Genomic DNA, 144,179 nt, shown 5'->3' with positions numbered 1-144,179 from the left:
TTTTTAGAGAGATATTAGCTAGAAATAGGGAATATTTGCTTGAAGCTTTTATCCAAAACCTTTTCAAAACCAGAGGCTTAGCTTAACCTTATGTCTATTTCATTTTTTAATACTAAATCAAATATATGTTAAAAGATCTCAAACAAGAGTAGAAGAATCTTTTAAAAATTCATCAAAGATCTCTTAAAAAGAAGATGGATAATTTTACTTGCTAAACTAACTAAGTTATGTAGCATTATTTATCTTCTCTTTTACTTTTCCTTAATTAATACTCTTTCAAATAATATAAAACATGGTAAAAATATTTTCCAGTGCCTTCCTTTTGAGTGGGTTAAGGATATCCCGGTGGGGGGGGGGTGGGGCTTAGCCGAAGGACATCCGCACTGAATAAACAAACCATGACAACGGCATATTTCACATATATGGGCATCGAAATTATTGCAAATCACTAAAACCAACAACGCAGGCAATAAAAAAAAACGAAAAGAGGAAAAACCCCGAAAGGGGTTGGCGTCGTAATTGAATTCAATCAAAATTGTTTGGTCCATCAAACAGACAATTACAAGCGATACATTCTGGTGAATTCGCAGGGATATAAAAAGGATATCTCTATATATGTATATATAGCCATCATCATGCCAACCCCCTCGGAGTTTTTTTTTGTTTTTCAGTAGTCCGAACACGAACTTTGGGCCAAGAAACCAAAGAACACACACGTAGACAAGCAATTTGTCAATTGCTCGATTTGATGGGTTTCTTCTCGGGGATATATGCGATATATACATATATATATAGATATATATGGTTATATCACAACCCTCGCAGGCAAAGAGTTGCAATTTATTGGCAGGGTGTGTCACATAACCATATCCGATTTGGTGGGTTTTGCCAACTTTAGGGGGATTTATAGAGAGATGGATTATAGATTTTCTAGAACTAAAGTGAAGCCTAGAAACCTCATATTTTTAAGGATTTTTTGAGGATATTTTTAAAGGTTTCTTAGCAGATCTTTCCCAAATCTTTTTACTATATCTTATATCCTATAAAAATACTTAAAATCTCAACAAACCAAATTGTATTTATTATTGTTTCATTTATCGCTTGACCTGCTGCCCTTTTACCAATTTCCTACGCCTGACCTATGGGTCCCTTTTCTTTATTTTATTTTATTTTGTATTTTTTTGTGCAAAATCACTTGACCAATTTGTCAAGTGGCACTAAAAGCGGGGTTGCGTCTGCTTCTACATCACTTTTCTTTTTTTTTTTTTTGTATAGAAGAAAATCTTGTATTTTTTTCGGGGGTTGCCGCGTGCTACTTTGTCGTCATAGAATCATCTTGTGCGTCCTGTTTTGCGGTGGTCTTTTGAGAGTTTGCCATTATCCTTGTTACAATTTGCATGCATTGTGGTGCCAAAGGGAAAGCCACACCGCCCAAAAGTCCTTTGTCATACAGGGGGAGAAATTCGAGACAAGAAAATGGGAATTAAATTGAGAAAAATGTAAAAGAAGTTGGAAATAAGTAAGAATTTAAGGGGTGTTATAGGGAAAATTAAATACTGAGTTAATAATATTAATTAAAGAAAAAAGTCAATACATAATATTTAAAATATATTTATTTAAACGAAGAAAGAAATGAACTTATAAGCTAGGTTTTTAGGTGATATTAAATACAATTTTAATCACATTTAATAATATATTATTATTACTATTATTTGTATTAATTTCTTAACCATTTTCTCTCAGTGCACAACCCATATCTAGCCTAAGAAAAAATCTAGAAGAAAAAACGACCAAGCCATTCATCCATACATCCATTCCATTTTATTCCATCTCACCGAGAAAGGCTAGTGATAAAAAATCCACTTGTCATGGCTGCGTCACCCTTAACCCCTGCCTGCCTGACTGCCTGCCTGTCCGCTTAACCCCTGGCTGCCCCCACTGTTTGGCCACTTATGCCCAGCTATTTGCTTATTTTTTATGATTTTATTAGCTGCAAAAACAAGCAATCCTGCAACAATGTTTATTGGTTTATATAGTGTTCTCCAAGGAACGGGGTTCTGGTCTTTGATGTGCCCTTAAAAATCATAAGCGTGAGTTATGCTTTATGCCCACGATTTGTCCCGGGGTTGTTGGCCTATGTTCCTATAATGCAACATATCCTTTTATATATCCTTATGGCCCAATCCTTGGGCAAATTGCTAGAGCGATTCGGCCTGATTTGTGTGATTTGATTCCATTTGATTGTGCAAAGTAATGTAATATGGGGAGAAAGTGAACTGATATCCTGATTTTGGACAAATTTTGGGCTCTAATTGAGGCAATCTGAAAGCAATTGATTGAAGGGATTGGAAATTTGGTAGAGAAAAGGGAGAAAATTGATGGAAATCAATCGGTTTGATTAAATTAAAAGGTAAAAGGAGTATATGTTAACCTTAGTAGTTTATTGAATTATGTTGGAACTTAATAAAAGGAGATTTTTATATTTTAATTGCTGCAAAATGTAAATAATTGAAGAGTTATAATTTCAATGAGAAGCTTACAAAACAGTGAAGGAATCATTTCCGACCCCATAAATCATATATATTCTTGATCAGCATGAAGAACTGAATCGATTTGACTATGTTCGACAAGAAAACATTTTTACAAAATTTTCAACAATTTTTAAGGGCTTAAAATTGTCAGAAAAAAATACAAAAAAATTTAATTTTTTAAAAATTTTTACTGAATAAGCAGATTTATAAACCTTTTAAAAACCAACATAAAACTGCTTTCCGATTTGAAATTAATGCATTTTTGTCATCTTGGTATTCGGCTTTCCAAAGTTAGTTTCTTTTTTTGTTTAGTTATAAAATATATTGTAAGAAATATATATTATTTTGTTAGTAATAATAAAGTTTAATTGGTTTTATTGTTTTAAATTGTAAATATATATTTACAGAGATTTTTCCATAATATTTGATCCAAAATCTCTTCAATTGGGTTTGGTTTCTGAGGCAGAATTTAGAATTTAGAACTAGAACCTAGTTATATATTTATGCAATTCCGTGTGAATATTCCATAAATATAAAAAAAATAATACTCAAAACAACTGCAATAAATAAATAAAATATATTCATATATATAAATAAATATTAAAGTACAAATAAATAAATAAAATGAATAACAGTGTATATAAGACGAATGTCTTGTCTACTTTCTTTAGGTTTTAAAATGTAAATAAATAAATCCGATTATAAAATTCGTATACAAAAATGATAATTTAATACATATTCTATAAAATAGATATGTAATATTTACCTTAGAAATTTAAGACTTTAATATATATTAAATCCAAAGGTTTCTACCATCAACTGAGACACTCAGCTTGAAGACATCTTCAGGGCGGGGGAATTTAATTGCTCTGTGACCAGAGTTCCGGCTCGGTTCAATTTTCTCTCTGCTCCCCTTAACTCCTCCCAAAAACAAAAACAAAAAAAAGCAGACCAGAATTCATTTGAGCCATGGCCATTTCATTAACTGGCCAAATGGTGAACCGAAAACGCTGCGGCGATTAGTTCACAGTCATAACACACGGCTGATTCGCATTCGCAATTCGCATTCGCTGTCCCCTTTGCTGTCTCCCCTGAAACTATAAAATTTTATGACTTTCTACAGGCTGGCCACATTCACTCACTCCGAACAGGACTCGGCACGGGCACACACTCACGCTCAATTGGTTTCTGGTTTTTTCCATGTTTGCAGGTAGTTTAAGCCCCATTCTCACTCCTCTCCCGTTTGGCCTTTGTTGGCCAAATTGCGCAAAATGTTAACAAGCAATTGAGCAGACAAACAAACAACTGTTGCCCTCCGGGATGGGTGGAAAATTGCAGCCTGAATTGGGGGCTGGGGATGGGCCAGGACGGGCCAGGACAATCCAGGACAGGACATGGGGTGGTAGTGCCTGCCGCGTTGATTAGTTTAACGCGTCCAACGTAGCGGAAAGTTGCGACGTCTGCTCATTAAATTGAACCGTCCTTATTAGTTTGAATGTCCTTGCCGCCGTTGCCCCTCGTTGGGCGCTATAAAATGTAATTTTATATCGAGCAGAGAGAGCTACTTCATTGGCAGTATCATGGTCTTGGCCGTGTGCGGTTTTTATGGCCTTCGAAACGATCAAGTACAGTCCAGTCACACAGGGAGAAAAAAATTATGGCAATTTCTAAGGACTCTTAAAGTGCTTAAATAATTATCATATCAATAAAATAGTTTAATATGCGTTTGATTTTTTAACTGTTTAAGGAAATTGCTAAAATTGCTAGCTATATCATCAAATTGTTTAGAAATAGAACTGGGTTAAAGAGAAAAAAAGGCATTTTAATATAGCTTAATAACTAAATACCTTAATTTAACACATTATAATTATTAAAAACAAACTAATAAATATTTTCAAATGCATTTCAGCTCTGTGAAAGCAAAAACAAGCTATAATACCCAACCATTTTTTGATACAGGTAAATAATAAAGAACTTCTGCAAATATAATAACAAAATAACTACTATGTTGATTTTTGATTCATTATTTTTATATATATAATAACTAATAATAATATAAATACTTATTATTTACTACCTAAATAATGTAACTTAAAATATAAACAAGATAAATCTTAGAAAATGGGGCAACACTGTAAAAGTTATAATTCCTGACAGACAGAATTGCTTTTATACATTACTAAAAAAATGACACAAAAAAAATTATAATATTCTTTTTATATAAATTATTTCATGTACTGTAAATAATTATATTTATAGTTCCAAAAATTAATTACTTTTAAAGGTGTGGCAATATTGTGAAAGATTATATAAGCTATAATTCCCAACTGGTTCGCAACAGATCTGTTTGAAAAACAATTTCTGCAAGTATAATTACAATTAAAATAACAAAATCGATTGATTTACATATTCTACTTAATTAATGCTTCCTCCAAATACTGTGGCAACATTGTAATTTCAAATTTAAACTATAATTCCCAACTGGTTCGCTACAGATCTGTTTTAAAAACAATTTTTGCAAGTATAATTACAATTAAAGTAACAAAATCGATTGATTTACATATTCTACTTAATTAATGCTTCCTCCAAATACTGTGGCAACATTGTAATTTCAAATTTCAACTATAATTCCCAACTGGTTCGCAACAGATCTGTTTGAAAAACAATATCTGCAAATATTCCTACATTAAAATTACAAAATTGATTAAATTACATTTTATACCTAATCAAGGCCCCCATAATACTATTTTCAAATACTGTGGCAACATTGTAATTTCAAATTTAAACAATAATTCCCAACTGGTTCGCTACAGAGCTGGATTTATATAAGATTGGGACTTGGGACAAGTGATGGGGAAAAAGGGAAGACAGCGAGCTTAACTTTCAATATTGACACAAGTTTCGGCGCTCCAGCTTCAGTTTATCCACCCGCTGGCGCATAATAACTGTCAAAAATCTTTCAAATTTTAATCAACTTTATTTTTAGCTCAGACACAGGGCCCCAGTTGAAACTTTGTTGGCTTCTTCTTTCTCTTTCTCTTTTTCTTTTTTTTTTGCCTTTATTTTTGGGTAAACAAACAAACACACATGAACATTAATGTAAATGTGCGACGCAGGATGCCAGGATATGCCTTCCTTCTGCTGGCTGGAAAAGTATTAAAGACGCATTTAATTAAGTTGAAATTGTTGGCTGAGGCGGCTTCCTGGGCGGCATTTGTGGTGGTTAAACAATCAGCCAAGTTTTCTGGCCAGGTAATCAGTGGAAACCCAAGAAATAGTCTTTGTATATATCATCATTTTGATAACCATAAAGGTTTGTCTTTGACAACTTATCTTCTATAAATCTCTATGGCACTAAACTGGGGCTAAACTGTACTTTTTATCCTGCATCCCTGAATGTCCTTGCTTATCCTGAGAGCAATTACAATAAGGCATCTTTCTTGGAGGTCCCCGGCCAGCAAACTTTGATATATTGTCAACTATGTTTGCCCAGCGCTTAGGACAACGTCCACAGGACCAACTCTCACCCTATATAGATATATATATATATATATATATTTATCCCCTCCGATTCCACTGCTACTTTGTCTTGTGCATGCCAACAATAATTTTTGATTAAAGATGAATTTTTAATTTAATGTATCTCGCAAGATAGAGACGCTCAACCGTTGGCCGCCGCCGCCGTATCCGTATCCGTGGTAAAAGCACGATGGAAAAACATCAGGGAAATGAGGGAAAAAACGCACGAAAATGTTTTTTAATCTCAACGGCAAACGGAAGCGGAAATCAAACGACCAGAACAGCGGCCGAAAAAAACAGAAAAGTCAGAGAGAGTTTGGAAACGGTGTCGGGGAAGGTTCAGTTTTGGAGGCGACGACCAAAGTATCAAACAAAATTTTTAATGTCTTCTTCGTCCGAGTCTCGTTTTTTGGTGTCTTCTGCCTGGGCGCCTTGTTAAAAAGCCCGCGAAATTTCTATTCCTCCCCCCGCCCAGTCCCTGTCCCAGTCCCTTTCCATTTCCTCATTTCCCAATCCATCGAGTCGCGGCACACACACACACACACACACCACCACCCAAGGATAGAAGCACCCACCACCCATTCACCACCCCCTCAAACCTTGACCCAAGCCAACCCCAACTCCTTGGAAAAACGGCCTTTGATTTTTTCCAAAGTTTTTTCACTTTTTTTCACTGGGCATTTTTCGTGTTCTTACACGAAAAGTAATTGTAGGATATAAGGGTATATAGGATGGGTTTAAATTAGGGAAAATAATATTATAATAAAGCAAATATAATATAATATATATAATATATAATATTATTTAAGTATATATTATTATACGAGACGTAATTCTTGGCAATAATCGTATATAGAATGGGTTTAAATTATGGAAAATAATAATATAATAAAATATCAAAAATATATTTCATAAAATATTTGATTATATGTTTATTTAAAGAATATAAAAGATATAAGTTTATAGGTATTTATTATAAATTACTTATTAACTAGATTCAAGAAAAAAAATAAAAGCCATAGAAACCAAATAAGAAGAAGAAATAAGAATAATAAATAATTAAAGAATATATAAACAGGTATAAAAATATTACAAAAAATATATATATCTATCAAGATAGTAATAAAATTATGAAAATAAATATATATATATATATAAAGTGATCAATATCTATATCTATCCTGGAAAATATAAAAACCCGATTTGCAATTATAAATATTTATCAATACTATTCAAAATACTAACAGAAATTAACTAAACACCTGGAAGTATTAACAAGAAATATATAAATAGTGATTAAAATATGATCTATATCCATATCCATCCTGGAAAATATTAAAATCGATCGAAAACCTTTAAGAAAAGTATAAGAAATATTTAAAATATGAATAAACATTGATAAAAATTAGCTAAAAAAATATAAATACTAATAAATACATTCAAAAATCTCTATAAGAGGTATTCCCTAGTCGAGTTCTTTAAACCAAACCTTGTCTAGTTGTCTTTTTTTTTTTTTGGCTGTGCCTTGGCTCATTAGGAATTTTTCTTCGCCAGTTTTTGTTGGAAAAGCGATAAAAATTTTAAAGGCCCAACCGCCAACCTCCCCCCGAAATGCCGCCTGCCAAATGGTGTTTAATGATTTATGAATAATCGCCATTTTGCATTTGAGTATTTTGAGTATAGTGAGTGGTGGTAAGTCAGTCAGTCAACGCACCCAAAAGTCCATTTACACGTTTCGCTGGTAAGAAGGTGAGGGCTACTTTTTTGTCCCCCTCAAAAGTAGGCGGAAGATGGGGCGTTATCAGTGCTTTTTCTGGGTGGTTTGTCTACATTTTCTTTTGATAATTTTTACACCAAAAATTTGTTGTGTTTTCCGCTGACAATTTTCCACTTGCGCGTTAAATTTATATATTTTTTTTTTCTCCTTGAGAAACACGCGCCGTTTTTCGACAGGATGGGGTGGGTAAGGAAAATGGATCGTTTGGCAATTAAGAACTTTGTTGTAATTGAATTTTCAAGCTGGGTATATTTTGTATAAATGGAATAAGATGGAAAATTATTTCTAATATAATTTAAACTAACAAAAACATGTCCTAAGATTATGAAAATAATAAGGAAAAGCTCATAAAAAAAACGTTCAAGGAGGTAGTAACTAATCTGTAGTAATACATATGTTTTTCCTATCAAAATCCCATTTAAAACCCATATTTTCTTGGGTTAAAAAATCCCCCCCCCCCTTATATTTAACCTTTATCCCTCCCGCTTAACCCATCAATTAACCCCTGCCAACCAAAGTTTTCCATGCAGATAAAGCGATCAATTCCGTTTCGAATCAAAAGTCAGCTGCCATTTAACGTCCTGACAGTAATGCGACTTTGCCAAGGGAAAGGGAATAAAAAAATTGCAGAAAAACCGGCGTAATAAAAGTATTAAGAAAAACATATACACACACTCATCCAGGCACATACACTTCTCGAAACACACACCCATCCAGCACACACACACTCCTCTTTTATTGTAAGAAAGCATTTGCCTATCAAAAAGTTTTGATCTTTGATTGTCTGGCTTGGCTTTTTAACTAATTTGTGGCACCAAGGAAGACACCTTGCCACACACACACGCCCCACACACACCTCACACACACCATACACACACACAGCAGCTCAAACGCTTGGAAAACGCTCTTAAACCGCATGCAAAACGCGCCACATGCAGTCACTAGGGAATTAACGCCCCACACATACTCTCTCTTACACTCAGAGAAAGAAAGGGGGTTATAAAAAATTTAATAAATTAGGTAAAGGTTTGAAAAAAAAAATATAGATATATAGTATGAGCAAAAAATGGGGATTTAATATAAAATAAAAAATGTATTCAACAAGTGTGAACCTTCTTGTGGTCAATTTGTTTATTTCATATTTTATTTTATAGATTTATTTGTAAAAATATATAAATATATATCAATATAAGAAAATAACTAATATTTTTCAAAAGTAAACAAATATTTGTATTATGTGTGACCCTTTTTACTTTGCAAGAGCAAGGTCACACTGCTTTCTGATAATCAGCTTTTATGCTAAGATTATTATGAAAACCATTTTAATTTATAACAATACTAATTTGTTAGGTTTATATGCATTTTATTAAACTAAGTTATTTTATTATTCATTTTAGAAACATTTCATGATGCTAAGATGTTTTATTATTAGCATAGGTTACCTTTTATTTTCAAAATAAAATTTAAATAAAATCTTTTTAGAAAGAAAAGCAGGACATTTATGGTTATTACCCTGAATAGGCATCAAATTTGTGGTTTATTTCCTAAATAAATTACTAAACTGACTTTATAAATACGTTAGAATATTCTCAAATATTTTAATACAAATTTCTCTGAGTGTAACTCGTACTTAACCCCCCCTAGAAATTCGAATATTTTGCATACGTTCGCCTTGCTTAAGCTGGTGGAAATCCCAGGCAGGAGCACGGCCCATCGCCTAAGACACACCCTCCGGCCGCTGGCTTTATTTGCGCAATATTTTTCTGATAATAACAAATTCGCGAATATGTTTATCTGCGTTTTCATTGCCGTCTGTTTTTTTTTCTTCTTTTTTTACCCGCCGTCTGCCAGTAGAATTTTCCCCCGCTTTCCCTCTGTCGCGTTTTTTTTTTTGTATATTTCTGCGGAGTTTTCATTTGGATTTGTCCTTTCTGCATGTCTTTGCCGCCTTGGTTTTTCTTTTCTTTTTTTTTTTGGGCTTGCCACTAATTCCATTTGAGACGTAACGAAAACGAAAATGACATCAATTTATTTGTGTATTGTTGTTTACATCTTCCTCCTTGGCTTTCCCTGCTTTTCATTGGCTCTGGACCGCCCTCGGCTTTTCATTTTCTTGGTGACAATATCTTGAGGGGGGCGTCGCATAAAAAAAAGAGGAGGGCATAATCATACCCTTCCCTTCCCTTTCCTTTCCTTTTTTTTTTTTTTGTGTGCCAATTGTTTGCCAAAGTCAGTTATATTATGATGTATATATGATGATATGTGATATATAATATTTTATCATATAGATATGAAACATATGTGATATTTATTTGATAAATATATAATATATTTTATTTACATGATATTTATTTATTCTATTTAGAAGACTTACAATTGTAGTTTGTAGATAAATATATTTAATTCGAATTCTTACTTAGGGAATATATATATATATATAATAAATATAATATACCTTAGAGAATATATATATTATACAAGCAAGAAGATCTTAAGTTAAATATTTATAATTTGTATATATATTTTAAGGTGAAATATTGGACAATTTAAACCTAAGCATTAACCTTTAAATGATTTACAATAAGTGTTTTATTATTTAATGGACTATAAGGCCTGCAGATGGATTATCCCTAAAAAAAAGGTCTGTTAAAAAAATAATCTTATGATTATTATTACCAATATTTACCAATATTTTTATACCACTGCAGGGTATAATACTTTTAATCAGAAGCTTATAACATTTGAAGGATCCATTTCCGAACCTGTAAACCATATATATTCTTGATCAGCATCAACAGCCAAATCGATCTAGCTATCTCCGAAAGAAAAATAAAATTAAAAATTTTTTTTCAAAATTTTATCGATATTTTTCCATCATTAAGAGTTTAAAAAATTAATAAAAATTTAAATTTATTAAAACTTAAAAATAAGTATGCAGATTTATTATTCCAACAAAAACTAGCATAGAACAATTTTTCGAATTGAAAATAATGCATTTTTGGCTGAGTGAAGAGTTTTTAAAACTTAGATTTGTAGTAAAATTTGCATATAAAAATATAGTTAATATCGATTTAAAAATGGTATTTCACCTTCAGTCAGAAGCTTAAAAGAAAGTGAAGGATCCATTTCCGACCCCATAAATCATATATATTCTTGATTAGCATCAACAGACGAATCGATCTAGCCATCTTCCACAAACATTATTTTTTTTTTTTAATTTTTCCAAAATTTTTATCGTTATTTTTATATTTTTAAGATTGCCAAAATGGAAAAAAATTCGAATTCTTGAAAATTTTAAATAGAGTATGCAGATTTATTAACTGGATACAAATTAGCATAAAATTGCTTTCCGAATAAAAATTAATGATTTTTTGGCTGAGTTATGATGTTTTTGATTCTTTGATTTCTCAAAAAAAAAGTCAAATAAAAATATAAATAATAATATAAATAAATTCATGGGTATATGTATAAACACCCAACGTTTTTCGTTTAATTTTTATATTTATTTTAAGCTGAAATATAGGTAAAAATCAACCGTGTACAAACCCTTAAAATATAACATTTTCGCAATTTATTTTTCCTTATAAAATAAGACTTTCATTTTTTTTTATAAATTAACGCTACTTAATTACCTTACTGTTTTCCTTTCCTTTATATTTGTATTTATATTAATCAGATTTTTTACCAGACCTTCTTTAACTTAAATAACCAAAATACAACCCATTTCTGTGCATTATATATACTTTTAGAAATTCCCCCACCCTCCTATATATTTTTTTCTCTTCCCAAACTGAAAGAATTTTCCATTTCCCATTGGCCGGTATAGCTTTCGGGCTTTTAAAATGCAAACAATAACAACAATTACACCCAAAGGATCAGTTGAAAAGTCAATAAACTGCCGCCGCGGACAGGATGTATCGGGAAAATGGGAAAATGGGAAATGGGATAAAAAAAAGGCGCCAAAAAGCGAGACCGCAAAATAACCGCAAAAAGTAAACAACATTTCTGGCGAAGAGCTTTACGCCCTTCAAGCCTTTTCCCCCTCGTCTGCCCCGTGGCGCAACCTTTCTCTCGTTTTCCATTTTTTTTTCTCTTATTTATTTATTTTTTTTTACGTTATTTACAAAAACCATAAATCAATTGGACACGCCACACACACACAGACAGACAGAGCAAACAAATGCAAATCTATTTTTAAATGCGAAATAATACGGAGAAGGAAAACCGAAGCAGAAGACAACCCCTAAGGGCCATGCGTTGAAAATCGCGAGCCGAATAAAATCCAAGCAAAAAAGGGCAAAAAAAATATATATATACATTCAGCAAGGACATGGGGCTAGAAAAGGTGGCAAAGGGGTCGAGGAAACTAAGGGGGGAAAACCTTGAAGAGGGGGGCGGACACTGGGCAAAAGCCACGCGGGAAAAGCCGCTGATACGACATGTGGGAAAAGTCGAAAAGTCAGACACTTAAGGAAGTAGATGCTATCAAGGATTTTTGAAAATATCAAGAAAAAATATTAATAAGCTAAGGAAAAATATTTAAAGCTTAGCAATTTATTTTTTTAAATTTTTAAATATATTTTAAAATTTATTTTTAATTATTTAAAGCTCCAAAGAAACACAAGTCGAAAAGTCAGACACCTAAGGTAGTAGAAAATCTTAATTCTCTTTGAAAATATAAATATAAAAATTAATAATATATTTAAGAAAATTATCTTAAGCCTGGAAATGAAATAATTTAAATATTAAAACATATTTATATATATATATTTAATTAGTATATAGTATATAGTAATTATTTTACTATTTCAATTTATTATTTGAGAACACAATCTTTGTTTTTTCTCCTCCAAAAAGATCCTAAAGTCGGCCATCTAGGAATTATAGTTGAAGCTGTTAAAGCTCTTTAAAAATATAAAGAAAAATTAATATTAATATTACGAAAAATATTTTTGTTTGGGAAATTTATTTGTTTAAATTTATAACTATATTTCACAATTTAAGTAAATTATTTAGGGCCCAAAAAAAACTGAAATCGAAGATTAAAGTCCAAAAGTTAGCAACCAAGGAAGAAGAAACTCATAATGCTGTTTCAAAATATTAAGAAAAATTAATAATAAGCTAAGGGAAAATATATTAAGCTTGGAATTTTTATAGTTTAAATATTTTAATATTTTTTAAAATGTATATTTAATTAGTTAAGACTCCAAAGAAACACAAGTTGAAAAGTTAGCCATCTATGAATTAGAAGCTTTTAATGGCTCTTCGAAAATATAGAGAAAAATTAATAATAATAACAAAAAAAAATATTTTTAACAAGGAAATTTAATAGTTTAAATATTTAAATATATTTTACAATTTTATTTTTAATATTTAAGGACATAGTATTTATGTTTTCTACACCAAAGAGCTAAAGATTTAAGATTGAAGTCTAAAGTCAGCCATCTGAAAGTAGAAGCTATTAGTGCTCTTCGAAAATATAGAGAAAAATTAATAATAATAATAATACAACAAATATTTTTAACAATGAAATGTAATAGTTTAAATATTTAAATATATTTTAAAATTTGAATTTAATATTTAAGGACATAATATTTATGTTTTCTACACCAAAGAGCTAAAGATTTAAGATTGAAGTCTAAGGTCAGCCATCTGAAAGTAGAAGCCATTAATGCTCTTCGAAATTATTAAGAAAAAAATATAACAAAATCAAGAAAAATATGTTGAACCAAGAAATTTTTTATTTTAAATATTTAAATAAATTTTCAGTATAAAATTTATTATTTAAGACCACAAACTTAGTACTTTCTCCCCCAAAGAAACACAGATCGAAGTCTAAAGATGCGCAGCCCGCCCGCTGGCAATAAAAGCAAGCCCAAAAAAATCCACAAAAAAAACACACAACACGAACAATAAAAATTGTACAATTTTTAGTAAGAGTGAGAAAAGCGGTGGATTTTCCACCGGAAAAAAGGGCTGCTTCTGGGCTGGCCATAAAATGACACACTTTAAGGTCGAGTTGCGGTCTGCCGCGAGACAAGAAAAGAAATGTAATAAAATAAATAAAATAGCAAGAGTCCAGATCAGATTTCCTAGCCGCGGGGGGAAAAGGGAAAAGGGAACTTCCAAAGGAAAAAACCAAAAAAAAGGGAAAATCCCAAGGAAAAGGGGAAACCACATTAGTTTTGATAGACTTGCACGCATGTCCCTCAGCCAATCGTTGGACGTCGTCCTTTTGTTATGCAAACAAATCAAGCGCAAAGAAATGCCAGACACAAATCTGATTTCCGTTTGACGTTAACCCCTGCACAGCCTGGCCACATCTGCATACCTTTTAACCCATGCCGACACCCTTTTTTTTTTTCTTGGGTGGCAAAGTGGCCAGCTTATTGGCTTCCGGAAGAAAAAGGATTCCAACTCCTTGGGAATTTTCTTACACACAAGACACTCCCCCATAATTGTAGATGAGATTTCCTGTTTATTATTTATTTATTTAGTAAATAGTTGAAGTACCCAAAAGTACTTCAAATCGTATTTTATATTATATTACCTAATTTTTTAGCATTAAAATTAAGAATTTAGTTAAGCAGAAATCCTGGCAAGCGAAAATTACAATAAAATCAGGTGACAAAAGTTGCTACAAAACCAAGAAAAACCTTGGGAAAAAAAGGCACAAGAAAAAACTATGGTAGATGGTGCGCACTTATTAACATAAATCAAAAGAATTTTCCGCGAGCAGAGAAATGCAAGAGAAAGCCGCCAAAGGAAGGGAAAGGGAAAATTCTGGAAAAATCCAGGGGTGCCTAAGCCAATTTTAATTACTTTAAAACATATGAATAATTAAAAACTAAATCAATATGGAATTTGTTATAGCTTTTCTTATATATTTTTTTGCTAAGAACCTAAGAAAATCCTGTCTGAGTTCAGCTTTTCCCCCTTTTTTCCGCCGCTGCTTTGCTCTCTCTCTCTCTGTTTGAATTTTTTGCAATTTTTCATCTTCATCTCTGTTTGCTTTTTGCGTTTTTCCGCTGCTGTTCACACCTTTTGCGGCTTCGCTTCATTCGCCGTCGCATTTTCATTTCCATTTCCATTGCCACTTCCGCTTCCGTTGATTTGTTGCCGCCAGCCCCTTGGCGCGGGGGCGTGGCAGGAAGTGGCTGCTTAAAAACGACGCACGCAGCAAAAAACCTCATACAAAAAAATAGAAATAAAACTAAAAAAACCGAAAAAAAAAATAGAGTAAGAACTCAGCTTATGCTGCACATAATTTGTAACCATTTTCCCAGCATTTTCCCTTCCCCACCCCCTCGAATAGGTGAGTTTCCTGGAGGGGAACTTGTCCAAATTGCTCCAAATTTAAAATAAACCAAAACGGCAGCCAGAGAGCCCCACCAAGAAAGAAATGTCTCCCAAACTTTATCACACTTTCCACCCAACTCCCACTTTTCTCTTTCTTCTTCTAGCCATTTCTTCTGAATATTTTTTCCCTTTTTTTTCTTTTTTCTTGTTGGTCGTCACTTTTTCGTATATATGCGAATATAAATGAAATTTTTGTTGTTTGGACGTGACACATTTAGTTTGAATATATGGCAACTCAGTCAGTCAGACGAGCATCGGAATGGTGGCGATGCTTTTTCCGGCAAGGGGATGGAGAGGGGGGAAGAGGGAGGCGGGAAAATGGAAAATGGGTACTGCTGATGACGTAAACGCAATTTGGTTTACAAAACACACACACACACAAGAAGTAAAAAGTCAACGAAAAGCTGCCAGAAACTAAAGATGTCGATGGTTTTTTGCATAAGCTTCCCAGGTGCTGTTTTTTAAAAACTAACTTAAATTATAGGAAAAATGTGATTCAGAAAGAGATTGAAATTAAGAAAAATATATTATAAAATATGATAATATAAAAATATACAATATTTTGTTAATATATTTCTAAATATCTTCAGCTTGCTGCTGGAAATCGATCAGCCAATTCATTTTTACTGAACATGTTTACATTGAAGTCTTATCATTATTATTTATATTATAATTTTTTTTGCTTACTCAACAACAACAACAAAAATAATAACATATTTAAAACAAGAACTTTTTTGCAACAACATTGCGACATTAACAAAATTAATAAGTGTTAATTTATCAGTTTCACCATTTCAACAACAACTCTTTTACAACAACAACATTTTTACAACAACAGCATTTTTAGGGGTGAAGGAGTCATTTCCGACCCCATAAAGCATATATATTCGTGATCAGCATGAAAAGCTGAATCGATCTAGCCGTCTGGGGAAGAAAAATAAATTTTCGAATTTTTTTCAACATTTTATCATCATAAAAATTGTAAAAAAAATGACAAAAATTTGAATTTTTTTACATGTTAAATTTAGTATGCAGTTCTGTTAACCTGTTAAAAATTTACATAAGAACGCTTTCCGAATTGAAATTAGTGCTTATTTGGCTAAGTTTTGAGGTTTTTAAATTTTAATTTGTCGTCAAATTTGCATATAAAAATATAATTAATATCCATTAAAAAATTGTAATGCACTTTCAGTCGGAAGCTTAAAACTAGGTGAAGGAGTCATTTACGACCCTATAAGTCATATATATTCTTGATCAGCATCAAAAGCTGAATCGATCTAGCCATGTTTGGAAGAAAAAAAATTGATACTTTTTTTCAACTTTTTTTTAGGGGTTTAATTATTTAATTTGTCAAAAATTTTACAAAAAAATTGAATTTTTAAAATTTCAAAACCAAGATTGTAGATTTGTTAAGCCTTTAAAAACTAGCACAGAAAAGTTTCCCGAATTGAAATTAATGCATTTTTAACTTAGTTATGATATTTGTAAGACTTTGATTTAAGTTTTCTTGTAGGTATACAAATGTCAAAAAGCCAATAATTGCAACAAATCAGATGTATATATATATATATATTTTATTTGCATTAAAAATCTTTATCAATAAACCATAAAACTTTGATAAATGAAATTCGACAAAATATTTAACTGAATTTTTCAAAGTGTCTGAAATTCATAATATGTTTAATTTTAAAAAATATTAAAGCTCAATACAGACTTCGGCTTCTCGAAAGTAGCTTCCTTTCTTGTTCTTTTTTAATTCCTCGAAAAATCGTCTAATGAATTAATTAATTATTATTATGAATTAATTAATAATAGATTAATTTTCTACTGCAATTGAATTCTGATTTGAGTAACAAAAATAACTCTTTTGCATTAACAACAATGTTTACAACAATAACTTTTCAACAACTAAAAAAACTTTATTTCTTTAAAATTTACCATTTATCAAGGAACAATTTTTTAAATTTTTGTTTAGAAGAGAAAACTATATTAAAAACCTGCCGCATTTTGTATTTTTTTCTTAGGAAAATATATTTACTTTTGTCCAACAAATGTTGCACCTTTTGTGAGTTCGCGGTGAAACCCCTCAATCCTTTTAGCTCCCCAACCCCCATAGAAAGTCCTACCCCTTAGCCCCTCGTAACCCCCACCAAAACCCCGAAAGGGAAACCCCCATTCTCCTGGCATATTTGGCGCTTGTTTTTGGCAGGCAATGGCAGAAAGAAGTGGCAAAAATCCAACATAAATCACAAGCACTCAATGTCAACTCAATGAACTGCTCATGCATGCAAGGACCCTTTCCTTTTTGCTGAACCCTGCTACCCCTCCACCCCCCCCATACCCGATTTTCCCAGGGAAAAGCCCGAAAAGGAAAGTCGAGTGCAAGTGGAGCTGGCATCGCGTTATTTGCGGAATTTCCTCGAGTACATTTCGATGATAAGGAAGCACACATGCAGGGGTTGGGTGGGCGAGGAAAGCGAGGAAAAGCGGGCTTTCCACTGCGCTTTCTTAGCAATTTGTCATGCATGGAGCGCCAAATATGCCGAAAGAGAGAAAAATGTATTAAAAGCAGCTGCGAGTCCTGCGTGGAAGAAGAAGTCCTAGAAATGCCACAAATAAATCATTTCTTTTTCGCCATCTTCAGATGAGTGTGTGTGCGTGTTACGCAGATAGCTTAAACAGGGACAGACGAGGGCACAAAAATAGCAAATCAGAATTTTATATTAAAATATAAAATTATGTTTTAATATTATGTGGTTTTTGAAGAGAAATGTAAAGGAAAACATAAATAAAAATCTTTACTTGTGCGGAAGAACTTTTAAGATTTTGTTAGATATTATTTTTCCCTTTCAAAATATTTATTTATGTTAAATTTATGAATTTTTAATATATTTTCAATTTATAAAGCTTACATTAAAATCTAAGGACCAGAACATTATTTTCATTCGGCTGTGAAAAGCCCAGAAAAATGCTTACATATTATTCTTGACTCTTTCCAAACCACTTTTAAATATTTATCAAACTAATTTAAAAGACAATCTTTATATACGTAAAATAATTATAAAAATAATTTAAATGAAATCCTTATATATTTTTAAGTTTTTTTTTATAATTTTTTTAGCTCTTTAACCCTTAAAAAAAGTGTATCTATTATTTTAACCTCAATTGTAAACAACTGTAAGTTGAAAAAAATGGGTTGCTGACTGTCTAAGTAGTTTCGGTTTCCAATTCGAAATATTTTCACGTGTCCTAAACAAATGTCAAATGCACACACAAGGACTTCGACTTGTCTAACAAAACATAAATCAAAATTTACAAAAACGAAAAAAAAAACACTAAACAAACCAAGGGAAAAAAAAAGGGGAAAGCCCAGACCAGGAATGTATTGAAATGTAACGCATTTATTTTCATTACAAGCCTCGGGCCCGCCAAAGTATGCTATGCAAAAATGTAAGGATGCGTCGCTAATGTGACAGCCAAAAAAAAAAGTGGAAGTAGAAAGAAAAGGGGGAAAGGAAAAGCGAGGATGGGTGTGAGTTTAAGCCACCGTTGCGATATAAGCACTTTATTGGATCATCAGACTTATTTTGATATGTGACCAAATAAATATGGGAAAAAAGGAGGTGGAAGGAGCAGGAACAGGAGCAGAATTCGGCATTGACATTTTGCAGGCAAGACGAGGCCCATAAATTCTTGTCAGGGGAGGAAAACATCAACTTTTGCTCAAGTTATTTTCATTTGTGTAACATTTTTGCATACTTTACGGCGCATCTAGAGCACGTCTGTCTGGGAAAGAGTGTGTGTGTGTGTGTGTTTGCTATGTGTGTGTGTGTGGTATGTGTGTGATGTCCCTGCAAGGATGCTCCTTTTTGCCGACTACTTTTTGACAAATCTACTTAGGCATTTCTTTGGGTTTTGGTTTGTTTATTTATGTTTATTTGTGATTTATTTCGATAACATAATAAATATCCCAGAACGTATGAGTGTGTGTGCGATAATGGCACATGTGTGTGTGTGTGTGTGTGTGTGTGCATGTCCTGAGTCCTGTCAAGCTGTGAATTCATCTGCTTGAATATTCAAATCACCTTCACAGAAACAGAAAACCAAAGAGAAGGCAATAAAGTTGAAGGAAAATATGCGTCCTTAAGAATGTTTTTTAAACATATTTAAAGCTTTTTAAAAAAACTAAAAATAGTTTAAATATTTATTAACTTTACACCATATTTTTATATATCTTAAATCCCTTTTAACACTGTAAAATATACCTCAAATATTTCCTACAACAATTTGTTGTTAATTTCTCTTAATTTGCATATCAATTGCCGCGAGGAAAATACATTAAAAATTACACACTAATAGGGGGACAAATCAAGTTAAGCAAGGACATCAACTTATCTCTCTCCACCCCCCGCCCCCCATGGCTTTTCCCCTGATCTGACATTTTCCAGGCTTTTCCATTTGCATGCTTCATTAGCGCGGTCCAAGGCGCTCGGCGAATTAAAAGTAATGTTAATTGCGCCCACGGTCCACGTTCATCCATAATCAATTTTAGCCAAAGGCTCTTACCAAAAAAAAATTCTATATATATATTATATAGAAAAAGGAAAGAAAGAGAAAAAATAAAAGTCGAAAAAAAGAGAGAGAGAAAACGGTGGAAAATATGACATAAAAATGTTTCATTTCCTTCAAGGAAAAGAGCCAAGCAAAGGCGTCGCGCCTCGCGTATTCCCAGCGGACGACGAACTTTGGCAATGAAGTTGAAAATGAAGTACAGCCACGCCCACTTTGCCCACATTTTCTTCTTTCTTTTTTTTTGTTTTTTGTTGAATGTATTCATCAATGCAACGCATTTGCATATTTTGAGCGTAAAAATTAATCACTAATTTTAATACGCAGCGGGGAGAAAGTAAGTCACAAAAAAAAGAAGAGAAATCGAGAAACAAAAAATATACAGAGCCCAAAGGGAAATGCTCGGGAAAACCTTGTTAAGTGGGCAACACTAATGTAGCAATTTTGGAATTGATGAAAAAAAAAAAACAAGAAAAAGAAAAGCAAGAGAGGAAAACCAAAAAAAAAAGGAAACGCACAGGGATGCTGGCCAAATGTAAGGTAAACAAATTGCGCGATGAGGCGTTGTCATTTATAAGACCGAAAGATATTTCCTTTCCCCTCCTCATAATAATAAAAAGTAAATAAATGGAAAATGAGAAAAACGCCAGCTCGAACATAAAAATGACCAGCAAAATAAGAGGGGTGACGGGGGATTTTCCGGGTGCGGAAAATTGTCTATCGAGAACGCTGGCCGCCGCCGCATTTCACCTGCAGCGCTTTTGATAGCCGTCTCTCTGCCGCTCGCTCCTCCATTAAAACTAATGGGAAATCTGCTATAATTTGATTCCGCGAGAGAGCCGGTGGAAAATGGAAAATGCTTGGCAGTGGGAAATTGCCCGAGATTTGATTAATGACGGAATTGGAAATGGCAATTGGGCACGCAAATCAATCCCGAATTAATTGGCAGGCAAATTGCAAAAACTGGTTCAAGGGACAGGGGGAAAATTGATGGGGAGAAAGCAACAAGCTATAGGGATAAACTAGGGAAAACTAAGGGAAAACTGTGTACTAAATTTATATTTGTTCAAGGACTAAAAATTGTTAATAAACTAAATAACTTAATTGCTTATTTACTGGGTATCTGGGGTAATATTTTTTCTATCTAAAAATTGTTCTATTATAACCCTTTTAAAATCTAATATAAAATAGTAAAATGCTTTTATATATAAATTATTTAATATATATTTTTTTTAAATGAATTAATAATTATTAAATTTATTTGAAATAATATAAGATATTAAAATCAATTTAAAATGTAGGTATTTCATTTTATTATTACATTACATATTAGCCTTTAAAAGGCTCCAAGCTAACTTTAACTGGATATTTATCAATATAAATTTTGTAAAAAATTGTAGTTTATAAATTCCATAACTCACTCAAAAATACCTTAACTTTAAATCGAAAAACATTTATATTTAGATATTTATTAGGTTCATAAATCTGCAAATTATTATTATTAATATTACAAATCTGTGGTAATAATATTTACATATTTCCGGAATTGTACCAATTTTAAAATGTAGAAATATTTAGAATACATTTTTTTTAGTAAACTTTACTAGTTTAATATTTTAATATTTTCTTAATATTTTATTACCATTATTATTATTTTATTTAAATACTTTAGGTAACATTATAGGTATTGTTGTTTGACTTTGGTTTACAATAATTTCTTTGATAAAGTAAGAATTGCAATGACATTAAGAATACATATTTTTTTCCCCAGTAAATTTAAGTATTCGTTTTTTAAATATTTTATTAACAATATTTTTATTTTATTTAAATAGTTTAAGAAGCATTTTAGTAATATCTTCGTAGTTTGGCTTTGGTTTAAAATATTTTCCTTTGAAAAAGAACAAATGCAATTATATTTAAAATACATACATACATATTTTATTCTTAGTAAGCTTTATTATTAGTTTTATAAATATTTTATTAATTATATATTATATTATTAGTGTATTTAAATATTTTAAGCATCAATATAATGGTGTATTTATAGTTTGACTTTGTTTTATCATATTTTCTTTTGAAAAACTAACAAATGCAGTGATAGTTTTACCACCTTCTCTTAATATTTTTTTTTTATTATTTATTTTAAAATACTTTTTACTTATTTTCATATTTAAAAACCCCCTTAAAACCCACCTCTTTCCCTCAACTTTTCTAACATTAATCAATCGAGAGAGGTTTTCAGGGAGAGAGAGACTTACTTGGCTTCTTGGCCAATTCCATAGCAAGCCAATTACCCCGCGATATTCGGGGCCAAGTCAAGAGCTTCCACTGGAGGGGGTTGAGGGGCTAAGGGGTGAGGGGACTAAGAGGGTCAAAAGGGGATGGGGAAGGTGAGGGGGAAGCAACTTGAGGCTGTGGAGGGCCAAGAAACACGCGCCTGCACATGCGAAATGAGAAAACTTTTCGACCACAACATCGACGCGGTGGCAAAAGCGTTAACAGCCGTCGGGCTACAACTACAACTGGCGATGCATAGGGCAAAAACAAATACAAACATGAAACACACACACATACACTAACCCCCTTTTTAGCCACCCCCCTTTACCCCCTTACCGCCGCCTGTTGTCTGCCCGCAAAAGATTGCTTTTAGAAATTTATAGTTTCAATAATGTGGCGACCGCGTTCCACGAACCGTTGCAATGCCTTCAAGCGGGACGCAAGGGGGTAAGAGTGGGGGTTGGAAAATGCGCGAGGAAAGCCGGAAAAATCGCTATGTGAGTGTGTGTGCTGCTAGTGTGTGTGTGTGTGCTGCTAGTGTGTGTGTGCATTCTCATGTGTATTTTCAATTTACGCGTCCATAACTTCAAGTTCTGCAAGTTTACCTACCTACGAGGCAGCCCAAAACACCCGAAGGAGCAAGTTGTCGACGGGCCGCATATCGAACACTCGAGCTATATATATATATATATATATATATATATATATGAACATACTTGTATATATATATATTTTATATATATTTATGATGCTGCAGCTGAAATCGGAGCTGAGAATGAAGCTGAGCCAACAAGGGATTTACACGGTGGAAAAATAGGATCTTAAGCTTGCTTTGATTAAAGGAAAACGAATTTAAAGTGAAAACTATACTAGAATATTCATAAAAAAAAAATGTTTTTCTATAAATAAATAAATACAAATATTAATACAGAAATTTATTTTAATAATTAATCATGTACAAGTGTGTTTAAAAGATATATGAACCTTAAGAAATATTTAAATACCAGAAATACAGCCAAAATATCTAAAAAAAAAAAATAGGAAAAGCATATAAAATAAAATGTAAGTACTAAAACCATCTCAAAATTATTAATTAATTGTAATATATTTTATTTAATATTTCATAATGATATAAGAAAGTTTAAAAATTAACTTAAAAGCTCTTTAAACCTTAAACAAAATTTAAAGACACGAAATATAGAAACATGCCTAAAAATAACAGAAAACTTTAACAAATAAAATATCAATATTCCTATTTTTATATTCCTTGTCTTTAATTTTTTTTTTGGTTAAATAAACTTTAAGATCTTTTTATAATTCTTATATCATTATTAAATATAAATATATAATAATTATTTATTTAGTTTTATATATAATTAAGTGTTAAAAAAATACTTTTAGAATTTCAAAATTATTATTATTTCAATTATTTAAACATTAAAGAAACATTAAAATCATAGGTATATTAAAGCATGTGCTATATTAAAAAGAATATTATATAAAATATATTTGATATATAATTTAAGATAAATATTTATTATTTTGTTAAAAGCATGTAGTCATATAAAATATACATGAAATATAATTTTAGATAAATATTTTTTAGTTAGTTTTGATTTTTATTTAAATTTTGAAACCTAACATAGTTTTTTAAATATTTTAAATAAATATTTATTATATAGTGTTGAGTTTTATTTAAATTTTAAAACTTAACTGAGTTTTTAAAATATTTTAGATTAATCTTTATTATATAGTGTTGATGTTTATTTAAATTTTAAAACTTAACTGAGTTTTTAAAATATTTATTTAAGCCTTTAAAAGAAACTTTAATAGAAAAAGCAAATATTCCTCAAGATCAAGAGAAATTACATAAATGAAATATAAATATTAATCTTAGCTAGTACAATTTTAGTCTAAGGCCTTAAGAATAATTTAAAAATATAAATATATATAATATATAAAAAATATAAATAATAAAATAATAATAATAAAATAAAATAATAAATATATATACCTTAACAATTAATATAAACCCTAAATATATTGTAAAACTACTTTTAGAAGAGAAAGGTCCAGGCAAAGTCTTGAATGAATTTGGTTATCCGCTGAAAAAAATTGCTTTCAAAGTACAAAATATAAATCTTTATTAAATTTTTTTTATATAATTCTTCAAAAAATACCTGAAATTTTTCGTTGAGTGCACAATGCGGAGATGGGACTTGGGACTAAGACTCTGGCTGAGGCTGCAACTGAAGCAGTTGCCGTTTCCGCAATTACAAAACTTCCGCAAAAATAACAAAACACTTGCGCGGCAAACACCGCTGTTGGTGGGTGGGGTGGGGGTGAGGGGAGGGGAGGGGAGGTGGAAAAGCGAGTGCAGGAAAAGTGGGTGGTGAAAACCCTGGCACCCAGGCACCACATGTGCATGAGCCAAAACGATTTTCTCTTGCATTTTTTTCTAGGGCAGATTTTAATTTCTTAATGCAGAAAGGACATGCAGCAAAAGGGCAGGCATAAGGGGGTTAAGCTGGTATGGGATGCTGTACCCTCTAAAAAGGGTTAAACGGCGCCTGGACAGAAACTTTGTCTTTGTGCATTTGCAATGAGACAACGGTCGCAGCTGCAAGTCAATTTTCCAACCAAAAACAGGACAAAAAAAAATCCATAAAAATACAAAAAAAAATAGTTATAATAAGATGTGATGGAGAGGTTTCCTCTGGACTTTTCCCAGCTGCCATTAGCCTCGTTATCCCGGCTCAATTTCCCTCATTACCTTTCATATTTCCAAACACACACACATCCTGTGGCATCAAAAGAAAATTGATAATCTCTTAATAAGCCGACCGGCAAACTTCGTCTAAGTATGGATATTTTTCTTAGCCCAAAGACCAACAGACATCAAAAGGAGTGTGTGTGTGTGTCTATGTCCAGTGTCCTGTCCAAGGATTCCCAACCCCAATTGGAACCCAAACTCCAGGACTCCCTTTTTCGGCACGCTCACAAATCACTTGATTCAATCATCTCGAAAATTGATAACATGCCATTTACAAATGACATCACTGACAAAAAGCAAACTCATTGAGCAGCGTCTGCCGCAAATTATTTATAGGCCAAACAACAACAAAAAAAAAATACAACATAAAAAACCAGAAGGCATCGAGATATATAAAAAAATATATATATATATATATACAAGGAAGAGGAAAAAATTAGGGCACGTGCCGCCGGTTGACCAGCCTCTTGGGCCACGCCCCCTTCTTTGCGGGTGAAAGTTGCACTGCCGCCAGTGAAAGTGGCCGAGGAAGTGAAAGTGAAACCCTCAAACCGCACACGGCACGCACCCAAAGAAAAAAAAGGTAGTGAAAAAACAGAAGCCAAAAGAAGGTATCTTGGAGAGTGTAAGGAACATGAGATACCCTTTAAAAGTTCATTGAATAACATCAATAAGTATTGGTATTCAGGATAAAAATATTAATTTATTTAATGAGTATATACTTCATATTGTTTTCTTAACAATTGAAGGACTTTACAAATAAAAGGGTTATGAGACTGTTGAAAAAATAGAGCTTAGAGTGACCTTAAACACCTTGCGGAATTGCTTACGAAACTGGTGTCATAGGCGCATAAATGAGTTTAAATATTTTCGAACAAACAAGCAAGTCAATTTAAAAGGATTCTTTTTTAAGATTAAATTAAGCACCGGCCAAAATGATTTGATTACAGTATCATAACCTCTTAATTTATCTTACAATCTTTTCTCAAATTGAACTATGTATATAAATGAATGAATGAAACAATAAGTAAAAGAAATGTTATAATTAAAGTGACACAAACATAATCTTTCTACTTTAAATTTTAAAATAAATATTTTTAAAAATCTAAATATTATTCTCCATCTTAATAACAGTACCATATCCGCGTACTAAAGTGGAAATTCCTAAAGTAAATTAGAGTGGACTATTTTCTTATTAATTTAAATATTAAAGTGGACTTTTCTCTCATTAATTTTAATAATTTAAACATTAGAATAATTTATTATTAAAGTTCAAAATGACTGGAATATATGAAATTAGTTATAAATACAGTGTCATAACAGCTTAAAGAAGTTTATTATTATAAATATATTTAAAATGTCTATTAAACTTTTTAATTAAAATTTTATGAAGATAAACTTTAATACATAACCGGTTTAAATATATTCAAATGACCTATATAACAATTAAAACACTAATAGAATAATATCCTTCATAACATTCCCCAATATATTCCCACATTCGATATACCCTCTTAAAAAAATAAAAGTAAAAACCAAAGGAAAACGGAAGCTGGAGGAAAATTCCAGCAACAACACCCCTCCACCATATATCTCTGCCTCATTTGGGATGCGATGCACGCTGAGCTTTTCATTTCAATTTGAACGCATTTTTTGCGGCCAAAGACAAGGGCCGAAAAAAATAAAACCCCCGGAATATAGAAGGGGGCGGCAATCTGAACAATCGGCGCAATCGGACAATTGATTCGAACGCATTTGCGTGTTTGCCCCGAATAACTGCAAATTATTTCCAGTGGCTCTCCATTGTTTGTGGATGTACAGACCGGGGGATTCCCCATTGTGCCATCAGCCTCATCAGGGCCCAAAATGAGGGGCGGTCATGGAATCAAGTTAAGTGATTCGCTACGTGATGCTCTTTCGGAAGCCCAAGTTCCATCCGTAAAAAGGTACCCGGAACGTGGAGATCTCAAAAAAAAAAAAATAACGTAGTGAAAAATTGCATTATACTCGAGGAAAACTATTCGCAAAAAACCCCTGCAAATATTAATCATTAGCTACAAAGAAATTAAGTTTTAAATGCCAGACAAAGGTTGAAGTTTACTTCTCAATACATGTTTATCTAAATAGATATATATGTTGCCATGACCCCAGGCTGACCAATCCATTGAGCATTAAACAGTTGGCCAAACTTTAATTAAGAGCTGAGAACACACAGAGCACACAGAAGCGGCTAAAAACAAAAACCCAAAACAAAGAAAGAACTCTGACCGAAAAGTCAGCAACACTTGAGCCAAATGTCAAATACACAAATAACATGGAATAGTTGTGGAAATAGGGAATGGAAAATGAAAATGAAAATGAAAATGCCCTCCGGGGTGCATTTGCTGTGCCGACTCGATTGAATAGAAACTATAACGAGACAAACAATAACTGGCAAAGGGCCCGGAAAAGGTTAACTCCCGAATCTCTTACCCTACCGATATTGATAGCATACAAAAAACGGACACAGAAGAGTTGAAAGTGACAATAACAAGCACAAAATGGACACCACTGATGATGACAATGGGTTCCCAGAGACCAGAGACCGGAGACCAGAGACCGGAGACCGGAGACTCGGACCTCTGCTCCTTGGACCACTGACTTGGGGACATGGTAAACATCCTTGGACTTGACATCCGGCATAAATGTCAAACGCCAACTTTGACCGCAAACTATGCTTGGACACAAGTCCTCTTTATGTCTATGTATATATATATCTATATCTATATATATATATATATATATATATATATATATATATATCGATGTCCGGCATCCGGGGCAGGGGCCTGTAAATATATTCATGACCAGTCAGTCACTCACTCACTCAGTCCATCAGTCGCCTTTAAAAGCACATCTCACATCCGCATCACATTCCCATAGCCATACCCATACCCATTCCCTTTCCCTTTCCCTTACCCATTCCCTATTCCTCTACCCATTCCCCACTCCTTACCCATTCCCCTAACTTTTCCCTGACCCATTCCTCTTGCATATCCAAATCCAACCAAGTGCGTCGCTTAATTACAAAACGAACAACGCATAAAAACCAACAGAGACAGGGTTCGTCGATGGACCACCATCATTCTCCTTCTCCTTTGCCACATCCTTGAACGCCTCCCCATAAGAAGGCAGGACACTATTGTCTAACAGGACTCATGACCCTGCACTGGACGCCTTTTTTAGTTCATCTTTAAAAGAAATAAATAATAAAAAGTTTTTAAAGCGAATTAAATAAGTACAAAGGAAAGCTTAAGACTTCGAAAATTAATAAATAATATCGGTATAAGAAAATATTTAATATATATTTGCAAGGCATAAAAATCACAAGTTTTATTAGATTTTTTAGGACATATACCTGTTAGAAATAAAGTAAAAATAGTATTTTTTTAGGCTAATGCTTTATGTAAGAAAATTTACTATACATTTCCAGGGCTTTAAAATTTTCACGACTTTATTTTGCTAAAGAAAAATTCATTAAATATGTTAATCAATTATTTATTTTTTAGTTAATTACTTTCCTCCTATAAATATGTTACTCGAAAACCTTAATAATTCCAAACATTTCATATAATTTTATATATATTTCCCTCGCTTTATAATTCCCAATTCCTATATTTGTCGCAGTGCATAATCCTCTGAATTCCTCCTCCATTTTGCGATATTTGACATTCAAGTAAAGGCATAAATTCGAGTTTAATAAAATAGAAGTCGTCTGTGTGTGTGTGTCCGCACCATACTGCCCATGTCCTGTGGCAGGACCCCCCTTTGACGGCCATTAGGCGGGCAACCACAGCGACAGCTGGCCACAGGACCTCCCAGGCATTATAGATACAACCAGTATATTGAATAGAACACAGAATTAAACGAAACGGCATGTCATTTGTGGTGATGTCGGGATCCAGATCCTTCGAGAGACTGAACAGGAGGAGCAGGACCAAAAAAAGGTCGCGGATTTTTATGATAGTCCTGAAAAAGCTCATGAAAAAAGAGTGAGAAGAGGAGCAGGCTGAAGGCTTAGGGATCTTCCTGAATTAGTTATTGAACTATTTAAAAAATTCCCTAAAACATATAGAAAATATATATATAGTTACATATAACCTATAATAAATACATATATGTATACACATTTATAGTGACAACAAAAGATTTGCAATTAAAAACTTGAAATCTCTTCGGTGAAAGCAAATAAAATGCAATTAGCAGGATTTGAATTAATTAAGTAGTAAGTACAGTCGTCACCGGCTACAAGGGCAAATAGCACAAGTTGATATGGAAACCCCAAACCTCGAAGTTTCACTCTTTTTCGCATCTTTATTAAGTGTAGTTGGGGAAAACTCTGCCGGAAAACTGCAGAGAGGAGAGAGAGAGCGAAGACATGTGCCAGACACGGCCACACGTGGAGTCGTGTTCTCTGTGTGTGTCTTTTGTTTATCTTAGGCACAGACACTGGGGAAAGTGGGTGGAAAATGGAGGAAAAACTAGGGGGGGAGGAAACTCTTTCTTTCTCTCTTTCGGCAAGGACGATGCCAAGGAGCAGCAAACGGAAGCCGAGGAGCCAACAACAGCAAAGTGCAATTATCGCAAAATACCTTAAGGTTTACATCGTCAAAAAGGGAGGAGGGAGGAGCAGGTGGAAGGAAGGAAAATAGGAAAATTCGGGGCAGGTCCACAGGTGTGTGTGTGTGTTTACCCAAGTGCTTTGTATTGAAGTGCATTTTGGCATGTAATTTGTTGTAGTTCTTTGCTGTTTGATTTTTCCCAGCAAAAGATTTTCATTCCATTTCCTTTTCATTTAAGTAATTTTTAAGATTTTAAATTGTAAAATATATTTAGTAAATATTTTAGTTACTATTTTATATTGTATATAGTTAAATATACAAAGAATCAAGTAAGAAACTAAGTAAGACAAGAACTAAACAAATAATTAATTAAGTATCTAAATAAAACAAAATAATATCATATAATAAATATTATTATCTGATCTTTTAATTATAATTTATTAAATATATGTCTTAGTATTTTAGGTACCTGATTTAATTTTTATTTAAATATATAATGAATTAAAAAAGAAATAACTAAAACAGAAACTCAGATAGGAATTGACTAAATAAATAATTAATTATTATTAATCTGTATAATTATAAATTATTTAATATATATCTTAATATTTTAGCTACTTTATATAATTTTATTTTTATACATAATGAATTAAATAAAGAAAACCCTAAAAAAGAAACTCAGATAGGAACTTAACTTAACTTAATTTAACTTAAATAAATAATTAAATAACTAAGCAACCGATAAATAAAATATCATAATCTAATCTCTATGATTATATATATTTATATTATTATATTATATTTAAATTATTAAATATATATCTAAATACTTTACCTACTGCCTTTTCCTTCATTTAAATATATAAAGCAATAACTAAAGCTAGGAACTCTGATAGGAAATACATAAATAAGTAACTAATTAACAAAATAAAACCACAAATTAAACATCATAATCAGTTCTACTCCCCTTTCCATCCTATATAGACATATATATATATATATATATATATATAACCAATAATCAGTTAAAGTTTCCCAGGCTGAGAGGCCGAGTGAGGTGGATCCTTTGATGTTCGATAATTGCAAATTCCTTGTGCATGTTTCAGTTCGCATCAAATCGCCGACCAATGATCGGATTTAAATCAGCGGCGACTCTGGCGCAACTAAATTGATCTTTTATCGCTTCAACGGCGACGATCCTCGATGCTCAGAAGGGTATCGGATCGGATTGGATTGAATGTGGAGAGGGTATCGAGGGAAAGGGTATAGGAGAGACTGGGAAGGGGCTCCTCAAGCCGCCTCTGGTAGCCGGCGCGTAAAAGCTTACAAAATACGACAACGCACAGAAGCGCATAACTCAGCAGATGGACCAAGGAGGCAAAGCACTGGGAGAAAAAGTTTAGTTATTAAGAAATTAATCAATTCATTTAATTAATTTGGAACAATTCAAGATCCACAAATAAACAGACTCTTTAAATGCGATATATGGGAAGTATATATGAAAAATATGAATAGAAACAAAAAGCTTTAATAATAATTTAATAACAATTGGATTTTCAGAAGAAAAATATTTTAATAATCAACAAAAAATTCATGAAACGAAAGAGAAAAATTCTTAACAGCTTATTAATATTATTTTAAAATGATTATTTCACTTAATTTACATTAAAATATAATTTATAATAATTAATATTATAATTTATATAATAATTTAAGGTTTGTTTTTTGCAAAATGCTAAGAAAAGTTCCCAAAAGTCTAAGATTATTATTAAGCAAGAAAGGAAAGTAACTTCGGAAAGCGGTAGCTTATATATTCTTGCAGTTTCCTATAAAATTATATGATCATACCGGAAATCGGTCATAACTAAGTTTAAATATTTTTTTATTATGTTTTAATTTGATAATTTCCTGAACATATGAAAGCCTAAAAAACTCATAACTTAGCCAAAAAAGCATTAATCTTAATTCGGAAAGCTTTTCCATGTTAGTTTTTAATTGGTTAATAAATCTGCATACTCAAGAAAACTTTTTTACAAATTTGAATTTTTTCAAATTTTTGACCATTTTATTATCCTAAAAATAACGAATAAAAAATTGAAAAAAATTAAAAATTTTTTTTTTCTGTGGGAGATGGCCAGATCGATTCGGCTGTTGATGCTGATCAAGAATATGTATGATTTATAGGGTCGGAAATGATTCCTTCTATGTGTTTTAAGCTTCTGACTGAAATTATAATACCCTTAAAGGGTATAAATATATTATTAACTCAATTTTCATGTTATTTATATAAAAACCTATGCTATTAATATTAATTTTCGTATTTAATATTTTTCTTTGTCAAATTTTAATGTAATATATAATTTATTATTACTTGATCAAGTATTACTATTATTTATTACTTAGTTATTAGTGTTTTCTCATATTTCAATTCAATTTCCAACTCTTTTTCTCTCGTTTTCCAGTACCCAAAAAAGAAAATAATGCTCAGTGTATGATGTCTTGGGATTGGGACATAAGGATGAGGATCGACGACAACGACAACGTTCACGCGCTGGGATTAAATCGGAAGTTATGCGAATGTCAAAAGCTCTCGTCTCTTGATTGGTGTGGAAGCCAAGGGAATCTTGGCCAGGCCAGTGACTTGGCCCACGAGATGGCCAGAGTGATGAGGTACAAGGTAAAAAAAAAAAACAAAAAATTGTTACCGTATCGAATGCGGATTAAAATCAGCTAAACAAGTTGCCAGTCGTCGTCGTCTGTCGATCCGTACAGGAATGGGATTTGGATATCCAGCAAAGGTTTGAACTCTTTTTTATTATTACCATAAAGTCTCAGAGTGAGTCAATATCAAATCGATAACGAATCAATTAGGTGGAGGATAGTTTTATATATGTTTATGGATTTCTATGGTTTTCTATATATTCCACTGAATATTAAAGAATTCCTAGGTTATCTAGAATGTTTCTTGAACAAAGAAGAAATTAATAAATGCCAAGAAATGAAGCTCATCCAATTTCAGGGAATCCTTTCCGTCTGCCTTTTTTTTCTACTCTCTCTCTAATCAGCAACATTTCAAGTGGCCAGGCTGGGAGTATAAATAAAAAGAAATCGGTTGAAAATGAAAAGGATTAAACAAATAAATCACTTGGCTACGTTTTCAGGACATTTTTCTGTTCTAGAAAATGAAGGAAACTTGAGAGAAAAAAAGGGTTGCGCCCACACCAATTAATGAGTTAAAAATTGTACAGCATTGAATGAATTGGAAAGGATAAAAAAAGGGGCCTGAGATGGGGGTGTCCCAAGGATGTCCCGCAGCAATAGAAGGAAAAAAAAAGAGCAAAATTAATGAAGATATTTCACTGTCGTCGACGACGGCTTGCAAGTAAAAAAAAATCATTTGATTTTTAATTACGCTGATTTTTTATATTAGAACGGAAACAGCTTGGAATAGCAAACACCTTGGAAATTAACACGAACCCCCAGAGTTGGACTTGACTGGGCCACTTGGAGTCGAAGAAGGACCTGGGATCCTGCTGGCACGCACGAAAGGGTTTCAACTTAATTAAACCATTTCGTTTTCTCCTTTTTTTCCCGAGTTGGTTTTTATATATATATATATATATATATATATTCCTTATTTTTCGCTTGGCTTTTGATGGGTCCCCAGGACGAGGGACCGCGACAGGACTGTCATCGGTCCTGGCGAAAAGTGGGCACAAATTGACATCTAAAGTGCTTAAAATTTTCTTTAATTAAGTGTGACAAACTGTGGGCAAAATAACGAAAGAAAAATGGGAAAGGGTTCTACAATCCAGGCGGAAAAATTGATTGGTGATTAGCTTGGAATTTTTACATTTTAACTGAGACTTTTCAAGTCAAAATTTTAACTCAAAATTAATTTAAATATGATACAAATTGAAACCAGTTTTGAAAGAGAAGAGAAGCAGAATCAAGAGCTTTAAATGTGTAACTGCCCACGCAGATCCCTCAATGGAAGTCATTTGCAGCTCGTAAATAAGCAAAAAGCAGCATTAATAGTTGCTGATTAAGCTGAAGCGCCTACGGAAATTAAAATTAAGTAATTTAAGTGGGCAGCGAAGACCTGAGAGGAAGTTGAAGTCAAAGCTTTAATGCAAAGGGGACTCAGGAAAACCGGTTTTTAGTACTCACCAAATGAGTCCCAAACTAAAAATCTTTCTTTATAATAATCTCTTAACACACTTTAAAATATTTAAATAGTTATTAACAACCTTCGATATTACTTAGAACAAAATATTCGCATTCTTTGAATGAATATTTATTCTTCTTTTATGACCATTTTTTTTTTAAATTCAAAGCCTAAAAATCTCATAACTAAGTCAAAAATGCATTAATTTTAATTCGGAAAGCTTTCCCATGTTAGTTTTTTAAAGAATAATAAATCTGCATACTCAATATAATATTTAAAAAAATGTACATTTTTGTCAATATTTTACCATTTCAATTTACTAAAAATAACGAAAAACTGTTGAAAAAAATTAAATTTTTTTGTTTTCTGCGTAAGATGGCTAGATCGATTCGGCTGTTGATGCTGATCAAGAATATATATGATTTATGGGGTCGGAAATGATTCCTTCACTTTGTTTTTAGCTTTTGACTGAAGGTGAAATACCATTACTTAATCGATATTAACTATATTTTTATATGTAAATTTTACTACAAATCAAAGTCTAAAAATCTCATAACTTAGTCAAAAAAGCATTAAATTTAATTCGGAAAGCTGTTCTATGCTAGTTCTTGTTAGATCAATAAATCTGCATACTTATTTTCAAATTTAAATCAATTTCAATTTTTATAAATTTTTTAAAATTTGATAGATGGAAAACTAAGGATAAAATTTCGAAAAAAATTTTAAAATTTTATTTTTTCGTATGAGATGGCTAGATCGATTCGGCCGTTGATGCTGATCAAGAATATATATGATTTATAGGGTCGGAAAGGATTCCTTCACAGCGTTTGAGGCTTTTGACTAAAATTATATTCCCATTTTTAAACCGATATTTATCTATACATTTATATGCAAGTTTTACAACAAAATAAACTAACTAAGTTAAAAATGCATTAATTATAATAAAAGCGGTCCCATGTTAGTTTTTAATAAAAAAAATAAATCTGCATATTCAATATACAATTTATTTAAATTAAAATTTTTGCTCATTTTTTACCATTTTAATTTCTTAAAAATAACACAAAAAAAATTGAAAAAAATTTTAAATTTTATTTTTCTGTGAGAGATGTCTAGATTGATTTGGGTTTTAATGCTTTATAGGGACGGAAATGTTTTCTTCGTGAGTTAGAAGCTTCTGACTTAAATTAAAATGCCCTGCAGAGGGTATTAAAATATATACTATTTAAGGCTTTTATTATCTAAAATTAAATATGATTTTGAAAAGAACAAATAATTTTACATAAAGATATATTTAGGCACTTGAAATATATAATTTTAAAGCCTAGTTTTGACTGATTTTGTAGAAATAAATAAAATAAAGAAATATACAATAAGGCTATCAATACAAACTTTTAAAAACTAAGTTAAGTATGATTTTGAAGAAGAAAAAATAGGTTTAAGTAAATATATATTTAAGCTTCTTGAATATTATTTTAGAAAGCCAAATAGAACCAAATAGAACTCCTCAAATATTTTAAATATAAAACCCAACTAAAATAAGAAACCAAATAGTTTTCTCAACATTTTCTCTAACTTTTCCCCTCCCGCCACACTCCAAAGCCTGGCAGACAATTAGCAAGGATAATATAGAAGGCAGTGGCAGTGGTCGACATAAATAATAATCAATTTGATATCAAATCGGCAAATGTCCTTGCCGAAAGCCCAAAAGGAAAGCACACAGAAAAAGAAAAAAGGAATCAGAATTGATGATTATTGCTTTTTGACAGAGATTCGCCAAGGCGACAATAAAAACCGAGGCAAAAGTCCCCACGAAAAATTCACTCCATGTCCTTTTAATGGGGGCGTATGTGTGTGTGTGTGTTAGTATCAATAAAATAGCCACACACACACTGACACGTATGGGGTATAAATGGGAAAAAATATTTATGTGCATGTTATAGTAAGTGCAAAATAATAGCCACTGGTCGAGGGGTAGGAGGAGGAGGAGGAGGGAGCCAAAGGACACACGTACCACGCAGACTGGCACTAAAAATGTTTCAACAATTACCGGGGAAGATGATATGAGCATATGTGTGTGTACTAGTGTGTGTGTGCCAGTGTGTGTGTATGTGTGTGTGTGTGTGAGGCAATAATGCACTCGACACTTTTATTTCTTTTTCATTAGCCAAAAAGCGACGACTTTCCCTTCGACTTTCTCGACGACGACCTTTGCCAGGCCTGACCTTCACATGAGAGCAACCCTCAGAAAGAAACACATATATATATCGATATCTGAGGAATATTTGCAACATTTTGAGAGGATATTAAGTATACAATATATGGTAAATAAGATATAAAAAATATATGCAGATGATAATATAATAAATAACATATTAAAATTTCACACAAAAGAAGGTCCTTCAATTAGAGGAAGATATAAAAAGAAAGGGGAGTTTTAAGTCAGAATTATATATTACAATAAATACAATACAATAAATATAATAAATATAATAAATATAATGAATATAATAAATATAATAAATATAATAAACATAATAAATATAATAAATATAATAAATATAATAAATATAATAAATATAATAAATATTATAAATATAATATATATAATAAATATAATAAATATAATAAATATTATAAATATAATATATATAATAAATATAATAAATATAATTAATATAATAAATATAATTAATATAATAAATATAAGAAAATATAAATATAATAAAAATAATAAATATAATAAATACAATAAATATTACAAATATGTTATAATAAATATAAGAAAATATAAATATAATGAATATAATAAATATAACAGATATAATAAATATAAAAAAAAATATAATAAATATAATACAGAGATTTTAAGAAAGATATTAAAGAGAGGCCAGAACAATATCTGAAACATTTGCAGAAAAAATATATATAATATAATATAATATATAAAATATTCTTTTAAATAAATGCCTTTCAGCAAAAATAAACAGGAGTATAAAATATATACTAATAAATATATGCGTTGATAAATAAAATCTTTATAATTCAAGGAGACTATAAAAAAATATTTAGAGCAGATATATAATATTTAATAAGTAATATATAATTTATACCAGCACCATAAACAGGAGTATAAAGTATATTCTTATAGATGTGTATTGATAAAAAACAGACTACAAAAAAGATGACAATGATAATTGAAGAATATCTAAGAGATTTTAAAATATATATAATATAGAATTAATACTATATACTCCAAAAGAAATGCCTTTAGACAAAAAGGTAATATAAAGTATATATACTAATGAATAAAAACTATATAATGCAGACAAGCCAGGAAAAAGATACCTTTGATATCTAGGAAATATATCCGGAAGATAACCAAGAGATATATAATATATATATAATTGAATAAAATATAAATAATATACATAAAATATATATTAAATATAATAATTAATATATAATATATATATATATATTTTTTTTTTTTCTAAGGGAGAAATATTAAATATAGTAATTAATATATAATATAAAACATATAAATTCTAAAGGAAAAGCCAACCACTGACGGGAGAAAGTAACTTTTAGAAGGAGATGCTTTTGTTAGAAGCAAATAAAATATATATAGAAATCAAACCTATGGAAATGAAATATGTAGAACAACAGCTTGTATAGTATAATACATAAATCCAGTAGATATAACCTTTAAATTCCGATTTTCAGGACCTGTTTCTACTTCCCCTCAAAAGACACCAAGTTTTCCTGGACCAGCACTTTTATTGTGCACTTTATGGCCGCCTATTTGTGACTTCCGGAGATACACACCACACAATCCTATATATATATATATATGTATATCCGAATATATATATGACTTTATATGTGGCACAAAGTTGCCACCTCCCCAAAGACATTTCTCAATAAATTCCAGGATTTACAGGACCTGGCCCAGGACGCGCTGTCATAATTTCTAATACCCCCCCAAACAAGAACCGAAATCGGACATCAACATAACCCTACTTTATGATATCATAAAGGGGGGGTGTTGGTGTGTCATAGTGTGTGTGTCCTGTGTGTGTGTGTCCTGAGTGTGTGTGTGTGTGTGCGATCCAATAGTTTGCAATTAGCTTCCGGACCAATAAAAACGGCAATCAACATAAAAATAATCGAGGGAAATCGGCCTCACTCCCCGAAACCCATTTTCCCATCTTGGGATTTAATTCAACGACAACTGCGCACATTTCCCAGGCCCTCGAAGGAAAACGCGGAAATCTATTAAAAATTTTCATCCATTTTTTTTTTGTATTTTTGGGAGCAAAAGTAGCCCAAAAAACACACGCACAGGGAAAGAGGAGGGAAAATGTTTCGGTGTGCGCGTTGTAACGTACAAATTATGTAAACATCGCAGGGGTTCGGACCCGGGTTTGGGGGGTACAAAAAAAATTATGAACCTTGAGGCGGAATTGAAGGACAGCAGGAGCGGCAGCAGGGACAACTCGCGGGCCCAGATGAAAAATTCGACCCTGGGCAATATTTACAATTAAAAAATTAACGTAAAACAGAACGAAGAAGGTTCTCTAGAGGTAGGAGGGTTTTCCTTTCTTTTTTTTTTGTTTTTTGGGGGGAAAAAACTGTGAAAAAGCCCTAAAATCAATAGGAAAAAACCTCAAGTGGAGTGGGGCGGTGAAATAACTGACAATGTGAAATTTCTGCATATAAACACTGAGAGAAATGGGTAGAGAAATACAAAAGGAGCAGAGGAAATTAAATATGAGAACATAACCTACTTTAAGAGGATTTTCTAATACTTATTCATTATTTTAGGTTAATAAATAAATAAATATATTTATAAAAAAATAAATTCCTTAAAAATTAATGAATTAATTTAATTAAAATTTAATTTAATGTATTTTTGTAGTGTTTTTATTTATTAAAAATAAATATAATATATAATTCAGCTAAAAAAACAAGAAATGCATTTAAAGCTAAAAGATTTCCCTTAACAAACTATTTCTTCTACGATTTTAATTTATTTTAATTGAAAGAAACTAAAAATTAAATTTTTCTATTAATGTTAACATCTTTTTTAAGTTATTAATTTTTTTCTTCTTTATATTAAATATAATGGCACTTAAAGCTATAACTAAATAATTTATTTTCTGATTTTTATTTATTTTAAATGAAAAGAAAATAAAAAGAATTATTTCCTATTGATTTTAATATATTTTATAATTTATTTATTTAGTTTTTGGTAAATATTTAAGTGAAGAATACAAACAAAATAAGTAAATCCTAAAGTTTTTCCACAATAATAATAACTTTTTTTGGGTTTTATTTTACGTTTTTAGTTCAAAGATTAAAAAAATAACTTTTCCTTTGGTTTATTCTATAATTTGTAAAAATTATAAAAATTAAATTAAAAAAATTATATAAATTTCTCTCAGTGCATCTGTTTATGGATAAGAAGAAGTATGAATGTGGTTCGAGGGGATTTTCCGCGAGGCCTAATGGAAATTGTATTTATCTCGTTTGAAGTTTGCCTCGTTCCACCACCAATGTTGCACCGCTCATGTCTCGCACCTTCACCGCCTCCTCCCCCTCCTCCTACCCCCGCCAGGCGACACTTGGCCTCACCTTGGCACCCCCCTCCCCCCCCACACACACACACACACCGCCTCAAGCGTTTTTTATAAATTAACAAACGAAGAGGCAAAAGGAGAGGAAAAATTATCAGAAAAGCTGGAAGGGGGCGGGGGGGTGAAAAAAACAGTGAAATGAATATTTTTTTTTTCTGGTAATTTTTCTACCATTTTCCATCCTCAGTTTGCGGCTGTCAAGAACGCGCCGCCGGAAAATGTTTAAAATATTTTCATAGGTAGTTCCAGGCCTCAATGTTGGATGTTGTGGTGGTGGCAGCCACTTTTCCGGGGGTTGGGATATCTTCTGATCCTTGCTGCTTTTTTTTTCGACTAATTTAAGCGTTAAACCGAAGCTAAAATAAAAAAAATGGGAAATATATATTTAAAAAAAAAAGGGGGAAGCTGCAAAATGAACAGTTGGCTGAGTGATTGGGCGGATTTTTTCAGGTGAGAGCCAAGGGGAGAGGAAAAGCCACCAGAACTGATTATTCAAATCCCTCGGAAAAGTCGCCCCTTATCGATGAAATATCTCCATTAGGCCAAGGATTTTTGTACTTTGAAAATTAAAATTAAACCTATTAAGCAAGAAATTAGTATTTAAAATATGAGTATTCATTTTTTAGTGTTTAAAATATTTTTTTGGATTTAATTCCTTCGATCCCAAGGTTACTTGCTTATAAACAACGTTTAAATAATATTTTTAGGCCTTAAAGACATCTTGGAAGCATTAAAAATCTATCTATAAATATTTTTTTGAATTTAATACCTATAATCCCAAGGTGACTTGCTTATAAATAACGTTTAAATAATATTTTTAGACCTTAAAGACATCTTGGAAGCATTAAAAATCTATCCATAAATATTTTTTTGAATTTAATACCTATAATCCCAAGGTGACTTGCTTATAAATAACGTTTAAATAATATTTTTAGACCTTAAAAATATCTTAAAAGGATTAAAAATCTTTCCTTTTATGTATAAATTAATTTATTTATAATTTTAATTATATTTCTAATTGTATTTTAAACATTTTCGTTTAAAAAAATGTCTAAATAAACTCCATAAACAATAACTGACAGCGGACACAAAATAATTATAAATGCTTCACGTTGCAACGCTTGCCAGAAATTCTCTCAAAAATGGCCAATAAACTTTTGGCCAAAAATACACACACACACACACACACACACACATGTACTGGTAGTTATTTGAGAGTCTGTGTATATTTATAATGGTTATATTCCTATTCACAATCGGACACGTAACACGTAACACGTAAAAGGGGTGGTGGAAACGTGCGTTGTTTGGCCAATTGCCGCTTGCGTTTCGATGATGGGAAAACTTTTTCGATAATACTCAAAAATAAGTGCGAAAATTGTTGAATATTGCACAATTGCACAAATGCACACAGACACACACTCACACACTCGCACACACACACACAGACATGGAGCATTAGATTTTATTGTTGCCTACTTTGCAGAGGGAAAACTGAAATGAAACTCTGGCCAAAAACAGCAACTTGTTGCTATTAAAGTGCTTGGGGAAAATGTTTAAAATGTATATATATATATAGAATATATATATTTGTGTAAATTTTAAGCCTTTGCTTGGCATAACCCTTTTCACCATTTTTGGCAGACAACTGCGCCACATGACGTCATTGATTTTCAATAAGGATGCCAAGTTGTCGAGTGGCGCACATGCCTTAACTCCCTTCGTACTTCCTTCCATTTACCCAATAATCCCTCAACACTTTCACTAGATACACAGCTAGGAAAAAGAGGAGAGTTTAGGGAATTTATCGGGGAAAATATGATGTATTTTAGGAGAGGTTTATACTTAAGTAAATAATGAAAAAAATAATTTTTCAAGGAGGCAAAGGAAGCTTTCTATTCTTTAAGCAAGCAGAAACCAGTAATATCTTTCACTCTAAATTTGTTTTAAAATATTATCCTTTATCTAAATATATATTTATTATATTACTTAATATATATTTATCGGGGAAAATATAATGTATTTTAGGGGAAGTTTAATTAAGTAAATAACTATAATAAATAATGTATTAAGCAAAGGCAACTTTCTATTCTTAAAGAAAGCAGAAAACAGTACTCTCTTTCACTTTAATTTTGTTTTAAAATATTTTCCTTTATATAAATATATATTTATTATATAATTTACGATATATTTATCGGGGAATATATATATAATGTATTTTAGTGGAAATTTAACTAAGTTAATAATGAAAATAAATAATATATCAAGCAAAGGCAACCTTCTATTCTTAAAGAAATCCAAAACAGGAACTCTCTTTCACTTTAAATGTGTTTTTTTAATATTTTCCTCTTGTTTTAAAGTATTTTCCTTTATCTAAATATATATATTTATTTTATAATTTACTATATCAGGAAAAATGTAAAGTATTTTAGTGGAAATTTAACCAAGTTAATAATGAAAATAAATAATATATCAAGCAAAGGCAACCTTCTATTGTTAAAGCAAGCAGGAAAAAGTACATTCATTCACTTTAATTTTGTTTTAAAATATTTTCCTCTATCTAAATATATACTTATGATATTATTTACTTTATTATAAGCTATACTTTTCCCTCAGTGTAAGCATTAAACTCCAAAGCAGACACTGGAAGAAGGAGAGCCTTGCCTTTGCCTTTTCTTAAATGTGCGCTTCCGCTTCCGCTTCGACTGCTGACATTTGCATTTTCCGCGGTGGGGGGGGAAATGTTCGGAAATCGGGAGGAGGCCTGTCAAATTTTATGATAGCGCCAAACATAACTCATTGACAGCTTTGCATTTTCACAGGCACCGCAGGGGGCGCCTTCTGCATATTGCACAAAGTTATGAGCCGCGAATGATAAACGGCCTTGAGAGTTTTCCGCCCCCGGAAATGTGGTGGGTGTAAAAAAAAAAAAAAAGTATTAATAAAATAAATGAGATGGAGGGAGGTGCTGGAGTTATTGATTTTCTGGCATAATATATATTTTTCAATATTTTAAAAAAGGCAAGAGAAAGGGGAGACTCCTTATAACTGATTGATATAATTTTAAAAGTGTTTTAAATGTTGAAAAAATATATTTAAAATACATTCCAAATATTTAGGAATCCCTTAAAGCTATGGTTACTTTTTTTAAGGTTTAGTTTCAACCTTGACTTCCTCGAATTGAAGCTTTAACCTGGCCAATTTTTTTCAATTTCCATTAGTTTACTTTCGGTTCGAGCTCATCAGCCAGCAAAGTTTGTTTTGTCATCAGGCTAATTAATTAATTAGCAGCCAGCGCAGCGCAAGTGGTGTGAAAAATCGCCGGCACTTGGACACACCTCGACCAGAGTATACACACACACACAGTGTGCAATAAAAGTGTGTCCCCAGTCTAATTAGATGTGTAGTTGAATGCGTGTAATTCATCAAATGTCAAAGCCAAAAGCCAACTGGCATTGACTGCACCTTTTGGGCGTGTGTGTTGTTTTATTATTACCAACCCGGATTGTAACACCCACTCCCCTCTAATTTTCACCTTACCAAAATTGGTAAAAAATAATGTAGCCCAAAATGGGTCTTAAATGACATGGAATAAACGAAATATATACAAGTCTTTAATGGGTTTTAATTTGTATATGTTTAGGGGAGTTAAAGAATGAACATGTGTTAATATCTAAACAGTTTTGGAAGGTGTGGGAATTATTTATAACTTTGAAATAAATTTATAGAACTGTAACAATGTATTTATAATATATATTATATGATTATTTAAAAATAAGGTCAATATAAGTAGTATTTATGAAATATTTTTAGGAATCAAAATGAAAAAGTGCATAGAGTGGTGTTAGAAATATTTATAAATCAGAAAGAACTATTAGTATTTGTTTTCTAAATACCTAAAATCATAACGAATAACATAAAATTGAAATATATATGATTATTTACCAATGAAATCCTAATTAATTTATCTATAATAAATATTTAGAAGGGTCAAGTTTAATAGGTATTATTTTCTAAGCAATTTAGGAAGGTGTGGGAAATATATAGAACTGTACAAATTAATTTATAATATATATCATATGATTATTTAGAAATTTAGTCAATATAATTTATTAAATATTTTGAGGGATCAAAATGAAGAAGTGCTTAAAGTGGTGGTTATGGATATTTATAAACAAAAAAGGGACTATAAATATTTAATTTATAAATCTAAAAATCTTCCGAAAATCTTAATGAATAACTAAAAATTAAAATATATATGCTTACTTACCTATTAATTTACCAATTATTAAATAGTTTAAGGAGTCAAAATGAAGAAGTGCTTAGAGTGGTGTTAAAAATATTTTTAAATAAGGAAGAACTATAAATATTTGTTTTATAAATACCTAAAATCTTAACGAATTATTAGAAATTTAAAAAGAAATTCTTATTTAACAATTAAGTCCATATAATTTATCTATAATAAATAGTTTAAAGAGGCGAAGCCTAATAGGTATTATTTTCTAAGTAAATTTAGGGAACATCTCCCTAAATTTATATATTTATTTTATTATTATTTATTTATTTATAAATAACAACCACATAAATTTGATATATATATTCCTAAAATCTAATTATAATGAAAAATTCTAATAATAATGATTAATATGAATGTATATGATTACTTGTAAATTTAATTAATATGATTTATTTATAACATTTAGAATAAATAAGATAATGAGGTTTCTTTTTATTTAATCTTCCCTTTATTTCGTGCTTATATTTTTAGTGTAATTCCCCAATTACTTAACCCTTAATTTAAGTCCCAATCAATTGCTTAATATATGAACTTATTCCGCTTCCTTTGTATTCCAGTTACCATATTCCATCCCCTTCGAAGGATATGGCATCCTTAGAGATGACTTCATCTCGACTTAAATATGCAATCAATCTGAAGCAGATTGCCGAATGCCCAAACCCTTTCCGATACGGGGGGAAAAAAAAAGGAAAAAGGGGACCCCTTTTCATAATACATATAAATATGAATATGTAGAGTCCTTGAAGGCAAATCCAGACAAGCCGCAAAATGCTGTTAAATCTCTCGCTCTTTTTTCGGCGATTTCCGGCTTTATGTAGATAGCATATTCTCATATATCCGGAGTTGTCGCCAATTCATTTTTATTGCACACGCCGCCGGGTATTTCTTTATATTTTTTTATAGACGTTTATAGTTCTTTATGTGGCATAAATTTCATTGTCAGTGGCGGCATTACAAAGGGGTAGTTTATGGGGATTCCGTTTTTTGTATTTTGCTGATAACTTTCGGTTTTTTGGGGCAATTTTCTCAATTTCGATATTAGCGCGTGCGCAAAAAAAAAATAAAAAATATAATATGCAATAACAATTGTCATGCATGCAAATGACTTCATTTGTTGGCAATATTTTCGTCATGCCCCCCAACCCCGGTTTTCCCGGTTTTCCCTCAGTTTTTCCGCTGTTCTGGATTTCTTTTTTTTTTTTGGAGTAGTAATAGTAGTTCCTTTTGCCACTTTGCATGATTGAACCGTACCGAAGCGAACTCCCATTTGATTTCTTCACTCGCCTTTTCGCAGTTTTTATGAATTCTTGCATACTCTCAGGCGCTGCGGCCCCCACTCGTCGTCCTTGGAGTCCTTCCGGAAAAGGGGGCTTCTATGGCCTGAGTTATGTATGCAGATTGCGTGGCGCACGTAAATTTATTTAATTGTATTATTTGCAACGGCTTTAGAGAGAGCGAGCGAGAGCGAGAACCGGGGGAGGGGATTTGGAAAATAGAGCAGATGAAGGGGATTAGATTGAGTCATTGAGATCGCGAGGGAAAAATCTACAATTTATAGTTTTCTACTGCTTGAAAATTGTTTGAAATTATAGGAAAATAATTAAAGTAGCTGAGTTTATGTAGAGATGTTTTTTAATCTTTAAGATATAATTATGAAATCTTTTTTTAAGAGGTTTTAATAAGGGTTTAATTGATATAATGTCCTTATATAAAAATGTATTCTATAAATAAGTTAAGTTAAGTTTTTTCCTCTATTTTATTTAATTTAATTTTATATCATATAATAAAAAAAGATAATAATTGATCGAAATTTTTATGGCATATCAGAATATGTATGACCGATAGCAATCATTCGCTTTAAAATCATATTTTTTACCAGATTTTTTTGTCAGATATCGGACATCTTTATCTATATATATTTTGTGGAAAAATCAAAACTTAAAAAAATCATAACTAAGCCGAAAATGCATTAATTTTAAATCGGAAAGCAGTTTTATGTTAGTTTTTATGAGCTTTATAAATCTGCATATTAGGTACAAAATTTTTAAAAATTCAATTTTCAAGTGCATTTTTTTGTCAATTTTAAATACGAAAAAGTTTGAAAAAAAATTTTGAAATTTTTTTTTCTTCCTGAGATACCTAAATCGACTCGGCTTTTGATGCTAATCAAGACTATATATGATTTATAGGGTCGCAAATGATTCCTTCACTGCTTAACAAGCTTTTGAAATGATAAAAGAATTAAAAACAGTGTGACCAGGCCTTACTTTGCAATAATACTTTTGATTAGTAAAAGTTTGAATGGAATTTATTTTAAACTTTTGTAATTGTAATGCAGATATAATATTTTTTTACAGAATATTTATAAATATTTATAATAACAAGAAGAAAACAAACAGCTGTAAGACATTCAGTGAGCAAAATCAAGACAATGCCATAACTTGATAACTTTTTGTAACTAAAATTTTGTTGGTATTATTATTTTCCATAAGACTTTAATTTACAACAAATCAAATAAAGTCTAGAAGTTTAGGCAGCAATCGTTTTTGTCAAAAAAAATCCCCCTTGTTTTGGCCAGATTTGTCCCACTTGGCTTAACCCTTGTCGTGATGGCTCTCTCCCCATGGAATATTTTGTGAACAAAGCAAAAGAGTGGGGGTTAAGGCTATGGCTATGGCTATGGCTATAGCTTTGGCTATATCTGCCCCGTTTCATCGCGCTTCATTCATCATCCAAATCGACTTCCGTTCCTGTTCCGTTCCGACGCGACGGCGATGCAAACTATCGATAAGGGTCGCCCGGCTATGGCGCTACTTTAATGGCAATTTTATCGATAATGTTCGTGCTGAATTTTCGATTTTGTTTGCTTGCATGTCCTGCGAAAGCCGAAAGCGAATTATGAGCGATCGACACGCCAACACATGACTACCTAGTATACCAAGAACCAATGCAAATTCCCGGTAAATACAGAAATGTACAAAAATTATACAAAAATATATACAAATATAGGTAGGTTGAGAGAAAGAGGGGCGGAGTGAACTGACCCTCGAAGTAGCAACCCCTTTGATTTAGTAATTTAGCACACAATGTGTTTGTGGATTTTCCACCTTATTTTATTTATTTTTTCTTGTATTTTATTTTCCCTGCTCAAATTATGAGCACGCGAATATATCGAACGCTTTGAATGGGCGTTCCCGCCCTATCAATTAGACTTGGCGACCGAACATCTTGATAAGGACCCCCCTTCATAGTCGAAGGGGACTCCCCCATAGAAAAATAAATAAAAATAAAGTGCCAACAACGAAATGCGCTTCAAATGGTCATTAAAATCGTTCGCCTTTGGCCGGTTCCTGAAAGCCTGCAACGCTAATTGCCACATAAATAATAAGCCCAAACCAGGATCTGGAATCGGGAATCAGAGACCAGTTCGAAATTTATCGAAAGTGTGGGAGGAGAAGGAGAGCCATTATAATTTATCGAGATGAGATTATCGATGTGTCTGGACATATATCATGGCAAGTAATTATTGGCAGGATCCAAAGGAAATGCTTGAGTGAGGGAATTAGTGGGAGGGATTAGATGAGGGTCCTTTTTTTGGGTATTATATTATTATTATATAATAATAGATAAGGTAGGATTAGGGAATTTTTAAGCCTTTATGAATTAAATTTAAGTATTTTACTGGTCTATATATTTACTGTATATGTTTTTGTGGTATGGAAACTAATTTTTAAACTATTTATTTCTTAGATTTAAATACTCTAATTGCATTTTATATTAAAAAAGTAAGAATTGGTTTTTTTTTTAACTTTTAAAGCTATATTTTAATGCTCTACTGGACTATATATTTATTGAATATAATTTTGATGCATAGACAATTAATTATTAATAAATTATTAATTAAATGTATATACTTTTCTTGACCTTAATATTAAAAAAGTATAAATAGGTATTTTTAACAACTTTCAAAGATAAATTTGAATGCTCTTCTGGACTATATATTTATTGTAAATATTTTTGTTGGACAGAAACTAAGTTTTAAACACTTTATATTGAAAATTAAAGTTCTTTATTTCACCTTCATATTAAAAAAGCATGAATTGCTATTTTTTTTTTAATTATAAAGCTATATTTAAATGCTCTTCTGGACTATATATTCAGTTTCATGTATTTAAAGGAAGGAAATTAATTTTGAAACACTATATTTTACATACTTTAATACTTTTTTTAGTCCTATATAAAGCCTATATATTTTTACTTCCTTTATTTTTCAGAGAAACTATATATTTTTATAAGATGGAAATTAATTTATAAGTTTTTATTATTTTATACTTGACTTCACCTTATATTTATCCTATATTTTATATATATATTCTGCTTCCAAAAAAAATAAAAAAAAAAACTGTATTGTCCTTTTGGCCATTTGGTGGCAGTGTCTATGTCGCATTAAGTTCAATTTCGGCAAACCACAGATCAGAATTTATGACATTGACGAAACGATAAAACTGTTAGCCACATAAATGTGCATTACAGGGACCAGGAAAAGCAACAGCAGCAGCAGGAAAAACGAAGAAAATGAAATGCGATGCTGCTGATGCTGCTCCTGCCTGTGGACGAAAGCCTAAAACTATTAATTTCAACGTACAACAAAAACCGGGGGAGAAATCTATATTTACGATTATTGAAGTTTATGACGAAACGTTTTCGTATCATTCTGCGTCGTCACATAAAGACAGAGTGGCCAGGCCCATGTCCATGTCCATGTCCTGTCCATGTCCGCATCCCCCTCGGCCATGTCCTGCGAGCGCGCGTGTGTCCTGTGGGGTGGGAATTTCATAAATGTTTTTGCACGCAAGCTGCTAATAACATTCTTGGGACAGGGACAGACACTTGGAGAAAAAACTATACATAATTTTGGTATAATTATTAATTAATTGCTTACTTTATTTTTATTATTATTTATTTATTTTGTAATGTTTATTATGCATTTTTTGAGTAGCAGGAAAATGTGGAATTTAATTTAGAACTTCACAAACTTGGTTACTTAGGAATAAATCAAGAGAAGAGTATTTTAGTATATTATATATTTATTATAATCTTCAAATATTCTCAAAACGACAGTAAGAAAAATTAAATTATTATTTAAAGCAATTAAAATATTTTTATAAATATATAAAAGTAATTTATTTTAAATTTTGTATAAATAAATAAATACACATTCTCATAAATTTATATAATTTTTCATAAACTTGTATAAAGTTGTATACATATGTATAAATTCATTAACTTGTTTAAATTTCTATAAATCTGTATAAATTTCTATGAATTTCTATAAATTTGTATACATTTGTATAAATTTCTATTAATTTCTATAAATTAGTATACATTTGTACAAATTTCTATAGATTTGTATAAATTTGTACAAGTTTGTATAAATTTGTATAATTTTGAATAAAATTGTATAATTTTGAATAAAATTGTATAAATTTCTTTAAATTTTGTATAAATTTGCTTAAAATATTCTTTTAACACAAGCAATAGACTTCAAATATTATTTAATATTTTAATAATATATATTTAATTTATAAATGCAATTTTTTATAAATTTGTATAAAATGATTAATACACATTGTCATAAATTAATATACATTTGTATACACTTGTATAAATTTATATTAATTTTTATGAATTTATATTAATTTTTATGAATTTGCATAAATTTGTATACATTTCTATATATGTTTATACATTTTTATGAATTTGTGTAAATAAATATACAAATTTATATAAATTGATATAGACTTGTTTTCACCTTCTAAATTCTAGAAATTCTAAGCACCTTTTCCAAATTTAATTTTCTATTTAAATATTTATTTTTCCTTTACAAATTTCGCTCAGTGTACGCCCACACAATCGTTTGGTGGACAGGTGGCACAGCCTCCAGTAAACAGTTACAGTTACCGCTTCGGTTATTCGACCGTTCGTCCGTCCGTTCGTTCGGTTATTGTGAGGATAGTTTTTCGGGGGTTGCTGATGAGCCTGTCCAGCTCCCGTCCTGATGCTCTGATGTCCTGATGTCCTGATGTCCTGAATCCCGATGATGGCCGCAAAAGTGCAGCACGCTCGTAAAACCAATGGGCAAATAGCCACTGGCGAAATGCCCAAAAACTAAGAATGTTGTGTAATTACGTTGCGTTACGCACAGATAGGCGGCAGGACACTGGAGTTGGGGTTGGGTGTAAGTCCTTCCTTCCCCAGGACCCAACACCACACCCCTCGATAATAACCTCCCAAGGCTGTTTTGACCGCTGTCAGTTTGGAGAAATCATAATTAGCCGTCCTTTGGATCTGTATCTCCATAGCCATAGCCGTAACCTTAAACGTATCTGTGTATCTGTTAGTTGTATTTGTATCTATGTATCTGTATCTGCCAGTGGTATGGGGTCTTACTTTTATTGTTTTAATGAACACACGAGTGCAATCTTCGCCTTTTCCAGCCGGACTTTTTGCCAATAAAGGGGGTTGACCATACACACATAGCATATATATTTATATATATTTATACTATATCCCCAAGTCGCCGTGTCGATATGAAACAATTTGAGACACGAAACGGCTTTGTTTCGGTAGCAATAATTAACATCTGGTAGGGGGGTTGATAGCAAAAATAATAAATAACTTACTTAAAGAAGTTAAAAATTATAAATAACTAAATAAATAAAGTAAGGAAGCTTAGAAGCATTGCAAATAAATAATTAAAAAAGTCCAGGACAATAATAAAAATAATAAATAGCTCACCACAAAAGCACTGACAAATTTATAAATAATAAATACTAAACTAAATAAACCTTTGAAAAAATACATATTAATAAATATTTATATTACATTTATATAATTCCTTTTAAAATTATTGTTATAATTTATGATTATTGATTTCTTAGGTTACCAAACTATTAATATAATTCATTTTCTATTTAAATTTAAAAAATCTTTCTTAATATAATTTTAACACAGAAATAATCGTTTCTACAACAACAACGTTGTTGAATTTTTTTTTAAATTCAACGAAAATCTTCCAATAATTAATAAAAAAATTTAGTAATTGAGTGACAAATAATAATTTGCATCAAAGTAAATCAAGTGCTTATACATTTTTAAGTGGAAATGTTCAACAACAATAACTCTTTTACAGCTACAATGTTTCCACAACAAAACCAGTTTACAACAACAGCATGTTGGCTTTTTAATTTCCATTAAATAGTCCAATAAATAGTCCATTGATGAATTTGTTCAGCAAATGTCCTACATTGAAGTCTTATTTATGCTTACAACAACCACAATTGTTTCACAACAACTGATTTACAACAACACTCTCATTCTCTCTTTATTTTTCATTGTCTCTTATTCAATTATTATTTAATAATTACCAAAGAATGACCCTGAAAACAAGAAAAGCCCTGTAAATGTAATCACATTGTGTCCTGTCATTCACAACAAAAAGAAAAAAAAAGAGCCAAATAAAATCCCCTCGCGAATGTCCTGTGTGTCCTGGAGAACAATAACAATGCAGCGATAACATTTAAGCGAAATCGCTTTAAAATCAATTAACCGTAAAATCATTCGCCTATCGAGGGGATTGGGGTGGGGGGAAGGTGTGAGGGTCAAAGGTCCCGCGGGCACAAATGGCCAACAAACCAATGCGGTGGCAATAACATTAGCCCCCCCAACTCCCCCTTAACCCCCTCCCTTAACCGATGCAACCCCAATTTAACCCTTTGGCTGCGATGCTGCACTCGTGGACCCCCTGCTTCCAACTGGACGTGCTGCCAGGTATTAACCTCCATTTAATGTTAAACAAAGCCGCGTTACATGGACCACAAATATATATAGATGGGAAAAAAATGAGGAGAAAACACACATAAATGAGAGCATGAAAAAAAAAATGCTGCGAAATAATTCCCATATATGTATGGACATGGACGTAGATACGCCCCCCATTCAGGCCGCCAAACATTTCGATTAACATACGCAAACACACGGGGGTCCGAGCCAGCGAAAGAAAAGCGAACGCGGCGTTGGAAAACGTGGGAAAAGCAATGGGAGTGGGGGGGGAGTGGGAGGTGCTGGTGTGGGAGTGGCGAAAAAAAAAATGCGAAAATGAAAATGGTGGCAGGGGGAAAAGCCGGCAAATTGAATTGCTGGCAAACAAGCAGCTCCTGCAGGAAGTGCAAAAAAAATATATATATACAGGACACAGAAAAAGGGTAGTCATGGGGTTGGGGAATACCCTGTAAAAAGGGTTTTAAAATTAAGGAAAATTAAGGAAAATTAGTAAAATATAAATACATAAAATAAAACATAGTTTTAAAAAGAATTAAAATAATTTGTATACCTATCTTTTCACTCTAAATGAGATTCATAATTTAAAATAATATAAATATCCTTTAAAAACCCTTTAAAGGATATTGAAAATTCTATCATATCCTTGCAGGTACTCTGGTATAGATTTAGATGTGATTTTTATACCTATCTTTTCACTCTAAATGGGATACATACTCAAAAATATTGAAAATATCCTGTAAAAACCCTTTAAGGGATATTGAAAATTCTATCATATCCTTGCAGGACCTCTTGTACATGCATTTATCTGAATATGCACACGTTCTTCATGCTATGAACATGAGAATCATCATCAGCTCCATGGTCATCAGAATCGTTTTAAACAAAACGGACTAATTAAGCGCACGTTGGTTGTGTTCAGGGGGGAAGGACGAAGGTCCTTGAGTGGCTGGCTTGGCTCAGGTGGGAGCCAGTTACACAGGTGGCTCAGGTGGCTCAGGTGCCTCAGGTGGGTGGCAAAGGGTTTGCCAGCCAAGGGCGTTTGTTAGGTGTTTTGGGTGTGAACTGGCTTATTAATGGCAAAGCTGAAAAGACGAGACACTCAATTGGCAGGGCACTAAAAGGATATTCTCTGCTTTAGTCTTCACATTTTTCTCCCCCCAAAACCATCTCCAAGAATTTTCCCTATTAATGAAAATGGCACAAGCCAAGAGAACCGAGAAAAATCACTTTTTGAGCAGTCTGGGGAAAAAAAAAGCTGTAGACTTAAGATGCTTTGATGTATGTGTGTCAGAATCTCTACCATATTCCTGTGAATCCAAATCCGTCTTTGAATAATGATGCCGTTGATAGCCAGGATTATGCCCAAGACCCACACGAGAATATATCTATATATATATATTATATATATTATAGTAAAGTCGGGGGGATACCGTCCCATTTATTTATTATGCCACAATATTCAATGACCCTTAATGGCATTTCGTAATAAAAATATTGGATTAGTTTGTTAGTTTTTCCAGAGCCATCATCATCATCATCATCATGGAGAACAACCACCGGAAAAACCCACCCACACTCATCACTTTATCAACTCCCAACCCAGGAGCAGACATTACATATTCCATTAAACGACTAATGAGCCTATTGTGCCAGAATCGAAAATTGTGGGCGGGATGAGGTTTAGGTGACCGAAAGATCAAAAGGATATCATCACATATCGACGAGAGTTACTCAGAGAATCTAGCAAATAGCTGGGTTTTAGGTTCTCAAATCTCTATACATATATTTATTATTATCCATTTAAGTTTGATGAATAAATTCAAAACCTGAAATTTAGGTCTCTGACCCCTGCAGGCTCCCCGATTGAACTCAAACTCGAGTTGGCCTATTAAAATATTAAAAACAGTTGGCCCAAAACTTCTTGGCACGTAGTAGGAGTTGTGGAACAAGGACCCAGGACCAAGGACCAAGGACCTCCTGCCATGAACCACGAACCTTGGTAACCGGATCCGAGGCCGCATCCGCATTCGAGTCCGCATCCGGAGTCCAAGTCCGAGTCCGTGCATGCATGTGACATAATAAATATTAATGACAGCAGATCTCCCACTGATGATGATGGGTGGTGTGTGTGTGTGTAGGTGGGTGTGCGAGTGTGCTTGGAGTTAGGAAGGGATGCTACTACTTTTGCTACTCCAGCGTTGACGTTGACACACATTCGACATGTGACAGATAAATTATGGCAATTGGTGAAATGCTGAGACACACCTATCTTAGAGATGGTCAAGCATATTTCGATATTTTATCGATATTTATAACAGAAATATATATGCTCTTGATAATAGTTTCATTAAGTTGGCAATATAAATTAACTTGGGAAAGCCAAAGTTTATATATCCTTGCAGTTGGAAATTGAATATGGGTTGTAATCAGAGATTGATCATAACTAAGCTTAAGATATTCGTCATATTTGATCAATGTTTATTGATATTTTTATATGCAAATTTTTTTAACAAATCAAAAATTTCAAAAACTTATAACTAAGCCAAAAAAACATTAATTTTAATTCGGAAAACGGTCCTAGGTTAGTTTTTATTAGATTAATAAATCTGCTTATTCGATTTAACATTTTTGAAAACTTAAATTTTTTTCAATTTTTCAAAGTTTGAATATTGTGAAAATATCGATAAAATAATGCAAAAAAAAATTAGTAAAAATTTTTTACTGCCGAAAATAGCTAGAAAGATTCGCATTTTGATGCTGATCAAGAATATATATGCTTTATAGGGTCGGAAATGATTCTTTGACTTAGTTTTAAGCTCCTGACTAAAATTTTAATACTCTATAAGAGGTAAAAAAATTATATTTTTCGATTTTTTCTCGATATTTAGAAAGATTTGATATCTTTCAAGCAAGTCTACTTGCTCTACCTAAAACAATACCTCTTATATTTATTAACCATAATAATATATTTCTTGGATATATAGAACTTGCATCCCTTGATGTGTCCTGCCTTCCCTCCCTGTCCCATATGAGATCATTTTTCATTTTTACCCCCTGTGACATATGCGAGTTGTCCTTGCCCAGGCGAGTGAGGCTTATTGCTAATAGTTTTTCCTTATTCGAAAATACACACAGAGGTGTGAGTCCAGAGAGAGAGCTCACTCACTATCAATAAACGTCGCTACGTAATCGACATATATTTAAAAGTGAACCGGGGTCCTCTGCCATTGCCATGTCCATTTCGATTTCCATTGCGATTGATGACAGGCTGGCAGAAGCCACCCATTCCAGGGAGTCATTAAGGACTCCAGGTCCTGCGTGTTGACTTTCATTAGAAGCCATCGTCCAGGGTCATTGTCAGGGTAATTTCTCAACCTCAACCTCAACTACAGGCACAACCTACCGAAGACAAATGCGAGGTCATCAATATGGAGGGGAATAAGTCAACGAATGCATATGGAAACAAGAAAAATAAAAGCTAACTTCGGAAAGCCGAAGTGTTTATACACTTGCAGATTGCAATTCGATCACTAGGAATTAATACATCACTAGGAAATTATATATAAACATATTTTACCAATCAAAGAGACTAGTTTGCATAGCAACGGACAGACGGACAGACAGACAAGCAGACTGACGGACAGATAGACGGACAAAGAGACGGACGGACAGACAGACGGACAAACAGACGCACAAACAGACAGACAAAAAGACGGACAAACAGACGGACAAACAGACGGACAAACAGACGGACAAACAGACGAACGGACAAACGGACATGGCTAAATCGACTCAGCTGTTGATGCTGATCAAGAACATATATACTTTATATGAAAGGAGATGACTCTGCTCCGTATAATAATGTATCAAAACTTAACACCAAAGTCAGGATAAGCTTTAAAACTATCGAAATGCTAAGAAATCAATGCTCGAGACAAATTTATAAATTAATTAGGCTGTTTACTTTGAGTGGATATGATCAATACAAATTGATTTATAACTTTAAATTATAATAATAAGTAATGGGATCTATGACAATAACAGAATTAATTGAAAAATAAATGCATAGTTAGCAGAGCTCAAACTAGAATCTTTATATGTATATGAAAATGATATACTTATCATGATTAAGACTTACCGCAGTGGGGGACACGTCATTGCTTACATCCTTCCAGGGTAGAATTATAATCGTTGGTTACTTTAAGTAGGGGTAATCATGGTATCGAAGATCTCTTCCTAGTTATCCAGTTGCATTCCATTGGCCAGATGATATTTCCGGGATCGAAGGGTAATCACTATCACTATCACTTATCACTTTCACCAGAGATGTTAACACTAGGTACCCCTAGGACAGACTGAGGTCGCGGCGACCGAAGTGCCTCTATTTATAGTTCCCGAGTGAAGAGAACAGAGAAAGTGAGAGCGAGAGAGTAAGAGCTATCACTTGAGAAAGGCAGAGCGACAGACAGAGAAAGAGTTAACACTAGAGATGCACGGAGTAAGTGGGAGTGAGAGTAAGAGAGAGTGAGAGTATGAGAGAGGGAGAGTAAGAGAGAGGGAGAGAGCTGTTGATGCTGATCAAGAATATGTTTACTTAATAATATATATAATAATACCCAGCAAGGGTATAGAAAAAAAACAATAAATACTTTTAAGAAACTATATTTTCACATTAAATATAAATATATATAAAAATATATGAAATATTATTTTTAAAGGTGATAAAATAACTCTATTTAAGCCTGAAAATAGTTACCAATTTACACAGCCTTAAAATAATTTTTTAAATATTGCTAAACAGTGTCAGGAAAATTTTTGATAATGCTAAAGCAATTGTTTAAAATGCTTATATAATTATAGTAACTTAAAAAGGCATTAAAAATGTGTATTAAATAATATAAATTAAAAACTAAAATAAACAAGTTATAAGGTTGCTTTTAAACCCCTTTTAAGATTAATAAATAAAAAGAGGAAACCTTAGGCTTATTACAAATAAATAATAGCTTGACTTATCAACTCCAGACTCTAATTTTCTTTCAGTGCTTTCAAACCAATAATCTATAAAAAGATGAAAAATAAAAAATCTCGGCAATACAAAAGCGTCGCAGATTTATTTACAAACAAACGGGCTTAAAGCCAATTTCAAAAGAATGGCAAAGAATAAAGGAAGCCCCTCCTCCCAAATATAGAGAACCCAAGTTTCCACTCCCATTTCCCCATTTTCCCAATCCCCAATTCCAATTTTATCTCTGGGGTGAAAGGAGCACCACGGGTAATACGCGTGTATAAGAGAATCAAAAATCTAGATTTTGATTTCAGATACTCCAACCCCCCCCCTCGGAAGGTCCTTTGGACAGGAGACTGGGGCACAAGTCAAGTGGCGCTTAGTAGAAGTCCATGTCCATGGCCAAGGTCCAACTTCCACCGGGAGTCACTCCAAGTCCGGGGCTTCCTATGAATTCCACTTCAATGAATTGAAAAATTGCCTCGAACAAATTTGATGCGCTCTCGGTCTCAGTTTTAGCTGCTTTGCATTTCTTTTTTTTTTTTTTTGAGATACGCGAGATGTTCCAGATACACCAAGACAACAACGACTGTCAGGGGTTTCAGAAAACAAAAATAAAATAAAATAAATTACAACAAAAAGAAATATATATAGAAATAAAAGGGGGTCCTGGGTGGCAGGTTTGAGCTCACCGAACATGACATTTGACATTTGATAATGTCATTTGCCGCGTAATTGTTTTTTGATTTGATGCTTCTTCGCTTTGCTTACTTTAAATTTTCCATTTCTTTTTCAATTTGATTTTTTTTTTTCTATATTTTCTGTTGATTGTTTTTCCAGCGATAGCTGAAGAAGAGGGTCTGGCCTGGCAACAAATAAAATAATGGGTTTCGGTTTTATACAGTAAATAAATTAAAAGAATTAATGAATTAGACATTGAATATTAAGAGATGAGAAAAATCTTACTTTTAGGCTGATTTGACAGATTTATCTTTAGTTTTAAAAGTTTAATGTTAACACAAAGCTTTTCTTTGACTTAGACATAGTTTTACAATATTTCTATCATTTAAACTTTTATAAAAATATCATCACATTTAAGCCTGACTATTTTTATCTATTATTTTCCTATTTTTGCAATAATAAAGTTCAATCTTTTATATATATGATATACTTACTTTAGAGGTTTCATTTAAGAAATATGTCAGGTTTATAAATTGATATATTATATAAATAAATATATATCTCTTTATTTGATGATTAACATATACATAAAATATATAATCTTTTGCAAGTTCATGTCACTGAAAAGAATGTATCCCAATCAAAGGGTTTTATAGAAAACTCAATATAATTTATAATAATATAAAATATATAAAAAAAAAATATAGTTAGGTAACAAGGTTAATTTAAACCTTGAAGAAAATCCTTTCCTATTTGTTCCTCTTCTTCATGCAGGGTATCAAAGACGCATCTCGGTTTTTGCTACGATGGGTAGTATAAGTAACAAAGGATCCCCCGCCTGATCCTGATCCTGATCCTGCTCCTGCGCTTCCTCCTGATGACTTCTGATGTTGACGCTTAACTGCGACAATTTTAATGCGAGCTGGAGCTGGAAAAATCACCAGATTTATTAATTAAAACATATATCTTATACAAAAAATAATAATATAAAAAAACTAACGCGATGCCGATGTCATATTGAAGAGATTCTCCAGCATGCTCCTCTCCTGTTTGCTCTCCTTTTTCTTATTTGCCGGCCAATCGGTGGTGGGGTCCAGCAGCTGCTCCAAATCCTTGGGAGGTTTAGGGGTCGTCGCCTGGCGTTGACCCTCGGGGGAGCAAGGACGTGTGTTTGGTGTCAAAGTCGCTGTTCCGATGGAGGAGGACGAGGAGCTGTTCCGGCCAATGTTGCGAGGTTCGGGAATTGCCAGTTTGGAGGCATCCGAGTAATCGGCACGGGACAAGTGTCCCCTAATCACATCCAAGGTTTGACCGGCAACACACTCGTCACAGGCTGTGGAGAAAGACATTTAGATACATATAAATATATATACAATATAGATTCTAAGTATTATAGTAAAAAATATATATATTTAATATATTACAACTATTTTTAATAGAGTTTTCTAACATTTTTTTCAACAATCTCTATATTTTTAGGTTACCAAAAATGCTTTTCTCTCTGTAAAAAACTTGGATAACACTATTGATAGCTAAATTCTGGTGAGTTACTTTGAATTAAAAAAGCTTTATACATATATAAAAAACATTTACAAGGGTAAATGTATTTCTTAAATATTTTTAAAATATTAAAATATATAAATTCTGGCAGTAGAACCCCTAACAATATAATTATAAGCAATGAGCATTGACATATATATTTAACAAAAACTTTATATTAATAGTGTTACTATTTATAAATAAAATAGATTTTTAGTGAATTGGAAGCCATAAGATTAACTATAAAAATATTTTGCTAAAACTATTAGTTATTTAATTCATAAACTTGCATATTGCATCTCATATATTGTGGGTTTTATTTTATATAACATTTAAAGGGTATTATAATTTTATTCAGAAGCCCAAAATAAAGTGAAGGAATCATTTCCGACCCCATAAATCATATATATTCTTGATCAGCATAAAAAAACGAATCGATCTAGCTATCTTTAGAATGAATCAAAATTTTTTAAATTTTTCCTAACTTTTTAAGGGATAAAATTGTCAAAAAAAAAACATCAAAAAATTTAAATTTTTTTGCTTTTGAACTAGGTACGCAGATTTATAAAGCTAATAAAAATTAAGCTATGCGTATCTTCCGATTAAAAATTTTTACATTTTTGGCTTAGTTATGATATTTTTAAGTCTTGATTATTGAATATTGATTCAAATTTTCTTGAATTCAGATATTTGGCATTTTCTTGAAGGCTTAAAATGACCAAGAAACAAGCGATTCCAAATCTAAATTAACCTCTATTAGTAATTATTCAAAAATTGACATACATATTAATCCCTGATTGCAAATTGTTTGTTTGTTGCAATTGGTTTTACAAATTTTGGCTTTCAGAAGTTAACTTCTTAAATTTCTTTGGCAGAAAGTCTGGTTTGTTTATTTTTTTTATTGTAAATGCAAATAGTGAGTACATGGGAAGTTTTTGATAAATATGAGATACATAGTGAATACTGAAAAAAGGTTGAAAAAAAGGTGAAAAAAGTTGTCAATTCTTAAAGATTAATGTCTGCCTTTTTTCTCCTTTTCTAGTTCGGTTTCCTTTTATATTCTTCTTTATTTCTCTTCGTTTCTTATAGTTTTTCTCTCAATTCCTTCTCCTTTCTTCTGGTACTAATTATTCCAATTGAATTTGCGATTTAGCCTCCCTTGTAACCCTGACCCATGCTGAGCAGCATTTGGTTAAACGTCTTTTCGTTAAAAATTGTTGGCTCAGCAAAAGCCTTTTCCGGAGTCTTCTCTACCGGAGTCTTCTCTTCCGGAGTCTTCTCTACCGGAGTCTTCACTATCGGAGTCTTCTCTTCCGGAGTCTTCTCTTCCGGAGTCTTCTCTACCGGAGTCTTCTCTACCGGAGTCTTCTCTTCCGAAATCTTCTCTTCCACAGTCTTTTCTTCCTGAGTTTTCTCAGCCTGCTGGGCCCGCTCTTTCTTCTTCTTTAAATTCTTCCAAATCTTCTCTTGCACCACATCCTTGTCATCGAAATAGTAATGTGACCCACCTCGAACTCTGTTGGCCCGAAAATCCTCAATCTGTTCCATGCAGAACTCATAATCCATATCGTACTCGACTTCCTGCTCTAAGTTGGTCTTCTTCGATTGTTTGCCCTCTGATTATGTTGAATGATTAATTTTTAAATTATTATTTATGATTACATATAAAAATATGAATTAGAAGTGAAGAACTCACTGGATTGGTTGTGCGTTTTGGAGATTGATCTATTGCGGTTTCCATTAGGAATGCTGCGAAATTCGCCATTGGGCGGACGGATCTTGGGTATGGCTCCCGTCGAGGGCTTTGTGGTGACCCCATTGGCCTCCCCTTCAGAGTTTAAGGAAAGTGACCCGAAACGCTCCATTTGCAAAACCAAACTGTCCACCAAGGTCAAGATGTCTGAAATAAACACAAACCAAAAATAAAGAAATAAAATATACCATATTTAGGTTATGCTGAACCCTAAAGAGTGACCAAACTCACAGTTGATGCGACTCTGCTGATTTTTGGCTAAGAATTCGGGGTAGAGAAAAGGTGGATCGTAACCCTGGCCAAATGTCAAAGGTGGCGTGCACTTTCCCAATCGCAGGGCCTGAGGCACGTTGGTGTTCGTGGATCTCGGATAAGTGTTATTGTTCTTGAGATGAGAGCACGTTCGCGGCGGCAGGAACGGCAGAGGCAGTGGCTCCTCCAATGTAGGCTCTGGCGATGGCGGCTCCAACAGTGGCGGCGTCTGAGGAGACGAGGTTGTACCTTCTCCAGAGTTACCAAAACTCACGTGTCTCGAACGATTTTCCGAAAGTTGCGACTGCGCATACAGCTCGTTTGGAAGTTCAACCTGAACAAGGAGAAAATCACCCAGAATTTGGCAATTAATCACTTTTTCGCTGTACAAAATCAGGTGAGGTATTGAATTTACAAATATTTAAACTCTGCAAAGGTTTCAAATAGTTAAAAACTTTATAAGAAAGCCAAAGACCGGTCGATTTTCGAAGAATTTTAGTAGTTCAGCGAACTTTGGTGCTGCCACTTCGTTTTTGACCGTTTGGCCTTGCCAACTTGTTCGCTTTTGCTTTTGTAATACTTTGAGGCTGCCAAACTTTTTGTAGAACTAGTTCATATTTATAATTTAAATATATATGTTTAATACATATAAATATAATCGTAGTCTCAACTAATATAGTTCAAGGAGTTTAAATTAATTAATTTAATTGGATTAATGCTAAACATAATTCCCCCGTGAACTTACCTTAAACTGCAGCGACTCCATGTCCGTGTACACGTCCGTTTCTTGCTCTAAATCACAATCCTCGGGATCGGGATCATAGCCACTCTCCTCACCCTGATCTTCTTCGGTGGGCAATGGGCTTTGTACCACATTCCGGAAACCCCTCTGCTGCTCCATCATCATGTTTATAGGATTTAAATGGTCTTCCGGTGTGCCGGGCCTTTCCCGGATGCGAGCTCTACTTCGGATCTTCTGTTGGGCGCGTGATAATAATATGGGCGCAGTATTTGACATAGCTCCGCCTAGGAGATATACGTAAAAAAAATATATATATATTCGAGGCTTATTGGGTATTGGCTATTGGTTATTGAGTATTGGATATCGATTGATTTGATGGACAGGCGCAGTAGCAGCCCGAAGGCGGTTCCCTACCGGCAGAGAGTCCGAGTCGGTGTCCGATTCCGAGTCCCTCCCTTTTCTCTTTTAATCAAACACCCAACGAGGCACATATATATGTCTGTAGATATCGTATATTGCCAGTACATCAGTTTGTACATCGGTTTGTACATCACAATGTGTGTAGCAAAGAGTTGGGAAAAAGTGATGAAAAAAGAAGGATTGAAAAGTCAACTAGAGGTTGCCCTTTAAATGAAAGATATTCTTTTAAATGTTTGTGGTTTTATTATAATTAAATAAGAGTGCTCAAAAAACAACTGACTTTATTTTAAGCTTTCTTTCAAAACTTGTCTGATTAGTTAATATACCTCAAAAGGTCCTTAAATCCAGGGTATTCGAACAACTCAATGGGGAAAATGCAGGAAAAAAATAGGAGCAGGCGGAAGAAGATTGTTCTGCGAGATGAGAGCGCATTGTGAACAACAGAGGGAGAGCATAGCATGAAATTGGCAGTGCCTCCTCCCTACCTTTTGCCACATCCCCCCCATTTATTTCTCTCCCAAAAAATTGCTTTACATTTTTATTTAGTTTTTCGTTTTCCGGGGTCAACCAGCCGATGTCAATTTTGGCTCTGCAATTGCTAGATAGTTAGGCTTATATGCCATTTATACAGTGTGACCAGATTGTAGAGATTGCTTTTAACTGAACTGTAGTCTGTACCGAATGCTTTACAGTGAGCAACAGTCACACTGTTTAGTCAGCTGTTTGCTTATAAATAAAATTAAGTAAAGGAGTTTAATTGATTCCATTTCCTTTTTCTTGACGACTTTAATGATTTATAACTAGTCTCTTTGCAGGAGACAGCTTCCTTTAACATCTACTCTCTCTTACTCTTTCTATCCCTCACTCTCTCCATCTCTCTCCATCTCTCTCTCTCTCTCTCTCTCTCTTTTCGTTTATCAGTGTTTCCGCTTCCACCGCTTTTCCGAATATTATTATATATATATATTTTTTTCGAGTGCTGAACTAGACATTTATCGCCGCTCTCGTGTTCACTCAACCCGCAGAGCCCCCTCCTTGGACTAATAACTAACGTGGCCAGCTCAGCTCGAACTCGACTAGGAACCCCCCTCTCTTGAGAGCCCCGCCGCCCCTGCGCCACATCAATTCTCCCTAGACACTATCAAGCCCCCACCCGACAAAGTTAGTTTACGGCCAAAGTTTAACATACAAAAAAAAAAAAAAAAAACCCCAGAATGGTATAAAAAAATATTAAAAAAAATCGGAACCGAGAAAAAATTACGAAAAAAAAAGGATATCATAAAAAATTGTGTGCAAAAAAAAAAAAAACAGAAGGAGAGAAAAAAACCAAAGAGGGAACAAAATTTTTCGGTCAAAAGCTAGTCAGGAACCATGCAGGGAATCATGGGAAAAGCTGTACCCAAAAAATACAAAAAAAAAGGAAATATACTGAGAGATTGGGAAGAAAAAGCGCAGTGAGAGGAAAAAAATTGGTTTGCAATGCATTTTTTTTCACGCCAAGCTTTTCATTTGGCGCTGGCAGCCATTAGAGCAAAAATCAGCAGCAGCATCCATGAGATGGGGGGGGGGGGGTTGGGAAAACCTAGGTGGAAAAGCGCGCCTCAACACATACATACGTATGTAGTTCTTACTGCCGCACCACACATGTGGAAATTGTGCGCGTTTTGCAGTTTTTTAATTGACCAACAAATTTATTTGATTCGTTAGCAACGCGAATATATTCTTCCACTGCCATGGCTCTCACCTTTTCCCCAACCCAAAAGCCCCCTTGAATTTATATCTACGTCCATGTTTTTAGCAGACAAAAGGAGGATACATGAGGGGCTCCTCGAAATGGCAGGGGCAAAAGTAAGGGAACTTTAGAGATTATTTCTATTTTAAATTTGTTGTAAAAATCAATATATTTATATATATATTGGAGAATATATTAGTTGGGAATTTAGAGAAAATATATAGTTATAATATAGGAAATAACTTGACTAGGAAGCTGATGATATGAGTTTAAGTTATCAGTCATAAGGAAAAAAAGATAAATAAACTCTCTTCAAGCGGTAGGGAAAGAGGGAGAGATAAAGAGAGGGAGACAGACAGTGCTATAAAGACAGAGAGAGCTAGAGAAAAACAGAGAACTTAAGAGACAGAGAGAGCTAGAGAAACAGGAAGCTGAAAGCTGGAAATACAGAAGGAACTGGAGAGACAGGGAGATCTTGAGATATTGAGAGAGACAGAGAGAGTTAGAGAAACAGAGACAGCTAGAGAGACAGAGAGAGCTAGAGAGGCAGACAAAGCTAGAGGCACAGAGAGAGATAGAGACAGAGATAGCTAGAGAAACAGAGAGAGCTAGAGAGACAGAGAGATCTAGAGATCTAGAGAGACAGAGAGAACTAGAGAGACATAGACAGCTAGAGAGACAGAGACAACTAGAGAGAGGGTGAGGGAGAGAGTAAGAGTGTTCCTTTTTAGCTTCTGCTTTCTCTGATCTCTCTGTTTTCTTGTGCGACTCACAGTCTCTATAAAAAGGAAGGCATTTAAAACGGAAACGGAAATAAACTCTCAATAAGCAGTAGCGAAAGAGAGAGAGTTTGCTTTCTTTTCTGTCTCTTAAAAATCACTTACTTTCTCTGCTTTAAGTTTATAAAATATATTATGGCTTGCCTGAGGATCCAATAGAAAGCGGAAGAATCATAAGTTCTTATCAAAAAATAGTGAACGAGAGAGATATTTTGTATTCAACTTCCGTTCTCTCTCTTACGCGTCACTCAATGTCTCCGCGACTCTGGGGATATATCATCAGACAGCGGCTTTAAGCTAATGCCCCTGCCAATACCCCTATTTTCCCAGAGTAATTGAAATTCAAGGCGGCGTTAGTCCACCGTCCAAAAAGGACCTTCTCCCTCCCCCCCAAGACCGACAACAAGGATACGCACACAGCACCAGTGAGGACACACAGGACAGCAGTCTTGTTGTTTCTAAGGATTACATATTGGTAAACAACGATTACAACAACCAAGGAGGGCCCTCCTAACGACAACTTATTGTCCTACAAATTGGTTTGTTTGCCCGATTTTGGACTTCGGCAGGGGGGTTTATTTGATTTGATTGTTGACTTTATTGGTCAGCTCGACAGCGACAGCGACAGCGGCCTTTTGGGTGTTGTTCTTTGGCCTTTAGCCCATGGGTTTCTGTTGTGCGGCTTGTTGTTTTACGATATTTAATCTATGATTAAAATCAATTAAATGCTACACTTGACTTAATTTATTGCCGCTGACCAAGAAATCAGACAAGAGTCGAAGAAACAGGGAGTTGGCGAAAGGTTTGAGGTTTCAGTTTCGGTTTCAATTGCGTAGACAAGTAGCTGTGTACACAGAGGAAAATTATGGTTGAATATTGAAGTTTATTTTCAAATTTTGGTGTAAAAATCGATTTTTGGAGAGTTAAAATAACTTAATAGGATAAGTTTTGAGCGAGAAGATAGTAGAGCTTCCATTGCTTTGCTTGGTTTATAAATTAAATTATTATTTGAGGTAGAATAATTATAAGAAAATAGTATATATACCTAGAATTTCATGAATTTACTTAGGTATGGATATAATTTATTATATGCTAACTATTATATATTATGTATATTACAAATTATATGTTTTGAGTCGAAATACATATGGAATTTTCTTCTTGAAATTTTTTTTTTTTAATTAAATGTGAATTTATTTAAGAGAGAAAAATTATAGAAAGTTAGTATATATTTTAATAAAAATTCATTAATTTGTTTTGGTATATATATTGTTAATTAATTATATTAACTAATGTATACTATTAATTATATATTTTGAGTTGGATGACTTAGGTTTTTTTTTCTTCTGCCGGCATTTTTGTTTTTTAAATGGAACATTGATTAGGGTAGAAGAATTAAAAAAATAAATATATACATATGAATTTTTTATGTATAAAAATAATACAATTTTTATATATTAAATATATTTCTCAATTAACTTATATATAGTAATTGTGGTTTTAAATTATTTAATACCTAAAATAGCTTTAATTTCTGTGTATAAATGATATCACCAAACAGGCTCATAAAAATCAAATGGTTCTCTATCTCTCTCTATCCTTTTCTCTCCCTATCTCCCTCTCTCTTTCTCTCTCTCTCTCTCTCATTATGCTATCTATCTCTTTCTGCCAATATAAATCTGATTGCAAAATCTACAAAATAAAAAGAGTCGGAAACACTTTGTCGGTGTGGCTTCTTGCTTGTTTTTGTTTCGGGGGCTTTGTCTTTGTTATTGGTTTTTATTTTCTGTTCAGTCTGGTGTTATCTTTATGGCTCGATCTGGTTTCGGATTGTAGCCCCCCCCTCTCACTCTTTATACCCCTCTCTCTCTCTTACTGTATTTCTTTCGGCATTTTTCAAGCATCAGGCAATATGTGTCGAGTAGGTAATTGTCCAACGGGAATCGGAATCGGAATCGGAATCCGTTTCGCCAAAATAAACAAAGGCAAAACAAGAGATAAAAATATATATATTTAAATCGGTATATATGTATATATATCTGTAAAGAAGAATATTAAGTAAGAGAGCAGAGTGATACCCTGTAAGAAATTATTAAATATCTGGGGTACTAAGAAGTTAGAATATAGGAATTAAGCTCTTACTGTGTAAATATAAACAAAACTTTTAAGAGAAATATCTTTAAAGTATTTTAAATTAATTTTAATTATATAAATTCAATAAAAATTGAAATAAAATATATTTTTTAATGTTTACCAAACTCATTATCTACTATAAACACTTTTTAAACCCAGGGTAAACCCCCTTAAGCACTTGCAAATTGAAATTTCTAAGCCCGATTTGCTTGTAAATTGATCAAAACATCTGATCTGCTATATATATAGATATATATAACAAATGCAATGAACTGTAGGCTGAGTGGCCTTGAAACTGTAAAAAAAATATACTCTCCCCTCAATATCAATCAAAGAAAACTCAATCACCGTCACAGAATGCAAATGAAATGCGAACTACAGGTGGGGAAAATCCATCAAAAATTCCGTTTAATGATGCAATTCGAATTTGATGAGTTGGAAAACTGAAAGCTCTCACATTTCTCTCACTCACTCTCTCACATGAAACGCAATCAATGCAGGGACACTTTCCTCCCAGCAGCAAGGATATACAAGGACATATGGCGGCATCGCTGCCGCCAGGTAAATTGCAACCAATAATAATGAATAATTGAAAATCCAATCAAACACCAAATGAAAACGGAGGCCGGTTTTGGACTTCCCCCCCAAAACATTGCCCATATCCATATCCCATAGTCTATACACAGTACAACCTCACTGAAATGAACTTCTAAAAGTATAAAATAATTTTATGAGAAAGAAAAGAAATTAAATTAAATTAAAAAGAGAAATTCTATATGAATAAAGTATAGAACTTTGTTCTTTATTTATATACATGATCCTTTTTAAGGAACCTTCACTGTACTCACACGCAGAGACAAAGTGTGAGTGTGTGTCCTTTGGCGGCTGTTGTGTTGATTTTGCCGGCTTTATCGAAGGACATTAGCAAACGGTCGTTGGGTTTTCGCCTGCAAATGCAATCACTGGCACTGGCCACCGGGCCATGGGGCAGGAAGGATAAACCAAAGCAACCTGCATAGATGACACCCCAGGGACATGGCCGAAAGTCAATGAATGGTAATAGGTGTCGACATGGCCTTCTCACACACTCACACAGACAGAGAGCGCGTGTTGTCCTTTATTCGTGTTGTTTTTGCTGATTGCCACTTTCGGCAATGGATCGAATACCAGAGTCCAAGGACCAAGTCCTTTTGAGAGTCTGGGGAGGGTAAAATCGGTGTGGGAATGGTTGCCTTCGACTTGCACCCACATTAATTGCCAGTTAAATTGAGTCTGACTGCTGATTTAGGGGCCATCAAAATGTGGCTGTAGTTCGATTTCTAATTGATGTTTTAGGGGTTAGATTAGGAGGAGTTAAAGGAGCTATCATTTCGATAAACCTTATGCATATATTTCGATTTAACAATTACAATTTTCCTCAAGTACCTAAAAAATACTGAGGATAATATGACAAACAAATTTTGTAGATTTTATAAACTTTTATAAATTTATTGTTTCAAAGAAATTTCATTAAAACTTTCAAACCTTTAATAACTAATTATAATTTTTGAAAAGTGTTAAGACTTAAAACATCGATATGGGGGTTACATGGTTAAAATTATTAAAAATGTATACCAATTTCTCTTTTCTAAATTTGTTTAAACTGTGTATATATTTTTTATTAGCCCAATTAAAGCAATCATAAATATGATATTTAATATTAAATTAGTTTAGTTTAGTATTAATTTTTTTCCCTTAAAATTATATCGATGCATATAGATTTTAGGTTCCTAGAATACAGAAAAGATATTTTTAAAAGTATTTTATAGCCAAAAAGCAAAATTTATCATAAAAGTTATTTCTGTTTTAAGATCCATGTTCTTTTGGCTTAGTTTTCATCCTCTAAAAGTTTGATTTTTCCTTAAAAGTGTTATCGATAAATATCGATATTTGAAGATCCTTTTTCTTTTGCCTTTAAAGATTTTTGTTGTTTTGTCTTAGTTCTGATCTTCTAAAACTTTGATTTTTCCTCCAAAAGTGTTATCGATAAATATCGATATTTGAAGATCCTTCTTTAGCCACAAATAACAATCATATTTTCACCGCTTTTCCCCTTCTTCTCTTTCCTTTGTTTGTGTTTATAATTTGATGCTTTCCCTTTATCAAAAAAATATAAACAAAAATGAAAAAAAAAAATAACAAACAAACGTAGAACAGGGCATATTGAAAGTGCCCACGGCGGAAACGTTTTCGCAACTTTTTCCGCCCGATTTCCCCCGCACACACACACACATATTTTCGATAGATGTAATTACAAGCAAATATGCTGAGGGAAAACTCACCTCAAATTGAGTTTCCGCATCTGTTTGGGCGTGTTTCAGTTACGGTTTCGGTTTCAGTTTTCGCGTCGAATGTTGTTCAATTAACGTGTGCTGCTGCTGCCTTTCCGCCTTCTTGTTTGTTTTTCCTGCTGTCTCTGTCCTGGCCACGCCCCCCTGACAACCGCGAGCGATTTCCGCTGACTGACTGAGTGTGTGTGTGTGTGTGTGTGTGTGAGTGGCATCAACATGTTGCACAAATATAAACATAAATCAATTAACATTTTTCGGACGAGGAGGTCCTGTTCCTGCTGCTCCTGCTGCTGCTCTTTTGGTCCTGGAAAATGCCGCGACTGTTTGCCGCCTGCGGCATCCATTTTCAGAATCGACACACATGCAGGATATGTGTCTATGTGTGTGTGTGTGTGTGGCGAGGGAAACCCCCGTGACTGTCTGCTGCCTACTTTTAGGCAACTAAATGACTTTCAGTGATGAAATTTCAAGGATCTTGGATTTATTTTTATTATTAACCAGACACACAAAATCCCTGCTTTATTTGTATATAATTATCAGGCATCCTTGATGATCCTTTCACTAATTATAAGTAGTTGCCTTTGCCCTGCACGATTTTTCCGCAATTTGCCGCAGGGTCCAACAACCAAAAAGGGATAATCGGAGGAGAGGGCCAAAAAAGGCAAAAGGATATATATATATAGTATATAGTATATATACACAAAGGACTTTATAGAAACGGAGACAATCGGGCACACATGCCGGCAAATGCCAGATGGTAACTGGAACCCAAAAGAGACAGAGACAGAGAGAGAGAGAGAGAGAGAGAGTGAGAGAAAATCTCTCTCAGCGGAAAAACTTGTTTCATAAATTTCCCATTCAAAATGTAATTAAACCCTTGCGATGCTATGCTGCTCATCTAATTACAACGCAAAAAAGGGGGGGCATCCTTCGCTACGCAATATACTCGATAATTGCCAACTGGAAATGGGAAATGGGAAATGGAAAATGGAAAATGGTGCTCTGGATTTGCCTTGCCTTGCCTTGCCTTGCCTTGCCTTGCCTTGGTCTATTTCCATAAATATCTTCAAAGTCATTAAATTTCACACATGTTGGCGGAATTGTTTTCTCTGTTTTAATTTTAAAATTATTGTCATTAATTGATTTTTGATACAGCCGCCCATAAATCTTCATGTGTGTAAATCTAAAAAACCCAAAATATAAAGGGGTAACTCTGGCTTTAATGGCTCTCTGGCTCTCTGGCGCTTCCTTGATTATTGAGACCATTATTTTTGTTTAATTACGTTACGGGCGTTAATGTGCGGATAGCACCAGCACCAGCTCTCATCCATAGTCGAGTTTTCCAACTTTAACCAGAACCACATTAATTTGGAAAGGACTTTCTCTTAATTGAATAACAGGTTTTTTTTTCAAAGAAGATAAATAAATGGGGAAGGTTTATACGGGAAAGGGTCTTTGAATGTATTATAAAATAAGAGATCATTTCCTTTTCATTTAAACATTTTCCTTGATTTTTTACGCTTTGAAAATATTATTTAAAATATTAAGCATTATTTATCGATTTGATAATTAATTTTTATAGGACTTTCTCTGAAGTAAATAGTAGTTTTTTGGAGGAAAAACTAGATAAGCCTTAAATCAAGACAAAAGTTGATACAAAAATAGGGAAGGGTTTTTCGGAAAATTGTTTTGAAATGTTTATAAAATCAAATAAAAATTTTTTAACCCACAACATTTTCTTACATTTTTTGTACGAAAAATGTATTTAAAATATTAGGCAATATTGGTGTTTTTATAATTCATTTCAAGATAACTTTCTGTTTAACAAATAAAAGGTTTATATTAAAAAAAAGCTATTTATTTACTTTTTTAACATGGAAAATGTTGATAAATAAATAGAGAATGTTTATTCGGGAAATATTTTTGAAGTGCTTAAAAATCTGGCATAAATTTATACATACATTTTTCTAGATATATTTTTGGACCATGAAAATCTTATTTTAAATATTTAACAATATTTATTTAGTTTATATATATATTCCTGTTATTTATTCAATATTTATTTTCATATTTATATAACAATTTCTATATGATTTTTCACCATTTAAAAGCTATCAATTTCTACCAACAAATAAATTAGTATAAACAAGTTGCTCTACCTTCAAAAGTTCTAAAATATTCAAAACATTATAAAAACTTTCTCAGTAACCTTTAACTTTTCATTTTCGATACCAAAAAGGTAAACTTCCCTAAAATCGCCTCATAAACCAAGGGATAATCCCGCACTATTTTAAAACTAAGCCAAGGCAATCTGTGGCTTCTTTTTATTCTAGCTCTGTTCTTTTTTTTGTGTAGTTTTAGAGACCTGGTTTATGCATACAGATAGGTGTAGATATATATATTTAAATATATATACATATGTGACCATAATGGACCGCTCCGTAATCCCGGAAAGTGGGCGAACCGTACGCGCTGCCATTCCGATTCCGGCGGACAAATTTGCGACACGTTTCCGACACGTTTGCCATGTCGATTTTTCTTGAGCCAAGCGTTTGTCGTTTGTCGTTTGTCGCTTCTACTCATATATATTTTATAACTGTAGACGACAAGGGCGATACATATCAGGGAATGGGTAGGGGGTGGGGCATAGGGGTGGTGGGGTGGCTACCTATACATATATATATATATATATATATATATATATACCTGTCTTCTCTCTCCGATGGGCGGTGGTTGAAAGATAAACGTCGTTGCCGTTGACTCATACGCAAATTTTTAACTCACACGAAGTGAGGGGAGGGAGGAGAATACACAGGGAGAAAATTGTGGTAAATAGATGAGACCCAATTTGTAATAATTTAGCAGCGGTATTATGTTTATATGTGAGGGCTGGTCACACTACTTCTTAAGATATCTTTTTGTCTTAGAGGATTTCCTTAAATTGTAAACACATTTGTTATTCTCATATCAATATTGTTATTATAGAAGCAGTAATTGAGTTCTGTTTTGGCTTTAACTAGAATTACTCAAAGATTCGCAGTATTTTGCCAAGAATAATGAGCTAGTCACAGATTTCTATTCCTTTTTAAACATTTTCCTCATTTTTTTATTCGCCTATATTTATCCCATATTATTTATGATTTATGATTTATTAGAAAAAAAACTAAACACTATTATTATTCTTAACGTAAAATTTTTTAAGTTGAGCTGGTTTAGTTTATAGTTTTCTAGTTTTTTACACCCATGCAGGGTATTATATTTTCACTCAGAAACTAAAAAAGCTGTGAAGAAGTCATTTCCGACCATATAAACCATATATATTCTTGCTCAGCATCAAAAACTGAATCGATCTAGCCATCTTCGGAAGAAAAATAAATTTTACAATTTTTTTCCTAAATTTTATAGTTGTTTTTACATATTTCATAATTTGAAAAATTGATACAAATTTAAATTCTTTTAAATTTCAAATAAATTATGCAGATTTATTAACCCATTAAAAACTAGCATAGAAACATTTTCCGAATTGAAATTATTGCGTTTTTGGCTGAGTTATGAGATTTTTACATTTTGATTTGTCGAAAAATTTCGAATAAAAATATTGTTAATATCGGTTCAAAAATGGTAATGGACCTTCAGTCAGAAGCTTAAAAGAATGTGAAGGAGTCATTTCCGACCCCAAAAATTATATATATTCTTGATCAGCATCAAAAACCGAATCGATTTAGCCATCTTCGGAAAAAAAAAAAATTTTGAAAATTGTATCCAAAATTTTATCGTTATTTTTTTCATCAATTAAACTTTGAAAAATTGATAAAATTTTAAATTCTTTTAAATTTCAAATTGAGTATGCAGATTTATTAACCTATTAAAAACTAGCATAGAAACGTTTTCCGAATTGAAATTAATGCTTTTTTGGCTTAATTATGACATTTTTAAATTTTAATTATTCGTAAAAATTGTCATATAAAAGTATCGATAATTATCGATTCTTTTTTTAAGCTAACATATGAATAATATCCGATTCAATTCCATAATTCAATTGCAAACTGCAAGGCTCTACAAATTGTGACTTCCCGTAGTTAGTTTCTATTCCTTTTTCTATTTATTAGTTTTTAATTAAATTTTTTCTCAGTGTAAGCATGTGGAAGGTGGAAGAACTGTCCCCCTGCCCCATTGTTGTTAATGGTTTGATGGGTTTAAAGTCGTGTAGCTTCGCTTGGCGAGGGGGTGCGTCAAAAATGTATCGTACATGTTGGAATATACACAATCATATATTCCATATACATATATATATATATATGAAAAAATTTATGTATATATGTATATAGTATTTTTTTTTTTTTGCATATGGACGCCCGACTGGTTGGGCATTGAGATTGGATTGCGGGCGCCCGTCCGCCTGGCTGTGCTTCTTATGGCTTTAATAACTTTAGTGCCGCTACGTGCCATTGATCCTTGATGTACGAGCCAAGGATGTGGCCCATTTCAGGATGCCTATATATCTCTGGGAGGGTATAGTGCTTAAAAAATGGGAGATAATGTTAAGACTAGAAAAAGGGATATATAAATATAATATATATATTATATGTTTCTATTTCCAAATATTTTTATATATTTTTATTTCTAAGATAAAAGATAGTTAAATATTTTTTTTATAATACTATGGTTGATTGAAATATATTTTTTGTTACAAATATTTTAATAAATGATATATGTATATTTCCTTATACATTTTTTACAACGGTCCTAGGGAATATCTGCTATCGTTTAAATATAATTAATATTTATATTTATTTTTCTCAATATTTTTATATATTTACTATTAATATGAAAGAAGTTAAAATATTTATAGATATTCAATCTGTAATTATTATGGTTAACTAAGAAAAGTTTAAATATTCATAGATATTAAATCTGTAATTATTATGGTTTACTGCAGTATATATATTTTTAAAATATATAATATATGTGGTATATATTTTTTTATATATTTTTCCAACAGTTTCTTGATCCATGATCCATGATCTGGATTCCTTTATATATAATATATATTTATATTTCTATTTCTAAGTATTTTGATATATTTTACTCCTAAGATAAAAGAAGTTAAGATATTTCAAATTGGTATTATTATGGTTTATTTTTGTATATATATATATATATATTTTTGTATATTTTTTTTTCAATATTCCTTTATATTTAATATTTATGATATGTATTATTTCCACTGTCTCAGGGCATATCTGGATTCGTTTATATATTATATATAATATATATATATATATATTAATATATATATATTTTTCCAACAGTTTCTTGATCCATTTTTGGATTCCTTTATATATAATATATATTAATAATTATATTTCTAAATATTTTTATATATTTTACTCCTAAGATAAAAGAAGTTAAAATATTTCAAACTGGATTTATTAGGATTTTTCGATATATAATATATATTTATAAAAATTGTTATATATTTTATACATATGATATATGTATATTTTCTTATATATTTTTTCCCAGACTCCCAGACCATTTCAGGATTCCTTTATATATAATATATACTTATATTTTTATTTCTAAATATTTTTATTTATACTTCTCCTCAGATAAAAGAAGTTTTTAGTATTTTAAGCATCTATTATTACGGTTTTCTGTATCATATATAATTTTATATATATTTTATTTACGATATTTATATGATATATATTTTCTTTATTATTTTTCCAACTTTCCCAGAGCATTTCCGGATTCGTTTTTAATTTTTCACTGCCTCCTCTCGAAGTCAAGGGCTCTTCACCGGCAAACAGTCCTTGCCACCCATCAATTCATACCAATTGCTCTTCCTAGTTTGGAATTTTCTTGCTGTTTTCCTCGCATTTCCTTTTTTTTTTGTCTTTTTATCCTCTTGTTGTTGTTTTTTTTATCTTTGGCTTTTTTTTTGAGTATTCCTCTTCAGTTTGTTGCTTTTATTGGGCGCTCTTTTGATGGGCCATTCGCCTGCTCGCTTTTTGGCATTATGCATAAATTTCATTTTCTCTCTATCGCCACCCCCCTACCCCACCCCCCTTATTCGCTTATTGTTCACTTTTTGTGCATTTTGTATTTCCTTTTGTTATTTATTTACGAGTGTGTGTGTGTGTGTGTGTGTGCCGCTCTATGTTATTAATCTTCGTGGGAGTTATTGCTCTTCTCCGGGAAATATTCCCAACCATAGTTTGGGGCATGGGATTTTGCGTTCATTTGTGTATGAAATTAAAATCACACCCATGAGATGTCCCAAAAAAATACAACAAAAAATATACAAGAATGCGTCTTCTTCCGCGGAAAAAAATATGGCCGACCCTTGGGCCAAGGAATTCCACTTGGTCAGAAGGAAAATTTATACATATATATATATCTAAGAAATAGAAATACAAAAAAATAGGCAGAAAAAGAAAAATTACCAGTAAGAGAAAAAAAAAACGAAACACAACGAAGCAAATATAACAACTGTAAATTGAGTTGTTGCCCTTTCGCCACCAAGAGCCAAACTTTGCCCACCGCCTAATTCATTCATGAAAAACCGTTGCCCCAGCCCCGCCCCCTATTTTCCAAGGCCTCTCCTGGCACCTCCCCCAACCCCCCTTCCCACCCAGCGATCCACCTGGAAAAGCATTGCATTTGCTGCTTAGCATACAATTGCCACATTAACTTGCCAGAGAGACCAAAAGATAAATCGCATGGCCAGGCTGCAAATTGTTGCTGCACCAGTGAACTACACTGGGAGAAATAAATTGAAGAATTGAATAGAATTAATTTTTTGAGGCTATATACATACTCAGAGATTAAACCAATCTTGGTGAGAGTTTACTTTATACTTTTCTTTATGAAATAACAATAAGAAACATTAATAGTTTACCTGAACCACTTGGGAATTGTAAGGTTAAGAAGGAAAAAATCTAAAAAAAAAATACGAACTTTTTGCATCATTCCGATTTTATTATAAATATATGAAATATTGTATGGATTTGCCTTATTTATATATATTTCTTTTTAAAATATATGTAAAAACATTCCGTTTACTTGTAGTACTAGTTATACTAGAATTCCTTGGGAATAAGATGGTTAAATTAGAGGAAATTTAACAAAAATACGTACTTTTTGTATTTGAAATTTTCATACCCCTGCAAGGTATTATAATTTTAGTCAAAAGCTCGAAACGATATGAAGGAGTCATTTCCGACCCTATAAATCATATATATTCTTGATCAGCATTAACAGCGCAATCGATCTAGCCATCTTTGGAAGAAAAATAAAATTTTCAAATTTTTTTCGAAATTTTATCGTTATTTCTTGATCATTCAAACTATGAAAAATTAAGAAAATTTTAAATATTTAAAAATTTTAAATTTAGTATGCAGATTTATTAACCTATTAAAAACTAGCATGGAACAGCTTTCCGAATTAAAAATAATGCTTTTTTAGCCAAGTTATGATATTTTTTAATTTTAATATGTGAACAAATTTAAACAAAACAAAAATTAAATCATTAAATATTGATTTAAAGAATTTGAATACTTTAAGCTTGATTACGATTTCTAACTCAATTATATATTTCAATTACAAACTGCAAAACTTTTTTAGCTTCGATTTCCTGATTTAAAAACGTTAAAATAAATTTACTCACTCACTCACTCACTTATTGTTCTCAGTGCATTGAGCGAAAAAAGAACTAGCAAAGTTTGGTAGATATTTCGCACTAAAATCACCGCGGGGCAGGCAGAGCAAAAATCGAGACAAGTTTTAGAGGAAATGCATTTTTCGCAAAGTGCATTTGCAGCTTAAGGCTCAATGGCAAAAGTCTGATTACTAACAAAAGACTAACGACAAACTAATACCCTATAAAATCTTTATATATTTCTGAATAAATAAAATATTGCTAAACAACTTAGATTAATTTAAACAATTATTAAGTATACATTTCAAGGGCTTAAACATGTTAGTGACCTAAAGTTAATGCTTTTGTTTTCCCATCCGATCCTAGAGTATATATGCCAAACACCGATAGCAACAACAACAATAACATTAAAAACAAAAACAATTTAAGGCAGTTTTTTGAAGAAGAAGAAAGACGAAGGAAGAAGCAATTTTTAATGTGTTTGCGCCTTAGCCAAAAGTTGGCGTTGGGCCCATTTTTCTTAGCCTTGTTAGACGTTGGCAACCGAAACGAAAGGAGAGACGAGGATGAAGGGGGGGAAATGCCCAAACACTTGGCTTAAAGGTTCCACAGAGCAGTTACTGCACTGAGACAAATGTAAAGTGATTTGGTTGGAAGGAAAAGTCTTAAAAGTGGAAATTAAGCAGAAAGCAGTCATTTTAATATGCTTAAAAAATTTAAATAAATTATATAAATATATTAAAATATACTTCAATATATTTATAATAGTAATACACTATTTTTCTGTCAGTGTAGCTTGCCAGTTGCAAGTGCAAGACATCTAGATGTTGCCGTTGTTGTCTAAGATACATCAGTTGTTGCAGTTGTCAGTCGAAGAAGTTGTAAGAAAGAGACTTTGCCACAGTGGGGCAAAGACACCAAAGAAACAGTGGGGCAAATACAAGAAATTATGGAAATTATATATTAAAAATAATGCAATTAATAATTTATTTAAATAATTAACAGGAAAATAAAACAATCAATTAAAGGAAACAAGGCTCAATATAATTTCTTTCTACCTAGAAACTTCTTGAGCAACTTTCTCTTCGTTTTACATATTTTATTGAATATTTCTCCAAACTTTAACCCATTTTCTTTGAGTGCTTTCCAAGTGGGAATGCAAATGCAACAGAAACCGACCTGAAAGCCAAGCAAAACGAAATCTGGTGATGGATTACGAGCTGCCTTTGGGCAACGGGAAGTGCCCAGTGCCTCTTCTTTATTTTCTTTATTTTATTTTATTTTTTTGCATTTTGAAAATTCTGCGGAGGCTGGAAACGGTCTTGGAATGGCTTGGAATGGGAGACAATTCATTTATTAAACTGCACTTAACATCAACACCACATCATCATTAATATTAACCGGGCGGAATGGGACATGGCCAAGGTGTTAACACCGTTTTGAGCCATGTCCGGGGATACAAGTTGACCATCAATTTGGTGTTACCAACAGCGATTTGTACTTGGCATTGGTTGGGAAAAGCAAAAGAAATAAAGAAATAAAAAATAAAATACAAAATAAAAGAGTTAAGGTAATCTGGGAATAACAAATTAAGCGAAACAGGGGACTTTATCTAAGCGTAAAAAAAAACAGAGAAAAATTACACATAGAGAAGACATAGTTAAAAAATAAATTGTTATAATTTATATAAAAATATATATTAGTAACTACCTTAAAAGTATAAAGTAAAAATATAAAATAAAGTCATTAAGAAATTTAAAATTGCCACAAATTTAAACGAAATAGGAGACTTAAGTGTAAGAAAAAGTAACTGAGAAATTTTTAAGGATGCGGTGACTAAGTTTAAAAATAAATACATAGAAATTTATATTACAAATTTATTAATTAAAAAATTAAAATGAGGTGATATTATTGCAATTTAAACAAAAGAATGGATTATATGTAGGTGTTAAATAAGGGAAAAGAAAAGTTCCTAGACAAGAAACCAGATATTGAAAAGAAGTTGTAAAAAATATATAAATAAAAATTATTTTAACCTTCAAAAATTTATAATATATATATTAAATAAAACCTTAAAGTAGCTTAAACTAAACAAAATTAAAACCAAGAAAATTAAACCCCTTAAAGACCCAAAATATTATCTTTATTATCCTTGAAATCTATCCAAGTTTCCTTTAATATTTCCCAAATTGAATCTTTAAAAATTAAAAAGAACTGGCACAAGGTCAGATCAAATCAATATGCTTCCCTCCCTCCTCCTACCCCTCTCTTGAACGAAAAAAAATCCCATCTTAACCCCTTGACGCCCCACAAAACGGTAGAAAGAGAGAGAAAGAGAGAGGGAGAAATGTCAAGAACTCATGTTCAAATGTCAAACTGAACCGACAAACCGTTAATTAGCAAATCAAAGATATGCCACGCCACAGACACACATCCGAACAGGCCAAAGGGGGGAGGGGAGCAGCAGTGGCGTACCCAAAGGGGGGACTACAGGGGGGACTACAAGGGGGGACACCACAGGAGGATCCACAGTCTCGCTCACTGACAGCTCACAAAATCCGACAGTTGCGCACATTCGAAAAAAGATCAATGGGAATTGTGAAAGAAGCTGAAGAAATCCAGCAGACGGCGAGCAATTAAAAGGCGCGGGGCGGAAGCAGCTCAGGTGAGCTGTTATGCACTGGGAAAAATTAAGGGGTCACTTGGAAAATATGAAAAACTAATTGAGAGAAATATTTGAAACCTTCAACTATTTTTTGGAATTTTTTTTAAATGAGAAAATTGCCAGGTTTTAGGGCTTACAAAATGTATACAAGTTCTTGCACAAAAAGTTATAATTGGTATATATTTTTTAAAAGAATTAAATGGTTCTATTAAAGCATGCATTTAAAAATAGATATACTTGGTTAAGAAAATAAGACTAAATGAGCCAATTTGGGAAAATATTTTATATATCCAGAAATGTATTTCTTGCTATCTTGTTTTCAAGAGAAAATAGTTAAATGACTTTAAAGCCTGAGAATTTTGTATATTATATATACCTTTAAAATAAATAAATAAAAACATCTAGGATTATTTTCTAATAATTGTAAACTATTTAAATTTTAATGTAATGATAATAATTTGTAGATTAAAATATTTTCCATAAATATAAAGAAGGCAATTAATATATAAAAGAAAGAAAATAAAACAATAAACACAAAAAAGGAAACCTTCTTCATAAATCCGAAGCTTACATGCCCATTGGAGATTGTAAATCTTCTATAAGATCGATTAAGAAATCGCTTATAACTAATTTTAAAATATTCGCAATCTTTGAATAAATATTTATGAATATTTTTATATGACAATTTTTATGACAAATCACATTTTTAAAAACTCATAACTCAGTCAAAAATGCATTAATTTCAATTCGAAAAGCATTTCTGTGTTAGTTTTAAAAATGGCAACAAATCTGCATACTCTGAAAAAAAATTTAAAAACTTTATTATTTTTGTAAATTTTTTTTGACAATGTAGAACCTTAAAAAATGTTGAAAAAATTTTCTAAAATTTGTTTTCCTTCAGACATGGCTAGATCAACTCGGCTGTTCGTGCTGATCAATAATATACATGATTTATAGGAAATGACTCCTTCACATTGTTAGATGCTTCTGACTGAAATTATAATACTCTGCAAGGGTTATAAAAAATCAATGAAAAAACCATAATATTTTTAGAGAAATATATTTTATTTCTTGCTATAATATATGTTAATAAATTTATTTAAAATAAATTAAACAAAAACAAAGAATATAAAAACGCTAAAGACCTAGAACTTATTTTTGTTTAAGAGTTTGTTGGAGGAAACTCATTAAAATAGTTTTCTAAATTGAAAAACAAATGCTAACACTTTCTTTATGAAATTATATATTTTTGTTATTATTTGTTTATTATTATTTTATATTTAAGTTAAATTTATTTCGAGTGCAGGGGATTGCGGTGTATCGAGGGAGGCAACCGAAACGTTTAAAGCGCCCAAAGGCCGTCAAGCTGTCAGGGATTCGGACTCGGTTACGGATTGGTATTCGCAGATCTTGGATCGCTTTTCAGTTCAGTTCAGTTCAGTTCAGTTTTTCTGAGCTTTAACCCAGGATCGGGATTGGGTTTGGGAATGGCTTTAAGATAGGGTTTCGACTCAATCCCGGCATTGTCAATCATAAGCGAGGAGGTCCGATCCTCCAACCCAAAAGAGAACCAAGAAAAATCGAGGAAAAATCCAGCAGAAAACGAAGATGGAAAATGCAGAGCTAGGAAAAACGATCTTAGATCTTGCAACAGTCGTGGAGCTGAAGCTCAAGTCGCATCTGTCGGATTTGCATTACCGCATCTCTCCGACTTGCCTTGAAATTATGTGAAATTGATCAATTTCAACGTTGCCTCGACCATGGAGGGGCTTCTAGACCGTCTAGATCCACAGACTGCAGAGCATTTAATGTAAAATGTCAATCAAAAATCGCACAGAATGGCAAAGCAACTTTGAAAATTTAATTAGAAATGTGTACACGTACATGTACCCGGGTCCTGGGAAAACTGGGAAATGGAAAATTCTCTTCACCGACTGCTCAATTGAAGCGATGAGAACCAGAGTTTGCCTGTGTTGGGGAAAGTGTCAGGAAAGATGGACTAATTGTTGGTGGAAATGATGGGTAAAATATCTCAAAGAATTACAGAGAAAATGGAGTTTAAAATCCAATACTCAAGACACCTTTTTTAGACTTCCCTGAATGTATAAACACACATAACTCTGTCTTGAATGACTATAAATTCATTCCCTTAGTAATTCGCTCCATTCACTGGAAATTGTAAAGAAAAAATCTAACAACCAGAAAAGATAATAATAATAATAGTTGTAAAAATAATCGTTAAAAAAACTGGTGAGAAAAGTGGCCATCAAAATATGAAGTTGGTTGGTGTTTGTATATTTTTTTTATAGTGCTTCCCAATTAGAAATCCGGTCGGTTGACTTCAAAAAGGGTTAGTTTTGTGTATTAATTTGTCAACTTGACAACAAACAAAGATATATATATATAAAGACAAAGTCAGAGTTATCAATGGAGCCTCAGTCTCGGACTTCAACTTCATGCTAATTTAGTTATAAACATATTTTTAACCTGTACTCCAACTCTGGCCATATATCATGCCATATTTCTTGTTTCGGTTTTTAATGCTTCATTTCTTTGAATTTCATAATTACACGGCTTTGACCGCTCAACGTGCCTTTATTTTAGTTGTTTTTTTGTATCTTTTTGTGGTAACTGTTTTGGTTTTTGTCATTGTCAGTTTTTCCTGAATGAACTTCGGCTTTGGGCCAACTGGTTTTTTGTCTTAATTAATTATTGTTGTATAATTTGTAGTTGTGCATGTTTGTTAGCTGCTCATAATAATGATAATTCACAAGAAGTGCTGAATGGAATGGCAGCATTTTCACACACTTCCGGTACAGTTGGCACATCGCACAAAATAGAGTTTCGAGTTTCGAGATTCGAGCTTCGAGTTTCGAGATTCGAGCTTCGACTTTTGGGCTGGCCCCAAAAAAGGGCGTTGTGGGCAATGTCAATCAATTGGTTGGCCAACTTGGTTGGCCAGTTCTCCGCCCCCCTCCCCCTGGTATTTAGACCAGACTCTGGGGTCCCTCTGGCGGGTCTCGAGCCAAGCAAAAATGGCAGCTGACTGACAGACAGATCGAAAATGCTGTTTTGCGGCGCGGACCCAGGGCTCATTTTGGCCTGGCCAACACACAACTGGCTGCTGCAGAGGCTGATGCTGCTGCTACCAACAGCAACTGTGGCGGCTAACTGAAATTGGCCAGCAGATAGAGATGGCAGCGTGACACGAGGTGAGGTAAATAATAAATAAAAGCACGAAATAATGAATAAAAGCTATAAATAATAAATAAAAACAAGAAATAAAAGCCAGAAACAATAAATAAAAACAAGAAACAAGAAATAAAAACATGAAATAATAAATAAGAGCAAAATATATTAATAAAAACAAAAATATAATAAAAAAAAGGCAACAAACAATAAATCAAAGCAAGAAATAATAAGAAATAACAAAGAAATATGTCATAAAACTTCTTAAAAATAACCCAAAATATAAAGTGAAAGCTACTGACAAATCTAAAGTATATCCAAATATTTTATAAATTTTTTCTAAGCTTATCATAACCAAAGAATCAAATTAAATAGTTAGTAAAATAAAAAATGAACATGAAATTAAATATTTTACTATGTATTAATTGTATCAAACAATAACTATTATTTTTTTTATTTCATAACATATATTTCAAAGGACCAAAAGTATCTCATGACATTAAATAAAGCCTATAAATATATTTTAGTCTTTTAAAACTAAAATAACTAATTTTAAAACCCTATAAAACAAATGCTCTTTCTACATTATATAATATATACATTTTATTAGTATATACATTTTATTCAACAAATAACTAATAAATAAAAATCAATAACTAACAATTAAAAATAAACTGAATAATAATAATAAACCCTCTAAATATTTTCTAGACCACCATAACAGAAATAACTAATTTAAAAGGCCTATAAAATGCATGTTTTTCATTTATTTTATTATGTTTACATTTTAATTAACAACAAAAAATAAATAATAATATGTAAAAATCTATCTCATATTAAAAAGAAACTGAAGTGTCCCAAGACATTTAATAAAGCTTAAAAATATTTTGTAGGCCTTAAAAATATAAAGAACTAATTTAAGAAACATAATAATTAAATCTTTATCTATATTTTATTGTGTATATATTTCACTTAGTCAATAAATATACATTTTAGATCCCATAAATATATTCCAAAGCTTTAAAAAGGCCCCATAAAATTAAATTTCTTCCTCAAATGCATTACTTTTGTATTCTATAAAAAATAAATAGTTTACATTTAAAATTTAATGTATAAAATATATAAAATATCATATATCATATAGAATATATAAAATATATAGAATACATAAAATATATAAAGTATATAAAATATAAAAGAAAATAACCCAATAAAAGTGTCATCTCTAACACTCCGATCTGCAAACTGAAACTGGAAATCGGGGCGTCTGGAACTGCCACGATTCGCTGCCAGCCAAATCGATCGAACTGCCTTCATTAAACAGAAAACAGAGCGAAAAGTACGAACAAAAAAGTAAAGTAAAATAAAATAAGATAAAAAAGAAGTAAAAAAATAAAAATAAAGGTGGACTAAGGCAACCTCTATGGCGACTATGGCCATCCCGCTTCGTCTTAATAACTCCTTTCCTGCCGCCGATTTGCCAGCAGCCAAAGACATCGTCAGTGTTGACGAGTTTGTCTCTTTTTCTCAAGGGAAAAGTGGAGTAAATAGGGGAACATATAAACATAAATAGTGTAAATAATATAAATAATATATAAACAAGATAAATTTCTTTTTTAATACATTTTTTACCCTTTCACGGTATTAAAATCTTGGTCAGAAGCCTGTAAAATATGAAGGAGCCATTTCCGACCCTATAAATCATATATATTCTTGATCAGAATCAAAAGCCGAATCGATCTAGCCATCTTTCGCAAAAAAAATTTTTTTTCAATTTATTTTCAACTTTTTATTTTGTTATTTTTACACTCATCAAACTTTGAAAAAATAATAAAAATTTTAATTTGGTTAAATTCGGAATTGAGTATGCAGATTTATTAAACTATAAAATACAAGCATAAAACACCTTTCAGAATTAAAATTCTTGCTTTTTTGGCTTAGTTATGAGTTTTTGAAACTTTGATATGTATCGATATATATCGATTCAAAGAATGCTGAGATTTTAAGCTTAGTTATGATCGATTTCCGATTTGATTTCATAATTCAATTGCAAACTGCTTCGACAGCTACTTCAAAATATTGAATTTATAAATTTTATATACCTTATTAATGTCTTTACTTGTTATTCTTTTATGATTCTTTTTTTTAAGGAATGTATACATACTTTTCCTTGCTAGTCATCCCTTTTATTTATTTATATATATTATTTTTTGTATAAAAAAAACATTCCCTTTTGGCAACCCTAAAAAAGGTAGCAAAACGACAGCAGCCGTGATCTTTTCTCCAACTCCAACTCTGATCTGCGATCTCCGATCTCCGATCGCTCCATTGCTCCATTAATTTCCATGTTGGCCACAATTTGACTTCTGTTCGGCCCTTTACTCTCTCGCTGTCTCTTTCTCTGGGTCTCGTGCCATCTCTTTCTGGTAGCTGACTTCTATATATATATATATATTTCTTTTTTTTCCAACAAATTTGCAAATTTGCGAACCGTGATTGCCAGGCACGCAATTTGCGCTTGAATGGGGAGGAACAAAAACTAAAAAAAAGAAAAACAGAATCTGCAACAAATTGGAAGCCAATAATCAAATGTCAGTCAGGAGCAAGCCCCGCGATCTCTTTCGGGGTTCTGTCAGTCAGTCAGTCAGTCAGTCAGTCATTCATTCAGTCAGTCACTCGCTCAGCCATTCAGTCAGTCATTTGGTCATTTAGTCAGTCATTCAGTCAGGACGGTCAGTGGAACTCCAAAGCTCATTACTCAAACTCTGAGCAAAAGTCCCTTTCCACTTGGCTTCTGCACTGACGGAAAAATCGAATAAATATTTAAGAATATCATTCAATTATATGTAATAAATATTTGTGGTACATTTTAAGGGCCTCTTTAAAGTTTTTTAGATAAAGAGAGACCTAAAAAATATAGAAATAAATTTAAAATTGAAACAAAAATTGTTTCTGAGCTTTAACATTTAAGGATTATGATTCCCTAAACAACTCTATTAAATTTTTAAGAGTCTCATTGAAACAAATTTATATTCTATGTATTTTAAGGTACGAATATCTAACAATATAAGTCTTATAACTATTATTTAAGGTATAAATTTATATTCTATATATATATAGGTACGAATATCATACAAAATAAATTTATAACTATTTAAATTATTTCAATATGGTATGGAATTTGCTTTTAAAACCTTAATTTAATCTACTTTTCTTTGCCTGAATTTATGAGACTATCATTTAAATATTTTCCATAAATATTAAACATTTTTTACAACTCTCTGAGTTCCTTAGAAAAAAGGCACTGAAAATATAGAAATTAATAAAATAATAGGAAGAAAAATTGGGTTTTCTTAGTATTTTTAATTATTTTATTATTATATTTCAACTAGTTACCTGACATTAATTGCTTTAACTTATTTTAGGCAATAAAATTCCCTAGGAAATTTGCTAAATAAATCAAGAGTCTCAATAAATAAATTTTTAATAATTTTTATAGGTCTCTAAAAGACCTAAAAAATATAGAAATTACTAATATTATTAATTAAAGTCTCCCATCTAAACTCTATTCCAAGATACCTTTCACAGCCTTCACTTCTTCACCTAATTTTAAAGCTAAAAACTTTCCCCTATAATTACCCACATTTTCTAACAGTGTATGGCCCTGCATCTGTGCAAAACTTGAACTTGAAGCCTGTCCGATCCGGCTGTCTATTCATTTGAGCGATTTTCGTTTTTCTTTACTTTTATTTTATTTTGGAATTCGATTTTGATTTGGTTTCGGTTTCACGCTTGCCCGCCTTTACTGATACTTTAATTAGTTGCCCAAATTAATTCCCCGTATTACAATGAACTCGAAATAAATATAAAAAAACAAAAAAAAAACGGAAAACAACAAAAGATTAACACCGAATTCCAATTGCGATGGTCGATATTGTTTATTGGTTCCACATTACGCCCGCCGCGTATATAATTAACAATAAAAAATTTCAAACACATTTTGACACAATTTTAATAGGCAATAAAACTCAATGGAGTACAATACGAAAAAAAAAGACCCAAAACAACAATTGAAATGAAATAATTTTCGCCGGCAATGTGACCATTGTTTGAAATTGTTATGCGACTTATTGTTGTTGACAAATCGATAAACAGCTCAATTAGCATTTTTGATGCCCAATCGTTAAGGAACTTCGACTTTGAGGCTCGACTGACTGGCAATCATAAATCAAACCATAAAAAATACACATATACATATATATAGAAGTTAAGGGTATATCTTGTGGCAGGGAATTCAATTCGGTTCAATAATCAATTCGTATGCGCTGCCTGTCGCTCTGCACAATTATGCAAAATGAGCTGTCAAACGAGTGAGTTTTTATGCCCCAAAGCCCATTCCCCCCTTGACTTTGATCTACAATAAAAAATATATGTATATAAAAATAAAAAAAGGAAAATCCACAAGTTTATAACTTGTTCGTACACGTGTTTGCCTAATTTCTTAATTTATCTACAAGGATTCAAGGCAACAGGAGCATTGGGATAAATATTAAAATTAGGCAAGAACAATTTTACAAAGAAAAAATTAACACTTTTTCAGTTTTAAACATATTTTTATCTAATTTGATTCATGATGAAAATCGGAAAACTATATTAATATAACTGCCAGAGAAAAAGTTGTTGGATCAGTATGTATCAGTAATTATAACCATGATCAGTAAGGAACTATGATCAGTAATTCAATATAAGTAAGTATCAAGGAACATTAAGTAACTATGATCAATAAGTATCTATGAACATTAAGTAACTATGATCAGTAGATAACTATGATCAGTAATTATCTATTGCAGTAAGTATCTATTACCACTAAGTAGCTAAATTATTAATTAACTATGATCATTAAGTATCTTTAATCAGTAATTAACTATGATGAGATAGTATCTATGACCAGTAAGTATGTATGTATGATCAGTTAGTAACTTTGAACACTTGTAAACAATGACTTGCAACTTTTGTAACACAACACATTTCTAAGACTAGGCCGGCAGCAGTCACTTCGTTCCGGGGATGTTAGAACCTGTTGGGAATCATAAGCACAGATGTGCGAGATTTGTTTTGAAGCTAATTTAAGAGCATTTGAATGAAACTATGGAGTTATTCTTCTATATAATTTTACTAGAATATAAGTCGGAGCATGACGAATCGGTGGACTATATATATATATATATATATATAGCTGCCATAGGAACGATCGGAAAATTAAAAAAAAAATATATATATAACTTTTTTAGTTTTCAACACATTTTTACCAAATTTAATATATAGCCATTGTATATTAGTCTGGAATTTTGTGTAAGATGTTATGAAAATCTGACTATTATATCATATAGCTTAAAATAGAGGAGATAATTTCAAATTAATGCAGCTATTACACCTAATTTTAATTGTGACCTAAATTTTAGTAAGAAAAACAAATCCCTCAATGCAATGCGTAGAGTTTTCTTATTTAGAGTCTTAATACATGTTCTAATTAACTTTAGTTAACACAATTAACTAGGAAACTATACAATAACTAAATTAATTTACAGTATAATAGCTATGAATTCCTACAGATCTCCCAAAGACTTGATATTAAACAACTCAATTAGCTTGAATTCTTAAACTTTCTTTTAATTAAGTTAAATACTATTCACCAAGAACGTAATATAGTGAAGGTGCAAGTTTTTCGATATCATCTTAGTCCTTGGCCTGATCCCGGCTCTCCTTAACAGGATCTCCATCACCGGGTGACTCTTGCACTGGATATCTGACAGCTCCCAGATAGTCCTCCAGACAGGGTGCCTTCTCCTGGACACTCTTGAGACTGGCCAAAAACTCGGCAATTGTGGCATAATGCACAGATTCACGACGAGTTTGATTCTGGGCCAATTCCTCCTCACTGGTGTCCAGGTACTCATCTTCCTGCTTCGTCAGTGAAGGAGGATTGGGAGGAGGAGATGGAGGAGTATCCATTTCAGAAATTAACTAAAAACGAGCAATTTTTTATCTCAGAGTTTGTGTGAGGCCTGAGTTGATGAGTTTTGGTTTGAGGTTTGTTTTTTAAAGTGAAAGATTTCAGAAGGTCAACTAAGATGGATTTTATTGAGATTTTTCAAGACTATTTTTATAGGATTTTTTGTGGCAAATACTTATTATTTAAATGCTTTCTTTGTGAAGTGAATTTAATCTCTTTAAACTTGTACATTTCATATAAATTCCCCTTTGTAAAACCTCTAGTTTTCCGCTTGGGTCTTCGGTCTCCTTCTCCACTCTCTGTGTTCAATTTCAATTCAATAATTCAATCACGTGGTATTCGTATCGAATAATTGAATAAGTCATCGTGTCGAGCGACACAAATTTCATTTCAATACGCAGAACGTTTAAACGAAATAAAAACCGAAGACAAACTCAAAGGCGATCTGCCGATGATTGAACGCTCGAGGAAGGGTTTGGCCAACCAGGGGTTAAGAGGAGGGGTTAAGAGGGGCTAGGAGGGGCTAAGAGGGGCTAAGAGGGGGCACCTGGAGACGGAACCAAATGGCAACGTGAGTGATTGTCGCAAAAGCTCAAAGGCGTCTCTCACACACCAGCTCTTCGAATTGTACTGATTTTTATTTATTTTATGTTTGAACCGAAACGCTCACGGAATCCCAAATGAAATGCGACTGCGCTTTTTGTTTCCAGGGGGGGGGGAGAGAAGGGGGTTTCCCTACCGATATTGGGGTTCATGGTCCCCCCCTTCCCCCTCGGTACGCCCCCTTCAACAAAATTGGTGTGGGAAAAATTAAAAGGCAAAGGCGTGGCGTGTTCACCTCGTGGCGATTTCAATCGAATTTTAATTGCCAGAAAGTGGATCTTAACTGATTGGGAGAGTGTTGTGTGGGTAGAAAAATTAAAGGTTTTCAAATAAAGAATGTAAAAATATATAAATATACTTAATTATATATTTTCCAAGACCTTTCAAGCCTTAAAGTAATATATTTTGACACGATTTTTATGCCCTTTTGAGGTATCACAAATTCATTCAGAAGTTTAAAACTCTGTGAAGGAATCATTTCCGACCCTATATATCATATATATTCTTGATCAGCATCAACAGGAGAATCGATTTAGCCACCTCTGACAGAAAAAATAATTTGAAAATTTTTTTCGAAAGTTTTTAAGTGGTTTTATCATTAAAATGGTCTCAAAAATTGATCAAAATTTAAATTTATTTTTCATCTAAAATTGATTATGCAGATTTATCAAGGTAATAAAAACTAGCATAGAACAGTTTTCCGATTTAAAATTAATGCATTTTTGGCTTAGTTATGAAGTTTTTAAATTTTGATTTGTCGAAAAATGTTATAAAAAAATATTGTTAATATCGGTACAACAATGGTAATGGGCCTTCAGTCAGAAGCTTAAAAGTAAGTGAAGGAGTCATTTCCGACCTTATAAATCATATATATTCTTGATCACCATCAACAGGCGAATCTTTTTAGGCATAAAGGAGAGAAACAAATTTTTGAAAATTTTTTTTCAATTTTTTTATGCGTTTTTTGTCATTGTTAACATATTGAAAAATTGACAAAAATTTTAGTAGCCTAAAAATGTAATTGCGGTATGCAGATTTATTAACCTAAACAAAACTAGCACAGAACAGCTTTCCAAATTAAAATTAATACTTTTTTGGCTTAGTTATGGATTTTTATAAATTCGAAGTGAATTTTTCTCTATTTTTAATGATCGTTTGTATGGCAGCTATATGATATATTAGTCCGATTTTCATAACATTTTACACAAAATTCAAGATTAATATATAATGACTATATACCAAATTTGAAGAAAATCTGTTGAAAACAGGAAAAGTTATAATATTTTTTTCTTAAAATGTTCCGATTGTTCCTATATCAGATATATATATGTATATATATAGTCCACCGATTCCCCATAATCCGTTTTATATACTAGTAAAATTATAAAGAAGAATAACTCCATAGTTTCATTCAAATGCTCTTAAATTTGCTTCAAAACAAATCTCGCACATCTGTGCTTATGATTCCCAACAGGTTCTAACATCCCCGGAACGAAGTGACTGCTGCTGGCCTTGTCTCAGACATGTGTTGTGTTACAAAAGTTGCAAGTCATTGTTTACAAGTGTTCAAAGTAAGTAACTGATCATACATACATACTTACTGGTCATAAATACTTACCAGTCATACTTAATTATTGATCATAGTTACTGATCATAGATACTTACTGATCAGAGTTACTTAATTTTCATTGATACTTACTAATCATAGTTAATTACTGATCATAGTTAATTACTGATCATAGTTACTTAATGTTTATTGATACTTACATATGCTGCAAAAGTATAAAAATATCTATAAAGATTGATTTTAAGAATGCGATTATTTTAACTGTAATTATGATTGATTTCATCCCATAAGCCATTTGCAAAATGAAGAAGTATGGAAAATTGAGCTTCCCGAAGTAAATTTATGTTGTCGTTACCTTAAGGATTTTAAGAACTTCCTTAAACTAAACCCTATTAGAAAAAACTTGGTCTTAGCTTGTTTAATCATCTTGTTTTACATATAAATCAATATATATATATATAGATAAAAACATGTAAATCAGTTTTTAAACTATTTTAAAATAGATTTTAAATCAAAGTTTCTTCCTAACAGAGATTAGTCTTAGTATTCTTATTTTGAATATAAGAAAAACATAAGATAATGTATAGGATATCAACAAGTTAGGTATTTTATTAAATATTTCAAGGGTTTACAAACTATTCTGAAACTTGATTTTAGGATAAAAATCTTAAAAGCTTCCTTAAACTATACCCTTGAATAATAACCAAAGCTAAAACTTACTTTTATTGTTTAAAATGATTAAAATCTTGGGTTTTAACTTGTATTTAAAGTACACATTAAAAAAATATATATATATATTTATAGAAAACGTAAACTTAAATCATTATTTAAATTAAATTCAATTAAATTAATGAAAAATATCATTATGTAAATGAACATTTAACCCACTCATAAATGAAACAAGAACCATTTTCCCTTTGGTCGCTTAAAAGAAATCCCCCAACTGATTCCATCACGTAAACTGGGTCGATAACTGACCTACAGAGAGAGCCCAATACCCAAGAATGCAATCAATTGGAGGGAGAAGAGGGACAACCTGTATCGATAATCGATGCCGTCGCTTGTCAATAGATTTTTGACATATTTCATTTGCTGCGATCGACAGGGCACAATGAACTCCCAATGATTCACACGCTCCGTGGGAGAAAAATGCAGCAAAAGATCGATTGGATCTTGGCCAAGAAAAAAACCTTTGCAAAGTTAAACAAATCAATAAGAAATACAAAATCCAAAATACACACAAAATACACAAAACGATGCAAATGGCAAATGGCATGTCAACAATGCCAGCGAGTAATTGGCAGTGCTTTTCGGCTGATCAACGCTCGCTCTGAAGTTGATGATTGCACATCTTTTGGAACCTCGGTACCTTTTTTAGGTACTTGGAACCCTGATGCCTTTGAGGAGCCTCTTGGATCTGATTGCAATCACTGGGATCGGCTACTTTTTCCTCTTCTTGTATGTATGTACCTTCACCTTCAAGCGGCTAAACATCTGGAGCAGGCCGAGAGTGTTTTGTGAGCCAAGGCAGCTCCACCCATCGGTTTAACTGATCACTGATCTTTTGCCGCCATGAACAGAGAGAGAAATTGGGAGTGAAGTACTTGTATCAGAATATATAAGAAAGAAGAAATACTTATACCTCATATTGATGGGTTTTTTTCTAGTTGTTCAAGAGCTTTCTAGAAGTTTTAGAGAGTTTGCTTTAATTGCTTAATATTGCTTATAATTCTCTTATTACTTTTCTTGAAACTTAAATAATATATTTCTTAATGTATTTAAGATCAAATAAATAAGCAAAGAAGGTTGAATAATTTTTCCAGATTTTTCTGCTCTTTTTTTAGCCATAAAATAGTCCTTAAAGTTACTTTCCGTAGAACATTTACTGACCTTTTGCTTATAGTTCTCAAGTTGCTTTTCTCCAAACTTCAAATATACATTTCGTAATTTATTTATGATGAAATAAATGAACAATGAAGGATGAATAATTTTTCCAGACTTTTCTGCTTTTTTTCTAGTCAAAAAAGTTAAGTTTTACAAAAAAGCAGAAAAATCTGGAAAAATTAAGGTTTGCAAAAAAGTAGAAAATCTGAAAAATTTATTAATCCCTTAAGTAGCATATTTTTTGCACTTTTGCTTATAATTCTTAAGTTGCTTTTCTGAAAGCTCAACAAATGCTTTTACTTATTTATTTCTGGTATGAATTTACACATTTTCTGATCTTTTTTCTTCACATAGAAGTCTCAACAAAGTTTGTGAATAACTTATAATATAACACTATTAGTATTTACCTATATTTTCAAGTTTTTTTTATGAAACTCTAAAGATACATTTATTTCAATATTTCTGGTTTTAAAAATCTACAAAGTATATTGTTCCCCGATCCTTTAGTTACTCATTAAAGTCTCCCCTTTCAAGTCATGTTTATTATTATTTTGTTATTTTGCTTATAATTCCCAAGTTGCTTATTTTGGCCAATCTAAATATACATTTTTCTTATGTTTCTTTTTGGTAAAATAGATTGATCTACAAAGTAGAATGAATATAAAGATTTTCCGCTATTTTTGCTAAACAACGTTATAGCCAGTTTCCGAATAACATTTTCTGAGTATTTGCTTATAATTCTCAAGTTGCTTTTCTGCCCCTTTAAGTAAAACAAGTATTAATTCCCTTTGTTAAAGTTCTTCACCCATTTAAATCAATTTTCAGCTTGTTTTTCTTTAGTTTATTCTATTTTTAGGAACTTAATTTCTTTATATTTTATTTTTATTTATTTACCCTATTTTCTTTTCAAATGTTCAACATTTTCTCTCTCTGTACTTAACGTCTTTGATCTGTCACCGCTCGCCAATCGAATCACTGCAGACGCGAGCGGCTGCAGATAAAATTATTGAAATTACATTGGCAAGACGCCGTCGATTGGCATTAGGGGTACTTGAGAGGGAGAAGGAGGGGGGCATTCCGGAAAAAGGGGGATATATATATATCTATATATATATATATATATATGAAGTTAAAGAACAGCTGCCGCTGAACACGATCACCGACACTTACTGGCTACGCTGGACTAAGGCCAATAATTATCGCTTTTAGCCACCGGTCCAAAGCCTGTCAATGCGATTCGAAAAATGTCGTCAGTGTCGCCCAGTGACTTGGGAGTAGTATCTCATCATATACACTGAGATTCAGGGATTCACGGATCCATGGATCCATGGATCCAGATCCCCCTGATTTCCCCATTCGATTTTCGTTGTCGTCGCTCGTTTTTAAAATGTAATCATCATTAAAATATTTATGGGTTACCTCTCGCTCTAACTGGTCGGCTTGTAATGACCATACATAGCAATTGGTTCTCACGTTCGGGCCACAAAAAAAAAAAAAAAAATAAAAAAATACAACAGGAAAAAAAAAAGAAGAAGCCAGATACCAAGTTGGCCAACGACCAGAAACGCGTTGCCAATTTGGCGTCATCGTTCGAGTTGAAGTCGAAGTCGAAGTTAAAGTCAAAGTCAAAGTCGGGAGTCGCAGTTGAAGTTGAAGTTGAAGTTGAAGTTGCAGTTAAAGTCTGAACTGCTGAAGTTGTCATTGTCATTGTCATCGTCACCTGTGCCTCTCTTTTTTTTATAAACAGATTTACAGATTCTTTTTTTATTTTGTATTTTGTAGCGGCAGCTGCTGTATCTGTGAATCTGTCGAGATGCTCAGATTGAAAGTCAATTAATTTGCAAAAGGGTTTTCTAAGGCGGTCAGCATTGAAAGGGGAAAATGTATATAGAATATAAAAGATAAATATATATAAGAAATAGGATAAATATATACAAAATTTTTATAAAATATATATATAAAATAGGGAGATTTAAAATATATCTTAGGGCAAAATAAGTAAGCCTTTAATTTGCGAAGGCTTTTAAGCTGAGATTGAAATAAGGAATATATAAAAATGAATATATATATACATCTAATTATGTATATACAAATAAATAAATATATTCATAAATTTATATTCATATATTTATATTTATTTCATATATTTATATTCATATATTTATTTATATAAATTATATAAGGGGAATATACCTAATAAATTATGATACATTCAAGAGTTTTTTATTACACAAATATTTTAAAGAAAGAAATAAAAGGGAAATCATATATATATCTTAAGTTTCTTTAATGAAAGTCAATTAATTTGTAAAGGGGGAGAAGTTAAAGAAGAAATGTATAAAAAAAACACAGACTTTAAATAAAAAATACCTATAAAATAACCATAAAATATATAAAAATTCGTATCAAATATATATACTAAATAGAGCGACCTAAAAAATGTCTTAATTATGATTAAAATTGAGAAATTTAATTTGTAAGGTTGTCAAAGGGAGAATAAAATAGAAAATAGAATAAAATTTAATCATAAGGAAAAATATTTATATACATTTATCTTTATCTTTTGAAAAAAATAAATACTAAATAAATTAAGATATATTCAAAAGTTTTAAATTTTGCAGAGGTTTTAAGGAATGATTTCAAGGGGAGATAAAAAATAAAAACTCTATCTATTTCCCAAGATTTTCAAGTGGAAAATTAAAAGGGAAAAATATATACAATCTTAAAGTACTCTACTGTGGATGCTGATCAAGAATATATATGATTTAAACGGTCGGAAATGATTCCTTCATATCGCTACAAACTTCTAACTAAAATTAAAACACCCTTGCAAGGATAAAAAAAAAGCCTTGATGTTAATTATTAATATGGATCCAATTTAGTTTCTTTTAAACTAATTAATTATTATTATTTTTCGTTTCAGGAAACTTAGCTAACTTAACCCAATTAGATAAAGATAAACCAATTGGATCTCGCAACCATGGTTTGAGTCTAAGTTGATCCAGGAAGTGCTTTGGAAATGGCCACCTGATCTCTCTCACTCTCTGGCGCCGCTTTCCAATAAGCCGAAGCATCGCCTCCTTCCAATATGACATAGAGAGCTCTCCCGATGGCCGTGCAAAATCAGTTACTCCCACGACGCCGGTCGGAGTGGAAGGAAAAAATAACCGAAAACGAAAAAATCTCCGTGCAGGAGATCGCCGCGTCGGTCAACGGTAAAAGCAAACGGAAAAGTACCGCGGAAAAATCAGTCGAAAATGCGAAAAATCAGTGAGCCCCCGCAGTGAAAAGTGTGTGTGAAGCGGGGGCAGTCCGGGCCGCGATCGTATGTGTGTTTTTTAATTACTAAATGCCTGTAAATATATATGTACATAAGTACATATATATATATAATTACATGAAAATATGTAAGTATTTATATATGTAATTGCATATATACATAGCCAAGATCAGTGCGCTTTTCTTGGCTAGTTATTTTTTTTGTTTTTGTTTATGTGCAAGTGGAAATCCAAGCAGGCAAAGTAATTGTATTCGCGTTTTCAATGCCTTCAATAAGAAGGCTTAATTTCGTCTTTTTGCGTCCGTTTTCGTTTTCTAATTCGCCGTTGGGAGCTGCAGCTGCATCCAAAGTAATGCGAGTGAGTGAAACAAACTTATTTTCATATTTCTTGTATCCTTGTCCTTCCGTGCATTCGGTCAGCCAATTTTGCTCTTCATTTGCCCTTGAATATTTATGCCCTAGAAAAAGCCGTAGGAAGTACCGTTACTGACTTTGGCCGCTCTCTCGAACTCTCTCTCTCTCTCTGGTAGGTTGAACCTGAGAGCGAGAGAGGGACTTGGAGAGAATTCGATCTACTTCTGTAGTTCCTAATTTTGACACTTGGAGTGCTGCTGCCTTTGTTTACCTTTTTTGTTTATCTCTTTGCAATTTGAGAAACAGAATTTGAGAGGGGGGAGGGTACCAGAAATGCAAGCGAAACTTATATAAATATATATTTTCAGCCTTTTTTTTTAGTGTGTATTACAGCGCCCCTTTCTCCTTAAATATTTCCTTTAAGCACAAACTAAACAAGAAAGGAAGCTAACTTCGGAATGTATATTTACGCTCTCAGTTTGCAATTAAATTATTAGATCGAATCGTAAATCAATCATAATTAAACTTTAAATATTCGCAGTCTTTGAATTAAAATTTATAAAAAATTTTATATAACAATTTTTACGACAAAACAAAATGGACAGAACTCATAACTAAGCCAAAAATGAATTTATTTTAATTCGGAGAGCTTTCTTGTATTAGTTTTAATAAGGTTAAGAAATCTGCATACTCAGTTTAAAATTTTTTAAAATTTAGTTTTTTAACATGATTTTCTTGGCAATTTTAATGATAAAATTAAAAAAAAAAAATATTAAAATTTTTTTCCTGCAAAAGAAGGCGAGATCGATTTGCCTTTCGGTGCTGATCAAGAATTTATATGATTTATATGGTCGAAAATGACTCCTTCACTTTCTTTTAAGCTTCTGACTGAAGGTCCATTACCATTTTTTTATTGATATTATTTTTATTTTTATATGAACATTTTACTATAAATCAAAGTTTAAAAAACTCATAACTAAGCCGAAAAGGCATTAAATTTAATTCGGAAAGCGGCAGTATGTCTATTTTTAGCAGGATAACCAAACTGCATACCTAATTTATTTTATTTATTTATTTAAATAAATTTCAATTTTTATAATTTTTTTTTACTTTTAATGATGTAAAAATAACGATAAAATTTAAAAATAATTTTTTTTATTTTATTTTTCTTCCGAAGATAGCTAGATCGATTGCGCTGTCAATGCTGATCAAGAAAATATATGAGACATAGGGTCGGAAATGACTCCTTAATGATACTTTAAGCTTGTGACTGAACTAATAATACCCTACCCTGCGCGAGAGTATAGAAAATGAAGCTTTCCCTTTATTAATTTAAAAAAAAAAACTAAATTAACCTTTAATGATTTCCTTCTTTCTTTATTTTCTATCCCTGATTTGTATCTAAATACTGTGCTCCCTGTTCTTTGATTTGTGTGCTCGGCGAGGCGTGATCGAAGTGGTTGGGAGGGTTCTTGAGATCGCCACTGGGTCCACCCCTAAAAACTTGTAATTCTTTATTTTTTTAATTTTCCCAAATGGAGGAGTATTTACTGTAGGTTGTTTTTTATATATATTTTTTCTTAATTTTCCTCTGTGTCCGTTGTCGTTTATCAATTATGACAAATCTTTGCGCATGCGTGGCCAGCGGCATCGTCGTCGTCGTCAACGCAGCTATTTATAAACTTGGTAAAACTTGGTAAAAAACTTCTTCCTCATATGTGTGTGTGTGTGTGTGTCTGTCCCATTCCGTGTTTCATTTTAATTTGTAATTATTTCCTCAGCTGCCTTCGTTGTTCCCCCTCCGCAATTCAAACGATTCCATGGACTCTTCTTGTCTCTGCCTTTGCATGTCGCTTTTTTCGAACTTCATTTGCGCTTCGGTTCGGTGACAAATAAATTAAGTGGCAGCCTCAACCAGAGAGGGAAGCCAGTCAGCTTCGAGACAAATACAACAAAAAAATACATAACAAATACAAAAACCAACATAAAAAACAAGAGGGGGAAAAAAAACTAAAACAAGAAATGAAGACTGCCCCAAGGCTTGGCCCTATTATTGCAACAGCAACAAGTGCGAATATATATGGGCTAAGTCAGGGAAAGGACTAGAAAATGCTTATTAAATTCATTTAAAAATAAAATAATAATATTTAAAATAATTAAAATAATCTTAAATATTAACTTAACTTTGTAAAATTCTATAATTCTCTTAGCAAATCAGGTTAATAATTGAATTATGAGAGTTACTCCAAAAATAACTTGGAAATTATCAACAAAATTCAAAAGAGATTGATGGGAAGTTGTCTTTAACTTTAGGGATTTTTTTTTTTTAGTAAAAAAGATCAAAAAATCTTGCAAAACCCCATTAAAAAACTAGATAACATACAAATTTAATTATAGAAAATTTTATTTTTCTTTTATGGCTATCAAAAACCTCAAAATGTATATACTATATATTTTTATATAAACCGCAAAAACAAATTAAAGCCGAAGTTTGCTTTTTTCCAATTACTCAAATAAATCAAAATAAAATATAAAGTGCTCCCAAAAGTAAAATATAATCATGATAAGGGGTTATATTTTAATAAAACCAAACACACATATATAATTGTTTAAATTTATGGGAAAATACAATGATTCCCGGAAAACCTATATACCTTAATAGCCTCGATAATACCCTTAGGAATAATCACTTCAACTAGCGGCAATTAAGAATAATTCCCTGGTTGTCTAGAGCTTCTGGAAAAGATGCCCCTTTGGGATTTATTAAATGTTAAGCGATTGAAATTATAATAGGTAGTTTAAAGTAGTTTAAAAAAATAACTATTTAGATAAATATAAATTTTCAATAATATTTATATTTATGTATATATTATTTATTAATATTTCTAGTAAAGTTCCTTTTGCATGCAAAGGACCTCACACATTTCAAGTGTCAAGTGTCCCTGAAAAACTACTTTTCAACTCCAAAGCCCACACACACACACTTGTGTGTAAATTATAACAACTCATCCACTCAATCAAAGGGTTCCAACCGTTGATGATGATGTTGATGATGATTATTTCCGTGGATCCCCAAAAAATATCAGCTGCTGCTGCTGCTGCCAAGATGCAAAATCTTTGCCCAAAAACGCTTATTAATTTGGCATGTGACAAATTGTGCGTTGGCCAGCAATTAAAACAAGTTTTCCGTGGATTGTTGCTGATTTAACAGAATTTCACAGCCAAGACACGTACAAAACGGCTTCGATTTGGTATATATAGAGGACGAGGACGAGGACGAAGATGAGGACAAAAGATGAGGAGGACCCAAGACGAGGACGAGGAGCGTCAACAGACGACAAGTGGCACTTTGGCGCATTAAGAAAATCTGTACAAGTGTCACTTTGGCACAAACAGGGTAACCCAAGGAGGGGGGAAGTGGGAAATCAGAAGCCAGACGGCGAGGAGGAGAATCTGTCAGCTGGAGGAGATCGGGATTGGAGGTGGGCCTCCCAGGTCCTTGGCTCTGAATTATAACGCCAACGTTCCGCTGATGCTCCATACCTCTCCCTCTCAAATGCAATTCCACATCTCCAACAAGGATTACGCTGCGCTTGTTTAATCACTTTTCATTCGAGTTTCGAGCAAAAAAAAAAAAGGCAAGAAGAAATTTGTCCAGTCATCGGCATTATTTAATGAGTTGCCAACAGGTTGTTAACCAACAGGCTGGCTCTGCCAAGCCAAGCGGAAAATCATCGGTCTTGGGGTTCAGGTTCACGTTCAGCTCGAGGTCCAGCTTTGGAGCTACAAGATCCCCAGATCCCCAGATCCCATCTGCTTTTGGATCCAGATGCAGATTCAGCTGAGTCAGCGCCGCAAACAGAAGCCAACAGCCAACAGCCAAGTCCCTCAGTCAGTCAGTCAAGCGGCCTACGCCCGGACGAAGGAGAAGGCTCAGACTCAGACTCCAAGACCAAAACCGAGGCCAAAACCGAGGCCAAGACCAAGTCCAAAACCCAAGCAAGGCTCCAAGTAAACAGGGAAAAATATTACAAAATTTATTTAATACATTTTTAGCTATATACAAGGACTTGTAGTAGAAAGTAACCTTTATTACTAGTCACAATTAATAACATTTGTATAAATAATCATTTCTCAATACTTTTTTTAAAAAAATCATTTCCCTCAGTGTGACCAGCTCATGTAAATGCAACTTGTTGTCAGCTCTGCCGACACTTGACTTGCCCTCTGCCAGCGTCTCAGTCGCATCGCAGCGTGTAATGTCAATTTGACAGACAAACTGTCGACCGTTTGAAGCATTTGCAGCTACTGTCTACCAGCAACCGATTATGATTTGTGCAATGTGCGCTTTCTTTGAAAGATTAAGGAATATAGATTCTTAAAAGAGCATTTAAAGATTTATCTGAAGATTTTATGAATCTGTTAAAAAGATGCACAAAAATATGCTATAAAAGGATTTCAAAACACCTAGAAACTTAAATTCGAAGGGAACTATTCTGTTTTTTAATTAGGATTTAAAAAAAAAATTAAATATTTGAAACTACAGAATCAAATATTTTAAACTTAATGTTAGAAGATTTATCCGGAGATTATAAGAATCTGTTAAAAAGATGCACAAAAGTATGCTATAAAAGGATCTCAAAACCCTTAGGAACTAAAATTCAAACGGAACCATTTCTTTTTTAATTGGGAAATAAAAAATTCAATATTTGCAAATATAAAGTCAAATATTTAAAATTTAAATTTAGAAGATTTATCCAAAAATTATAAGAATCTGTTAAAAAGATGCACAAAAGTATGCTATAAAAAAATTTCAAAACACCTAGCAACAAAAATTCTATTTATTTTTTCTATTTCCATTCCATTTTTTCAAGTATTTGAAATTTAAAGTTATAAAAATTGCAGGGGAAACGTCACCCGAAAGTATGCTTTATTATATTACGGTTTCCGTCCTTCTTACAAAATTATTGCATACACTTGGGCAGTGATTTAAAAGGATTTCAAGACTCGGGGAAACGGAACCCCAAAAGGGAATGATTCTTTTGTAATTAAAAACTAACGAATTAAATATTTTAAAAATTTAAATTTAATATCCAAATATATGACAAAGGATTATGCTATATCTTCCTTTATTTCTCCTCCACACATTTCACATTTGTGAACTTCGAGAGCTACTTGAAGATACAAGAATTCCCAATAATCCAGCCCCCCTTTCGGCGTAGATCTATTCGCCCCCCCAGCCGATGTTTGCTCCTCCTTCACTTGAAGTGGCACTCGAAGTGCTACTTGGACCTGGGGATTACACACACTCACACACACACACACACACAGGCACAGTCTGGCGTTGGCATCCACAGCATTCAATAAAGAATGTTTGCGATTTTTATCTTGCAAACGCCGCGCGCGCGCTCTCTATCTCTCTCTCTCTCTCTGTGTGTGTTGCGCACTCTCGCCCTTTTTGCATTCGGCAGATCGCAGATACAAACTACAAGATACAAGATACACACAGCCCCAAAGAAGTCCCTCCGAAAATCGCCTAACAGGCAGCGGCAAAGAGCGGCCCCTTCGGCTTAATACTCATAATTGATTAAAAAGAAAATTTCCATGGCATTTATGCGTACCACGCCACTCATACACACAATGTCGAGTTGTTGACAGCCTCCGATGGAGTTGATCAGGAGTTGGGGGGATACACTCAGAGAAACAAAGTCAGCAGTTGAAATTTGGGAATATTGCATGCATAAATAAGTTTCTAGGGTATCGAAAACAAAGACTAAATGATTGAATTTGGAGTTTACATATTGAAAAAGTATAATTTGTTGAATACATTTAAATTTTCTGATTTGAAATTAAGACTTGTTAGTGAAAATTCCTTAGAAAATAATTATTTTGTTAATATTTTCTTGAATATATATTAAAATCTAACATATTTCTAACATTTTTAACAACTTGACTTAACAAGCTAGAAAGCTTGCTTCTGAAAGCTGAAGACTAAATACCCTTAGATCGCATTTTAAATCATTCATAAATAAGTAAAAAATGCTTTAATTTGGAATCGGAAAGCATTTTTATCTTAGTTTTTATAAGGTTTATAAATCTGCATAATCAGTTACAGAATAAAACAATTTTAAAAATTTTCGATTTTTTCACAATTTCAATTTTGATGATAAAATGTTGAAAAAAATTTTACATTTTTTTTTCGTCCGAAGATGGCTAAATCGACTCGGCTTTTGATGCTGATCAAGAATATATATGGTTTATAGGGTCGTAAATGAGTATTTCTCTATGTTTTGAGCTTCTGAATATAATTAAAAAACCCTAAATAGGGTTAAAATGTGTGACCTTGCCTTTTTTAGATTTAAAATTCTTTTAGTCATATAATTCCTTATTCAAAATAAGTATAATAAGTAGAAAATATGCTTATATAATTATATATTATTTGAATAAATAGGACATTCATTATTTATTCAATTTCAACTGAACAATATTTATTTATCTTTTTTTATTTTATCTTTAGTTCCTTCCTGTTTCTCTCTGTGTAATCAAATGTAGTTGGTTCTGTGGCCTTTTCTCTGTTTTTGTTCTGCAGTTGGCACTGCTGTTTTTGCGTTCTTTGGAAGTAGTTGTCGAAATGTTTTTATTTGTTATCGATTAATCGCTTGAATCAACAGCAACAGTCGTATTCAAACGCAGACTCATAACCAGACTCAGACTCCAACCCATACCCATACTCAGACTCATACCCAGACTCAGATTCAGACTCAGGACAGTGGCAGAGATACTCGAGTGCTGCCGCTCTGGGGAAATGTTGCTGTGTAATTGTTTTGAAGTCTTCTGCTCTCGCAGATTGGTAGCAGACTGGCTGTCAGCCAACTCAGAGTCCCAGTGCCAGTACCAGTCTCAGTCCCAATTCCAATTTCAATCCCATTTCGGACTCGATTTGGCGGGCCTGTCAAATGCTGATTGATCGATTGCCTGCACACGTTTTTGTGAGCGCATTTATTGAGTATTTTATTAATATCAACTGATCGATGGGCCTGCCGCCGCCTGTTACAATTTCATATCTTCAAATTAACTGCTGGTCTTTATATTTTTAATTGCATGAAATCCATGGAATGGGGGTCTTTAATAATTAACTGGGAATATCTACATATATATTTAAGTCGATGTGTTTATTTATTCAATTTTTATATGTTAAAGTTCTGGAAAGTGTGAGAAAGTCTTGGGGTATTTGAGATGTTTTTCCATTGATTTAGCTAAAAAGCTTTGAATTTACAGTCTAATTTTAATATAATATTTTATATAATATATAAATATTTATAGTAAAAGTGATATCCTAGAATTTATTTGTATTTTAAGCCATCGATTGACCATTTTCAGAGGCAACAGCTTACAATAACTATTTTAACTTTAAATAAAAATAGTTTTAGGTGAAGGTTTACCTTCCTCTTCCTATTTGTATACTTTTTTAAATATAATATTTATCTATTTATAATTACCTACCAATCTTTTAACTATACATATTTCCCCTCCTGAAATAATACCCAGAAATCGTGACTTTATAGAGACAGACTTCCGCGAAACGATTGATTGTGTGTGGCTTCCATTGAAAATCGGCTACCAACTTGACCAAACTAGATCACACCCAATTACCATTAACCCATTATCAAACCCATTCCCCATCAACTCATAGACTCGTGTTGCGATTGGGGGGTTAAGATAACCGGCGGTTAGTCGAAGAAATACCACCGGTTAGTGGGTTAAACTTTCGGCTCTGAAAAAAGGCCACATTGTCGCACCCGTAAAAAAAAAGAACGCGGAAAAAACGTATTAAATACAAATTTCCTGGTAATAAAACAGAGACCGAGACAGAGACCAAGCCAAAATAAAGAAATAAATCTTTACACCCAAAAAACAAAAACAAAAAAAAAACAAAAAGGAAAAGAGTGACTAAGTCGAGATGGTTACTGTTGTTGTTATTTCGTATCTGTATCTGCGTGTAAATCTCGCTCACATCTCCAGATGAAATACGGAGAGAGAGCCGGGTCTCAAAACAGAAATTTTTATTGGAAATCTGTACGCAGAAATAGTCATCATCATCATCATCATTCGGTTTGGTTTTGGCTCGGGATTGGGATTGGGTTTGGGATTGGGATTGGGTTTGGTCTTGGGATCTCGCATCACATCACATCGCATCGCATCGCATCTTTTTCTTGTTCTTTTTTGGAGAGGCCTCAGATGCATATCGCTCTGTTCGCGCCGGGGCAATAAAAATATATATGAGCTGTTGATGACTGCATATAAAAATGATACAAAACGAAGGCTCTTTCGGATATAGAGTGATATATGTGTGATATGTGCGATATATGTGTGTTGTCGGTAACTCCTGGAAACTCAGGCCTCTGAATAATTCCCGAAAAAAACAAGCTGATTGAAAAATGTTCAGGGATTTTTTTTGGGTTTATAAGGAATACAAAAATATGTATCTTGAAAGGTTTATAATGAAGGAAGGTGGCTAAAAAAATATTTAAAAAGGTTTCTAATCTAGATTTTTGCTAAGAAACATTACTTAAATGGTTTTTTTTAGGATAGAGTTATTTTATAAAATTTTAACTCGTTTAAAGTTGATTGAACTTGTATCTTAAATGGTTTTTTTGTGAAGAATCTGGCTTAGAAAAATATTTGAAAACGTTTCTGACCTAGACCTTACCTTACAAAATATCCTAAATGGTTAAGAGTCATAAAACTTGGGTAAAAAATAGTTTAAAAGGCAAATTAATAAAATAAAACGATCTTTAAAGGTTTATAAATAATATTTGAAAAGGTTTCCTATCGACATTTTTGCTAAGAAACATTACTTAAAAGGTTTTTTAGGAAAAACATATATGATAAGATTTCTGACCAAAGAAGTTGTCTTAAAGAAACCTTCTATAATATAGAAAAATATTGATTTAATTCTTAAACACTAAATATCAATAAATACCATTTAGGTAATATAACATATAGAAACTCCCTATACAAATTCAAACATTCCCTTTTCATTCAAACAAAGTAATCAATGAAACCCAGTTCCCTGTTAGAAATCACTGATTAATTGGAAGTTATAGCTGCCAGAGAAACCAACTGAAAGGCCACTTGGAAACCTATCGAGTGTCGGAAAATTTAGAGAGGAAAAACCCATAAGTTTTTGCAAAACAACTGCAACAACAATAAGAGCAGGTGGGGGATCCAAAACCCAAAGCTAAAGCCAATCTGGACCTTGGTCAAATCAGACTCGTCTCGGGGATTGCATTTAATTGCTATAATTTTTCAATTGCAACAAAAGGCGGCCCCACACAGAGACAATAATGGCGAAGACAAAAGGCTAAAACCGAGGCAAAATCGGAATCCAAAACCAGAGATTGTACACATATATATATATATATATATATATACATATATGTGAGTGCATTCAGGCAGGTGGCTGGAGATGGATTTCCTGAAATCAAATCTAGCAAATCAGACCAAAACCAAACACCGAAAACCAAACTAAGACCGATGTCTGTGTCTCGCTGGCAAAATGCTAAATGCTAGTTGTCAGCAGAAACTAAAATTTTAAATGCCCTCAGTGCCAGACAGTGTGAGGGTGGGGTTGGGGTTTTGGGGGAAAATGGAGGAAGAAAAGTCGAGGAAAAGCCGGGCATCCGACAGTCGACAGGCGGCGGAGCGTGCCATCAATATGGCAAACGACGACAAACGCAAACTTGGCAACGACTGAGTGAATCGACGATGATATGGCATTGAACAGAAGGCAGCTATCTATCTGAGAGATACACAGCCCCTCCCCCCCCACCATAGTTACAGATACAGATACATATGTGCACTGCAAAGAAAAAGGGGAAATTTTAGACTTTGAAAGCTTTTAATTATACTTGAAATGGTTGCGCAAGAGTTGTAGTTTTTTAAGTATATTTTAATCCAGTTTAGGGGGAATTCATTGTTTAGTTTTTTAGGGATTTTAAAGAGCGTTAAAAAAGGAATTGAGGATGTTTAGCTTTTTTTTTGGTATTTTTAAAAGGCAAAAAAATTGAAAATTTTTAAAGATATTAAATCATCTTTAAAATGCATTTGAAAGTTTATCATTTTAAAAGGAAACTTAAAACCGTTTCACTACCTTTACTTTACTTAATTTTGTTTTTAGAATGTAAATATAAATTTTAATTTTAAAGAACCAAAAAAATAAGTTTTTTGGGTATTTATTATTTTTTTTGGTATTTTTAAAGCTTTAATTTAAATTTTAAAAGGAAACTTAAAACCATTTCACTTACTTAACTTTACTCTCATTTTAGAATTTAAATTTAAATTGTAAAGAACGTTAAAAAATGATTTTTGGGTATTGATTTTTTTGTTGTTATTTTTAAAAACTTTAAAAGGCAAAAAATTTTAAAATTATTAAAGATTTTTAAATATTATTAAAATGCATTTAAAATTTCCAATTTTAAAAGGAAACTTAAAACCGTTTCACCTACTTTACTTTACTTTACTTAATTTTTTTTTTTAGAATTTAAATTTAAATTATATTATATTATATTTTATATAATATTTAGATTTTAGGTATTTTTAGAAACTTTAAAAGGCAATTAATGTTGAAAATTTTAAGGATTTTAAATCATCTGTAAAATGCATTTAAAATTTAAATTTTAAAAGAAAACTTAAAACCATTTCACTTAATTAACTTTAAATTAAATTTAAATTTAAAAGAACGTTAAAAAATGATATTTGTGTATTTAGTTTTTTAGTATTTTTGATAGCTTTTAAAGCCAATAATGTTGAAATACTTAAGGATTTATAATTTTAAAAATATAAAATTAGAATCGTTTCGCTTACTTTACTTTACTTCATTTTCTTAGAATTTTAAGAACCTTTCAAAACGTTTTTAAACCCCAAAAATATATGCAAAAAAAAAACCTATAAATAGCTTTAGAAAAATATAATAAAAAGTAAAATCCAAATACATATCTATGTAAATCTTTGTCTCAGTGCCGCCTTTGGATCGGCCTTGCTCCGCTCTGCTTTTGGCCAGGTTTGCCAGAGCCGCCAAGCTCTTGGCCCGGTGTACAATTACCTTAACGCATCGACAATTATACGAATGGCTGGCTGCCTGCTGCCTGCTGCTTGCCACTCGAAGATGGGGCCAAGGGTGGGGCGGTCTTGGCTGGTTTTGGCTGTTGCCTCTTAGCTGTTGGCTCTTGGCTGTTAGCTGTTAGCTGTAAGCTGTTGCCTGTTTTTAGCCCTGCCTCGGACCAGCCCATCAGGTGCGATATGCGATACGCAGGCGACGCGTCGACGGTTGAGACAATTGCGCCACAAAACGGTTGCGACTGGATGCCCCAGAAGATTGGCCCCCCCTTTATTTTATTTTATTTTAGTTTTTTTTTTTGGTGGCACCACAGAAATGTGGGGAAAACTAAGAATCCACCAACGCCCCCTCAAAAAATAAAAATTAAAGTCAAGTAAAGTCAAGTAAAATAATAGAAATTATATACAAAAAATGCAGAAGAATGAATGTCATAGAAAAGTCGAATTAAAGTAAAAGAAGGTTTATGTATATTTTAAAATATTTGTTTGCAATAAAGCGATTTTAAAATATACAGAAATAAAGGGCTAATAGGGAAATCTTTTTTGACCTTGTCATAAAAGGTCTAATGAAAGTTAAAAGAAGTTTTATATATTTTAAATAATAATTGTTTGTTTTAAAAAGGCTTTAAAATATATAAGATATTTCTTTTTTCATACAAGAAAACTTTAAAATATCTTGAAATAAAAGGTTTATAAGGAAAAAGTAATTATTTTAATAAAAAATATATAAATATAAAAGAAATATATTTAAAAGATTCTAAATAAAATGTTTAAATAAAGTAAAAGTCAGATTTAATACATACAAAAATTGATTTAATGCTATTTTTTGTATTAATTTAAATTTATTAAATATATTCAATTTTAGAAATATTTTTTAAACAATATTTAAGCCACATATTCTCCAATATATATACTCTTTTTGAGGAGCATCTCTTTTTTGGAAAATAAAACCCGAAAATGAAATGAAAATGCAGTAGAATAAAACCACACGTGTTCAGTGAGCTTGTCATAGAAAAGTTTAATTAAAGTTTAAAAAGAAGTTTTATATATTTGGGAAAATATTTATTTGTATTAAAAAAGCTTTAAAATATATAAAAAAAAAATTTTTTTTATATAAAAAAGACTTTAAAATATGTAGAAATTAAGGGTTTATAAGGAAATCTGACTAAGGAATAGACAAATATAAAAGAAATATATTTAAAAGGTTCTAAATAAAATGTTTAAATAAGTTTTGGCTTATTTTTTCACTTTTTTATATAAATCCATTCATTTTAAACGAATTTTTAAGCAATATTTATTTAATAAATGTGTATATAATTTTATAAATATTTTTTAAATAATATTTGTGCAACATATTCTCCAATATATATACCCTTTATACCCCTTAATCGTCATCATCCCTTTTTTGAAAAATAAAACCCGAAAATGATTGCCTGTATCAAGGAGGAAGGTGGAGCACCTGTAGCCTTATCCTTTAGCTTATTGCGGTTACCATGGCCAACATTAACTCCAAACTCTCTATATCCTTCTCTCCATAGACAGGACTCTATATCCCATACTCTCTATATCCCATCTTCCTATCTCTCTTCCCATATCTCTCTCTATATCTCAACTTCATTTCCTGAGAGATGAGATGCGGCTTCCATCGGAAAACTGATTGAATTGAGTCGAGGCACTTGGGGCAATAATTCCAGAATTTATTCGTGGGGGCGGTTTGGGGCATGGTCATACCCTGGGGCACATCCGCAACCCCTTCCCCCTCTTCATGCCACATGTGTGCAGATTGAATTAAATTGTATTGAAAACTTTTTGCGCGCTTCCCCCCGAAAAAAGACAGGCGAAAAAGGATGCAGGCTCTATTTACTTTTTAATTGGCAAAATTAATGCAATGCAATGAAACGAGGCCCGAGATATGGGTATAAAGTATCCAGATCAAATGGGAATATATACACATATGATATATATGATATATATATATGTATATATCCGAGTGATTCCCTTGTTTTCCCGAAAGGGGGAGAGAGAGGCTGACATGCCAACGGCACTTTGTTGGGGGCTGCTTTTGCCGCTGCTGTTTTGTAATTCTTAGAAATTCAATTTTCAACTTAAGGGATACAAAAACAGCTGAAGCAAGTGATTAAGTGAAAAGCAAAAGCAATAAAAACAACAACAACAACCGAAGGCAGAGCACATGCAAAAACAATAACAACAAGAACATTGGGAGAAAAGTTAAGTAAATATAAAAGTATCGGAAAAGATCGAAATGGGAAATACTCTATAAATAATTAAGGTATTTTATTTTATTGATTTCATAATTATTTTCTATTTAAATGCACTTTAAAAAGTTTAAGTATTTTATTATTTATTGGTTATTAATACAATTTTTCCTAAAACAAACTCTCATTTTTGTATTTCTAATGAAATGAAAAATAAGAACAAGATCTATAGTTTTATTTTCCATTTAAATACATAATAAATGGTTAAAGTATTTTATTTTTTATTAACAAAATTCTCTATAAAACCAACTCTACTTTTTCTATTTCTACTAAAATTCAAAAAAGACCAAGTTCTATACCTTATAATTAAATTTCCAAGAAATATTGTATAAGTTCTTTATTTTAACTAAAATGTTTAAGACATTTTTTAATAATTTCCCCTGAAAATAAGTTGAAACTTATTCAATTTTTTAATCAAAATAATTTCCTGAATACTACTCCCCTATTTAATTTGATTTCATTAAATTTCTTTGACCAAATCAAGTCTCTTCTTAAATTCGCAATACCCATTCAGAGTTTCTCATACAACAAAATAAAATAAAATACCAAAAAACAGAACTCACAAATATAAATAAATAAATAAATAAGCATTCAAGAATACTGAAATGTTGTTTGGCGGCGTCGCGGTTTTTGATCCATTCCGCATAATGATAATGAAGATCATGAAGATGACGACGCTTTGCCTTTGGCTTTGGCATTGGCATTGCCCTGCCCGATCTCTGTCCGTCTCTTTGTCCGTCTCTCTGTCCGTCAGTCCGTCAGTCATTCGAGCAAGTCAGTCACACATATTGAAATAATTATTATCTGCATTTTGAGATCGGCAGAGCACCGACTTCGTCTTCGACTTCGACTCCGTATCCAAGTCGGAGGAGGAAGACTACGACGGAGGAGTTCGGCACGGCGAATTGAAGGCCATAAAAAATCAACGCATATTGCACACTGTCAATCCAAAAAGCATCTTGGCCACATGTACTGAGAAAAGCAGCACTGAGAAAAATTGGGGGGATATTACTACCAAGAATATATCAAAAGTTGAATAGGAAAAGTGCTCTCTAAAAAAGCCTTTTTCACAGATAGTGTATATCTTTGTGGCTTTTCAATTTATTATATAAATTTATAATGTAAAAGAAACTATAAACTATTAACTGATAGATATAATAAATGGGACATTTTTTTAATTAATTAAGGAAAAGAAAAAGGAAAAAATACATTCCAAATTATATTATAATTTTTATTAGCAGCTTAAAAACCATTGAAGGAATCATTTCCGACCCTATAAATCATATATATTCTTGATCAGCATCAACAGGCGAATCGATTTAGCCATCTTCCACAGAAAAAAATTTTTCGATTTTTTTTTTTTTCATTTTAAAATAATCAAAATATAACAAAAAAATAATAATTTTTTCACTTTTAAGTTGAATATGTAGAATTATTAACCCAATAAAAACAAACTTAGAGACGCTTTCCGAATTGAAATTAAAGCATTTTTGTCTGAGTTATGATGGATTTTATATTCCAATTTCCTAATCAAAAAGTATGCCTTTCTTTCTTGTTTATATATAATATTTTTTTATATTATATATGTCTCATTTCATATATTTTTAATAAACAAAAGAATTTAAATTGAAATTGTTTTTCATTTATTAAGTTAATTAGGAAAAATTTCATATGTAACTTCTATAACAAATACATTACAAGTTATCTTCTCTTAGTGTTTCTTTCTTTGATTTATTATGTTCAAATGTTATATATTTTTAAGCTAAACAAAAGTTTTACATAAAGCTTAAGAATATGTTATTTAATATATCAAAACATAAGCTTCTTCATAAGATCTTCCATTATATATTTAAACTAATTAAGAAAAAGGGTCTAGATAAACCATTTACAAATACCCTTCAAGTTATATTGTCTCTGCTTTATATTTTATTTAATATATTATATATATTATTTGATATATTTTTAATAAATATATAAATATTAAACATGGTAAATATTATATGTATATTATGCAAATATTTTCCCTATTTTTTTGCAAGTGCCAAGAGAGTCAGTTACGGGCACAGCTCATTAGCACTCACTGCTCTCTCTCCTGGAATATATGTATGTATATCCCTTTGAAAGGAAGTGATAATCCTTTGACAAAGGCCTGCAGAAAATAAAAAAAGGAAAGGAAAAATAGGGGGAACCTGAGGATTTCGCGCATTTCGAACGCCGCGTGAAGTGAACAAGAAAATCCGTGCAAAAAAAGGCGATTCCGGGGAGAGGCAGAGGCGTTTGGCGAGGTTTTGGAAATTCCCCAAAGAATCAAAAACCGAAACCAAACCAAAAACCAAACCGAATGACAACAAGACACTCCTCCACCTCTGTGTAATTCGACGTGTTTGCCTCAATTCGAGCATATGAAAACGGTTTATTTTGCTCGATTAAGTTGCCTTTTGAAATGCGATTCAAGACGAAAGGAGAGTACCAAAAAAAAAAAAGAAAAGAATACTGAATAAAATCAAAAGGAAAAGGTAAGGGCAACAGGATTTTGAGGGGGGAAAAATTGCAGGAAGCTGGGAAAAGCGCGACAGGAAGCAATAAAAAAGGCGAGGGAACCATCGGAAATGACGGGTCCAAGCCCAATATCGCCAAGATATTGAAAGCCGTTTTCCGGTGAGAATAACAATAGGACAAAGATGTGGCATTGATTGGAAGAAAGGCTTTGGGTTAAAGATAAAAAACTAAATAGAAATAGGACCTAATTTAAATGTTATTTATAAATTATTTGGGAGAGCTTTGCCTCACAAAACTCAGGGAAAATAAAAAAATATATATAAAATAGATAGACAAATGATAAAAAATATTATAATTGAAAAATTTTCTTTTACGGATCTATAAATCTTTTAAATACACCCCATAACATCCCTGTAAAACCCTTGAATAAGTTAACCAACTCACAGAAGATATAATAAATATATAAAACATACAGAAAACCTCAATAAAATAATAGAAATATCATAATAAATAAATCTAACTCCCTTTATGGCTATAAATAAAACCCCATAAATGGTATAGGAAACGACTTTCGGTAGCATAACCTTGGCCACATATAATATTAGATAAAATCAAGGATAGGGTTTATAGGTAGCTCAAAAAGGATAAGTCGTTACGAGCGTAACAAGTCATAAAACTTTCACCGATATTCTTCTAACGATAAAAATCAATGGGCGGCCGCTCTCAATGGGCAACAGGTAGTAATTCGATCAGCAAACGGATTTTTACGATTCCGTCATAAAAATGAACTGTTTAATGAGGAAAAGCAGGTTTCAATTGCGAGTACTGAGTTCGGAGTACTGAGTTTATATTGATACCTCCAGACAGAGTGATAGAGATGGCGAATGGAGGTATCATTGATCCTCAGACAGTAGCGGCGGCGCCATAAAAACTCTACTTGAGACTCGTAAATCCGTGGGAAACATTTACGACAGTTAGATATATGTATATATATATATTTTACGACTTTATTATTATTATTAGATGTCTGGGGTTTTTGGGAGATAAATAGGGGAAAGGAGAAAGAGGTAGGGCTTATTTAAGGGAAAGTATAAGCAATTCTTAAATGAAAATATGATAGGAATTACTACATTTTGAGAGGAAATAAATCCTTAAGCAAATTATATATATAGTAAATATAATTTTAAACCAAATCAAAGTACAAGATTCAGGTATTTCTTCTCCCCTGTTTAGCTTCAAGTCTCCAGTTTTGCCTGTAAATCATAATACCCTTCAGCCAATTTCCTGTCTCCCTCTTTCGGCTCCATCTCCTCCAATATTTAGCCCATTACTGCCCCCTGATTTTGCTGCTCCTGCTGGATTTATATATATATATATGTATATATATACATATATTTGTTGTGTGTGATTTTTTCCTTGGGTCGCCCACACAAGGATCTCGCCGTACTTTTGTACTTTACTTTCGGATCCCCCTCTCGGCTGCGCGGGGGGAACAATATTTATAACTTTTCGCGGCGCGCGTCTCAATTCATTTGTCGTGTGTTCGAGTACCTTTCCCCCTCTTGGCCCCCCCTCCTGTTGGTAGAGATCTGCCCCCCGATTTCTGCGAGTGTCTGCCACCTACGTAAGCGTATAATTCGTTTAGCGTCAAAAGGCAGCCAACAACAACGACTACACAAACTTAATCAGTCACTTTAACACCCAGCAGCCGCCACTTGCACAGTGCCACACATGAACAGTCGAGGTCAAGACAAGAAGTAACAAAATTAATAGTAAATTAAAAGTAATAAATATACATACATAATTAATAGAAAATTAAAAGTAATATATTAATTATTTCTATGTCTTATTTATTTTATTAGGTGTTTATCTTAGTTTCTGGTTTGTTTTCTATTTCAAATTTTCTCTTTAGTTTAATTTGTTTGTCTATTTAATCAGTTTCAAATAAAATCTAAAAATATATTACATATATATTATTAAAAATTGAAAAAAACGAGTATACCCAAGTTAGTATTTGATTAAGGGGTATTTTACATGATAAAACATTATTTATAAATTAAAAGCTTGGTAAAAAGTATGATAAATTTATGGATTATTTATTATATGCTTAATTAAAAGCTTTAAAATAATTGTAACAAGTAAATATAATTGTTTTCTACACAGTTGCTATTATTTTGCCCACAAATGTGTGCCCCAAAAGGTAAGCGAGGGAGAGCAAAGGCGCGACAGATAGAGAGAGAAAGAGAGAGAGAGAGCAGGGCCGCGAGAAGTGCGTGAGCGTGGAGAAAGAGACAGGGACCGGGAGTCTGGAAGACTTGGGAGACCGGGAGACTGGAAGATTGGGAGACTGGAAGACTTGGAAGACTGGAGGAGCGAAGAACTGCGTCTGTCATGGTCGATATTGCGTTGACACCAAATTTGCATTAAAATGCAATTGTGAACGCAGAACTCGCAAGGCGACGCGTCTCGTCTCAGTTTGCTTCGCTTCGGTTCGATACACTCAGCGAAATTCCATTTAAATTAGAAAGCATACAATTTATAAAGATAATTTAAAAGTTGAGGTTATTGTAATTCAAATAATTAAAGGCATAAAGCTAGTGATTAAAATCATAATTCTTATATTCTTCTTAGTACTTTAATTTAATTTCGAAGCCTGAAAATCAGTGAAGGAAACATTTCCGACCCTATAAGTCATATATATTCTTGATCAGCATGAAAAGCCGAATCGATTAAGCCATCTTCCAAGGAAAAATAAAATTTAAAATTTTTTTTCGAAATTTTATCCTTATTTTTCCATTAATAAAAAATTTTAAAATTGATAAAAATTTAAATTGAATTAAACTTTAAAATAAGTATGCAGATTTATTAACCTATTAAAAACTAACATAGAACAGCTTACCGAATTGTAATTAATTTATTTTTGGCTTAGTTATGAGTTTTTTAAATTTTGATTTGTAGTGAAATTTGCATATAAAAATATAGTTAATATCGATTAAAAAATGGTATTTCACCTCCAGTCAGAAGCTTAAAACTAAGTGAAGGATTCATTTCCGACCCTATAAATCATATATATTCTTGATCAGCATCAACAGGCGGATCGATTTAGCTATCTCCGGAAGAAAACTTAAATTTAAATTTTTTTCCGAAATTTTGTCGTTATTTTACATTATTAAAAGTTGAAAAAATTGATAAAAATTTAAATGTATTTAAATTTGAAAATAAATATGTAAATTTGTTAACCTAACAAAAACTAACATAGAACAGCTTACCGAATTAAAATTAATTAATTTTTGGCTAATTTATGAGATTTTTACATTTTGGTTTGTCAAAGAAATTATCATATAAAAATATTGATAAATATAAATCTAAGAAACCAAATATTTTAAGCTTAGTTATGATCGATTTCCAATTCAATCCTATTATTCAAATGCAAACTTCAGCCTCCCGCAGGATGTTTTCTAAACTATTGATAAATATTGATCAAAAGGTTCCTAAGAAAGCATAGTTTCAGGTACTGAGACTATCCATAAACACACATCTATACCATATATTTGTTGTTAATAAAATTTCTCTCAGTGTATGTACCCCCTTCCATGGGGTAATGCATCTTTAGTGTCTATTGAGCAGGACATTAGTCACGTGGCCAGCCGTGGGCCGAAGGCAAAAAGAAAACCTGAGGAAAATGCGGCGGGGCGACAGACACAACGCCGCGAAATATCAATTAAATCGCAGAAAATAGAAAGTGAATTCTTTTTTGCGCTTTGATCTTTGCCTGGTTTACGATCTTCTCGAGAATCTGCAAAAGATATTTGACTAACTGGAGACCGGCGACTGGCAACTAGCGACTAGCGACACCAATTAAAAATAGTTTTGACACATCGCAAAGTCCGGGCGACAATTTCAGCAATAAATTAATTACAGCACAAATTTCTTTCTTTTTTTTTTAGAGCTCGGGAGAAAGCCCTGAAAATGCATTTGGCGGATTTCTGATTTTTTTTTTTTTTTTTCCAGATTTTTCGTTTCGTCTTTATGGTGGGCGTGTGTGTGCACACTCAGGCCAACTTGTGTGTGTGTGTGTGGGCGTCTTTACTTCAGTTTACGTATCTCTTTCTGCGAGTCTTTAACACCACAGAAGAATTCAATGAGTGCACAGGGAGAAAATTATACCTAAAACTTCTGATAAATTAGGAAATCTTGAATATATTTATACACTTGCAGGGTATTATAATTTCAGCCAGAAGTTTGCAACGCAGTGAAGAAGGCACCTTCGACCATATAAAGTATATATATTCTTGATTAGGATCAACAGCCGAGTCGATCTAGCCATGTCCGTCTGTCCGTCTGTCCTTCTGTCCGTCTGTCCTTCTGTCCGTCTGTCCTTCTGTCCGTCTGTCCTTCTGTCCGTCTGTCCGTCTGTCCGTCTGTCCTTCTGTCCATCTGTCCTTCTGTCCGTCTGTGCGTCTGTCCTTCTGTCCGTCTGTTCGTTTCTACGCAAACTAGTCTCTCAGTTTTGAAGCTATCTGAATGAAACTTTGTAGTTAGCCTTCTATATACTCTCACTCGTATATATGTCGGAACGGGCCGGATCGGACGACTATATCATATAGCTGCCATAGGAATGATAGGACAATTTTTCCAAAAAAAATTTTAACTTTTTCAGTTTTCAATAGAATTTGATCAAATTTGAGATATAGCCATTTTACTATACTCTACAATTTAGCATAAAATTTTATGACAATCGGACTACTATATCATATAGCTTCCATAGGAACAATCGAGAAATTAATACAATTAAAAATTATAACATTTTCAGTTTTCAACAGAATAAGATCTAATTTGAGATATAGCCATTTTATATCAGTCCCAAAAATTTTGTGTCAAATATTATGAAAATCGGACGACTATATCATATAGGTGCCATACAAACGATCGTTAGATGTCGAGGAAAAATGCAAATCTGTGAATGTAAAACTGAAAATATAATACGTATATTTTAATGAAATGAAAGCAGGTATTACTTCATGTTTTTTTAACACAAATATATATAATTTATATTGTATGGATTCCTAGTCATCAAATTTCTATCAGTAAGGGTTTATTAACTTCGGCGTGCCGAAGTTAGCTTCCTTTCTTGTTTTAATTTAATGGTTTTAGAGAGATTTAATTTCTTGTAGTGTATAAGACAAGGGCCTGTTCCTCTTCCTGGGTGATAGTCAAAGCCAGGGGGCAGTAGTCCCTGCCATCGTTGATCTCAAGAGGTTTTTTTATAAAGTGTTTGCTAGCCTGTTGTTGGCAGACAACTCAGCCACTAGGCTTGAAAGTTGAAAGCTCCTAAAGAAGGAAATATAACCAAAAAAAAAGAGAGTATCTATATACATATGTAACTATATATATTTATAAATATAGCAAAGGAAACTGCAACCTGCTGCCTCTATCAATTATTCACACATCATCAATGAACTTAAATTACAGAGGCATATAAAACTACTATATATATACATATACCTTACTTGGCCACTACTCTTTTTCCTGCTTTATTTATTTACTTCTTATTTTTTTGTTTTATTTGTTTATGAAACCCACTCGTTTTTTTTTTTTTTGTGAACGTGTCTGCATATTGTTTCGTTCATGTCAAATTATTGACCCGCGCCCGGCATTTTGAAATGTTTATGCCTTTTCATGACTGAGATGTGCAATTGATAAATCCCCTGGAAATTATGAATATGCAACGTGCCGGAGATGAAGATTCCTTCCCAGCAGCAAAAGTTCCCAAGTTCTTTGGGAGCCAAAAGAAAAAAAGACTCGACACCGCCCGCTGACTTTTGAGCCAGGTCGGTAGCCAGACCTAGACAGGGTTCATATGTTTATGCGGCAAAAGAGAAATTCTCAAATTTATATCATTTATGCATAAAGAAAAAATATAATTGAATTAAGCAAACCTTATTTGAATATTTAAATTTTGGGTTTTTGAAGCTGGCATAAACCCAAGGCAGAACCCCCTGTAAGCTTCGATCCTGGTTGGGTTTTTATCAGCAACAAGCGATCAATACAGCAGCAATCAATATGGTCAATAAAGTTCAGGCCTATATGGGGTTTTTCCTAGGGATGGAGAGGAGGAGGTGAAAAAGGAGGGACTCCAAAGGAGCCTCGAGTTGAACAAGGCAACGTGATGTACAGCGCTGAAATTGAAACCCAAGAAGCCTGCCTCAAAGATCACACTCCTGCATATGCAAGTGGCTGACTCCTCAGGAGGGGGTTGGGTTAAGACTGCAGGCTACAGGGTGTTAAGAGTCCAGTGGGTACGGGTTGTTGTTGTTGTTGTTGTTGTAGGGGAGATGGAGGGTTAAGACAGCGGGACATCGGGTCTTCGAGACATTGGAAGATCGGGCATACCGTCACCGTCTCTTGTTGTCACTGTTGTTGTCGCTTGATCGCAAATTTGCCATGGCAAGCTTGACAACTTGCAAGGAGTCAGAACCAAAAAGGCACTGAGAGAAATTTTGGGGAATTTTATAGTGCAAAGGGAAAATAAGTACCTGCAATAAGAGACCATAAAATATATGTTTCAAGGGATTCAGACAGCTGTAAGTCAGGTCCATCAATATCATACTTATAAGTAACATTTTTATTAGTAGGTCAAATTGCTTTATTAGTTTTAGAATCGGCTATTGCCATAAGAACTCTATAATGTCTACACACTCGAATCACCCTTTTCATTTAATTCATGAAATATTTTATAATACCTGACTAGCTTTATGATTTTTTCCTCCCTGAGAGACAATAAAATATATATTTTTCTAGCTGTAAGTCAAGGTTTAAATGTTTAATTAATAACTAAGAAGCTTCTGGATTTTACCCAAATAAATTAAGTTATTAATGGTAATTTTTAGCAGTGCAAAAAGCCAAGAATTGCTTAGGTTGTAGAAGAGGGGAAGTCAGGCAAAGAAGTTTAAGCTGGAAACCAGGCAAAACCATGAAAATCAAGTTAGCAAATGCAGTCGCAAAGCCGGCACCTTAAAATAATGTTACAAAACTTTTTCTCTTCTTTTCTTTATTTTTTTTTGGCATGTAAGCCAAGTACGGCCCTGTAACCAATTCAACGCCATGCCAGACCCCAAAGACAACCCCAACTCCCAAAATCCCAACCCCAACACCGAACTGCAATCCTACCGATCCTCCGGCAGAAACAACAAATTGGAGATCACGGTTTTCATGTACTACATGCAAATTCATTGCTACTGTGGCTCCTCGCTCGCTGAAGCCAACTTCAACTACTACTGTGTGCGCCATAACCATAAAGGCAGTGCAGTGAGTCGAAGGAGCCACTGGCCAGTGGCTGCTGTCAGCCGGAAGAGGAGCAAGTTAAATAAACAATCCGAAACCGAAACAACACACTGAGAAGACCCAACTCTTGGGGAGTCATTCACAAAAAAAAAAAAAAAACTAAGAAAAGATGCTAATGCGCTACGCAACAAATTTTAAGGTCACTCACTTACCCCAAGTCCAAGTAGATAGTTTTTCCCAGGGGTTTTCCTTAACACAATGGGTTGGAAAAAAAATACACAAAAGAAGTCTGCAATGAAATGAAAAAAATTAGTAAATAAATAATAAGGAAATAATAAACATTAAAGAAGTATTCGATATTCTACAGTAACCTGATATTGTAAGTTTTATTTAGCTTATTATTAAAGATACTTTTTCGAATCAATATACCCTTGAAAACCCAGAGTAGCTCGGTTTTTGGCATTATGCTAAGTAGCTAAGAATTGTTTGATCAGCGCCTTTTCAACTATCGAGTATTCGTCGCCTGTTTCTTTTTTTTTTTCTTTTTTATGGGCACAGGAAATCGTAGACGCCACCTCGTCGTGTCCTTTTTCCCTTCCCCAACCCATGCCCCCGTCATGCCCTATGCCCCAATCCCTGCTCTGAGCAAGGAACAAAGCACGTGGCTAGATCTGGTGCCTACACATTCTAGAATTTAAGTGATATATATATTTATGCCATAATCATTTAATTGAACAATTGTCCGTATCGATTGCCTTGGAGACAGACTTCTGTGGAATCTGTGGCCTAATCGGTATCGAGTTTCAATGGCAAGTCTGCCAGCACACACTCACCATTCAAATGGCAATATTTGTTTGTTATTTTTTAAGAGAGTTTAATTCAGCTTTTTTCCAGCGTAAACACAATTCACTCGCGATTAAAACTGGGACACTTGTCGATGCCGAAGTCGACCACGTTCTATATGGCTTAAGCCTTCGATTGACTGACGAAAGAAAGCCGACGTTTCGGAAGGCCATCGATTGGCAATCGTTTGTCAAAGCTATATTATGAATGATATCGATATTTAATAAATTATTATCGATTAGTTGAGGGTTGCCGAGTGGCATTGAGGCAAAAAGCTTTTGATTTTTAGAGGTAGCTACGAAGGAAAGGTAAAAGAAATGTATTACAAAATTGAATTAAATAAAATAAGAGCTACCTTGCCATGATTTTTTCAATGAAATTAAATTGTAGTTTAAAAATATTTATTAGAAAATTAAATAATATAAATCAGAGCTGCCTTGCCATGATTTTTTTTTCAATGAAATTAAATTGTAATTAAATAATATTTATTACAAAATTAAATAATATAAAGGAAGAGCTACGTTGCCATGATTTTTTCAATGAAATTAAATTGTAATTAAATAATATTTATTACAAAATTAAATAATATAAAGGAAGAGCTACCTTGCCATCTTTTTTTCAATGGAATTAAATTGTTGTTCAAAGATATTTATTAGAAAATTAAATAATATAATATTAGAGCTACCTTGCAATGATTTTTTCAGTGAAATTAAATTGTAATTAAATAATATTTATTAAAAAATTAAATAATATAAAGGAAGAGCTACGTTGCCATAATTTTTTAAGAAATTTAATTTTAAATTTCGGCCAAAAGAGTGGCAAAATCATAGTCAGCCATTAAGCACGTTCAAGCCAAAAATAAAAATAATAATAATAATAATAATAAATAAAAAATAAACTTAAGTAGCTCATCAATTAACCCATTTTTACTCATTATTATAAAGCTTCGATGGACATAATTATTAAATGCAAAAATGATTAAATTTTTTTTTAACTTTTGCTTTTCTTTTTTTATTTTAAAAACCATAAATTTCTGCCGTTTCTTGTTTACACTCTCCGGAAATGCGAACAGCAGCAGCAGAAAAAATTTGTAACAACAGAAACAAGAAAAAATAAAAAACAATTCAAACATTTCCTGTGCCCAGGTAGTAGCTCTCCCGAGATTGGCCTTAAAAATTATTTATATATATATTTTTTTTGTTAGAAAATCAAACAATTAACCTCGAACTTGCCGCTTGTCGCGCTTACAACATGTTTGAGACATAAAAATTTCCAATTAATTTTTGTTCGCCGGCTTGTGTGTTTTTATTTTTTTTAGTGGCAACTTCCACGGAAATAAAAAAAGAAGAAGCTGAAAAAAATTGTCACAGCCGCCGTTTACAAATAATTTCTGTGGCTGCTCGTTTTTTCGTTTTTTTCGGTTTGGTTTATTTTTTTCGGCTCTTTGGGGTTTTCAATGGAAACGAAACACATAAAACATGGCCAAACAAGACCGGGCCAAAACCAAACCGAATGACTGATGAACAAACTGACCAACTGATGGAATGACGGTATGCCATAAAGGGATAAAAAATAAATAAATAAAATAAAAGTCAAACACTCGTGCGGCAATTAAAAAGTTTGCTCTGATTGACCTTTTTTGACCCTTTGAAATAAGCGGTCGATAATTTTAAAAATTATTGGGATAAATTAAGCGAGAATTTTTCTGGTTAAACTTAAATATTTTCTTGTTTCAAAAAATATATAAAAATATATTCCTTAAATTTTAATGCGGTAATAGTTGATGTAAGGGCTTTTCTTTTTTATTTAAAATAACATAAAAGATTAATAAATGTATGCTTTGAATAATAATATTGAATAGCATATATACCATATTAATTAAAACATTAATAAAGAAAAGTAAGCAGGTCTTTTTTTAATTAAAAATAAGTCTCTTAAAATATTTTTTAAAACCATTTTAGTTGTTTTAAAATATATATATTTTTAGGAGAAAATATAAAATAAAATATATAAGAATTTAACTATATTTAATTAATAATTGGTTATGAGACCTTTTCTTATTATTAAAAATTACTTAGAGTATTAATTAATGTATGTCTTCAATACAAATAAATAGTAATTGAATTAAATTAAGAGAGGATTTTTCTGGTTAAAAATATTTATTTTCTTGTTTCAAAAAATATATAAAAATATAATCCATGAATTTTAATTAGGATTTTGTACTTAGTTTATGAGGTTTTCTTAATTGTATAAAATTACTTAGAGGATTAAAAAAATTAAAAAATTTGAATTATAATAAGGAATAGCATAAATACAATATTAAATAAAAATTAGAAAAGAATACTAAGGTGGTCTTTTTTAATTAAAAATAAGTTTATAAAAATATTTTTTTGTTGTTACTTAATTTAATTGTCTAAAAATTGATATATTTTTAGGAAAAAATATTACATAAAATATATAAGCATTGTACAATATTTAAGTAATATTTCAGTCATGAGACTTTTTTTTAATATTTAAAATAACTAGAGGATTAATTAATGTATGACTTCAATACAAAAAATAGTAATAAATCTATAATATTTTTAAAAAATTAAAAATCGAAACTATAAGTTTAGGTAGCTTTATTTGTGTAATATTTGATTTGTAGGCATTTTTATATTATTTTCAACAACTAAGAACCTTAAAAAAAGTATTCAATAAATAATATTAAGCTGTAATTAATATATAAAATAATTTAAACATCATTAAGCATTAATAATACAAAGTTTAAGCAGCTTTAATAGGTTTTCCCATACTTGAAAGCAACAATAAATCAAATAAAATAGTTTTTAAATCAAAAACTACTCAAGAATCAATATTTAAACTTGACCAAGTTCACTTTAAATTATGTGGGTAATTTAATTATTAAATATTTTAAGCAAATATTAAACTCAAACCAAGTTCAATTCAAGGGATTCCGAGTTATTCCAATTGATTTTCATTAGTTTCAAGAGCCCAGTGTACACTTTGGCCACTGAGGCGAATTAACCCACATGTTGGCCATGTGATGACAAAAGTTCATTAGCGACGCCTCAGTGGGTTAAGCGGTGGTGGTCATATATACACACACATCCGGTGAGGGGTTGATCTTCTTTTTATCTGGGATTTTCTTGAGAGCAACGCGCGCCTGCTGGGCTTTATTGCTAATAAATATTGGATCATAAATTCATAATTAATATTGTGGGGGGCGAATTCTTGGGACAGACAACGATGACGATGACGATGACTGTGACGACTGTGGGTGTAATAATGTTCTGTACTTAACCCCTTCCTCAGTTTGCCAAATGTAATTTAAGCAAATATTTTAATTGTTTTCGGTCCGAAGGACAAAGCCACCTGGCCACCACCGAAATCCTTTTTCACATGTGACGGAGTCTTGGATAAAATTTTATCGCTTGGAAATTTTTCAATTTGGGATATGGAAATGAAGATTTAAATGCCTGAAATGCAGACTCTCTCGGTATATACATACTATATATGTATATATAGATATATATATATATATTTATATATATAGAGGGCTATAAAAATAGGGAGTGAGACAGGACTCTTATTAGGGCTAACAACCCGCAACAAAGCGGCCATGTCGAAGTCCTCAATCTCTCTTTTTTTTTTCTCCTTTGCTCCTTCTTGGCAAAAAAGGGACATGTTCCACTTGAAAATAACAATTTCATTCAATTTTTGATCATTTGCTACCAGAAATGGCAAATCAAAAAGCCATAAAAACCGACAAACGACCGAAAAACCAAAAAACGGACAAACCGGCGAGTGTCCCGTTTTTGTCGTCCTTCGATGGGTGTGTGTATGTGTGTGTGTGTGTTGCCGTGTGCCTCCTTTAGCTCCTTGAAAGGTTACACGGGGGCGGGTTTCATGGTACTCTGCCTGGACGAAGGGTTTCTTGGTTTTTAAGGGAGGTTTGTCAAGCAAAAATATTTAAAAATATATTTATATATTTTTCTAAGATTTTAAATAGTATAAAAATAAAAAAAAACTAGTACATTTTATAGATTTATGATTTTAAATAATTTTTTATTAGATTTTATGGCCCTAAAAAGTTGATAAAGTATTTTTATATATTTTTTGAGGTAGCCATTAAATAAGAGTATATTGCCAGGAATAAAAATTATCAAATAATATTTATTATATTTTTGCAACTTTAATAGAATTTATTTGCATATTATATATATTGTTTAAGGCAATTAAAATATATGTAATAAATAATTACAAGTATGTTACTAAGACAAGAAGATATTTTTAAATATTTTTCGGGGAATTTAAATATAAAAAAATACAATTTATTTTAATATATTTAAGCAGTAATAAATAAATACAAGTATATTACTAAGACAAGAAGATATTTTTAAATATTTTTCAGGGAATTTAAATATAAAAAATATAATTTATAATAATATTATAAGCAGGCATTACTTAATTTAAATTTTTTAACCTAAAGATACACGCAAAACTAAAGAATTTGAACTTAAATAATACATCAAAGGTGTTATTATTTCAAAAAATAATTACAAAAACTGTTATTCAATATAATATTTTTTTCTTTGTATAAATTAAATAACATGCCTGTCTCTGTAGGCCTAAAATAATACTTTTAAATTTAAAATTTAAAGAAATATATTCCCAAAAGAGTATTCAAAAATTCTACCTTATAAATATTTTCCAAAATTTCTGGTACTTGTGGTTTTTTCGGTGTTTTTTTTTTTGCTTTTCTTTTCTTCTGTGGGTGGTGGAAGGGTCACGGGGTCGACGCTCGTTTGGTTTTAAAATTGAAATGATACACACAGCGCAGTCCACTTGCATGTGATTGAGTTTTCCTCAGCCTCAACCCTCGGTTACTGGTCCTGCTTTTCCTATTTTTTTGTTGGGCAAATCCTGCACGCAAAATTTATGTTGCATAAAATTTTTCAATGAATTTTATACCAGGAATTTGACTTGCTTTCTTTTCTTAAATTTTAAAACGACTTTTTGTGCGCCCAGCACGTGGCATATGGAGCGTAAAGGATTCGGAATTGGGTTTGGGAATTTGGAAAGGGAATTGGGAAGCACCCCAAGGATTCGAGAAGGAAAAACACCACAAAATCGAAGGACACTCTTTATTTTTTTTGGTCGAATGGGGCTTAACATCTTAAAATATATCTATTAAATGGGTATTATTAAATCCGGAGTTTCTGTTAAAGATAAAGAGATGAGGTAATGGTTAGTTTTTAATATTAAAATAGAGGAAAATCGTACATAAAATGGAAAATTTATATTATTTTTCTTGAAAATTAGTTTTAACTGGGGTTAAAATTTTATTTGAAATTTGCTTATAATTTTAACAGAAAAATTTGCCCAACTAGGAGTCCTCCTTCTTCCTTCCTTTTGTCTGGGTGCAGCTACAATTATTGCCTTTTCTTGTTGAACAATGGCCAGGACAAGTGGCCAGCATTTTGGCCAAGAAGAAGGTTCCTCTTTTACCAACTTCCCCTCCTTTTCCAACTTCTCCTCCCCCTCTTTACTACAACTTGTAACAAATTTGTCGCTGTCTGTTTCGCTTGCCTGTTGGCCAGTTAGTGACTGTTGGCCAGAAGGTGTGAACACCGAGCTGGGTCTAAATATAGGAGGACACACAGCAGAGGCCCATCCAACAAATAAATCAAAATTTGAGGCACCCAAAAAGCAGGGAAAAAACCAAAACAAAATCAAAGGAAAAAAGAAAAGAGGGGACCCACCAGAGCGTCGGGATAAACAAGAGGGGAAAAGAGCGACCACAGAATCGGTCAGGGGTATGGGAAAATCAGGCATATATAGCCTAGGGATATAGCTGGCATGGGGGAGGGGGTGTAGGTAGCCACATCACAGATTCCAGATCGATTTCCGAAACCGTAACTCAAAAAATTATATAGAAAGAAAGAAAGAAGAAAGAAAACACTACAGAGAGGAGGGGGCTAGTTCATCGATATCAAATCGATTTGTTAGCGATTTCTCACTAATTTGTTTGGGAAAATCTAGGCTATAGACTATGCTACTACACTATAAGAAATAATATATATATTTGGGGATTTTTGGGTACAAATAATTTATTTACACATAATAAATTCGATGATATTATATACTTATTTAATGAAATGTGAACTAAATATGTATCTTAATTTATGTTGGGTCCCTATTTTATTAAATTGCCTTAGCTTAGAATTTCGAAAGGTATATGATAATGTTAAAAAACTCACAACTAAGCCAAAAAATCATGAATTTTAATTCGGAAAGCAGTTCTATGCTAATTTTTATTAGGTTAACAAAACTGCATACTTAATTTGAAGTTTTACAAAATTAAAAATTTTGACATTTTTTTAGATTTTAAACAATGGAATTTTAATGATGAAAATTTGTTGAAAAAATTAAAAATTTTTTTTTCCCTCCTAAAATAGCTAAATTGATTCGCCTTTTTATGCTGATCAAGAATATATATGATTTATAGGGTCGGAAATGACTCCTTCACTTCATTTTAAGCTTCTGACTGAAGGTTGATTATCATTTTTTAACCAATATTAACTATATTTTTATACGATAATTTTTAACACAAATCAAAATTTATAAAATTCATAACTAAGCTAAAAATGCATTAATTTTAATTCGGAAAGCTTTCCTATGTAAGTTTTTATTAGTTTTATAAATCTGCATAATCAATTTATAATTTTACAACATTTAAATTTTTATCATTTTTTTTTTACAATTTTTATAATAAAACCCCTTAGAAAATGTTGAAATTTTTTAAAAATTAAAATTTTCATCAAACTTAGCTAGATCGATTCCGCTGTTGATGCTGATCAAGAATATATATGATTTATGGGGTCGCAAATGATTCCTTCACATCATAACAAGCTTCTGACTATAAATAAAATACTTTGGTAGGGTATAAAAATGCCATAGCATTTCCACAAACATTTTCTCCCAGTGCTGACCCATCACAGGTAAAGGATGCTCATTAGAAAGAAGAAAAGTGAAAGTGCCACTCGAAGGAGAAGGTAGGCAGCACATCGCGGGGCAGGGCAGGCCATCAATAAGGAACAGACAGGAAAATGACTCAAAAAAAAAGGAAAATTGGAAAGAAAATAGTGGCAACACATTTTGACTTATTACAGGCGATTTGTCAGCATCGGACATGGCCTATCGCCATCCATCTTCAGTGCATATATCGCATATATGTATATATATCTGTATATATATCCATCCACAACAGATTCCTTGAACTTTGGCTCCTTAATACTCCCTAAGACGTGATCCACATGGGAGTCAGAGTCGGAGCAGATCGAAGATAAATATCTTTTTGGGACCCATGATCTTTCAGCATTTGGTTTTTACAGAAAAATAATGAATCGTTTTGTCGGTTTAAAGATGATTTTTGAGTTGCTTCGTGATCTTTAAAGTTGAAGAAAATAAATAAATGAAAATATATACAAATATAGAACGTGAAGAAGCAATTAGTGGGGTAATTACTTAGAATCAATAGGAAGGAATAAATGGGGGTATTTTTAAATATATAATTTATATGTATAGGTATTTTTAATATACAATTTAAATTATCTATAACTATTAAATATACATATTTCTTAATAACTAAAGTTATAGAAAATAAATACAAAAAAATCTGTTTATGAACAAGTATTAAAGGGGAATAATTACATTTAATTCTAACAGAAATCGGTAGAAGTATTTATAATATATAATACATATATGGTTAAAATTAAATCTATTACTATATTTATTTATATTTTTTAATACCAAATTTCACTCTGCAAAGTTCGTTTCTGCAGTCTTTTTATTTTTGCACACAGTTTGCACATAAATTTTATTATCTTATCATGTTCATGTCACTTTGCTTTAATTTTACTAATATTTATTTTTTTATTTTTTTTTTTTAAGAATAAAACTCCCCGATCCTTAATCAAATTTCTCTCTCTCCCTTTTTTTGATTGTTGCTTTCTCCTGCCGCTTACTCATTTTATGACTGCCGCCAAATAAACAAATTACTTGTTTGATTTCTTTTGAACGAGCCCCGAATATTTACCGCAGCCTCAATAAATTTTTTTGCTGCAGCCAGAAAAACCCAACAAAAAATCACACATATATATATAAAGATATATGTATGTATACACAGAGAAAAAAATATATCTGAAAGGGAGTGGGAAGGGGAGGCCGGCTTCGTTTATTGAAACGTTGTCTTGTTTAGACAACAATTTCCATTGTTGACTTTACTTGTTATGTTAATGAGTGCCGTTCGTATCGGATCGTTTGTCGGAAAAGTGGGCGGGCCCATGGTCATGGTGCCACAAGAGGGTGGAGGGGGGAAAATTGTAGGAGGGGGGAGGGGTGCTGGAGGAGGTCCCATATGAACTGCCATTGACGCGTGGCCATAGCCATCCATTCCGCCTGTTGACATTCCGTTTGACATTATTGACACACGAGTCAAGTAAGTACAAAAAAAAAAGGAAGGGAATCGAGGGAGATATACCAAAGAAAGCACTGAGAAAAATTGGGGTTTTTATAAGGGATAACAAATTATATATATTATATATATATTTTTATATGTGTTTATAATTTTTTAAAAATTTATTTAATGAAAATAAAGCTAAAGTTCTTCAGGAAATATGAGATATTTATAATGATTAACTGTTTTAGCCTGGAATTGAGTGGAATTGGTCAGTTTTTTTCTTTCTAATACCCTGGAATTAATTGGATTTTAAACTTTTTATTAATATTTATCAAAACCTGTAGAAGATATACATTAAAATCATATCGTAATTAATTCGTATTGCACTTAAAATTGCTTTGATAACAAATACTCGTTGAATTTCATATCTTAAGATGTAAATTTTGGGTTTGAAAGAGCATAAGGTTAAGTTTTAGAGGACTGAAAGTCCAACGGAAACTATTAAAAAATCTCAATGAAAAAATAATTGAAATTTTTATATATTTAAATTTTTATTTATTTGTATTTATTAAATTAAACAGATATTATAGTTAATTTCCTATCTATATATTTGTAAAGGTAGTTAATATTACTTAGATGGGATAATGTTATGATAATTTGAATAATTATATTATTATTTTTCGAAAAACCCTCCAAACTTCCTCTTGGAATTTCCAGTTACCTCACAATACTTTCCAGTGCTTCCAATGCTTTTTGGGTGCCTTAGCAATCAGCTTTTGGGGCCGCTGCCAATTAGTCGGTCTCAGAGTTAATTCATATTCACACGAGACCAGAAAAAAAAGGGATAGAGGGGAGTCCAAACCTCAACGATATCAAGATATTCAATAAGTTTATGACACTGAAAGAACACAAAGCAAGCAAGAAATATAATTATTAAAGACGGCCTGCCGCCGTCTGCCGTGGCCCTAAATTGGGATCTGAAGAGGGGAAACTTATCTGCAATTTGGCGATCGTAACAGTTTTGACAAATCACATATAAACATACAAGCATATATAGAATATATATATTTTTATAATATATATGTATGTGAAAAGGTAGTGCCTGGAATCGCTTTTGGCGGCTTTGGCTTTTGAGCTTTATTTTGATTTCAATCTAAAACACACAAATCGTTCATTCTTTTGCCTGCTTCTGCGGCTTCTTCGTTGCAAGCCAAGCACAGTGGGCTGAAATGGTGAAGAAAGTGAACAAAAAATTAAGAGATTTGATATCGATTATTTTATATAACAATATAAAAGTTTTTAACTCAAGAGAAATCTTTAAAAGATTAAAGGATTTGAATAAATGAGTCTAAAAATTATGCTTAAACATGAATGTTTACTTATATTTTCAATATAAAAACTATATATTAAAAAGGTTTCGATAAAGCCTAATTGTTATCGATTTTTTAAAGTTTATTTGATAAAAAAAAATGACAAATATATGCCAGAATTTTATTGTTTTATTTTATTTAACATTAAAAAATACACCAAAAAATATTGAGGATCTTAAATGGGAAAGATCGGAAATCTTAGTAATACTTTCGATAACAAATCGATATAAACCATTTCTTAATGTTTGGTAAATTTAAAACATATAGAATATATTTCTTTGCTTTCTACATTCTTAATCATTATTAAATTGTATTTCCAAAGCATAATTCATATGATATTTTCAATTCAAAACCTATCGATACATTTTTCGATTAATTTTGAAGAGAATTTTAGCACGATTTGTGATCGGTTTGCTATCCCTATATCCCTTGGGCCACTTTTGGAGTGACATTTTTATGATGCTGACGCGCGTTCCTCAACACGAGACAACAACGGATGAGAGAGCGTTCGTGATTTGCATGGTTAAACAGCCGCCAGAAACGAGCTGGTTAGGCTCCATCACCTTCTCCAACTCCTTCTCCTTGGTCTCCTCCAGTGGAGGAGGAGTGGAGCAGGAGGTCCCCAAAAAGGAATGGCTACAAGGGGTTCTTTAACCGATCTCACTTTTGAAAGAGTAGCTCACCTTGAGGAAGTATTTTGCAAGCAGATACTTTTTCAACATTTTTCCCCAGAGCCCAAAAACTTTGTCAATTTGCAAATCGAATGTTGATCGGCAGAGAGGAGGAAAAGGTGTGGAAAAGTGAAGGAAAAACTGAGGGAATAGTGAGGAAAAATAGTGAGGAAAATAGTAAGGAAAATAGTGAGGAAAAGATAAAAGAACAACGACGACTGACCACATCGAATTCGATTTGGTGATGGATGATGTTGTCGCTGCTCTGGCAAAGAGTGGGCACTGGGGGAATCCCCATTCCCATTCCCATTCCCATTCCCATTTCCCCTCCCCGACAATAAACAATTTGCAGCGCCTGAATGCACAAATCTCGAGTCGTTAAAAATTAACTGCAGACGGTGGAAGAGAGAGAGAGCACCTTGTCGTTGCATAATTTGCATTTCGATTCGATTTTCGAGGCGCGTGTCCGCCGACACTTTTTCGTGATTTACCAGGCCGAAACCGAACCGAACTGAACTGAACTGAACTGAACTGAAGACTCAGACTCGGTTCTAGGAAATCACAATAAAAATTAACGTTGACGTTGGAGCAAAAAGATTCGTTCTAGGTAAGCTTTTTTTTGTAGGACGAGAAGGGGGCATTACCTGTGGACCCAGGGGTCTCCTCCAACCTCCAACCCAATTCCACGTACGTGACACGATCGGGCGGAACGCTCTTATTTGCTTTTGGCCGCACAATTTGATTTGGTGGTTGTTGGGTCTTTTGCGATTGATTCGACTATAACAAATCTCTGGACAAGATTTAGGCTGGATCCTTTGGCCAGAGCCACATCCAATTGTGATGACAAATCAATTGTCAGCGCCTGAGGTCGCTACGTGGGATCAGAGATCGGATTCAGAGATCAGATCAAGAGAATGAATCAAAATGGATCAGAACAGATCAGATTATTGCAAGGGTTTGCATCAATGAGTGCAGTATTTTCTACAAAAATTATATATGTATAATTATGTTTCTATAACAAACTATATGGATTTTTCTAAATTAAGATAAGCCATCCAATAATATATTTAAACTAAATACAAGAGTATGGGCCAAGCCTCTCAATTTATTTAATAATTTCTCTCGGACTCTTAAGAAATTTATATACATACATATATATTATATATTTCCCTGACATACATAAATGTAAAGGAATTTTTTAAAATTATTATAATTTATTCTTATAATTTATTTAAACTATTTATCACATGTTAGAAAGACTCCTAATTTAATTATTATTTTCTCCTGAAGAGAGTTTACTTTTCTTATGAGTATTACATACATATAATTCTCTAACATTCTTTATCACTTTTTTTTGTATTCTAAATTATAAAATATATTACATTTGTCTATATGCATTTTTTATAAATTATAATAAACCTCCCAACAATTTATTTAAATTACTTCTTAAGTATTGGCAAAGCCCTTAACTTGATTAATAAATTCTCTTGGAGAAAGTTAGGTTTTCTTGGGAAAGTTGTATAGATTTTATTCACCAATTGATTGGTACATAAAATCTATACAATTTTCCCAAGGAAACCTACACTTTGTATTCCTTTTTTTGCACTATAAAAACCTATAAAATAATATATTTAAATCTACGACCAATGTTTTCTCTGCCTCATAATTTATTTAATATTTCCCCTGTAAATCGTTTATGTTTCATTAATGAAAAGAACTCCCTCTCCCACCCAAAAAAAAAGAAGAGGACAAGTCAATCAATGACCTTTGCCCTTTTCAATCAGTTTCAGTTGCTATTAGGTCATGTGGTAGTTCCCCTCCCTTTCATCCTTGTCAACCGGAACTCGAGTAATCCTTTCGTCCTGTTTCTCGACATTCAATTAGCCGAAATGAATTGAGTTATCGGCTAATAGGGCAACCGTTGCCATCATTAATAATGCTCAGGAGGGGGGGATGCACATACACACACTGTACACACACATTATCCCCGATTTCTTTTTTTTTTTTTTGGCCCACCAACAACCTGATGGGGAGTCCCAGTCCGGCGTGGCCGATCGCCGTGGATTGAACAGATCAATTACTCTTTTTGCCGGATGATGCTTCCCTTGCTTTCTGCTCCTCTGATTTTCTGCTTTTCTGCTTCCATGCTTTTTGGGCATTTTATGCTGTGATGCCAACATCAATACACTGAGAGTAAACAAGGGGGAGTTCTATGCAGGGAAATAGGAAAAATTCAATACTTAGGTAATGACAAAAAAGCCATAATACATTTATTTTAATAGTTATATATAAATCTTGAAAATGTATCATTACTTAAAAACAAAAAAATTAAACTGAGATCGGGAAGCCAAAGTTTAAATACCCTTCCAATTTGCCATTTATGAGTTATGGGATCCTTTCAACAATCTATCATAATCAAGTTAATAAGCATTCTTTGAATCAATATCTATTGATTTTAAATTTTAGTATGACAATTTGTAATAAAAATATAATAAAAAAAACAAACTCAAAACTAAGCCGGAAAACCGAAATTTGTATACCCTTAAAGTTTAAAATTATTCAAAAATCTATCAATAAATCTATCTATCTATCTATTTATCTATCTATCTATCTATCTATCTATCTATCTATCTATCTATCTATCTATCTATCTATCTATCTATCTATCTATTTATCTATCTATCTATCTATCTATCTATCTATCTATCTATCTATCTATCTATCTATCTATTAAATCTATTTAAAAATCAATCATAACTATTGATATTTTTATACGGCAATTTGTATTAAAAAATCAAACTTAAAAAAATCATAAATAAGCCAAAAATGCTTTAATTTTAATTTGGAAAGCTGCTCTATGCTAATTTTTATTAGGTTAACAAAACTGCATACTTAATTTGAAGTTTTACAAAATTTAAAATTTGGACAATTTTTTAAATTTTAAACAATGGAAATTTAATGATAAAAATTTGTTGAAAAAATTTTTAAATTTTTTTTCCTCCTAAAATAGCTAAATCGATTCGCCTTTTTATGCTGATCAAGAATATATATGATTTATAGGGTCGGAAATGACTCCTTCACTTTCTTTTAAGCTTCTGACTGAAGGTGAAATACCATTTTTTAATCGATATTATTTATATTTTTATATGAAAATTTTACGACAAATCAAAATGTAAAAAACTCATAACTAAGCCAAAAATGCATTAAATTCAATTGGGAAAGTTGTTCTATGCTAGTTTTTATTATGTTAATAAATCTGCATACTCAATTTAAAATTTGAAGGAATTTAAAATTTTACCAGTTTTTGAAATTTTAACAATGTAATTTTAATGATGAAAATTTGTTGAAAAAATTTCCAAATTTTTTTTTCCTCCTAAAATGGCTAGATTGATTCCGCTGTTAATGCTGTTCAAGAATATATATGATTTATAGGGTCGGAAATGAGTTCTTCAGGGTTTAAAACAAATAATACCGATTTGTAGGTAGAAATTTTATATGGAAATGTTCCCCTTAGTTTCTATACCAAAATTTGTCTCTCTGCACTCTGCATAATCGGAAAACACACATACAATTTCAAGCCTCCTTGCTCGCCTTGGACTTCTTTTTCGGGATAAATCACGCGAGGTCCAAAATGCTGCAACAGGAACAGCGGCAGCACGCCAGCCAGCAATAATCTATCACCTGTCAGCACCTGTCATTCAAGCGTCGCCGTTGCGATTGGCAGCCCGACATGCACCTACTGGAGATCTGGATGGGAATGGGATTGGAAAGGGGATTCGGGAAGGGAGATTGGAAGGGGGATTGTGGAAAGGGGATTCGGGAAGGAAGATTGGGGATGTGGATGTACCCGGAGTTTGCCTCAAGTGTCAGCTTGACATCATTAATCATGCGATTAGTTAAGTGGGTGTTCGCTCATACGACTTTTTCGGGGTGAGGGGAATTTGGAGAGAGGAGATTTGAGGAACGGGGAACCCCCTGCTTTCTGTTGCCTGAAATCAGTTCCGAGCTGTTTAATTTGACATTTTGGACGCATGATTGCATCTCCTTCGCAGGCATCGGAAGTTGCTCTCCTGTCAAAATAATCACACGTACAATTAGCATGACGACGTGCCCATCAATTTTGGGGGGAATCACAGCAACGATGGATTTGGCCCAGTGCCAGGTAAAGTGAATTGATTGGTTAATCGAGGGAAATTATAAGAAAAATAGAGGGGAGATTTGATGAAAATATATATAAATTTAAATAGTTACAATGACTTATATATTATTTTATACATTATTAAATATTTGCTTTGGTGTTTAAAATATTTTATATATTTTTTAAAAGGTTTTTAAGTCGCTAGAACAGCTGTCATAATAATTTATAACAAATAATAAATATAAATGGTAGGGAAAAGTAAAGGTTATATTATTGTTTATATCTTTAAATAATTTCTATAAACTATATAATATTTTATAAATTTTGAAATATTTGTTATGATGTATATATAATTTCAAAAAATTTTTATGGGTTGTAAACCTATAGAAAATATTTAAGAATACTTTGAATTCATTTGTGACTCATAAAATTAATTAAATTAAATATTAGTTTGAAGGGATTATTAATATTTATTATTCAGTGGTTTTATAGTCAACAATTAAGATTCTAATTCCCTATTAAGACCTTCAAATAAATTAATAATAATTGAAATGAATTTCTGAACCCACAAAATACACGAAAATAAATACATAAATGGCATACCTTCCCAAAATGATCACCAAATAAATACCTTTTCTTGTGATAAAGTCTCAATGTCTAAACGTTTCTGGTGACCCCAAGGACCTTTATCCTGACCCCTCTAGGACCCCTGATCTCTCCTGATTCTGATTCCCCCCATTTCCTTGTATGCAAAAACAAACCGACAGCATTCGGTGGCTGGATGCCCATCAATTTTGCGCATCATCATCGGCATCAGCAGGCGCGTCCTCTAACGTGTGGACCACCAGCCAAGCCCAGGCAACACCTACAACGACACCTCATAGACCATGGAAGCATCCCAGCAGCATCCCAGCATCCCAGCCAGAGAAGCAGCAAAACCAGAGAAGCATTCAAGCAGGGCGATACACAGAGAGAAATAGGGGGAAAGTTCGGGAAAAGAAATTTTAATAAATATGATAGATAAATATTAGAATATCATTATTATTTTTAAGATCTATTACATTTTATTTGATTTAATATTATTTAATGATAAGGAGAGTTAAGTAATGTTTAAGACATTTTTATACATAGTATAGCATAATGCTTGATTGATTGATTTATTTATTATTTACAAAAAATTAGTTAGAAAAATTAGGAAAATATAACAAAAATATTAAGTTTTTAAAATATCATAACTAAGCCAAAAATGCTTTAATTTTAATTCGGCAAGCAGTTCTATGCTAGTTTTTGAAATGCCAACAAATCTGCATACTCAGCTAAAAAATTTCAAAAATTCAAATTTTTTGTAATTTTTTTTAACCATTTAGAACCTTAAAAAAGTTGAAAAAATTTTGCAAATTTTTTTTCTACAAAACATGTCTAGATCGATTCGGTTATTCATGCTGATCAAGAATATATATGATTTATAGGGTCGCAAATGATTCCTTCACTTCGTTACAAGCTTTTGACAAACATTAGAGGTTTCTATTATGTTATTATTATTATTTTCTTTATCATTATTATTACTATTTTTTTATCCTACTCCTTGTTTCTCTCACTGTATGTGCAACATCGAAGCCAGCGACTTGAGCGAGTATCAAGTGTGTAATTAATGTTTTATTAATACAAGCGACAAGCGATCGCTGCCAGAGAGCTTTTGGCCCTCCGCTGGGTGAGACAGCAAGGGGCCAGAACACACACACTCACACACACCCTACCCCTTTACCCACCTGTTGTACCTGCCCCCCACACCTGTGGCAAGATGAACAGCAGTCGAATTGCAATCGATGCGATGCGATGCAAGGCGGCAGCAAGCCGGCCAAGATTCATATGCACAATGCCATAAAATATGTGCGACGACGACTGCTCTTTGGACTGGGATTGAAACTGGCACTGGTTACTAGAGGGGAGGATCCTGGGGGGGATCCTGGAATACTTCCATTGGATAGCGGCTCAGTTTCCTGGGCTTAAATGAATTACCAGATTAATGGACGGCATAAATCACATTATCGCTTCGCTTGTGGACCAACTCTGGCTGCGGTCGCATTTAGAAGCTGCTCATCGTGCCTTTGTGGGCGGCCAGTGGTCCATGGTCCACGGTCCAGTGTCCACTGTACACTTCTCCTGCTCCCAATACCTGCTCCTCTCTCTCCTCTCTCCTCTCTCTCCCTGGGTACAGTCCGTATCCCCCGTCCGTGTCCCTGTCCGTGTTTGTGTCCGCGGACGGTTAATGATGCTGCCAAGTGCGTTGGGAGCGAGGAGAATTTATTGAACCATTGCCTAAAAGTCCATTCAGCCGACACCAGCCGAAAGCCCAGGGCCACAAACAGATAGACACTGTTCAAAAACTATAGTAACTGAAAAAGAAAGCTTTAAAATAATAATTTAAAATATATTTGGTAATAACTAAAATTCTCTAGAAATTTAGAAACTTGTAATATGATTTGATGTCTATTATAGTCATAGTCTAAAATATTTGAACTCGTTATATTTTTCTGATCATAACTAGCTAAGGATTTTATCAAGGAAATAAAGGAAATTTCCCTCTTTAAATAGAAAAAATTCTATTTCAAATAATTTACCAATCAAATTTTTAACAATCGTTTGTATGGCAGCTATATGATATAGAAGTCCGATTTTCATAAAATTAAACACAAAATTCTAGATTAACATTTAATAGCTATATATCAAATTTGATGAAAATCTGTTGAAAACTGTAAAAGTTATAATTTTTGTTCTATAAATCGTCCGATTGTTCCTATAGCAGCTATATATACGTATATATATAGTCCACCGATTCGCCATGCTTCGATTTATATATTAGTAAAATTATATAGAAGAATAAATCCATAGATATATTTAAATAGCTTGCTCTTTGTTCCAAAACAAATCTCGCCCATCTGTGCTTATAATTCCCAACTAGTTCAAACATCCCCGGAACGAAGTGACTGCTGCTGACCTAGTCTCAGACATGTGTTGTGTTACAAAAGTTGCAAGTCATTGTTTATTAGTGTTCAAAGTTAGTTAGCGATCATACATACATACTGATCAGAGTTACTAAGTGGTATTAGATACTTACTGATCATAGATAATTACTGATCATAGTTACTTACTGGTCATAGATACTTACTGTTCAGAGTTACTTACTGATCATGGTTAAATACTTTTGAAAATGATGTACTTACTGAATTCAATGAACATATAGCCTAATAAATTTCCTTAATTCTTGGTTAAGTAAGACTATAACTTCCATTTAAATTTCTTTTTAATTAAACTCGAATTTACCCTTCACTTAAAATTAATTGAAATCAGAATGTAAGCTAATTTTTTCTTGCTGTGCATCGGAACTGCCTTTGCTGATGCATGATTCACTCAATAAAAAATAAATGCCAAGATCGGCGACCGCGACTGTGATCGGTACAAAGACAAATCACACCTTCTGCATTTGTTGAACAAAATAAATCTCGTAATGAGTTACGATAAGACGACGATTTCGACAGCTAAACAAATCACCTGCAATTGATCTTGTGTATGCAAATCGCAGAGGCTACAAAAAAAAGGAGAGAAGCGGAGAGATTCCAAGAGGAATGCCTGCGATTTCGAATACTGGAGCAACGCCTCCTTCCTTTTTCTTTAAGTCTTTTCGAAATCTGGTTTCTTGGCTTACTCCAGGGCCCATAGTGTGGACAATCAACAACACAAACATGACATTTATTGACTGCTTGGCTGGTAAGTATAAATTACAAGCGAGAAGAAGGAACGGATCCCGATCGGATCGAACCCAAGAAACAGCAGGACATTGGCCCAGTGCACGCGTCTCGGGCATAATTCACTTTCGCCTCGAAAACAATTCATCCATAGAGTGTCCCCGAAGACCAACCACGGTGATCTCTGGAGATGAGCTGGGATTACAGTGCGTGCCGTTTGCCGTTTCTCGGTAGGACCGGAATATATATTGCGATAATGATCATGACAGCCTATATAGTCGCTCGAAGGCTGCCAAATGACATTTGTCTCGACTTCCTCTCTCTCTCTCTCGATCTCTTGGCGACCCCTTGCTGGGCCTTTTTGCTTGGGCAAAATCAAAACCAGTGGCTAAATTGCAATAATAAGCCACCTTTATAAATCGACCAGCGAGGACTCGCTCCTCTGGCCACAATTCCTGTCTATTTGTCTATTGCCTGAAGGGTGGGGAGTGGGAGTGGGAGTGGGAGTGGGAGTGGGTTCAGTGTGGAGTCCAAGTGGAGTCCAAGAGCTCAGATTCAGAATTTCGAGTTGGTTTGAGGCGAGAAACGCCCTCAGTAGGTGGGCCAGGGACTACCGATGGACACTCGAAGATCGGTGGCGAAACAGGAGCGGATTTGATTTTGGAATTCTTTGGAATTTTTGTTAGAAAATAATACAAAAGGGTTTAATTTTTAATATATATTTAAAGAAGAATAAAATAAATCACTGGAAGCCTGACTATACTTAATATATTAACAATATTTTGTGGGTTTTATATGTTTATTAAGGTACATATATTTTTAGTCATTTTTAAAGTCTCCCTAAAGAACCTTCCTGAATTTCTAGTACTTTAATTTAGCAAAATAATAAATTTAGCATTTTTTTATATATAAAATCGAAGAGCGATTTTAGTTTTAGAGGGTTTTGTGGGTTTAATATGTTTATCAGGGTACATAATATATTTAATATATAATTTTTAGGCATATTTCAAGTCTTTTTAAAGATCCAACCTGAATTTCTGGCACTCTAATTTATCAAAATAATATATAAAGCATTTATTTTATATTAAAAGGAAGAGAGATTTAAATTTTAGAGGAATTTAATTTAAATATTAACATAACACATAGATTTGTATATGTTTTTAGGTTTATATATATTTTTTAAGCATCTCCTTAAAAAGCCTTCCTGAATTTCTGAAATTTTAATTTAGCAAAATAGTATATTCATCATTTATTTTATATATAAATTCAAACAGATATTTAAGTTTAAGAGGAATTTAATTTAAATAATAAAATAGTACAATGGTTTCTTATAAGGTTTATATATATTTTCCTAATCAAACTTCAAGTCTTCTTAAATAATCTCCTTAAATTGTAAGCATTTTTTTCTATAAAATAATATATTAAGGCTTTGTTTTATTTTTATTTTCTAAGAGGGATTAAATACATCTATATTTATATAAAATTAAATTATAAATAATATTATAATGTAATTGTTCAATAATAAACCAAATCCAATGGGTAGTATATGTATTTGGAGGTTTATACATTTTTCCCATGTATATATTGCAAATTTTTAACTAAATATGCCTTGAATTTCTGAAATTTGTTGAAACAAAGTATAAATATTTTTTAAATTTATTCTATTTATAAATTCTGAGAAAGTTTAAATTTATCACAAACCCTTTAAAATAAATAAACTAATAATTTTTGGTACTTAATTCAAAAGGTTTAAATATATTTATGGTATATTTTAAACTACTTAACCTTGAAAAAGTAATTAAAATATTATATACAAAATCTTCTCGAAGGTAAAGCTACCATTCTCATACCCTAAAACCGCTCCTGTTCGTCAGACTTTAGCTTCTGGCTGCGACTGGCAGCAGCTCGAACTATAAATTTTTGACAGTTGAAAAAAATTGCCATTCATTGTGACCCCTATTGTGTGTGTTGCCCGGCGATCGCTGATCATAGAAGCTGAAAAACCTAAAAGAACCTAGAACCTAGAACCTGGAACCTGGAACTTGGAACTTGGACTCTGGCTTGTAACACGAGCCAGAAGCCGGGCTCAGTCTTCGTTTTGCCATCATAATGGCACTTTTGGTGGCCAACGACGATGTCGTGGCTCTGTGTGTGCGCGTTGTTCAATAGAATTGTTTGCCAGGAATTATGCTTTATTGATGATGATAATGATGTCCTTTTGGTTGGCTCCTGCGGCCCACACCATGCGGCAATGTGGCCGATACAAAAGCCTGAAAAATTCCCGGAATGCCAAAGCTTAACAGGAGGGGGAAAAAGAAGAACTACTACTGTTGCTTCTGCTTCTGCTTTTGCTATTTGTTGGTTCTGGTAATAAAAATGCCATAAGTCAATATCAGAAAAGAGAAGGGGAATTAGGAGAGTGTAGAGGAGAGGGGAGTGTGGAGGAAAAGACCCCGTCTTCTGGGCTTAATGAGTTCCAAGACGGGCATTGTCTCTCTTTTTCTGCCGGGGTCAAGCTTGGACCAATGCAGCTGCCACTTAAGGCACTGAGGGAAATTTAGGGGTTAAAGGTGTCTTAAAAAAAATATTTAAAAAATATTTAGATATATAAAAATAACTTACAAGTATTTAAAAGTAAATATTTTAAAGAATTGTTATAGGAATTAAGGCTTAAAAGAGACACGTACTGACTAATGTTTGGGTAACTTTATAAACTTCTCATCCAAATAATTAAATGAAAAGGTGTCAAAAAAATTAAAAAACAAAAAAAGAAACATACTTACTTGCAGTTTGCAATTGAATTATAGAATCCAATCACAAATCAATCTTAATTAAGCTTAAAATATTCGCATTTCAATCGATTTTTATTTTTATTTTTATATGACAATTTTTATCAAAAAATCAAAGCTTTAAAAACTCATATCTCAGCCAAAAAAGCATTAATTTTAATTCAGAAAGCTGTCCTATGCTTGTTTTTATTAGTGTTATAAATCTATATACTCTTTTTAACCTTTAAAAAAAATTAAAATTTTTATCATTTTTTTTTTGTCAATTTTAATGATGAAAACCCTAAAAATATGGGAAAAATTTTTGAAATTTTTTTTTTCTGTCTTGAATAGCCAGATCGATTCGCTTTTCATACTGATCCAGAATATATATGATTTATAGGGTGGGAAATGCCTCCTTCACATAGTTTTAAGCCTCTAACTAAAATTATAATATATAAATTATAATTATTATATTATAAATTATTATAATTATAATTATAATATGAACAAAATCTATGCATTTAAATATAGGTTAAGTTAAAAAACCAAACTAAGTTTGTGTAGCAAATACTGACTTCAGGGAAAACCTCATCATAACCCAACCTACATATTAACTGAATAAATAATTGAAGAACCAAGAAATAAGTAATTTATTAATTTATGAAATAACTAGAAATAGTTTCCAATTGCATAACTTTTCTCTCAGTGTGCCAACAAAAATGCGATAATGCGCCAATGCGACGGGACACTTCGGTTTGATATCGTCAATTAATGCAAAGATCGACGCCTGAATTATGTTTGCTCAGCAGTTGGCTTTAATTGAAAGTGACATTTCAATAAATTGCGGGACTCTGTCATATGGATATGACCATAGTGGAGGCAGTATCTGAACTCATCCCATCTCATCCTCATCCTCATCGCATCTCATCTCATTTCCACTCCTCTTGGTGTTAATATGATCAACGGCAGCTCATCAGCATCTCAACTTTATTTGTTTTTTGTTTCGCTTTCGCTTCGATCGTGTGGCAAAAGGGCGTGTGAATGCTTCAATTCAATTGAAGGCGAGATGGAAATTTAACTTAATTGAAAATGTTTTTCATTTCCGTTAGGAGGAAGATGAGGAGAAGTCTGGTCTCCACTTGTTAAGTGATCACTTGATCACATCGGATGCCTGCGGATGCTGGATATTTGATTATGAGAATCAATTAGTGTTGAAACACAAAAAAAAAAAATAAAGCTATGGTATCTGCTTTAATTGGATTATCATAGACTTGGTATAGGGGATTTTAGATTAGATATTTTAGAGAAGGTTGGAAGTTTGAGGGAGGTAGGATTTAGTTTAAAAAAGCAAAGATTATGAGGATTTAATATGTAATATTAAGATTCTAATAATATTTCTCTCTAGAATTTATTTAAAAATAAAGTATGTTGAATAGTAAATGTTGATAATATTTAAATTCAACGTTTAGAAATGATTTGATTTACTTGATAAGGGAAATAATTCTGAGTTTAAATTAATAATTTTGAGGAAACTCCAGAAATTACAAAGAGAATATGATTTATTTCATAAAAAATGGAAAGAGTCAGCTAAACTATTTTTAAAAATATTAAACAAAATGCCGAATAAACCTAAATACAAAATTAGATGATACATTTCACTCTCCTTCAGCAATACTTAATTTTATTATCTAATAAAATTCACCTAAAATAAAAATCCTTGAAATATTTCTGAACCCAACATTTATAACCAATTAATTCCCCCTAAATCATCGAAACACTAATTAAATATTAACATATTTTCATAATAATCATAATAAAAAGTTGATTCAGGTCAAAGTATCGTTAAAATTTTAACGGCTGCGATAATTTATCGATAATAAGTTCAGATCAGAACTCATTAGGTTTGTGGGTGAGATCAGCGAGGCGCTTAAATCTTCTTTCACAAAATGTATCTCATGGATGGGCATGTATCTATGTATCTGATGCTTTAGATACAACAAATACGTATCCGATGGATGGCCACCAAGGTGGTCCCAGGCAACAGCGGCGGCTGCCACCGGGTGGTGCAACGTGGCTGCAATTTTTTATGATTCTTCCCTCCCTCCCCCCACCCTCTCATCTACTATTTAAGTTTTGTTTTTGTTTTTTATATGTTTATTTGTTGCTCTCGTTTTTTGGTCTCTGGATGTATCTACGTCTCCGTGCCCATCATTAACCCATTAAACTTCCGATTTGCCGACAGCGATAAACGCCGTGTGTGCGTCTATATATATATCCCTCTATCTATATATATATATATATATATATATTTCCTTTGTGTGTTTTTGTGTTTTTTAATGACATATCGTAAAGATTTTGTTAAAAGCCGACACACAAAGACGTTGCGCTTCCTGCATTTCATGGGCTCAATTTCAGTTGATGCGTGAAAATGTATCGAGAGCCGGGAGAAGATTCCATCTTTGGGATGGAAAATAAAAAATATCAAGAGAGGAAAAGTGGGGGAAAAATTACGGGTACTTGCAGTGGAAGTCAAGGGGCCACCCGTGAGTTAAATTGATCAAATTTTCGCTATAAATTATGAACCGACAAATGCATATAAACGAAAAAACTTGAAAATATTGAAACGTGATCGAATCGAAGTGGCCCACCCCAGGCGATGATTTACAGTGCGTTTCGGGGGTATAATATATAAGTTCAGACTGTATTTTAATAATAAAAATTTAAATTCAAATTACATGAGCAGATAAAATCATATAAATAAATTAATTCAAGGAGAAACATTTTATAAAACACAAAACATTTGATGTAATTAGAATTTTTTTTTGTTAAGTTAATGTTCTAATTGAAAATAGTAAGGCTAAATAAATTCTTAGGGGTTGGATCTTAATTTAAACTGTGGAGTAAAGTAAATAATAGTTGCTTAATACCAATTTAAATTTAAATTTTAAGAATATATAAAATCATATTGCTAAATAACTTGCTAGAAAACATTTGATATAATTGTAAATTTATCTTTTTAAATTAATATATTAATTGAAAATAGTTAAGGTAAATATTAACAATAAATTC

At 32.4% G+C, this 144,179-nt stretch overlaps 2 protein-coding genes across 4 annotated transcripts; both read right to left on the bottom strand.

The window, feature by feature from the left end:
• Positions 1–57,563: 57,563 nt before the first annotated feature.
• LOC110178026 (uncharacterized) lies at positions 57,564–120,087 on the bottom strand. Of its 3 annotated transcripts, none has more exons than XM_086836645.1 (8): positions 119,944–120,087; positions 119,323–119,399; positions 61,325–61,605; positions 60,559–60,913; positions 60,271–60,474; positions 60,083–60,190; positions 58,036–58,368; positions 57,564–57,963 (listed from the first exon to the last, which is right to left on the bottom strand). In XM_086836645.1, the coding sequence occupies exons 3-8, from the start codon at positions 61,595–61,597 to the stop codon at positions 57,785–57,787; spliced, it is 1,452 nt and encodes a 483-aa protein (XP_086692771.1). In that variant the 5' UTR covers positions 61,598–61,605; positions 119,323–119,399; positions 119,944–120,087; the 3' UTR covers positions 57,564–57,784. The 3 variants fall into 3 exon arrangements, with proteins under 3 accessions (XP_086692771.1, XP_086692772.1, XP_020800700.2); XM_086836646.1 differs by having other exon boundaries at positions 57,564–57,957; XM_020945041.2 differs by lacking the exon at positions 60,083–60,190.
• LOC110178027 (uncharacterized) lies at positions 87,882–88,370 on the bottom strand. Its single transcript, XM_020945043.2, has one exon. It carries the CDS (start codon positions 88,242–88,244, stop codon positions 87,969–87,971), a length of 276 nt encoding a protein of 91 aa, XP_020800702.1. The 5' UTR covers positions 88,245–88,370; the 3' UTR covers positions 87,882–87,968.
• Positions 120,088–144,179: the final 24,092 nt, after the last annotated feature.

This window comes from Drosophila serrata, unplaced genomic scaffold, assembly GCF_035046125.1.
Source record: "Drosophila serrata isolate PLE 108 unplaced genomic scaffold, ASM3504612v1 contig_292, whole genome shotgun sequence".
NCBI lineage: Eukaryota > Metazoa > Arthropoda > Insecta > Diptera > Drosophilidae > Drosophila > Drosophila serrata.
The sequence above is the reverse complement of the archived record's forward strand: the minus strand, read 5'-3'. Positions and strand labels throughout refer to the sequence as shown.

Coding starts and splice junctions, on each gene's coding strand:
- LOC110178026 (XM_086836645.1), bottom strand. CDS start 61,597: ATGTCAAATACTGCGCCCATATTATTATCACGCGCCCAACAGAAGATC. Junction 60,914..61,324: donor TGGAGTCGCTGCAGTTTAAG/GTAAGTTCACGG, acceptor CTCCTTGTTCAG/GTTGAACTTCCAAACGAGCT. Junction 57,964..58,035: donor CAATATGACATCGGCATCGC/GTTAGTTTTTTT, acceptor TGATTTTTCCAG/CTCCAGCTCGCATTAAAATT.
- LOC110178027 (XM_020945043.2), bottom strand. CDS start 88,244: ATGGATACTCCTCCATCTCCTCCTCCCAATCCTCCTTCACTGACGAAG.